Source organism: Ammospiza caudacuta, chromosome 11 (assembly GCF_027887145.1).
Source record: "Ammospiza caudacuta isolate bAmmCau1 chromosome 11, bAmmCau1.pri, whole genome shotgun sequence".
Lineage (NCBI taxonomy): Eukaryota > Metazoa > Chordata > Aves > Passeriformes > Passerellidae > Ammospiza > Ammospiza caudacuta.
In genome coordinates this window covers 23,838,140-23,980,723 of record NC_080603.1, presented here as the reverse complement: position 1 = coordinate 23,980,723, position 142,584 = coordinate 23,838,140, and the positions used below count along the sequence as shown (strand labels likewise).

At 43.9% G+C, this 142,584-nt stretch overlaps 6 protein-coding genes and 1 non-coding gene across 8 annotated transcripts in view; 4 read left to right on the top strand and 3 right to left on the bottom strand.

Moving 5' to 3' along the window:
* Positions 1-27,425, bottom strand: part of MECOM (MDS1 and EVI1 complex locus) — a 325,210-nt gene extending 297,785 nt beyond the window's left edge. For both annotated transcript variants that reach the window (XM_058812632.1, XM_058812633.1), the window contains exon 1: positions 27,255-27,425. In XM_058812632.1, coding sequence (XP_058668615.1) covers positions 27,255-27,291 — 37 coding nt within the window. In that variant the 5' untranslated portion in view covers positions 27,292-27,425. The remainder of the gene's footprint in view (positions 1-27,254) is intronic.
* Positions 27,426-51,958: 24,533 nt separating this feature from the next.
* TRNAV-AAC (transfer RNA valine (anticodon AAC)) lies at positions 51,959-52,031 on the top strand. Its single transcript has one exon. It is a non-coding gene; the product is annotated as a tRNA-Val (tRNA).
* A 157-nt stretch (positions 52,032-52,188) lies between these two features.
* On the top strand, positions 52,189-64,902 carry MYNN (myoneurin). The gene is made up of 8 exons (XM_058812162.1): positions 52,189-52,279; positions 52,866-53,161; positions 54,645-55,450; positions 57,041-57,200; positions 58,301-58,479; positions 58,820-58,903; positions 59,328-59,414; positions 61,178-64,902. The coding sequence occupies exons 2-8, from the start codon at positions 52,896-52,898 to the stop codon at positions 61,444-61,446; spliced, it is 1,851 nt and encodes a 616-aa protein (XP_058668145.1). The 5' UTR covers positions 52,189-52,279; positions 52,866-52,895; the 3' UTR covers positions 61,447-64,902.
* Positions 64,903-65,617: 715 nt separating this feature from the next.
* On the bottom strand, positions 65,618-74,518 carry LRRC34 (leucine rich repeat containing 34). The gene is made up of 11 exons (XM_058812427.1): positions 74,391-74,518; positions 73,435-73,556; positions 73,214-73,278; positions 72,491-72,574; positions 71,366-71,494; positions 70,046-70,141; positions 69,276-69,430; positions 69,036-69,191; positions 67,846-67,972; positions 67,385-67,584; positions 65,618-66,036 (listed from the first exon to the last, which is right to left on the bottom strand). The coding sequence occupies exons 1-11, from the start codon at positions 74,504-74,506 to the stop codon at positions 65,982-65,984; spliced, it is 1,305 nt and encodes a 434-aa protein (XP_058668410.1). The 5' UTR covers positions 74,507-74,518; the 3' UTR covers positions 65,618-65,981.
* Positions 74,519-79,867: 5,349 nt separating this feature from the next.
* Positions 79,868-90,798, bottom strand: LRRC31 (leucine rich repeat containing 31). Its single transcript, XM_058812550.1, has 10 exons — positions 90,640-90,798; positions 90,023-90,277; positions 89,027-89,176; positions 88,481-88,648; positions 85,853-86,020; positions 84,834-85,001; positions 83,917-84,084; positions 82,646-82,813; positions 81,348-81,515; positions 79,868-80,187 (listed from the first exon to the last, which is right to left on the bottom strand). Exons 1-10 carry the CDS (start codon positions 90,650-90,652, stop codon positions 79,868-79,870), a joined length of 1,746 nt encoding a protein of 581 aa, XP_058668533.1. The 5' UTR covers positions 90,653-90,798.
* Positions 90,799-105,956: 15,158 nt separating this feature from the next.
* Positions 105,957-113,401, top strand: SAMD7 (sterile alpha motif domain containing 7). Its single transcript, XM_058812578.1, has 8 exons — positions 105,957-106,059; positions 106,759-106,885; positions 107,006-107,142; positions 108,203-108,281; positions 110,647-111,326; positions 111,976-112,097; positions 112,370-112,480; positions 113,129-113,401. Exons 1-8 carry the CDS (start codon positions 105,957-105,959, stop codon positions 113,399-113,401), a joined length of 1,632 nt encoding a protein of 543 aa, XP_058668561.1.
* Positions 113,402-121,881: 8,480 nt separating this feature from the next.
* SEC62 (SEC62 homolog, preprotein translocation factor) lies at positions 121,882-138,438 on the top strand. Its single transcript, XM_058811915.1, has 8 exons — positions 121,882-121,942; positions 130,461-130,569; positions 130,939-131,044; positions 132,050-132,260; positions 133,941-134,033; positions 136,021-136,081; positions 136,351-136,470; positions 137,009-138,438. The coding sequence occupies exons 1-8, from the start codon at positions 121,907-121,909 to the stop codon at positions 137,473-137,475; spliced, it is 1,203 nt and encodes a 400-aa protein (XP_058667898.1). The 5' UTR covers positions 121,882-121,906; the 3' UTR covers positions 137,476-138,438.
* Positions 138,439-142,584: the final 4,146 nt, after the last annotated feature.

Sequence of the window (142,584 nt, the reverse complement as noted above, 5' to 3'; positions counted from 1 at the left end):
CCAATGCAGGCTGAAAAATCTCGATGTCAGTTCAAATGTTTTCAGGTCTCGGAGATGGAAGGTAGAGCTCTGCATGCTGAATGCAACAGTCCTGACAGGAGGATTGCAAACAGCTCATGTTCATGCACTCCTGGTGCCAACATCTGATACTGGAACTGAGACTTGCTGTATTTGCGAGCAAACCCTCATATTTTTATTGCACATCCAGCTTTCTGTTGCTTTACTGCAAACAGGATTTGAAGTTTGTGCACTAAAAGGACAGTAGATACATTGCCTCTCACCGATGCTCCCTGCAAGACACTCTGAGATCAGGCTGCAAAGCAGCCCAAGGAGAGATCAGTACATGAAGTATGTCTGGAGCACCACATTCAGCTCACTCCAGCATGCGCCATCGAGGAGAAATTAATGATACGTGGAAAGCTCATTCCAGATGATCACAGTGACCAAAACTCTTGGACCTACAGACGCTCATTTCTTTTTCCCCCCTGCACCCAGAGAGAATCCCTCTTGTTTTTACTCTAATCACAGACTGGAAAACCAGAACTTTCCCCAACCACCCAAGTGGAAGCAAAAGTGCTGATTTCAGAGCAATAAGGGCAAAACAGAACCCAGATCATGCACCTCCCATCCTGGGGTTTTGAAATCAAGAACAGTGCACACCTTCTGGCATCATAAACAGATACATGAAAATAAAATTAAACTGCTAAACCCTTGGGTATTCCTTGGGACAAGAAAAAAGTAAGAAGTGACATCAAAGATAGGTTGTTTACATATTGGGGGACCTGTCTGCTCGTCTCTTCACATTGATTTCTACGGTACAAAAATATTATTTCAGTGACAAGGATGTAAACCTTATTCAAAACAGGATTTAAACCATATCCTGAGAGTGAGGCATCTCTTCAGATAGCCTGCCTGCACTTACAGCATACCGAAGGCATGCTGATTTTCGTCTGCAGTGTTTGTTAAGAGGGTCACAATATCAGGAAGCAGGAGAAGGCTCATCAAAGCCTCGTTGCTCGCCTTCACCGCTCATCAGCTAGACAGTACCTTGTTTTTTAAAGCTGGGCGGAAATGCATCTCCAGTGACCCATTGTTAGAAACTTCCCTTTGTCTTTAAGTTTGCTGGAAGGAGTACGGGGCCCCTTTTAACTCTTTTCCAATAGGTAATTTCCCTTAATTAGGGCTCTCATTACAAGCGAGAATTTATCAGACATGATTAAAGAAGCATCTTGTCTCTTTCCTATCGCCTCAAAAAGGGGCATATTTTGATCTCCCAGCGTGTCTTGCAAACACAGATAAGCACAGGCGCTGAGCTGGGAGATCACAGCAGAAATTTGGCCTGCTTAGAAAGTTCATGTTTGGAACTCGGCATCCTCAGAGCTTCCCCCTGAGTGGCAGGGTGTCAGAGCTGCCACGGTGGGGAGCAGGGAGCTCCTGGGGTGGGCAGGAAACTGGGGCTGCAGAGCCCAGCTCTGGGGCTTGGGGAGCCACAGATCCTTCAAAACCCCACAGCACCACACAAATCACCTTCCTGCACGTCCCTGGGCTTCCCTCCTTCAGGGCACCCATTCCAGGCAGACACTCCCCCCATATGAAGGGGCAACTCCTACCTATGGCCATGGGGTTTTCATGAAAAACACCCGAGTATGGCCATTTTGGGGCACCCCTCAATGCATTTCTCTCAGCTGAAGGTCCAACACAGAGCCTGCTGAACCAAAATCCTGCACTCACATGATGAGGCTGCTCTACAGGTGCAGCCTCTGCCATCAATGCCCCACACCTTCTCCTCAGCATCTGCTTCTCCAGCAGGAGAAAAGTCTCCCAGTGACTTCCAAGGCAGCCAGATTGAGCTGGTATGTTAAAAATGTACTTGGGCTCCCAGTAATATTATTTACTTTTAATAAGCATGCGTGATAAACTCATGGCCAAGTGTACTATTTTATGGGGTAACTATGGAGATGCAAGTTATTGTTTGCTTCTGTGCACCAACCAAAAGCACCAAAACTCGTAACAGCGAGAATATTAATTTGCACCAAAAGAAAACACGCTTTCCAACTTCCAAATCATGGTATGTGCTTACTGTCATTAATGATCTAGTATTCACACTCACACTGAGCACAGGGTGAGCCTTGGTCTGACAATAAAGAAGCAATAAGGAATTTTCCAAACATTAAAAACATTCCTAATCCATGAATCACCTACAATCTGAGGTGTCACAAACATTCATCTCCGTATGTGTCACCCACAAACATCTGTCCCCTCTTCCCCTCGCACGAACACGCATTCCATTCAGCCACAGATACAATCAGGCTTTAATTTTATTTTTCTCACATAATGTTAATCAAGAGCTAAAAAGATAATTTCCTTCTACCACAAAGCAATTCCACTGTGGTGGAACAAACTGTTATCTTAAGTTTCACAGAGCAATTGTTCAATAATTCCTGTTTGTGGCTCTTTTCCAAATCCTTGAGAATAGCTCAGGCTGCCAACCCTCCTTAAAAAAAAATATAAAAAAATTCACAACAGAAGCCGAAAAGCACTTGCTGTCACTCAGGGGTTCAGTGGTGGCAGACTCGGCCATTTCTCAGAAGAAACTCCAGCTCTGAGACTCCAACATGCAGAAATTCACTGTCTGTTTGAAGACAATTGCCTGGAAAGATACAAGCTCCCAGACTGTAAATTTGTCGCAGCACTGGCCCTCCGAGATGGTGTTATCTTGGCTTGGTGAATTCAGTGAATTGGAAGCTCCATGAGGAAAAATAATAAGAAGGATACTTGGCATTTCTGAAGTGTTTTCTACATGCAAAGCACAGAATGAGCTTCAAGCATTTAATGTTTAAAGACTGGGAGGGCGTTTTGTTGCGTGAAAGGAAACTGATAACGTGGATTTCTTCAGCAAAAGTAATAAAATGTTCTGTTTCTATGGGAAAAAAAATTAAAAAATAATAACAGCTCTTAGCCAGAAAGTACCCTGCATGTCAAAATCACAATTAATTTTAGCCTGTGATCTCAGGGAGGAAGGGACAGTCATTTACTACAGCTCATACAATGAGCAGCTCAACAGGGCACTGCCCTGCCCGGCAGTGGGAGCTACATCAGACAAATATTAGAGCAATATTAATCACCACGAGTGAAAGTGCAGCACCCAGCTGCCGTTCCAAAGTCTCTGGGTCCAAGCCAAGTGAGGAATAGGGCAGGGAGGGAGGTGCAGGGGCTCAGCCCAACAGGCACAGGACACCTGACCTCCAAAGCATCCCAAAATAGCCCCGTGATAACCTGGCCAGGATATTCCCAGGGGTTTGACCATGGCTTGCTCAGGGCAGATCCTGCTGCTGGGCAAGTCTGGTGTTATCATCAACGTCACACTCACATCATGTTCAACCCCAATGCTAAAAGAAAGGGCAAACAAGAGGGTTTTTTGCTCCAAAACATCAATATCCACAAAGATAATTGGTGTAAGTGGATGAACCACAACTTTTGGCTTTTTTTGTTTCTCTAAAATACTTACACTTTGGTACAACTGTATGTAGCCAATGAAGTTACGTGGAGTAAAATTTAAAAATTAAGCCCAGACCATATAGAACCATGCCAACAGCAAGGATCAGCAAGAGCCTCTTGCCACAGTGTTAAAGCCCCATGGAAGGGAAACCAGCTGGGCTTTCCTGCTGTAGGTGGACCATTCTCCAGCCCACCAAGTCAGTGTCTCTGCTATGGAACAAGAGGGGTCTCCTGTTCTCTGTCTGCTCTGGACGAAGCTCAAGAAAAGCAAAATCAATAAGGACATGAAGAGGGGAGATGCCAGATCACACACTGCATTTTTAACTAATCTGCCCTCAGCTGCAGAGGTAAAACATGAAAATAATTGCCAGGAATGAAGACATTTGTTAATTCCTGTTCTCTCCCATGGCTTGCTAGGCAAAGCAGTTCTTATAAGACCAGGTTCTTTTCACAAATCCTCACACAAATCCCACTGAGGCCAGCTAGGGTACTACACATGGCATATACTGGAGACCACACCTCTCATTCCAGATCCAGGCCCCCACATTCAGTAATTTACCTGTTTGACCCCAATCTCTCCTGGCTTTACATCCCTGACTTTACCAGCACTGTTCCCTTTAAGTTCCTCCTGGCTCAGGGCTGCAGACACAGGAGAAGGGCCACCCTGGGCTAAAACACACATACATACACATGACTTAACACCCTGATCCTCCAGGATAAGCTATGAGCCTGTAAATCACCACACTTCCAGAAAACAATAGCCACCTCTTGTTTAAATAAAACTGCACCTGCTGCATTAACATACCACCAAACAATCGCTTTGTTTTTCGCCAGGCAGCCAGGCTGAAGCTTCCTGACCCATATACTGAAAGGGTATTCTTAGAAGGGGAGAGGGGTTTCACAGAGAGCACCAGCTTAGCCGTGATCACCTTCCTTCCTTCTTTTGTACTGGGGATGCGTGGTCTTGTTTAGCTTTCAACAGGTTTATTTCCATCGTGGCTCTCCAAGACCTCGCAGCCTTTCTTTGGCAAACCTTGCCTCTTTTGGTTTCCTATCTTAGGCAATCAAGCTCTGAAGTGCAATTTGGGCCATTTCGAGTAATTTTTTAGCAAATTTTTCTCCCATCCAAAGAGTTTGGGCCAAGCAGGTGCCAGCTGAAAACCCCTTTGCCAAACATTCAAACGTCGCTAAATTGTTTTGATCTCCTCCACAGCAGGTTAATTATGATGCCTGTTTCAAGTTTATTTATCTCTACTCAATGATTTTTTATTGACTGTGCTGGAACCCTCATCTAGTGCAGTTATTTTGCTAAATAATGTGCTCAGTGGTGACTGAAAACGGGCTGTTGGAGAGGCTGGGTCACGGATGCAGGGAGCAATAAGAGTTTTGTAGAAGTAGGCAGCGGACACAAAAGCCAACTTCTCCATTTCACAAAGAAACACAGTGTCTCCAGCAAGGAGCATGGATGGGGCATTGCTAAGCCAAAAACCAATTTAACTCCTGAATCTGAGCCCACAGCAAACCCAAATCCAGCCCGGCCAGTACATTTCTGCTTAGATGTGCATCTCAAAACGAGCACCCTGCCTCCACACCCGTGTCCACCCACGGCCAGGAGCGCTTCCTCACAACCTCAGCTTTCCAGGAACGTGGTACCCACTCTTCCTCACACCCCCTTCCTGGCTGCCTGCCCCACACCACGCTTCCTGCTCGTCCCACACTGCTCTCGGCCGGATCCAGCACCTCCCAGTTCACGCAATCATTTCCACTCTTGGCTGCCTGAAACCAGCAAAGTTTGTGCTCCACAGCTCCCATCAACAGTAACATCAAAGTTCCAGCCTTTTAAAACTACAGCTGAACTTATAAAACACCCTCTGGGTTTAGACCATCCTACACATTCATAAGAATATTTGTCCTGCTCCTGCAGGCACTACTAGTAGGTTACTCCTCTTCCTTTTATTCAAATTACAGCACTACAGACTAAGCATCGAGTGGCTTCTAGTGGAGCAGCTCAGAATTAAAGAGAATTTTATCAAACTATGCTTCAAGGTACTACATGGAGTTTCAGGTGTATCCTGGAGGCCAGGTTGCATAGATAGTCTCCAGTGAACTGGCTGACCACCATGGGAACTGGGATTTCCTCTCACACAAACCAATAAACACACCAGTCCACACAGCACAACTCTTTCATAACAAGAAATCTCTGCATGTCTCATCTACAAAGTGCCCAACCAGTCCACTCTCATTATTGTTCCTTTCCAATCAATATATTAAATTACTTTTAAAAACCTTCCACATGCAAGACATGACATTTCTCAAAGTCCCATATAGTGGAAAAAATTACCCTGAAAGCCAGGTTAACCTCCTGGTCCCTCTATCAGCCAGATGTGTAACCCTATAGCAGGGAAACAGACAGCAGCTCTCCTCGAGATCTGCCCTGACCAGGACCTGCTCTGCTGCACCCTGTGATGGATCCCAATGGGCATCTCTTGGCCAAACCCCCCAGCAACACCACTTGATTTCACTGCCTCCAGACCAGAGAGCCCAAAGTGGGATGCAAAACCCTGTGCCTCACCCCAGGACCAGCACCAAGATGGCCAGTGGGAATCACCAGGTTCTGCAGAGTTTCAGCTCTGTGAGTCCCAGCAGTGTCTGCAGCCACCCGTGCAGGAGCTGTCACTGTGCCACAGGAAAGGCCACCTGTGGGACAGACAGGTGCTGGGAAGCCTTTGCAGCCCAGCAGCAGCTTGGGGTCAGGAGGAACCAGTACATCTTACAATGAAGGGAAACTGAGCCAAGCTCTAGACCAGTCCCTTCCTGAGACAGGGGCACTTGAAATATGGGTCAAGAACAAAGCGTCCTGTTAATCACAGTTGGTCTCGTGCAGTGAAAAACGTGCAGTATTTGGTTCACAAGCTGAATTCCAAACTGCCTGGCCATTTTCCCTTCAACTTTCCAAATTTATTGTAGTGTGAGAGCTTGGTTCTCTTTATACTGTTTCAGTGACTGACATAGCACTTGGTCATGGAGACTCACATCCCTCATCCCCTCTGTGTCCCAGGGCAGAGCCAACTCTTGCATGAGCACAGGTTCAGCATCCACAGGGCAGTTAATTCCTGCTGAGCCCTCAATTATCAGTCTCCTTTTATTGTACTGTGCTGCAGGCTTCTCTGCTACCTTGCTCCTTCCAAAAGCCAGCTGGCTCTATCATCAACCCTCTCAAAAACAGTGATTAACCCTGCAGGCATCTCTGGAATATGCGTGGCAGAGGAGCCACCACTGACAGCCTCTCCCAAACTCACAAGGGCCAGAGGCAGATTGTCATTATTGTTGGAGGTGAGAGAGATACCTTCATCCTCATGGCAGGTGCCTGCTGCAGATACAGCCAACACCTGCCAAGAAGAGGGGCCAGTTTGTGTCCCAAGAGGGTAAAGAAACAAATAACTCAGTAGGGAGGGAGGGCAGGGGGTGTCATTTGGCCTTGGAGCTAAGCCTGGAAGAAGCACCACTTGCATCTTTGGCCCCCACACCCTTCCCCTGCTCTAGTCACTAGAGAATACTTCTTCCCTTCCCTTTTATCAGTCAGGCTTGCAGATTGAATGTTATCAATTGACAGCTTTAAAGCTAAGGAATTGTATAAATTAAACACAGTCTGAAGCAAATATACTGAGGAGCTAGAATTTATATACACACTAGATATGGGAGCTCTTAGTTATTACCCACTTAAGGCTATGGCACTGATGAATGGTAAGGCCACCCCATCCCTGAAGGCACTTTTCATTACCCACAGTATAGGAATATTGAGAGAGTGTGTGTATGTATCCAGCATGACTGCTCATTTCCATAGTTCTCCATCAGGTTTGCATTCAGTTTATAAAATAAAAAATTACTCCAGGGACACATTTCACTCATTCCAGAACCCTTTCTCTCTCCCCCAGCCCATATCCTGGCTGCCTCTCTCCTTCTCAGTGCCCCGATACTGTAACAATGCCTTTAAATCTGATGGTGCTTATTAAATGAAACAACTTAATTACTATCCATATATAATGTTGTGTACTTCAGCCTCAACCAAGGCGTCTGATCCCATTCTGCTCCTGACCTTTAATGGCCATCAAATCAAAGTAATTTTGGTCAGCTCAGTACAGCTCTGACACATGCCCAGGTCAGGAAGATGAAGGGACACTAATCTACCATGTTACCCTGCCCATTGTTTAATACCTTTTTCAATAGAATCTAATAACTGGAGAAATGCCAGTTTTCTGTCTAGTTTGGGTTAAAACCTCTTTCGCTGAAAATAAATAATTATGGAACACACTGAATAGCCCAGGGTTTACATAATTGGTGCCTTTTAGACAGAGCAATATACTTGCCTTTGAAGTTTGCAAGGAGAGGAATTTAGGAATTCAAATCAGCGGCAGCGCTCCTGAGTGCGCTGCGCTCTCCATCTTGGAGGGGCCAGCACCAAAGCAGGCTTAATTAAGGGAAGTGAAAACCACTTTCGATTCACCAAGGTAACACAACAAGTGCATTGCTTCCTCTGAATTGAGGGGAAAATAGCAGGAATGCTTCCACTCAACAGCAGCTATTCTGCAGGCTGGGACTCAAGTCCTTTGGAAGGGTGGCGGGGGGGGAAGAAATCTATCATAAAATAACCAGTAACACAGCAGCCCCTGCATAAAGACAACAGGAGTGTTTGGGTTCAAGCATTACTATTTATACATATTGTTTCCCTAGTGCTAAACAAAACAGGTTTTCCCATGCCAAAGCAAGGGATGCTGCCAGGAGAGCTAGACACCCTGTCTGGACGGGACAAATAGCTTGACCTCTTGACAGGGCAGCTGGATGCAGCAATATTTTACAGCAGGCTCACTTTGCTAATGCACTTGCACCAGGCCACTCTCAAAGCAGCCCATGCTCCAGAAAAAAAAAAAAAAACACCAACAACTTAACTGCAGCACAAAAACGTCACATCAAGGCAGATACCAGTGACTCTCTGGCAAACCAGCCCTGGCTGCATCAAATGCAAGGGCAGGAAACTGGGGAAGCATTCAGGGATTGCTAGGTTTCAAACCAGCCCTGCCTCTGCTCTGGTGAAAGAGGGAGGCTGCAAATCATATCTGCCCAGCTTCTGAAAACACCAGTCACGGAAGCTGAGCAGAAAACACAGAAGGATGTTTTTGTTAATTACCTGCTTCTGCACTGCCCATTCTTTACCTGCAGTCATTAGTCATGTAACAGAGCGGGCAGGTAACAAAACCCAGCCACGGAGATTTATAGGGCATCTCTCAACCCCAGGGTCCCGCAGCAGCTTACAGGGTTGGGATTACATCATGCCAGAGCTCTTCAAAGGCTGAGGGGCCAAAACCGCCCTTGGTGCAGCCTCCACCACCCCGCAGGTGCCGCACCGGGTCAGGAGGAGCGTTGCAGATCCATAGGGACAGACTCCATCCCTCCCACCCCTGTCCGAGGAGAGCAGGATGTGCTAGGCTCTGCTCAGCCTCTGTCCATGCAAGGGAAAGGAGGAGGAATGCCATCAGCTCCGGGGGAGCTGAGCGGGTGTAACTCGGAGCAGGATTTGTAATCAATCCTCACCCAGACACTTACTTGAGAAGGAATTCAGGGTTTGGCTGTGCGTACACCAGAATCACTTCACAACCACTGAATACATTTATGATGTAACTGAATCCCCCAGGGATTTTTGTTGAAGACAAACCTTATCCATTTAGGGTCGATTCTGCATCATTAAAGTTAATGGGAGTTTTGTCACTTACTTCAGAGACAGTGGGGCTGAGAAGGGATGGGGCAGAGCAGATCACTCCACACAATGCATCAGCTGCAGCTCTGCCTGTCAGCTTCCCCAAGACTCAGGAAAGGAGTGTTTTGCCATTATTTTGGAGAAAAGTTTACTCTTACAGGGCACAGACACCAAGACCTGATCAGGAGTCTGTGGCCATACTTTGCTCCCACCAAGGCTGAAGTAAATCCCGAGGGAAGCTGCTGAAATCAGCAGAGATCCAGGCTCAGCCTGGGCAGAGCTCTGCTGGACACAGAGGTGTTTTAGCACTGCCACTATGTGCTTCCCCCACACTGGCTTTGCAAGAATCCTCTCTCCAGACACACAAAGCTGAAGTGCAAAATATCCTTTTGATGCAGAAGTCAGCACACAAAAGCATTTTTCCTCATAAACTGCCATGCAAACCTTTTCCCTGCCAGCCCTTCTCTGTATCTGATCCCACATCTGTTTGCCCTGAGTAGAAAACACTGGTGAGTTTAAATGGCATGAGTCAACTCCCACAACCAAGAAGGGCACAGCCTAGACCACCAAATCACAGCTTATGAGTCTTTCCTAGCATATTCCGAGATAAAAGATCTCAGTTTTATTCAAACAGAGCCAAACCCTGCTGATACCTAATTTTGCTTCTATTACCTCATTAATAACCTACAGACATTTGCAGCTCACACTTCTTTATGTCTGCATTGTGGTTGTCATACCAAGGCACAAGGGCTATATCTTGTTGTATTTGTTTTGGGTTTAATTCCCAGTCCTAGTCTATGCCTCTGCCACCTTTGCAGGGCTGAGCTCAATTAACCCTTTTGTGTTCTCTTTGCAGTGAGCTGCAGCAGCTGACAAGCAATCCATGATCTTTTAACAGCATTAATGTATTCATGTGAAAATATTCATTGACAGCTTTATGTAGCGTGGCAATCACTAAAAGTGGGATTTAAAGTACAAAAGTGGCATTTAGTAGCTGAGTGTAAGGGCACATTCATGTGTCAGTTAATTGCAAACATGTTTAAAATGTGTATTTTGAGCTAAAAACAAACCTGCACGTTTAACAAATGCTTTTCATATTGGTCAGACTGGCAAAACCAAAAACAAGTTCAAGTAATTTGACCACATCAGGTAAACTCTTTTAAAAAAGGTTTTAAATGAGGGATAAAACTGTTTACAAGTTTTTAACTGTAAAATATTTCTTTTCTTCTTGTATGTTGCCAATATCAATAAAGAAACAACATGTATAAATATATATAAACAGACACTTGGCATAAGAACACATTTCATGAAATATGAGTAATAGAGCAGGAAAATTCAAAGTATATTTCTTCTTTTACTGTACGGAATGGACAGGTTACCGTAAAGAATGCATTATGTGCAGATGGATGAAAACACAAAGTGCACGCAGGATACGTAGGATGTGAGCAGGGTGTTCATTTCCAGGTAGAAACGCAAACATTTTGGTTCATTTCAGATCTCACTTACACGGCACTATTTGGTGTCATTTCATTGACTCCCATGTATTTGGACTTGAGTCCAGCAAAGCACTTAAACACATGCTCAGCTTTAAGCGCACAATAGTCCCCTTGAAGTCAAATTAAGCACATATTTACGTGCTTTGCTGGATCGGGGCCATACTACAGATTTACACAGATGTAAGTGAGCTCAGATGAGCTCAAGCCACAATGTTTGTGTCCAGATTCAAATCCAATTGGCAAATGCTTTCAAAAGCCGGAGGTATTTGGATTAGGGGTTTTGGTCCAAGCCAATCTGTAACTTTAGTACCTGAACCCGCTTTTCTCGCGCGCCCAGGACTCCCATCGGCATTAGTGGGAGCTTTGGAGGCACAAGAAGTACAAGAGCAAGACCTCTGGGACTAAAGAGCCAATTTACTTAAACCCAAATTATAACATTTTTTAACCTTTAGATTAAACCAAACTCCCACCAGAGTTCAGCCCTCGCTCCATTACATTTCTCACCCAGCATTTGGATTTTTTTGTTTATCGTATTACTATTGCTTTTGGCCCAGCATTCACTTTATTATATAACATTAACCTGGGAAAAACTAATGGGCACCATCAAATAGCTGTTAACATAAAGCACTTACAAACAAGTGCCATTAGTGGACCAGCAGACAGCACAGGAACTCATTTATGTTACATCTGTTAACATTGGATAAACACAGATTTACAGTCTTTAAACGGCAAATGATGCCTCAGTCTGGTCAGAAATTAATTTACAGGTTTCTCACAGACTCCACAGGTCCAGCCACAACGTGGGTGCCACTGAACCCCAATCCATGGATAAGCCAGCTAAGAAGTGCTAGAGCACACACTGACACATTTTCACCCATGTGCACACACCAGCTTCTAAAATGGCTGGATTTTTCACCTAGGGCATCAGACATGCAGGTCCTTTTCTACATGGTAAAAAAAAAAAAAAAAAAAAAAAAAAAAAAAAAAAAAAAAAAAAAAAAAAAAGAAACCTTCAGCAGAGCATCAGGAACAGAAATTTTCACACCCCCTCCTGCAGGGATCAGCAGGTTCCTGCTGCTGGTATTGCTCAGAGCAGAGGTGCTGCTGGCTTTGGGAAGCCTGTGGTTCCCATAAATGTGGGAAACACCAGCACCAACATGGGAAATCCCCCCAGCCCAGCACAAGAAGCTGGAGAGCCCTTTCAGTAATTCCTGCCCTCTCCAGAGGATGCTCCTTATCAGCAAGGGCCTCCAGCACACACCTCACCCTTGCTGTGGTCAGCAAAGCCCCTGTGGGACAGCTCTGCTGGTTTTATCAGACACCCTTTTAGGATTAGCACATCTTTTCTTGCTTGTTAACCAAAACCAGAGCAAGGTGGTGCTGTTCAATCACCTCCACCACTGCAAATGCAACAGGCAAAGCTCTCATAGCACACTGAGCGTTCAAGAGAAAGGCAGGCCCTGAGCATCCTTAAAACCATGTCCCTTCTCACACACAGCTGACCAGGGCAGCAGGAAACTGAGAAACACTCTGGATTCTCCTGCTGCCCAATGGTCACCCAAACCTGCAGCCAGAAATTAATTTTTCCCTTTTTTATAAGTGTTTTTATACATCAAGGAAAGTACAGACAACACGGCAGAATCACAGAACTGGAAGAAGAAACAGCAGAAGAGCTGGCATTAAAGGCTGCAACACAAAGTGAAACCACACAGGGCATCCAACACCAGCTCCCATAATGTTTTAGCTATGGATGGGGAGACTGTGCTGGGAACAGAGTGGTTTGTCATTCCCCCAAGCTAATCTCCAACATGATCTGAAAAAGCACACAGGGGAGGAAAAAAACCTCTTCCTCCCATTGCTTTGGGATTTTGTAACCAACTCTGAAAAGAAAAGCAGCACCAGTAGAAACAATACTAAACAAGTGAAAACTTAACAGAAAAAAAAAGGAAAGTAGTTATGTATCAAGGAACTATCAAACCATTTTTTGTAGCCTCTGCCCAAATTACAGAAGAAATAACATTTTGACACCAGGTCTGGGATGACACCTTGAGACTCCTGTTACAGCATACGCTTACATCCAGGAGATGGAAACACTCCCAATATCAGCCACAGGCAGCAAAAAGCAGCAGCCAAAGCCCAAAAATCACCCCCAACACTTGGCAAAAGCCCAAAATCACCCCCTGGCCCAAACCAACCACTACACGAGCAGTACCTGAGATCATGGCTCCACACAGAGCTTCATCCAGAGCAGGGTGCAGAACATTCTACAGTGTCCTACAGGACAAACAGCAAAGCGCTTGGAAGAGAGAGCCCCATCTTCTGCCCAGCACAGAGCTGACCTTTCTGTGCCTTAACTACCTTGCAAACAAGTGTAAAATAGAGGAACCAATTTCACCTTGATTTGGCACAGCTGAGCAGGTCCCGGAACAGCTGTGCTGAGGTGAAGCTCAGGAGATGCACAATCAACCTTAAAATCTTCATTTTCTCTTTATACTGAGTGACTTTCATCCCTGTACCTCCCAATGTCCCTTCCCCTCTCAGGACATCTGACACATCAGGTGCATAAAAACACTGTGAGAGTTTCTGAAAATCTGAGAAATCCTGTTGCAATCATGGAAAGAAATCAGCTGGACAGCCTGGGTGCATGAAAGGCTGGGGAGGACAACATCAGGTGGGGCTCAGCCCCAGTTCATTAGTACATAATTGCAAAAGCAGATCTCCTGCTCTTCTATATTGTTTTTTGCTGCTTTATTTTTTTTCCCTTTGAAAAAAATTGTACCTTAGTTAACTGCCTTTCTTCACTCGAACATTCAGGAAACTGGAAATTATATAACTCCAGTCAAAAATTTACTTTTCCTTAGATGGTGTTCCACATCTCAACAGAGTTTTTAAAGATATTATATAATTTTTTAATAATCACTAATATCAGTGTAGCTGTAGTACTGGAAAAATCTCCTAAGAACTGACAGGGCACCGAGGGCTAGAAAACACAAGAGTGACTGATGGGTAGTCCTGATAATTCTGTATATCAGGAAGTGGAATGAGAGATGGATAGATAACATAATGTTGTTATATAGCCACAAAAACAAGCCTAAAAAGATATTCCCAGAAATTAAAGTCCAGGCTGTCTCACCACGACTGTTTGCTGTGAAATAAATGATACCTATGGAAGAATGCAAACCCCAAGGACACACTGAAATACAAAAGAAGAAAAAAAAACCTTATTTTAAAGAATTGAAGAGAAAAATCCTTATTTTAAAGAACTGAAACTATTTTCAATTCTTTAGAAGAGAACTGAAGAGAAGAGAAAGAAGAGGAAAATCCTTATTTTAAAGAATTGAAACTATTTTCCACTTCTAAGCATTATACACTGAAGACCTTGACAGAGTGAAGATTGCCCTGTATCTGCTTTCTCCACCTCTGGATGGATCCCAGGAGGAGCAGCCAGCACTGAGCCCATCCCCTGCCAAAGTGGGCTCTGCTCTCACACCAGTTGGACACCAGTTTTACACCAGTTTAGCTCCTGTACTCTGGGGCTGCTCCTTTAGCATTCTAAGAGGAAAAAAACCCCTTTGAGCCAGTGCTGTTTGTGAGGCTCCTACAGCTGAAAGAAGGCACAGGCTGGGGAAAAGGTCTGCCTGCTCCTGCTCCTCTGATGGTTGAGGAAAAGGTATCATGGAGAAGAAAGGGAAAAGAAGCCTCAAGAATGAGAGTTTGGCTGCAAACCCCACAAGTGAAACACACTTTTTCTTGCTAGCCTCCTGCAGAATATGTCTTCAAGCTATTGGCAGATTTGGACGTACATAAAATATCTTCTGTTAATACATTTTCACGTTAAGTTGATCCAGATACTTTCTGAAATGAAGTGCCTTCTTCCAGCTTAATGTGTATTAGCCATGTACTTCTATTAACTCAGCCCAGTGTCAAAATACAGCAGTAGAGGTTAATACTTGGACGTAGCTGTTTTTCTAGCCATTCATATCACTTTTATTTCCTTTCCTTTTTTGTTCTTTCCTTAACCTCTTTTTTACTGCCGTTAAATTCCTTGCTTTTCATTTTTGCAGGAGTTCGGCCTTCCAGCCCGCTCCCCGATGCTGTGAGACATCAGCTCCGGCTCAGACTTATTACTTCTGATATGTCACTCCTCAGGCAGGGAGCCTAAAGCAACACTGCTCCCTCCAGCCCTCGCAGGCTTCAGCTGGATCCTCACCAACCCATGGAGCACAGCTATTTCTGCAGCAGGAGCACAGAGGGAAGATGTGGGCCTGAAGAGTAAGCCCAGCACCTTCATTTACACCAAGCCTCTGAAACAGGAGGCTGAGCAGGAGGTCAAGATGCACAGAGGTGGTTTAGCCACGTTAGCTTGCTGAGATCCTGTATAAATATATATTTATGTATTTGTATATAACTGGTATAGCACTGGGGAAGCAAAGGAAAGCAGGAGAACAGCATATTCAGGGCCTATTTAGTGTATGAAAAGCACCAATCATCTCTTAAAACAGATGTCCCAAATTATTCCTGTGCAGAAAGTGCCAGCAGAGCCGATTTGCTTGGCTCCTTCTGCTCAGGGGTCTGACAGCAATCCATCAGACACGTCCCATTTCCCAGTCCTCTTCCCCCCACCACCCCTGCCCACTCTCTGGTCACCTCCACCTTACTCCCAGTGCTTCCTTTGCTGCTGGCAGTGAGACACGGCCCTTCTTTCTAGGAGCACTGGCAGGACGAGCTTGATGGTCACTGTCTGTCGTATGTACGAGGTGCATAAACAAAGTGGGTAAAAAGACTTCAAATATTTTCTTATTCTCTCTACTCTGTGGCACCAGGAAGTGCAACATATGAAAAGGAAATCCAGTCATTGGAATGGATATTCCTTTTTTTTCTCTAGTTTCTTCACCTTTTTTCTTTCCCACGGTGGTCTCTGCATTCCCTTGTCTCATTCAAGCTGCATAAATAGCACTGAGCAATTATGAGGTCTAAATTCTGTTTAAAACCCCAGAAAGGGCTTCTAAGGTTATATCTGTGTCCTCAGACCAGTTAGAACTGGAAGAAGAAATGTCTGTGATTTAGTGTCTAATAAACAAAACACCAAGGTCAAGATGGCATCTTCTCCCTTATCCAGAACCACTTCCCTCAACATTTTGAGCTGTTGCATGTATCAGCAGTACTCCCTCCAGAGCCCAGCCATGTTTAATTTCCCTTCTATAAATGACTTCCCAAAGAGAAGTGGGTGTGAATTATTACATTGTAAAATAGATTTTTAAAAGATGAGCCATGCCAAGCGTAAAATAGTTATTGTGTGAGGAGCAAACATAGCAGAGGTTTATCTTGTGAATCCTGCACCTAGGTTTACACACAGCCAAAAGGCTGAGGGACAAGTGATTTTAATAGCTTGGTTTAAAAAATGAGCCTGGAGATTGTGATGATCACCTCACCTGTAAAAACCAGATGTATTATTAATTTGTAACCAGGTGTATTTCTAATTTGAAATAGATCTTAAATGTAATTCAAATTAGAAATGCTTCACCCTCCAAAAATAAACCTATGTTGCTCATCCCTGGACCTGGGTCAAACTATTCCTGTTTTTTTAAAGGACTATCCCTTCCAAGGGCTACCCAGTGATCTGATCCAAAAGTCAATCCAGGTCTGATCCATTTTGGGAGCCTGGAGTGTGTGGTGCTGCTTCCCACAGCAGATCCAAGCACTGGAGGACCTTGGCTTCCAACATTTCTCCCTATTTACAAAGCGTTGTATCCAAAACAGTTACGCTGGTAACAAAATTGCAATCAGAAGTCCGGAAATTGCTAAATAAAGCCCATTTTACTGCTTAACTTCAAGGAAAACCATAAAATTATCAGTCCTCCTTTCCCTCGATATATTTTCTTCGCAGTTTGCGATGCTCCGTGGGGTATTTCGCTATGCGAACTCCGTGACAGCTTGGCTCCAAATTATCCGAACATAAAACTGAGCTAATGGAGCCTCACTCAGAGGTTGTGTGGACCCTTTTCATTGGCAGGGACTTGAAAAGAGCCTTAATAAACCTTATAGGCTTGAGGGACTTTTTGGTCGCTGGCTCTTGCCAGCTCAGGTCCCTCTGGCAGAGCCCGCGTGGAAGGCGGGCTGGAACCACAGCACGGGGGTTTTATTGGGCTGGATTACCTGCCGGCGTTGCCTCCTTCCTTCCCTGAGAATCTCAGAGCTGTTTGCTTTGAAAGCAAGCAGGTGATGCTGCAAGGATACTCATAGCTTAATGCAGCTTGATCACCCAAGATTATGGACGCAGCCAAAAATAATAGGGTCAGTTAGAACAGAGCCAGGGGGGCCGTTTGCTGGTAGGGGGAAAGGGCTGATGTGATTAAAGCTGGAGCACGTCCACCCCTGTGCAAGCCATGGAGTCCTGACTCTGTGGATTTTCCTTAAAGCATCCATTTCTCCTCAGGATTTTATTACTGCCTCCAGTGATGCTGTAATTGCATGTGTAGGGCAGCAGGCCCCAAGTTTAATCTGCATTTCTCAGGGCCTGAACTCCATGCGGGCTGCCCTTGTTTGCACAGAGCTCAGCACAACAGGCTGGCTGCATTCTGTGGTTGCTGTTTTAATTCAAGTTATAATAAATAATAATGTCAGGTTGGAAATAAATCTTCTGTGTTTGGTCCATGACTGATCCTTCAGCTTGGTGCATGGCAGAAGCCCCAGCTGGGAAGGTTTGCTGCATCCCATCCTGGATCTGACTCTTCACCACCCCTTCTGGCTCTGTCTCAGCTCAGTTCCCACTAAGGGCATTGCTACAGAACAGATAATTTCACCTTTCCTCTCATTCTGAGGCTGGTCACTGATATTAAAGACACTGCACAGGTTTGTTCACTCAGATCTCTCTGATCTGCATCATCTGGAGTGACCTAGTGCATCATTTCTTCATTTCTCAGTTACCTTGGCTTTACCAGAAAGCACAAACTCCTGGACAGTAATTATTCAGGCAGAGCATAGCTGCTTAATAGCATTTTCACAGGCAGCCAGTGACTATTGAAATATTGCTTTCCATAAGAACTGAAAGAATCAGGATGAATATCTCATGCTGTTTATATTTTACAATTAAGAAGTCTTCATTGTTGCTGTAAATCATCATTATCATGGCACAGTAACAATGAAACGGCAAAACTAAAAAGCAGTGCAGTTAGCTCAGATACAGCTGATATAACTTTGCTTTTCAGTGTTGCATATTCTTAGACCAATGCTCCATGCCAGTCCCTGTAGCCAAAAATACATCAAGAGCCTAAAAAAAGTAAAATAGAAACATCACTTCAAAATTATTTCAAACAACATATTTCCTTTTTTTTTTCCTTTATACAGAGCCACAAAGAGAATGGGAAAGATTAAAACTCACCAAAAGCATTGCTTAATTCCTCACCAAGGTACGAGTAAATAAAACGTGCCACAGTAAGTTCAAATGGCAAAGAGTTTTCAAGAGGGGAAGGTGAATCATTTCTGTCAAACGCTGGAAATGTTAAATGGTTTTTAAATCAAAAATATGGGCACCACCAGTGACTCAAGCTGTGCTTTAGACATGTTTGGGGTGATTTTTTTCCAGCAGTCGGTGCTTGTCTCTCGCACACCTTCTGTTTGTCTGAGATGAAATCGGGAGGCAATAAATGGAGCAGTTACTGGAGGAACCAGGTACCTTCAGCAGCAGAGCCATTTGTTCAGAAGGTACAAGTTCAGGCCCTTTGGAGAGCCGCAGCCCTTGGAATGGAGAGCTGCAGTACAAGCCAGGGGTGCTGGACCCTCCCACACCCCCCAAGTGATCTCAGCCCTCAGAGATCCTCACCCCACGGGAGAGATGGAGCACGGTGGGAAACAAGGATCCAGAGCCACCACAGTGCCCCCATCAGCAGCGTTCATATTTCATCCTAATGGCTAAAATGACTCTTAAATGAGGCCAGATTATAGGGCCAACCTAATTCACTTAGGCTGATGTAAATCCAGGTATCTGTTACAGCATCACATGTTGGGGCTCACCGCAGAGCAAAAGCTGCTGATAACCCCCCTCTCCCAAGGAGGAAGAGAAGCAGATTCCTCCCTGCCAGAGCCAGTCCAGGGCCCACTGAAGTCAGTACAAGCTCCTTCATCTCCAGTGGGTTTGGGATAAGGCCCGCAGCGAGCTCTGGGCCAGCTCTGCTGCCAAAACGCAAAATCCTTTTCCATCGGCTTTGCCAGTTTGGTGTTAATACATGTGTGAAGGAGCTTGGGGCAGGGGAGGAAGTTTTTGAGGGTTTGTTTTTTCTTTAGCTGAGGAATGATTTCACCCTTGCCAGCATGTGGACTTTGTGCAAAAGAGCGGGAGAGGAGACGGGAGATCTTTTTCCTGAAGCCATCAGCTCCCTGCTGCAGCATCCCAGCAGAGGGTGGATGTGTCCATCCCAGCAGAGGGTGGATGTGTCCATCCCAGCAGAGGGTGGATGTGTCCATCACAGGAACCTCTGGGTCCCTAAGGCCAGCTTAATCCCCCTCTCTGTGCTGCAGAAAGGCAAATCAGGAGTCATGGGTGGGCATCAGTACAGACCCAGCTCACCACACCCAGCTGAAACAAAAGGAGGGCTGATAAACGTGGGATGTGGGAGAAAAGTATCCCTTGGACAATAGTGAGCCTCCTATCCCAGTATAACGAGACCTGATGCAATCTAATATCATTTTTATCCCATTTTCCCCATAAAACAACCCTGCCCTGAGCCACCCTTCAGCTTTCTCGGCCACTCAGCACTTTCCCCACTGCCGAGTTTTATGTTGCACATGTCCCACACAAGATGCTGTTGCCCCTTTGGCTTTCCAGGGGAAGGGCTCTGCCTTCCTGTGGCTTTCAGAGCATGTAGCCCAGCCGGTCTCAGAATTAAACTGGGGCTTTTCCAGGCTGCCTCAGTATAAACAGTTTCAGTAAGGCACATGTTATACGGTAAGATCATCCGAAACCAAACATTTTCCCACTGCACACAATAAACATCCATAATAAATTACATTATACAAAATATATTTATGGCTAATTTTTTAATTTAAACCACCTGGGAAATTTTTGTTAGCCTGGTTGATATGAAGGTCTCAGTATTCTGGTAATCTAATGATATCTAATAGACAAAATAGTATGATGTTACAGCAGTCTCAAAGCTTTCATTTTCTGTATCCTAAGAGATCAAACTGGCAGAACCCATATTTTTTGAAATTTTATACATAATTGGTGATGCAATTGCCAAAAATAACCTATTCATAGAAGTCTTGCTCTTCTGGTTTCTAACTTACTGTAATCACGGAACAGAGCAGTGAACTGCTCTGCAATGGAATATGGGTTTGGGTCAGGGAGCAAGGGCTACGATTGTGTGGCAGTTTCCATTCTGTGGATTATTTTACAGGCAATTTAAATTTAGTTTGGAGTTTAAACAGGGCTAAAATGTAGTGCACCCATTCAGACATAAAAGCAATTCTTCAGAAAAGAAACAAAGCTGTAACTTGGGTATATTTCTTTGCTGAACCAAAATTTCGCTCCAATATAAGATTTTCTAAACAAAAGCTATCGATGTCAAAGGAGACAGGAGTGCTTCTGTTGCATAAATTAAGCTCAGAACTGTAATCCTTCCACCATAAAACTCTCATGCTCATCACAGACCAGCAAGATTTCCAAAAAGACTCAAGATCATCCCAGATCTCTCTCCAGCCAATACAAATCCCAGCTCAAGCCGTGCTGTGGATCTGCAACGAGCGCTGGCGGCTTGGTAGTTGCTGGACTCATTTTAAAGTGCAGCCCATAGCTTTAGCTACTTCCTTGCCTCCTGTTGTTCCTGGGACTTGGAGGCCATGTGGTACATTTCAGCCTTAACTCTGAATTTCCTTTATTCAGAGATCAAACTCCGACATTCCCTCAAGGTAGTGGGGGTTATGTCGTTGTGTATATCCCAGTTTAAAAGATAATGCTTCACTGAAACAGACCACAGCATTAAACCCTGAAATAAAACGAATTGTATTTCACTTCCCAACTCTTATTGCTGGATTAACTCACATTTCTTTCTCTTTGTTACATATTTAGCACCAAATACAATATTCATTGCAGGCTAGCTTCCCTCCTCCCACACGTATCCGTGGCTGCCCTTTCTTCCAGCAGCACTGGAGAAGGCAATGCCTCAGCACAGCCTGGAAATGCAAACAAGAGGGAGGGAACAGAAAGTCAATCAGTGATCAGACAGGGCTTCTTTATGCCCTGAGAATTTTGATTTTTTAATTTAAAATGGCAGTGCAAAGAGACAGAGTCCTGGGGACAGCAACACCCACTTCTCCTTAGGTTCTCCATCCCCTTCCCCACCTTGCTGCTCCTCTGCCAGCAAACACCTCCCTCCAGCAGATCCTGCAGCAAAGGGGTCCTGGAGGCGCCTCCTGATGCTTACTGGTCTATATCATGGTCTCTGCTGGTCTTGGCTGGGTGATTGGAACAGCAGCAGCAGTAACCTGTTGCACAGGAACAGGGCAGGAACCCACTGGAAAATCCATCACAGAGCACCGATCAAACCAGCGAGCCCAGACCCTGCTCTCCGCACCCAAACCTCAGCTCCCACACCCTGCTCCTCCTTCCCATCTTTGACAAACCCATCATTGCATTGCCCTCAGAGCTGGGCACTCGTGAGGGTGCCTGTGCTGCAGGTAAGCAGCGCTGAGGATGGAAAACACTTTGTGCCAGATGTTGGCTCTGCGTTGTCAGAGCTGAACCTGGGTTTTTTAATGACCATTTCGTTTTTAAGTGCATTCCTGTGATCCCAGCCCTGAGCTTATGTCTCCATATGAAACTGCACTGCTTTAACTGGGTGCATAGATTATAAAACCAGGAAGAGTGGTCTGGTCTGCTACCCCTGTACAACACAGGCTACAGGAATTCCCTAAATTAATTCCTGTTTGGATTAGCTCATATCTTTTTAGAAAAACAGCCAACCTTAATTAAGACAAAGGACTTCCACTGATGTTGAAACCCACCCAGCTCTCAGTAAATAGTTTTACTGGTTAAATACCTTCACTACTTAAAATATGAACCTCATTTCTAATCTGCATTTGTCCAGTTCTAGCTCTGTCTACTGAATAAAATGACACTTGCATCTGCTAGTTTGAAAACCATGTGGGATTAAACCTTTTTCTGCTCTTCATAAGCCGCTTCTTGCCTAACTAAACTGAAATGATGTAAAACTGATTGTATTAAATTACATCAAAAGAACACCGACTTGCTCCAAAAATGACAGCAAACCTAGTTAAATTTTAAATAAACAAATATTATGAATTCTTGGTTGGAAACCTAAGTGTCTGAACAAGCCCTTCCAAAGCTAAAGTACATTTGTTTAAAAAGTGGTTTACTGCAAAGCAAGGCAATTTCTGTGGACAAGGCTTCATTAGCTGAGATTTCTGCTTCCCCACTGCCCTTTCCTCATCCACCTGGGGCAGGAGCAACCACCAACATTTTCTGTCTTCCACCACATACCTGTCCTGGCAGAAAATTCATTCCAATTTCTTCTTCATCAACTCAGACAGCTTTATCAGGGAGCTGGGCTCCCCGGGACAGGCAGAAATGCCTTCTCTGCCCAGCCACCTTTACTTCCATGGCAAGGCAATAAATATTTTACAATGGATATTCCTGCCACGGAAGCACACAATTAGTGTATTTGGGAAGCATCCCAGGGAACAACACCCAGGCTCCTGCATATCAGTTCTGTGTTCCCTACAGAGAATTTCAGGGCCTTTGTGGGTGTACAGATATTGGTGTCAGGACTACAAGCACCCCAGCAGCCTGTGCATACCACAATCTCTCCCTAAACTATACACTGTACATATATTAATTATAATTACAAATATCAAGTGGATTTACCTGCTTTTCTCTGTATGTGCACACACAGACACAGCTGTTATGCACATAAATAAATATATCTCCGTGGCATAAGCAGAAAGGCATGTTCTGAACACACGTGTGTGCACACCTCTCCATAAGCACAGCCACATCCACACTTACTGAAATAAGTAGGTGCATAGGTGAATATGAACACTAATAGCCATTTATGGCAAACAACAATGAAAGCTGTCCCTGGAGCCCGCCTAGGGTAGGGCAGCCAAAATGATTGAGTATGTACAGGGCACTGCTGCAGCAATGGCACTCACTTGGGCCTCCTTTTAGAAATGATTAATATTTAACCGGCTTGGTGAACCTGGCTTTGGTTTTAGCTATGATTAGATAACAGGGCGCACAGAGCTGTCCCTCTGAGGACGTGGTGGGATGCCCGAGCAGCTGCCAGTCGTGCTTTGTGAGGAGACAGACAGAAAGTGAGAAGGGCAGAGATAGGAGACAGTGAAAGACAAAAAAAACCCCAAAAGGGCTCAGCTCCGTTTGTGTTTGTTTGGAAAGAAAAGGGGGAAAAGCAGCCCGAGAGGCCGGTATAATAAGATGCTGTAGCTTTCATGAAGGAGGTGAAATAATTTTAAACACAGACACACAATGAGTTTATTTATTTAGAAAGTTGTTAAATAGAGTCTGGGAATTCAAATATTCAATGTTGACATTGTACAGAGCTGGCGGGGAGCCAGCCCCGGCTCTCCAGAGGGACCCAATGGCCACGGCGCCCAGGCCCTCGCCCCTCCCAGCCCACTAACTAGGTAAAAGCCATTAGTTATACCCACAAGCAAGATCTGAATCCCAGTCAAATAATGTTGCCTCAGCCAGCCAACTTCAAAGGCGTGTAAGTGTGTTTGGCTTTTTAGTGCTGGAACTGCAGCAATATGTCACACTTTTGAAAAAGTTTTGTAAACAGTTCCTTCCCCTTTGTAGAAACATTTCTTAAGTTTCTTGTACTCCATGTAAACAGCGTTAATTAACAAGGGTTACATTTTTCATTTACAAGCGGGGCCGTATTAATAATAGCGGGCTCGCCTTTTCGGACCGTCCTTTTCCTTTGTGTCCTTCCCCTGCCCAGCCCCGCGGCCGGCCCGGGAGCAGCCGGGAGGCACCGCAGGAAAAGCTGGAACCAAATTTAGGGATGGCTGATGGCCCTGAGCAAGAGAGGATAGAAAGGGGGGAGAGGGAATAAAGGGAAGGAAGGGAAAAAATGGAGAAGGATGTAAAAAAATGGAGGAGGAGAAAAGGAAAGAAAAGGAAAGAAAAGGAAAGAAAAGAAAATGAAAGAAAAGGAAAGGAAAGAAAAGAAAAGAAAAGAAAAGGAAAGGAAAGAAAAGAAAAGAAAAGAAAAGAAAAGAAAAGAAAAGAAAAGAAAAGAAAAGAAAAGAAAAGAAAAGAAAAGAAAAGAAAAGAAAAGAAAAGAAAAGAAAAGAAAAGAAAAGAAAAGAAAAGAAAAGAAAAGAAAAGAAAAATGAGAGAAAGAAAGTAAGAGAGAGCAGAGGAGGAGAGAAAAGAAGGAATGAAGGAAGGGCAGAAAGGGAGCGAAAAGCCACACGCGCGCTCTCCGCCCTGAAAAGGGTTAATGAAGCGCCTGGTGAAAATATGCCCGGCATATAATGGGATTGTCTGGCCCGTCCCCGCAGCCCCCGTGCCCGCGCAGGAGCCGCCCGGGGACAGCGCCGCGCCGGGGATGCCGCGGGCCGGGCCGGGCCGGGCCGGGCGGTTCCGAGCCGGGCGGTTCCGAGCCGGGCCCGGTGCCGGGGCGGTGCTGACCCGTGGCATCGGCGGCGGCTGGGCCGGGCCGGGCGGGGCGGGGTGCGAGGGACCGAGGGACAGACGGACAGAGGGACAGAGGGACAGAAGCACCCACGGCCGCCCCAGCGCCGGGCCCGGGGCATCGTTATCCGGGGCCCGCGGCGGTGCCGGCGCCCGGAGGCGGAGGCGATGGTAAAGCGATGGCAAATAAACAGCTCTGCCGAGAGGGCCGGCGGCCGGGACACGGCAAACGTCTCCCTGCTCGAAAACAAATTCCCGGACAGTCTTAAACAGGCAAATAAACTTGCCGGCTCTGTTTTTCAATCAAGCCTTTTAAGTACTAGACTGAGGCAAATTACAGGCGCAGGAAAACCTGCTGAAACTTAGGAAAGTGCTATTTTACTATCTCAGATGGTTAGAGGGATCTGGATCTACCTTGACTGCACTAAATTGCCTGTAAAAAAGTGGTGATAAAGTGTAAAAGTAACAAGTGCCTCCTTATTCACGTGTGTTCCCCTAATCTGATCACCTTCTGTCTCTTTATGAGGCTACTGGGCGGCTGGGCTGCCCCGGGCCGGCGCTGGGGCGGGGGTTATTCGGGGATACGCTTGCACCGGGCGGGCACGAACCCACCCGGGGGTAAATGCGGCTGTCCCGGGGCTGTCCCGGGGCGCGGATCCCCGCGCAGGTGCAGCGCGGCCGCGGCCGGCAGGGCCCGCACCCCGGGAGCGCGGCGGGCACACGGACTGCGGCGTGTGCTTCGCCTTATTTTTACAGCTGGACATTTAAAAAATTCACTGGCTATTCCCCGCGTGGCTCTTTTTGTTTCTTCTGTATTATTTTTGTATTTGTTTTGTTTGTTTTTGTTTTTTTTTAAGAGGGGGGCAAAGCCTCGAAATTATTTTTTAGCAATTTTGCGCTGAGGTCAAGAAAATACCCTTCAGGTATTCTCCCTTAATTAGGAGGGAAAAGCTTGCCAGGGTATTGGCGACAGTCACGCAATCGGGGCGATTTTTTTGTTCCACGCATAAAGCAATAAAAGTGAAATAATACAAGAAATGCGCTTTATCCCGATCTGTATCTTTTTCCACGTAAAAGAGTGAAGGCTGCAAAGTATTTTCCTATCCCTAACTCAGACAGAAAGAACTGAAAAGCTAAAACCTTTTTCTCTCGAATTAAAGAGGTCGCCTGCAGCCCTCCTTCCACTTGCCATGAAACTGAGACGCTCTTCGGGGGGGAAACAAGCAGCTTTTCGGAACACAAAAAAAGAAATAAATCCCGGCTTTTTAAATATGATTTCCTTTATGAGTCGATTGTAACCGAAGGATTATTTAATGCAACACATCTGTCTAGAAGGGGAAAGTGCTGCTGCTGCTGCTGCTGCAAGACGCGCAAAGTTTGCAGTCGATCGGATCTCGCCCGAGGAGCTGGAGCCGGAGCAGGAGCAGCAGCAGGAGCCCTGCATCGCTGCGCAGCCAGCAAAGCAAGGGAGAGGCGAGGAAACCTGACGGATCCTGTCGGGGATGGGAGATTCCCCCCCCCCCCCATAATTAGCTCCAAAGCACGGATGGCAACCTTGAGATTTAAAAATTTATTTGTTTTCAAATTGAGGGCGCTGGACTGTCCACTTTGAGATCACCTAATCAAACGCAGGTTGCTGCTGTTGTTCAGGTTCAGAGAAAAGCTGATGATGATCCAGAGACATCTTTCACTTCCCCTTTTCCACGCTTCTCTATTTTTTCCCCCTTCACAAATAAAGTGTAAATAAGCATCTGCTTTTTACGTCACTCAACTTATGCAACATTTCATCTGACTTTTTTTCCTCCTGCCCATTTTTTTTTTCACTCGGGAATGTGAGTTGCCATCGCCATGGATATCAAATGAAACTTGCCCAGATGTGTCAGAGAAAATAAAGACATCGGTTGCTTTTAAAATAGGACGCGAAAGCTGGCGAAGTTTTGTTGTTGAATCCCTCAGTTTTAAAAGAAGAATAAAAATTATTTTTAAAAAGGAAAAAAAAAAAGAAAAAAGGAGCCCCAACACTGCAGCAGTTAAAAGCAGAGATCCCTATCATAAAGGAGAAACAGATGGGGTGAGCGTAAGACAAATAATTAAGTAAGTCGGGCTTTGCGTGTGGACGGCCGAGCCCTCGCCTCGCGGAACACAGACCTTCGGGCGGCCAAACTGTATAAAAAAGTGCTGGAAAAGCGCCTGAAATTACAACATTTACATCAACTTTTCGCGGGTGACTCCGGCGGGCTGGGAGGCGCTCGGCGCTGTCCCCGCGGAACCGCGCGGGGCATCCCGGCCCCGCGGAGCGGCCCCAGCGCGCTTCTCCCGGGGCTCCGCGCCCGCCGGGAGCCGCTCTCGGGCCCGGACCCGCGGGGCAGCCCGGGCAGCTCCGCTCCGGTACCTGCGCCCGCCGCTCGCCGCCGCCCTCCCCCGCGGAGCCGCCGCTGCCCCTCCGCGCTCCCCCCGCGCCCCGGGCCTGCGGCAGCGCACAGCGCCCACTATAGGGCCCGCAGCCTCCCGCACCCCCTCCCCGACCCCCCCGCTCCAGCCCCCGGCGGCGGCGGCGGCAACTTCAGCGCTCGCCACTGAACTTTTCCTCAACTCCTTCCCCACCTCCCGCCGGCCGCCCGCAGCCCCCGGCCCGGCTCCGGCCGCCGCTCCCCCCGCCCCGGTCCCGCCGCCGCCCGCCGAGCCGAGCCGGGCCGAGCCGGGCCGAGCCGAGCCGGGAGGCTGGGAGGGGATGCTGCAGGTTGCCTGCGAGCTCCGCGCCGCACCAGACATGTCTATGCAACATGGCAGAGAGGGAGGGTGAAAAGCCAAGAGAAAGGGGTATTGCACCTACTTGCGGCCAGCTTCCTCGCCCTGCCCTTGGATCGCATGCTGCCAGTCCCGCGGCCGATGCTGGCGTGGGCTTGGGGTAGGGGGGGGCTTTTTTTTTTTCCTCCCGGAGCTTTTCCTCCTTTTTCGCTCCCCCTCTCCCTCTCTCCTCTCCCTCTCCCGCACACACACTCTCCCTTTCTCTCAATCCCGGCTCGCTATCTCTCCAGCATTGTCAGTTTGGACACCTTCGCACATGCGCACGGGCGGCTCCCCCCCGCTCTTCAACATTTCAGCGCCGCCAAAAAAAAGTTTGCAGCGATCCATCACGGCCGGTGGGGACCCTGACAGCCGGCACCGGGGCCGGGACGGGCCGGGACGAGGCGCGCAGCCGCCGCCGGGCTGCGCCACCGCGGCCGCGGGGCAGCGGCTCCGCCGCCTGCGCACCGGGAGGGGCTCCAGCGAGGCAGACCCGGCTCCCGCGGGGATAGGGCTGGGGGGAGAGGTGACACCTTTTTTTCTGCCTTTTTTCCCCTTTTTTTAATGGGATGTTAATGCTGTTCTGGAGTCTTTGCGAGGTTTAAATAGTTTATTCTCACCCGGCAGCAATTACCGTAGATCTTTCCGCATATAGAGGCAGAGAGATATAATTTAATTACATGTTTTATTATGTATGCGGACCATGAAATCGTACACTTTCCCGGCGCGCACACTTTTTCGCCACCTTGAACTCGGCTCAGCCACCGCCTCTTGGGCAGAAAAAAAGCGTTTTAAAAACAGTAACGCCGACCGCTCTAATCTGTTTTAATTACAGGGTTTGCCAATCAAAGAGGGAGCGCGCAGAAATTGGGAACTCCTTTAGGGGATGGCTGTGTCCGAGGTATGAATCAATCCAAACTACGTATAGATTTTCCCCCGGTACAACCTCCTTGCATTAAACAGTTTTGTTCAATACCTTCCATGCGCTATTTATGTTCCCATTAATATCTGTTGCAAATCCTGCCAGACACCATAAAAGAAAATTACAATCTTTCAGACTCGGGGCTGCGCCAGTACATACACGCTGCTCAACTTTTTGTTTTAATAAAATCCTCAGCATCGCCCCTTCCCCCTTCCATCCCACCTCCCACCCCCGGCTGCCGGTGCTGCGGATGGGGCCGCCCGCGGAGCCCCCCTCGCTCCGCACCCACCGGTGCCAGCGCCGCGCTGGGGCGGGGGCCCCGCGGCTCCCGCGCTGCTGCCCCGCACGCCCGGCGCAAGCGCTTCAACCCGCACTGCGGAGCCGTCTTTGATGCCAGTCGTTCTTTTTAATTTGTAACTTGGAGGTTTTTTAATTTTTTTTTTTAAGGACAAGCAGCTGCTGTCTGGACATCCCCCCGCAGCCTGGCAGGGGAGCGCCTAACGCCCCGGAGCTGGAGGGAAAGGAGGGCAGGGCCCCCAAGCCCCTGCAGCCATCGGGGTGCCCTGTCCGGGCTGTCCCGGGAGGAGCTGGGCCACTCTGTCCCGGGACAGCCGGGGAGCGGCCACGGGCCGCGCGGGGATGCGCGGGGGATGCGCGGGGCCGGGGCTGCTCTCGGGGTCCCGGCACTGCCCGAGCCCGGAGCTCGCTGGCAAACAGCGCCTTTACACCGGGGCCGCACCGAGCTGTCCCCAGATCACCCCTCGCACACCCCCGACCTGCGGCGCCGGGTCACTCGGGTAAAACGCCCGTGAACTTGCAAAGTCAAACCGCGCCCCGGTTCAAGCGCAGACCCCGCACAGCCCGGGCAGAGATGCGCGTCCTTCCCCGTGCCCCGTGCCCGCTCCAGCCGGGCGGCCGAGCCCCGTGCGGGGCCGGGGGCACAGATGCGGGATTCCCGGGCTGGCAGCGCTGCCCCCGGCCGTGCCCGGCTGGCACCGCCACCTGCCCGCCGCCCCAGGGCCCCGGAGCCCGGCAGGTGCCGCGCCGCCCGCCCGGGGCTCCGGCACCGGCACCGCCCGCTCGGCCCCGCCGGGTTCGCCCCCATCCCCGGACAGTGCCGGGCAGCCCCCCGGGAACTCCGTTTCGTTCGTGCGGGGAAGCTCCGCAGCCTCCGCTCCCTTCCCGGCCGCGGGGATGCGGGGCGGCTTTCAGCGCAGAAACAGGGATTAAAATTTGGGGAAATATTTTTCCCCAAATCGAATCTATTTCTAACACGGGCTGGGAGACCAAAGGCACCCCCTCAAACAGAGGTTTCAGGGCATTCCCCGTAACAGGAAATTTTCTCTTCCTTACATTATAATTGAGCAAGCACCGCAGTCTACTTGGAGAAAAGTTGGAATTCTTTATCGAGGTATTTGTTGTGCTATTGTCTTTGTGCAGTGAACTTTACATCGTGTTATTCAATCTCAATCTATATTCTCCTAGCTACCAGTAAGATTAATTTAATCATTGTAATGCAATTATTAATACTGTTTACCCAACGCTTGATTTCAGGTTTGCTGGTAAGAAATTAAGCTTCTTGCTGGGTGACCGAAAAGCTATGCAGGGATTTCCAGCCCACGTCGAAATAAAACAGTCCTCTTTATTTAGTCTCAGAACTCCAGCTTTCAGCCACGGGCTCAATTAGCCAAAATGGAAACAATTTTCATTCATTGCAATAACTCACTGTTCTGCTGATCACTTTCAAAATATACACTTTATTATTATATGCTGACCTCGGTGCCGCGGAGTGGCAAGGCTAGAAAGAGGCAGAGGGATCTCTCCAGCCCCCTTGGGCTGTAATTATTAGAAATTAATTGGGTTCAGGACCCTGGGTAGCATGGGTAAATTAATAGCTTGTCTGGTTGTTTAAATCCGAATTCTCAGTCCACAGGAGAGCAGGGGAGGGAGGCTCTCCCTCCCCAAAGCCGCCCCGGGAGAGCGCGGCGGGGCTGGGGCAGCGCGGAGCCGCCGGCTGATTTCCCTCCTTCTTTTCACCAGCGCATTGTTTTCGGGGAGCTATTTAGGGGTTAAAAATCAAAAATAAAGATCCTGTATACTTGGAGCTGTCGTGCGGGAGTAAAAGTGAAAAGGGAGCCTTAGGCAAAAGGAAATTACTGCAAGCCCGCGTGACCTTTCCGAGAGGTAATCAATCAAGTGATCAACAGGGATATTTATCATTGCTAGATGGGGCTACTTTACAAATGCACGGGAGGGGGGGCTGGGGGATACACACACACACACACAAAAGTTTGGATAAACCCGATAAGTCTGAAGACAAATTCGGAGACTTTAATCACTGGGAAGATTGCACATTTTCCTTTCCGAGCTCTCAGAAGGAAAGGGAAGGAGAAAACCACTGCAAAGTTTCCCAGCAGAAAACGCCTCCTGTACTAGGTGGTCACATGGAAGCTGTCCACTTTGCTTTGCAGTCCTGGGAAAGGCTGGGAACGACAGATGTGATTTAAAAAAAAAAAAAAAAAAAAAGGCTCCAAATACAAGGGAAAATAATAGCTAGAGATCGAGGCTTTGATAACTGGGCTCGGTGTTTGTTTTTATGTAATGTGTTTTTATTTGCTGGCTTGAAACTCGGAGCTGTGGAGCTCAGCCCTGCCTGTCTCTAGTCCCCGAAAGGGTTAACGCCGAAAACAAAACAAAAAAAAAAAAAAAAAACACCCCATGCCCCCTACTATATGAAATCAGCGATCTGGTTCAATTAAACTTGCTCTCCGTAGCATAAAGCATCCACCACAATACAGGCAATGAAATCCAACAATAAAAGCCCATGCATTTTCTGCACAGTTTCCTTCTCCCTTGTAAAACATGCCGTCGTGTAAGCACCAGACATTTAATTTTGCTTCCTATAACTTACCGGATTCCTTAACAAACCTACTCTGACCACTTTTTTTTTATTATTATTTTTTTATTTTTTTCCTTTTCTCTCCCCCTTTTCTTTATTTTTTCCCTGCTTTGCGCTGTGCTCCACGCACAAAAGCCTCGCTGTCTGCGCCCTGCGCTGCTGCTGCCTCCAAACCACTTTAGAGGCGGGGGAGCCCCCGCCGCCCCTCGGGAGCGCTGCTGGAGCCGCGCTTGCGGAGAGATCCGCGGGGAGATGAGCGCGGAGCTGCGGAGAGATGAGCGCGGAGCAGCCGCCGCCGCCGCTGGGGCTCGCCCGGCCCTTGCGCGGCTCTTGCGCGCTCCCTGCGCGGCTCCGCGAGGCCCTTGCGCGCTCCCGCAGCCCCTGCGCGCTCCCGCCCGGCCCTTGCGCGCCCCTGCGCGCCGCACCGCGGTCTGCGGCGCCCCCTCGCGGCCGCGGCGCCGCACTGCAGGGCACGGGCCGCTGCGCTCCCCGCGCTGGGGAAAAGAGAGAAAAACATCCCAAAAAAACTCCCAAAAAAACCTCCCGAAAACCGGGTTTGGGTGGAACCGGGCTCAGGGCCCGGTACCGGCGGCTGCCCGGGGCTTGCAGCAGGCCCGGGGCGAGGTTGTCCCTGCTGGAAGTGCCGCTGGAAACGCGCGGCAGCCAGGGATGAACGGGGAGACGCGCACGGCTCTCCCCGAGAAACGCTGCCCAGTGAAAATGGAGCAGGGTGCCCGCTGTGAGCAAGGTCTTGTTTCTGCCTGTGGGAAGGACCTGGATTTCCACAACATTGAGACTGAAAGAAAAACAGAGGAAAATGAACAGGCCAGAGGCAGGATTGAAAGCGCAGCATGGAGGCCACCGTGGTAAATGGGGACACTGGAGAACTGAACCTGATTTTCTGCTGCCTGGCAGATTTCTTGTGTTACTTTGGTGTTTGGCTGCATTCCCCCACCCCTCACCTGAAATGGACAGAGGCATCTCCAAACCCAAAATCTGGAGGTCTCTGTTTTAAGGCGCACAGCAGGGTTGTTTGCCTCTGTGCTCAGTCCCACTAGAAGATGGCGATGCAGGACCATCCCTGATCAGGCAACAGGACTCACATACTATCTAACTGCAACCAAAATAGTCATTTACCCCTGTGCCAAAGAGAGGTGCAATCAATATCCCAAACTCAAGCTCTTTTCCAAGAGTAAAAGCATTTTCTGGCCAAAAATGTGATATCCTCATATCCTCAGGAGGTTACCCCCAGCACTTCTTAAAAGAGCGTCAGCGGAGAACGTAACTGGAAAAATTAAAGAGTAGGAGGTGGAAAGTAATTACAGGCCACTAGAGACAAACAAACATGTTCTGAATGTAGACAAAACATTGAACAGAGGAGAATTAATAGTACTACAAATCAAAAGGGAAAAATGTCAGGAAAGATCAACAGAAAGTGAACATCCTATTTAAAGCAAAAATAGAAACAATTGAAATCACAGTGAAACGGAAGGGAGGAGGAATTTGAAAAGCAACTTGAAATCAAAATAAAGGAATGGGACACATTTTACTCAATACAGTGATAGTGAAACCTGATGCATGAATATTGTAGAAAACTGAAGTATCACCATGAAGGTGTGTCAGCAGGTGAGAGAAAACCTCAGCTGGTCAGACACGAGAGTTCAGTGATTGATTCCCATTGGGACAGGCTGGCTCCCATTCTGCAAAGTGAACTGGGCAAGGCTGGAAAATCCCTGCAGAGGATGAAAGGGGATTTTCCAGTATGTCCCAAAACCTTCCCCTTCCTCCCTGGCCTCCCCAGTGATTTTCCAGAAGGAAGGAGCTGGGCACTGGTGAGATCTGGGCTTTGAGGGGCTGTTGTCCCCTTTGGCCAAAGCAAAGATGAACAGCAGGGGCTGCTCAGCTCTAGCCAGTCACTAAAACACTCTGGTGAAGCACAGTTTCTTTAGTTGAAGCCACATTCTGAACAGGCCTTGGGAAGATTTGGATATTAAGCTGTTTAAAGATATTTAAAGCTGTTCAAAAATATGACAAAATACAAGGAGTAAAACTGTAATGGGATGATGGCAGACAGGCTTTCAGTGCTGAAATAAATGGCATTTTGAAATGAAAAAATGAAATCCTGTCTTTGTGTGGTGAAAGCTGTGTCATGACCAGGGACTGTCATCACAAATGTGGGCTCCCCTTTTTTAGGGCTTTATCTCCTTTTACTCACGGTGTAGCTTCCAGGCTTCTTGCTGCTTGTCTGTAAAGGAACCACAAAGGCAGGTTAACACATCAGCCTTTATAAAATCCACAGCCCCATTTTCCCCCTCAAAGCATAAGGAACACATTCATATTTCACTCTCATTTCTCTCCAGTACAAAAGCACAGGGTCAGAATTAATGAGCAAAGTATTTGTGTGACGTTTTATATTGTATTGGCATTTATATAGTGCTTTTCACAGGCTTCATGTCAAAACCCTTTACAGGGCAATAAATCATATACCTTTGCTGATGAAATTGTGTGTAGGCAATTGGGCACCTATCCTGCCCTCAGCAATGTCCCACGTGCGAGACACGGGGAGTGTGATGAAACCTGCAGAAGTGGGGCTGAAAAAAATGGATGGAGGTCAAACCTTCCCCCCTTAATATCCTGCAACACGTTAAAAAAGTCTTTAGAGCCCACTCGAACAGCCACAGGAAAGACCTAACCTTAACATGACAAAGCTTCTATTACAGTCTGAATTACTCAACATGCAAATCGAATTGCGGGGCTTACACTTAACCCCAGGTTTTTTTGCCTCTGAATTTGAACAAGTTGTCCATTTACATGGAGAATAAGGATTTTTTTCAATTGAATTAATTTCTAAGAACAGTGTCCATTCATCGAATTTTGGTTGTCAGGCTTTCTGTAAGCGTTCACAGCTATCCCTCCTAACACCGAGTCTGCAATGTGACAATGCATCTCTGCCCTGCTGGCGTTCCCCCTGTTATTTGCAGTTTTAGATAACGAAGAGTAATGAAGTTCTGAGAACTGTGTGCCCGATTACACTGACTCTTTTACACGTTTATTTGCATTCCTGCCGTGTTTCCAAAGCCACTTCGGGGTAAGGAAAAAAAAAAAAAAAAGGAGGAAAGTAGTTTAAAGTTTTTTGGGGGTTGGGAAGCAGGAGCCAGAGTTCTGCTCCGCTCTCGGTCTGGGGAAATCGCAGAATTTTGTCTATTTCAGGGAATTTTGGATTCATTGGTGCCAAAGGAAGCTTTGTGGAGAGCCCTCCTGGCAGATTGTAGCCCCTCCTTCCAAGCCAGCCCCCAGACGGCACAAAGGCAATGGCTCAGGAGCAAATGGAAAATCTTTGTGGTAGCTCAACACCATTCGAAAAGCACTTTTCCACCTCTGCTATCTGTAACACGTGAAAACTGATAACATTCTGCACATACTGGCTGACAGTTCAAATGCATTAGAAACAACCTGGTTATGATTTATTGGCCGGAAGAGCTGTCAGAATAATTTGTAAATGTGAAAGAATAAAACAAAACAAAAAAAAAAGTGCTGCTCTCCACCAAACAGACATTTAGATTACTTAATCTCGAATCAAAGTAATCCAGAGGTAGAACAAAAGGTAAAAGCACATTGCCAGCTCCATTAACCGCCTGGGCTGTGTTAGAAGTGGGTTCTTGCATTAATGTCCTGTGAGACCTGTGCAGATGCACAGCCAGGGAAGGAACTGACCTGGCCTCTGCTTTCTTTGGAGTTTTGTGCTCCTTGCAGAGCTCAAATCCACACGTTGGTGTTGTGCTCTGATGGCAGCAGAGCCTGGTTTTATCTCTTGTTCCCATCTGGGTACACAACCTATTTAGCAGTTTAAGGAATGATCTGTAAATAACACACATGCACGGATTTCACTGAGGTGGGTGACAAGGATAATTAAAATGCTCTTTTCAGTGGGAGACACTACCAGCACCAGCAGTTGAAGCTGAAGTTCAAGAGTAACCAACACATTAAAGCCTGAAATTTCTATTCTTTCTGGCAGCAACACATTTGAAGATTAAATTAGACAAAATGTTTGTTACAACAAACAGACTTCTGTTAGCATTCAGGATTATGCTGCCAGTCAATGTTTATTATGCTTTTGGTCCTATATATTCTAAAGGTCTCAATTTCCTACTTCCATAATTTTTTGATCAGTTTTGTTTAAACTGGAAGCCTTTTGCTTTTCACTTTAAAAATTACTGCTTCTTAAAACTTCTAGCAGGTTATGGTATCTGGAATGAGTACTAAGGAAAAGGAAACAAGCTAAAATAAATTACTATCTAATCTAACCCATCTGACGACTTCTAAGGTACCTATTATTGTGGTATCAAAGAACTGGATCTCTGATAGCTTGTGATCTTTGATCTTAAATTGGACCTCCAATAACATTTTTAATTAAACATCTCATTTGATGCCTGCTGGAGCTAAAATGCAAATAGTGTCACATAAAGGATGAAAGTTAAGAGAGCGAGGAACAGAAAACCATGGCAGGTTATAGTGTGGTGATTGTACCAAAACAAAGAACCCCATCCTCCAGACCCAGTGGAATTAAAACAATCAGCTCAAGGTTCAAAGACTGAGCAGAAACTACCTAGAAATGAACAATGTGTTCAAATTATTAAAATTAATAGTGAATAAAATTGAATTTTATTCACCATTATGTGAATAAAAATTTTATTCACATAATAGTGAATAAAATTGTTTGTCAGAAGCAAATTTGAGGTACTCCCAAGAATGACTTAGAAAAATTGTCATTTATTTTTACTTCCTTTGCCCTCCAGCCCCCAGCAAATATTCCACTCTGTTGGAATCCTTCACTAGGAATTTTATAGCACTTCCACACTGGCTGAGGCAAACCATGCTTGTCCTCTTTGAAAATGCTTCCAAATCATTTTGTGCATGGGAATTGCTGCTATTAAAGCACAAATTCACTGCCAGACTTTATTCGGCTGCATTCAGAGTTGATTTGGAAGTGATTTCTGAGAGGCATGAAGAAGGAAAGCATCCTCAGAGCGCTGCTGCTCCAGTTTGTGGAGGGTTTTGTGAGAGCACACGTGGACCCACACCTCCTGTCAATGCACACACACAGAGCCTGCAGCTGGCAGCAGTTCAGCTCCTCCCTCACCAGATCAGAATTGTTCCCTTGTTGTTTTGGACATCAGCACAGACAGCACTGCTCAGAACTTTCTGCTAGGTAGGGAATCCCCAGAGAAATCCATGGCGCTTAAACACAATGTGTATTAGAAACCCATCAAGTGAAGGGTCATGATACTTTGACTACAGAATAATTATTTTTTAAAATGTCTTTGCAAGTTTTTCTAAAATATTTCCATTTTTTTCTTTCATTCTGCACTCATCACCATAATAAGAGCACACTAAACAGCTCGAAGGCTTTTTTTTCTTTCCACAGAGGAGGATGAGTACATGTGAAGTGATTTGTGAGATTTAAACTTTTCACTTTGATACAGCTCTGTGTGAAGAATAACCACTCTGACAGCTCTGAAGCCTCTTGGTATCTGCTGCCTGGAAAGGGCAGAGTATAAGCACTAGTCATCCACACTTATCTGAGGTCAAAATTCAGCTCTTTTCTTTCAATTGTCACACAGATAATGACCAAAAAAAATTGCAGCCACAACCACAGCAAGCAGTAAATAACAATAGGTATCAGATTCCAGCAGGAACAATGATGAATTTACATTTATTTCACACTCCAGCTGGCATTCCTAACTGCAGGAAACTAAAAAGCCATGAAGGTGAAGAGCCAATTTGTGATCTCCTTCAGATGGAGCATCAGGGCTGGTGTTGAAGAGGGGATCAGCCCCAGCAGAGCCATCCCATCCCCTGCCAGTCCCCTGAGATCCCAGCAGACCCTCCCTGCTCACACTGCAATGCTCCATCCACATCTCATGTTAGAGCAGGAGCAGCCAGTCCTGCACAGCAGAACCTGTGAAGAACAAGCGACAAAACCCTACAGAAGAGGCAGGAGAGCAAAGATTCCATTTTTCTCCTTCACATTTCCTAAGGTAAATGTGGTTTAGCCTTTTGGTTTTCATTTTTCAGGGAAGTCCTTAAGCCTAGTTCACAGCAGCCTTTATGGCTGAGAGCTCATCCATCAAGAGCAAAATCTCACATGCAAAGTTCATGACAGAGTGGTGAGGTGCAAAGTTGAAAGAGAAGGAAAACAATTTTTCCCATCCCAGAAATCCTTTCTGAATTTCAGAAGCACTCTCAATCACGAGATGACCTTAGAAGTGGGATTTGCTTGTTGTTTGGGGATTTTGTTTGTTTTTACAGAAGCTGAGGGAAAAAAAGCACTCCAACATCATCATAACTGAGAATCTGGGCTCTCTTGGAATGTCAGGACTTTGGGGGTTAAATCCTTCTTCTCAGAGAAGCAGATGAGGGTTAGAGCCCACCCCCTCTAAATCCTACCCTGAAAAGAAACATTTTATTGCAGAAGTTTCACTGAAACTGGCCTGTTCCCACAAAATATTTCAGTGGTGAGAAGTAAAGAGTTCCCAAGTGTAAAGCTCTGCCAAAGAATTCCCAATCATTTCTAGCCAGAGAGCAAGGAAATGTGTTATTCTGCCATCAGTGGAGAAGGAAGCCCCTGTCCCAGTGGTGCTGTAAGGTCACGCTTCATCTTGTCCCCAGCAATTTGTGTGTGCACCCACAATTCCAGTACCTGGAATCATGCAGGGCCATTTCCTAGTGCATTTCAACAGTTTGTGCTGCAAATGCCTGTATAAAAACAACAAACATGGCCAAAGAACACAGGCAGAAAGCTACAGTGACCTCTTTTCTATCCTTTTACAGCAATCTCTCTTCTACACATGCGCTCCCCTTCATGATGTATGAAGAGATTTTGGAAATAAATCTTTCCAAAATATTTGCTCTTTAAACCTACATGGTTTTAAAAGACAGGTGGGATCCAGGTTTCACCTCTGGCACTTAGCACTTGCCTCTTGCTCACATATTGGGAAAGGCTGGGAAGGAGAAGCTCTAACTTTGCCTGATATTGAGTGCAAGGTGACACCTCCCTGATCTGTCAGAGCTCAAACTCCTTCTGGAGGACAAACCAATCAGCCCACACTAACTCCATCTTTTTCCCAAATTTCCTTTGCTATCCCCAAACAGGCAACACAACACCTGCTGTTATCTCAACAAAGCAAGTGCTACCAGGGAGGAAAAGCACTTTATGTTACAGAGCAAAGAACTTCTCCACTGGCTGCTGTCAAACAAAATCCAGCTGAGCAAAATAAATCCTGTTTTCTCACTGAAGAAGTCCTCATGTGCTCAAAACAACCCTGAAAGAGCTCAAATGCTTCATCCAGTTTTTAATTAATTCTATCTAGACACGCAGCAGTCTGAGGAGCTGCAGTGTTATATATAAAACCTCCTTACGTTTCACTATTTACATTGTGTTATTCTCTGGCTATTTCCCAACTTTATTCCCTCACCCCAGAGATCAATTTAGGCACCAAAATAAAATATGATCTTATCTTTGCAGTGCACAGAGAAGCGAAGCAGAATTTCTCACGGGAGGCAGGGGTTAAGGCCTGGGCTGGGTGTCAGAGAAGTGGAGTTCTATTCTTGGCTCTACCACTCACTTGCTGTGGGAGCTTGTAGAGCAAGATACAGAGCAGGAATGGAGACTCCAGCCAAGAAATTTCTCCTCTGTAACTTTTCTTCTTTCATTATGCATGAGAGTGAGTTTTTCCAGTGTCCTAGCACACATCTGAAAGCTGGGGAAACACGACTCTACCAAAATACAGAACCGGCAGAGAAAGTGAGTGAGTGGAAAACAGCAATTACAAAGTTTTCTTGGGCACCTCTGAAGAGCTGAAACAGAATCTCTACTCACATGGTGAAGATAGAGAAGAAATTCAGCCCCTGGTTGAGCAGGCACTGCTCCAAGGGCTGCACTGGACCTGCACTTGGGTCTGCTGTGCTGCTGCTCCTTGATCTGTTTGCTGCTTCACACAAGTTTTCTGAGACTTCTTGAGTGGAGGGTTTGCTTTGGGGTTTTTTGCAAAAATAGGAACCTACACTTTGATTTTGAAATAAGCAATCTGATTTTGAAAAGCAAAAATAGTCTTTGAACAAAAATTGGGGCAATTGTTTTTCAAAAGCCACAACTAAGACTATATCCAGACCTGGAGTAACAAATTGCCTAAGTTAAGAATGCCAAACTCACAGTTAACTCCTGCTGGAAACAGTATTTCCTTCCCCAGGAACAGACCAGGCAATACTTCTTGCTTTAGGTAATAGCTGTGGTCTAATTCACAAATTTGAAACATTTCTAATTACTTTGGGAAACTTGAAGAAACAGTAAACATGTAGGTTCTCACTTGGCATGGCCGGATCTTGTTCTACCATGCCAGCTAATGACAGAAGGGAGAGATTTTTGCAGCTACAGTGCTCTGTGTGTAAAATATATAAAGAAACTGATTTATCCTGGCCATACTTATTTTCAATCACAGAGAAAATCTGCCCACATTCAAGCTGTGTTCTAGATGCTCAGTGCACACTCAACTCATTTGCTGACAGTTTTACAGCTGGGTCTCAGATCCTTTAGGCTCACAGGAACAGAAAACTAATCCAGCCATAGAATATTCTTCAATATTGACCTTTTTCTTAAACTTTGTATAAGATATAAGGGAATAGTATATAGCTTGTTTTACCATTTTAAGAGTCATATGAAATCAAAGCCTGACCAATAACCTCACAAAAGCTGCTGCTGCTGTGTAAATTCTCAAACCCAGGTGACCCTGGTTCTATTATATAATGAAATATAATGAAATATACTGTCTTGGCCAACTAAAAGAAAGTTTCTTATTCAGTCAAAAAATGTCAAGTTTTCAAAAACTTTTTTGTCTGAGAATCAGGCACACCTGGACTCCTTTAAGGAGTCCATAGAATATACCCACGCATAAGTGATTTATTAAAAATGTTAGCAGGAAATATTGGTGCTCTTACCTACAAAATGCTTCTTCCCTCTTCCTTTTTTGATGTCAAACCTCTAATATTTCTGATTTTTTCAGGGCCTGGAACAAACTGTCCCAGGCAGTTGCTCAGGAAGGCAAACTAACTTCTTGATACATGGGAAAAATCCTTCCAATTTCATACTTTTAAATTTTCTATATTTTAATTGCTGAAATATTATGTAACCACAGCCTTTAATCTTTAATCTAAGTGCAAGCCACACTCGATATATAACAATTATATCTTAATAAAATGTAATTATAAAAAAATTCAAGGCAGTCTCAGGGCATGTGCAACTGAAACTGTTAATATACCTGAGGGATTATTTCCTCACTTATGTATATTAGGCACTATATAAAACATAGGATTTCTTGGGACATTATCAACAAAGGAGATTTTTTTTTTAAACCTGCTTTTTACTGATTGCATTATCAAGTTCAATTTTATTAGCTTGAATCTTCTGGGAAGGATATGATTTTAATAATGTATAAAAGGTTTGCCTGGTAGTTGGCTCTGGGCTTTTACTGGCTACTTAATGTAATCTGTAATTACTGGAGCAGCTCCTATGCTGGCCAGTGCTCTAAGGTCAGTGGTGAGCTCTGCTGGGCTGCACTTGGTGTACAGGAACATCCCTCTGCTGATTGATGGCTGCACCCCATGGAAATGTTTTCATTTTGTCCTTGAAGCATTCCTTTAGGGAATTCTGTCAGTACACATCCCTCCTTGTCAGCAGCAGCCTGGGCACAGCCCATGATCTGCTTTTACACCAATGAGCTCTCAATGAAATCTCCTTTGGTTTCACATTTGGTTCCCAAATCTTCAACCAATGATGTACAAATCTTTTAATTTGGGGTCATTTAAAATGCTCGATTCACCTTGCACAAAATTCAAGATGAAAAACACTCAAAGCCCTCGCTATACTTTTTTTTTTTAAAGGGAAATAAAATGTTGCAGGGCTTGGCTTTGATAAAGTAGATTTCCACCTCTTTAAATATTGTTCCTTCTTGCCTATTTGTTTTACTTTAAGCTGAAAAATCCTGACCTATCTGAAACAGTTGGCCAGAACTTGCAGTTGAGAAACACACCTAAAACATGGTGTGAACAGGCTTTATTACAGGACTGAGCTGAATTTTGGAATGTAATATTGCCAAGTCACCTGTGGCTTCATGTGTCACCTGCTTTGGTGGTATGACCAAGATAAACCTGAAAACAGAAGCAAAGTGCTGGAAATATTCCAGAACTGCTGTGGCCCGGAGCCTTTTCAGCTTGAACTTTCTACTCACAATATTTCCTTGCAATAGATTGACAACTAAACCACTGTATTAATCACAGAGTCAGCAATTTGTGTTTATGATCCTCACTGGATGTAAACCACCTTTTTGTCCTGGTGCTGTAAGTTTGCTAGATTAAAAACAGCATTTCTGAGGGAATAAAAATCCTTATGGAAAGTCCTCCTGATTGGAGAATGAAAAATCACCTTGGTAGAAAAATTAATTATGACAAAAAATCTTATTAATGTATAATTCTTTTTTCTGTATTACATAACAATTTTAGTACTGCCTAACACTACTTATAGATTCCATACATTTATTTCTGGGAAATTGTTCACTGAAATGTTCCTGTGATTTCACATGGAAAATCAGGGAAATCTACTGTCATTTTTCAGACTTTGCCATCTCTTTAGTTTCAAATTCACGGTGACTACTTTCTCTGAAAGCAATTTAAAAATTGACTTGCAAGTCATAGGAATAGAAAGCTATAAAATACTTTGTAAATAATATTTTGGTATTGAAGCACCAATAAAGAATCATTATCTTAAATTCCAAGAGAAAAAAGAAAAAGAAGGAGAAAAAAAAGGAAAAAAAAAAGGTTCCCTGAGATACATTTTAAAGATTTTTTTCAGTATAGAACATCATGTTTTAGTGAGTTAGTTGCCTGTTTTCTCAGGGAAATTTATTCCCTTCATGTTCACTGAACAACCTGCAGCTCTGTGAAGTGGGGCATCCTCATCTCCAGTTCTAGCCAACAGGGACTGTGGTTTTTCTGCATCTCACAGCTCACAGGACAGGAGTTTCTTCTCAGGACAAGATAAATTTAAACTGTAGATAAGAGTCAAGAGGATTTCTTTTGATAATATCAAATCAGCTTAGCTCTTATTGCAAGTTTAAACCTGCTGCAAGACCAGCACAGGTAGAAACTAAACATACTGTCCTTCATGCCTAATGAAAGAACAGGGAATTTTAAACATCATTCCCTAAACTGCTAAATCATTCACAAATACACACCAACAAATCTCGGCCTTTGGACAAGTCTTGTGATTGTGCACTGAAAATTAATTTTGTTTTACCCATCAGCTAAGTTGCATTTTTATTATCAGAGAAAACCCCAAACACAACAAACTGAGTAACAAACCACCTAATACTTCTATATCCTGCCTGGCTGCATCTGTGGGTGTATCTTTTTGCTGTAAATAAAAACAATTTAAAATCAACATTAATAGAGAAGAAAGCCAGTATTCAAGACATCAGTGAGAACCCCGGTTACCTGCAAGGCCACTCCTGTAATCCCTGATAATTTCTTGGGAGCAGAATCAAAGCACTACAGCATGCAACTTCAATTAAAATATCCAGCCAGAATAAATAGAGAAAACATGAAAACAGTGATTTTTTTCTGGCACTCCGTTTGAAAGGAAGAGTTAAATTAATACATGAAAAGATCCTATCAGCTCTGACTTGTCTGAGTTATTAATTGAACACCTTCTTGGAAACACGTAGATAAAGACGTGTACCTTAGAGAATACGAGATAAGAGTGGAAGGAAAGGGGGAGAAATTAGCAGTTTTGCCTGTTCCCTGCCTTAATTGTCAAGCCAGGGCTGTTCAAAGCTGCCTGGAGCTGAGCAATATGGAGAGGTAACGAAAGTGTGGGCTGGCGATGCAGGAGATAAAAACTTCGGGATTATCCTTAAACGTACTTATCTCCAGACACAGAGAGGCTGTGAAGGCAGCTGAACGATATAAAGCTGTTCTAAAACAAGACAAATATCTACTCCATGTGTTATAAGCAGTTCAAGCTGCTTCCTGTGATGAAAAACATGGGCTGTACGGTAGACATGCTACAGCTAAGTACAATAGATCCCATGATACAGTTGTTTAAAGGAATATTAGAGTGATGAAAGAAGTGATGGAATTCTGCTCTTTAGGAGGCTCAGAACCAGCGAGGAAAAAGTTGAAGCAGGGTGATTTGGTAAATGTTGCTGATGCTGAAGTTTGCGAGCTGGAGGACAGTTTTATGGCCGGAAACAATAGGGCTCGATGGGCCGGGCAGGGAGAGCAGGAGAAAAGCTCAGCATTTCCATCCTCAGACCCTTCCCACCGCCCTGCTCACCAGGGCACATCTGGAGCCAGTAGCAGTCCTGGGACCAAACCCCTCTCAGCGCTTCATTTCAGCCCCTTTTCATCCTTCCCCCCTTGTTTTGTCCCCCACGGAACGCAGTGAAGCGCCCAACTGTACAATTCAGATAATGCCAAATACAGGAATAGGGAAAAACCTTATTAAAATACTAATTGCCACGCTAAAATGTTTCCTATGAAATTATCAGAGCTGCCAATAGCCCATCATTAATGTACAAAAGTCTGATTATCTTTTCAATAAAACCAGAGAAATTCCAGCCTTTAAACTCGTTATCGTGGCAAAGCAGAACGCTGTGATAATGCACGACAACTTCGGTTTGCAGCTGTAAAATTCCCAAAAGTCCTGTGACTTGGTTATAACTTTGTTTTAGATGATTACCTTCCTCACTCACACAGCTCCCACGTTCGTTTCTGGGAAACAAAGTGTATATTCCACAAAAGCAAGCACTAAATTTATTTAAATAAATGAGAAACTTGGAAAGCAATTTAGCCTTCAACACATTGCTGTGCACTGGAAAGCCTGACGTTTGCACATCTAGTTTCAAATCATACAATGCATTTTTAGAGGCAAAAGTAAAATTTTATATCTGCAAACGCTGATCTCTGGCATTGTTTTCAATGGGGTCAAATTATCAAAATACTTTGCCAAGGTGAATCCTAAACAGGATAGACAGGAAATAAGATTCTTTCATTTGTGCAAAGATATGTTTTAATTATTTTCTCAACCAAACGTAAACTGCAAATTAGTGGTGTTTTGAGCAAACTTGAAAGGGAATAAAAATCTAGTGTTAAGCAACACTATTTCTTAATCACTTCCGTTTATAGAATTTACATTGAAAAATGCATTTTTAAATACTTTTTACATGGGAATGATAATTAATTTTAGTGCCTTCCTGTGAATCTTAAGCAACATTTTTAAAATTTTTCCTTTGAATTGTATTCGATAATCAGAATTTATTTAATTTTCAAACAATTCCATTTAATAGCAGCTTGTCTGTACTTTTAAAAAACCGGGGAGGAAACACAAAAAAAACCCTAAAACAACCAACTATTTGCACATAGTTTCACTTAAATTCCCCTCTTTGCACATTAAGCTGTGTAACGCGCCGAGTTCCACTCCAGTGTTTTACAAACGAATGGCTGTTGCCATCTACCGTTGGAAAAATGGGATCAGCAGCAAGAGATAACAGCACAGATAAGAGGTGCGGGACAAAGGTTTCAGCAGCCACAGAGGATCAGCTCTTCCGACTGAAATCTTTGAAATACAAAACTGGAGTGACCGAAGAGAGGAAGAAAAAAGTCCTTTCTGCTCCTAAGCCCCTGTCATTTTCAGGTCTGATCCAGCTGGGAACTAAACACGAACCCAAACTTTGACAAATTCATTGGGTACGGATCTGAGGGTCTGGGGGGCTTCACCCAGCACTGCAGCTAGAGCTGAGTACACACAAACTTTAAAAAATTAACTAAAAAAAGCTTAATTTTAAAACACCCTTGGCCCAAGTTATGATCATGCCTCTGCAGCCTGAAAACTGCAAATTCAGGAGGGAAAAGCCGTGCCCCAGGTGCCTGAGCACAGCCATGCAATGCAGAGCTGTGCCTGGAAAATGGACCTGAGCCGACCCTCGGGCAGGGCAGAGTCACCCAGCACAGCACCAGGACCCAGAGTGGCTCTCCCAGGCTCTCCTGCCAGAGGTGTGGCACTTCCTGGCGTTGGTTTTTCCAAATTTTTCCAAATTTCTGCTGGATAAAACAACTTCCCAGCTTGGGTGAGTTGAGCTGAATGCAGAGACCTGGACAAAGAAAGGCACAAAAATTTATTACATTCTTACACAATCTTTAGTCCATGGTTTCTAGTATTTACAAAGATTTGATTGCGTGTCTTCACTTTACCATTAAATTACTTATGTATAAATGATTGAGACATATGCTTCTTCCATTCCTTTTCCTGACAAATATCCTTAGATACTACATCCAACACATTTTAAAGGTACCCCTTGTTGAGGCAATCTAAAAACAGAATTAGGGTAGGGTCCTATTAATGTTTGCCAGACCTGTCGGAGGTTAAACAGCCTTTGAATTAAACCATTCTTTACTCTTTGATAATTATTATTATTTTTCCTTAAGACACATTCTGTTTCCTCATAAGCAAGGTCAACTTGAACTATTTTGTTGGACTCAATATCTCAGTACAATGTTAACTCCGCTCGTGCTGTTCTTACAGACTCTGTGTGCGCTGTCACCTCTGCCAACAACTTTGGGAAGTGTTTAGCAGAATTCTCAGTAAGTGAAAAAACTCCAGCTTTTCTGTTGGTCATTTCAAATACATGGCAAAGTCTGGTTTAAATTTGCACACAAAGTCACAGCAACTTGTGAATCTATACTTGTCCATCTTTACAATCCTCTTGCGCCGATTTAAATCTTCCCTGCTTTGTTTGTTGTGCACTGACACATCGCATCCAGCCCAAACAACCATGATTGCTTTTAAACTAACGCAGGAAAGCTAAAACCTGCACTGGGAACAGACGAATTAAAGCGGTGTAAGATAAAATCCTGCTGCTTTAATGTACAAGGAGTGAAAAAGGGCAAGGCATTGAGAGTGGCTGAAAGCAGAGGTCAGGATGGAGGCAAGAGCAGAGCTCAGCTCAGGGCCGCGCCTGCCACAGCCCCACAGCTGGGATCAGCCGGGCTGAGAGCTCATTTGGGAAATGAGCCTTGGAAATGCTGGAAATGCGCTCATGGGGGAGCTGTGCTCGTCCCCTCGGGGCCCCGGGTCTGTCAGCTCCCAAAACGCCCCCAGAGCTGCTCGCACAGCGCTGTGATGCTGCCCCTCCTGCTCTCCCACCCGTCCTAGGGATCCCCTAAAGGATTGCATCCATGCTCGGCCGATTTATTTTTTCCTAGGCTCTCCACAGAGGACGATCCATTTTCCCACAGGGACAGCAAGCTCTGCGGTGTTCAGAAACAGCACGGCAGAAGATGACCATGCAAAAGGAAGGCAGCCCCGGGCACACAGGAGTGCAGCCAGGCTGGGACGATACACAGGGCTGGTCACATTTGGCCGGAGCACGGTCCCTGTACCAGACAGAGCAAATGTCGTGTGACTGACCTGGAACGGCAACAATGCCACCTTAAACACACCTGAGCCAGCTGTGCTTCAAAGCTCAGCCTGAACATCTGCTACGGAACCTCCTGAACACTCGGTGCTGATTCCTGAGCATCTGGCAATCCACAAATCACCCACGATGTGCCACCCTAAACCCCAAACTGACAGCATGTGAACCTCAGTCATGCCCTTTCATGACTTTGCTGAGCATACGAGGGCCTCTTCTCCCAAACACAAAGAGGATTTAAAAACTATTTTGAAATTTAACACATCCGGAGATATTAAGATGAGCACTTGCATCCCGAGGGAAGAAAATTGACTCAATGCCGAATGATGGAGGACAGAGCTGCTGCTGGGGCAGGTAATTCCTGCCAGCTGCCAGGCGACTTTTGTTCCTGTCTGCTCTGAGGAGAGACATTGAATACAATTCATTTGACACACTTGCAAATGGTTTGAAGCACTTCAGGAGTCAAAGAGCTGAGAGCTTCTGTTTGCATTCCTAAAATGCCACATTAGCTCGTTGTTTTTGGGTTTTTTTTGCCTGTCTCTCTGGGGCGGGTAGGGCAGGCTGTTCAGAAGCAGGAGCAAGCTGTACCTACAGCTCTATTTGTTGCCTTCTCTGCAACAATGTCATGTTGCAGTTTTCCTTGCTACCTTAAATAAATGGAAACAAAAGTACGCCGTGTTCTGAGTTCATTAGCATTTCCTCTCCGACATGTGGATCTGCAGAGCACATAGTTTATTGTGACTACAGAAATTTGGAGTTTCAGCTTACCACCCCTTTCAGAAAGGGCAGCTAAAAAAATCACTTAAAAATACCACTAAACTAGGTATATTTAGAAGACAAGACTTTTTTTTTTTTCAGAGAGACAATTGTAAGTCGAGTTTCATTTGAAAAACGTAAGCACACTAAATATTTTGGCTCTGCATGTTTAGTTGAGAGTCTGAAATGAAGTATTTGATGCTAAGTGAAAGCTGTTGCTTGGAAACAAGATAAAACAGTGAAAACACAATTGTTTGAACTAAGAAAGAACATTACCATCAGCGGAGCCAACACCAGTTTTAGCTGGATCAGATTTATTAAGCAAATTCAGATTCCACTACCAGAAAGGTCCTACATATCTTCAAGTGTGTGGGGTCGGCCTCTCCTGTTTCAGTTTATTCTGGCCGCAGAAGGTTTCTTTCAAACAGAATTTAAAGATTAAGTAACCAAGTTCACTTCCATCCTCTGTGCAAAGAAAAAAGCAGAAGGCCACAAGATGGCACTGGTCAAACGCTCAGGATATTAGCGGAGCATTGGTAATAAGCACTGATGATGCCCAAGCCCAGTTCGTAGGGGTGTGTCTGCATCCCACACGTGCCCGCATGACTGGTGAACCTTCTGTAAGTGCTTGACGCCAGAAATACCGAAAATGTTTAGCTGTGGTCAAAACTAACAGTAGAGGTAACTGAGCAACCAATTCCTGTGATGGCAATGGCACAGGATGGGCTCTGGGCATTCCTCCATCAGGCAGGCAGTGCTGGGGCTCAGCACTCTGCAGGCAGGTTCGGTGCTGTGCCCCCGGCGCTAAAAAAGCAATTTTGGTGCTGTGCCCCTGGCACAGAGCAGGCCGGTCTGGTGCCGTGTCCCCGGCACTAAAAAGGCAGGTTCTGTGCTGTGCCCCTGGCACTAAAGAGGCAGGTTCTGTGCTGTGCCCCTGGCACAAAGCAGGCAGGTTCTGTGCTGTGCCCCTGGCACTAAAGAGGCAGGTTCTGTGCTGTGCCCCTGGCACAAAGCAGGCAGGTTCTGTGCTGTGCCCCTGGCACTAAAGAGGCAGGTTCTGTGCTGTGCCGCTGGCACTAAAGAGGCAGGTTCTGTGCTGTGCCCCTGGCACAAAGCAGGCAGGTTCTGTGCTGTGCCCCTGGCATTAAAAGGCAGGTCGGGTGCTGTGCCCCTGGCGCACATTGCAGTGTTTCTTCACGGCAGTGCCAAAGCCCGGGCGCAGGGAGAGGAATTGCTAAGGCAGGACAAGCCACAGCACCTTCCCCTCACAATCCTTGCTCCTCACTGCAGCGAAGTATTTGTCCCCAGCTCCTCTGTCTTTCAGTTTTCACAAATTCAGCTCCTCGCCGCCGAAATCGATGAGTAAAACCCAACATTTCTTGAACTCGATGAATAAAATTCAGCATTCCTGAGCTTCCATCACCGCGGGGCTCTCCTAGATAAGATCTGCGCTGCGGTGAGCGCATCCCTCCCGCCGCCCGCACTCCGAGGGCAGCGCACGGCAAATCTCGGCGGGCACCGACGCTTCGGGGGCTCCCTTTGGGTCCCCGGCCGGCCCAGCAGAGCCGGGAGCCGCCCGGATCCCCCGACCCCGGGGGCCGGAGGGGTTTGGGGGTGTCGGGGCGGCGCCGGCCGCGCACCCCACGTCTCGGGGGGCGGCGGCTGCTCAGCGCCCAGCGGCGCCGCGCCCGTTTTGTTCTGCTGGGGTCCCCCGGCTGCCCAGGGTGGGCGCGCCGGCCCTCTGCTCCCGGCCGCCGCCGAGGCTGACAGAGCCGAACTCTTCGCGGCGGCAGCGGCGCTGAGCCCGCCGACCGCGGCCTCCACGAGGGGCGAGGGCGGGAGCATCCCCGGTTTCGGAGAAGGGACAGGGACCCCAGGGTGGGCCGGGGTGTGGATCCCCCTCGCTGGCTTTTTTTGAGGCCGGAACTCTTTTCCCCCACCCCCTTTCCCCTGGGCCGCTTCCTTTGCCCGCTGAAAGTCAGCGAGTAAAACAGCGGGCGAGCGTGAGGGGCGCGGCCGCCATTAGGGTTAGTCGGCCATAGGGCCTGCCCACCCCGGCACAGGCCGTAAAGCGCCGCGCTAGCGCTCTTATACCGCGCGGCCACGCCCTCCGCGTTTCTATTGGTTAGATGGGTGCCCTCCTCCGCTGCCATTGGCTATGATGGGATTAAGGGGCGGGGCGAGGCGGGTGGCGGGAGTTTGGAACGCGCCGCGTGCTCGCGGGAGCGCGCCTGGAGGGGAGCGCGCCTGGGAGGGAGCGCGCCTGGAGGGGAGCGCGCCTGGGAGGGAGCGCGCATTCCCTGCCGCGGTTCGGGACCCGGGAGACGCGGGCTGGGGCTGGGACAGGACAGGCGACCCGGGCCCGGGGCTTGCAGCAGGATTTGGGGGCGGATATCGGGATTTGGGGACTGGTATCATTATTTGGGGGCTGGTATCAGGATTTGGAGACTGGTGCCTGGTGCTTGTGAGCTGAATTTAGGGACTTGAGCCTGCGTTCGGGTTTATCCCGTCCCACACGAGCGTCCCTGAATGAGGAGCCAGGCCAGTCCTCTCGCACCGTTCCCCAAAGCAGGGCTGTGCCAGCCCCAGCACCCCCCTCCTCCCCGTCCCATGCTGTGTCGGATGATGGTTTTTATTCATCTTTATTCATCCCCGCCTGACCTCTCTTTGTGCAGGGCGGATGCTCCCTGCGGCGCTCCCTGGAGCATTCACCTCGGACCCCTCTGCTGCCTCCCGTTCCTCAGAGAGGCTTTTGTGTGTTTGCTTTTCCACCCTGAGATTTCCATGGAAAAGCAAGGAGTTTTGCAAGTGCAAAGGAGTGTGAAATAATAGTGTAGAGCTCTTGAACGTATGCTGTGCAGGACTGGTCTGGTAAAGAGCCTCTTTAAAAAAGTATTTTATATGTATTCAGAAAGATGCATTCACTGACTAAGAAGGAATAAATTGTGCTAGATGCTATGATTTTTACTGGTTCTCCCTGCTTGCTCCCAGGTAGCTGTAATCTTGGATTCTTTTTCAGGAAGTGTTAAGGAAAATCTATTTTAGAAACATTTTCTGTGCACCGTGTTAAACTCAGCAAGGAGACTTCTGAAATCCAAACTGAAATCCAATCCTTCTGATGTCCAAACTGAAGTCTTCTTAGGAGAAACTCTTACTTTCACCTCAACACCTGGGGCCATGTATTCTGCTAAATTCCAGGGGAGAGGCCGCCAGAAAATACAAGAAAGGACTGGAGTGGAAGTCTTTATGCCAACATGATGATGATTCATTCATGATAGATTTGGAGCAGAACTTGCCAACCCCTGGCAACTCTGTGCCAAAATCAGGAGGGTGGAAGAGGCTTTCAGGACAATTAAACCTTTGATTCTGGGCCATAATGTCATGGAAGGTGGAAAGTTTTTTCCACATTGCTGGGATTCTTAGTCATCCTTTCCTTAAGCATGAGGCACACATAACATAATTTTTCTTTACTGCCTTGTACGAGCAGCTCCCCAGTTCCTGTGACTTGTGAAGTGCCACTTTCACAATCCATGTTACACGATCTCAAAGCTCACAGGTCCAGTCCAAAAACTGGAAAATACCAGGGGGATTGGTGTCACTGATTGTCACAGTGAGTGACACTGTGGCTGGAGTCTGTCACACAGACTGTGCTGAGACTGGAGGCAGAGAGGGGGCACAGCTGGGCTGACACAGAGCTGGCACAGGCAGCCTGCTCAGGGGATAGCTCTGCCATTGCTTCCCCACAGCCTCCTATTTCCCCGGGATGTGACAATCCTGTGCTTTTCTGGATAAGTACAGGAATCAAACAAAATGCAGTGGTACTGGACAGGCACTTTTCCAGCCCAGTCTCCATGGCAACATCAGCATCTCTGGCCTCTCACCAACATCTTTGGTTAAGGCATATTGGGGATGTCCCAAGTAAATGACTTTGGGAATGTGTACACTTCAATTATGTGTTTTGTTTTGAAAAAAATGCTGGGAATGCATTTGACCAGTTCACAATCTAGTCCACTACTTCAGCTCCTCAGAAAAGGTTATAGGATGTATCTTTCCACAACTAGGAGTTTGACTTATGTTAATCTCTGCAAAAAGTGGCAAAACCACATTCCCTTCTGTAACTTCTGCTGTTATTTCAGTTCCTGGTGCACTAGAAAATCCAAGAGGATTAGTCACTTCCCCATTCTCCAGATCCAGCTGTGGCGAGAGGCCCGCGGAGCAGATGCTGCCAGATGTCACACACCCCATGCCCAGCTCCGAGCTCTCCCTTCCGCTGGTTCATCACCGCCCTGCCCCGCCAGCAATGCCAAACATTCCGTTTCCCTTGAAATGGCTGGTTCCCACCGCTGCTGTCACTCCTGGTGTGCGTGGGGAGTGCCTGCGCTCCTGGAGAGCCCCGCACTGGCGTGAGCTGCGGGCGCTGGGGACGGACAGGAGGCAGGGGGAGGCTGAGGGTCCGGGGACGTGTGGCGGGGTCCGTGGGGTGCGGGGCCCGGCTGAGCGCGGGGCAGGAGGGGAGGGGACAGCGGGGACAGACGGGACGGGACAGCAGGACAGGACAGGACAGGACAGCGGGGACAGACAGAAGGGGACAGCAGGGACGGGCGGGGTACGATAGCATTAGAACTGTAACCGGAAAAAGATCCACCAGCGGCGTTTCCGTAGTGTAGTGGTTATCACGTTCGCCTAACACGCGAAAGGTCCCCGGTTCGAAACCGGGCGGAAACACCAGCCGGGGTGGCTCTTTCTTTTTTCCCCTTCCCACCCGACCGCAGCACTGCTCTCGGTTTCCCAACCTCCGTGCCAGAGTTGTTTTATTCCTGCCGTGGCCTGGCAGGAATATTAAACCCGTTTCATTCCGCAATTTCGCCAGCCGCCCCCGGCACGCAGGCCGGAACTCGCGTCCCGGAAGCGGCGGCGTCGTCAGCGGGACATGGCGGCCTGAGCGCAGCGCTCAGCCTCTCTCCGCTCCGCAGGTGCGCAGGGGCCGCGGCCTCGGGTCGGGCCCGGCGGGGCCGGGGGGCGCGGGGGGACAGCGGGGCCGGGCCGGGCGAGCCGGGGAGGGCGCCGCGGGCGCTGCGGGCTCCGTCCTGGCCGGCGGCGGGGCCGGGTCGGGGGCGCCGCGGGGTCGCGGCTCCCGCTCCCTGTCCGCTGCCGAGGCGGCCGAACCGCGGGCCCGGGGCCGCGCCGGCACCGAGCGGGGCCCGCTCCGCAGCCCCGGTGCCGCTGCCCGGGAGCGGCCGCCCCGCGCACCGAGCGCCGGCCGGTCCGAGCCGCGGGCCGCTCCCGGGGCCGGGTGTGACACGGTGTGACAAGAACCGGGCTGAGCCGGGCTAATCCCGGGGCGGCCGGGAGCACACGGGCCCTGCCCGCGCCCCCGCGGGAACCGCAGCGCCCTGGCTCGAGCAGCAGCCACCATCGCGCTGTGCCTGCTGCTGCCCGGCTGTCCTGAGTGAGCACCGGCACGTCCGGACACTGACTCCGTTATGGGGTAAAAAAGGTGAGTATATATATAAATATATCTTGCATATAAATTGATTTTTTTCCCTTTTGCTTTCGCAGATCAGGAAGTGTCTGCAGCGCGTTGTCAAGATGCAGTATTCCCATCACTGTGAGCACCTGCTGGAGAGGCTGAACAAGCAGCGAGAGGCCGGATTCCTCTGCGACTGCACCGTGGTCATCGGGGAATTCCAGTTCAAAGCACACAGGAATGTGCTTGCCTCCTTCAGCGAGTATTTCGGGGCCTTTTACAGAGACGCATCTGACAACAACGTTGTTTTGGATCAGACTCAAGTGAAAGCTGATGGATTCCAAAAGCTCCTGGAATTTATTTACACAGGAAACTTAAACCTTGACAGGTAACATGCTCTTAAAGGGGAATAGGGAAATATAAACTTTGTGATAAGGCAGAACTGGATTTTTTGTAATGAGGTCTGGAGAAAGAAATAGCAGTGGATGTGATGAATATTGACAACTTGAATTTCATCTGTTTGTATGCTTTAAAATACCCCATGACATGTGAGTGCCAAAATAAAGGTGTGTTGTTTGATATTTCACTGACTGATAGTTTCAGTCTCCTGCTGTTTCTGTCTGCTTTGGGGGAGATTAAACATTCTGCATGATTACCAGGAGAGGGAAGGACAAGTTTGTGTCTGGGGATGAATTGCAGTAGTCCTTTTTATCCAAAAACACACAGGAACTGTGAATGTGGTAGAGACCTACGTCTGAGGGATGGATGAGGATAAGCACAGTTTTAAGAGTCACGTTTGTTAAAATTTGCATGATCTGTTACTTAAAATTTTATATTACATTGTCCAAAAGGAGTCACAGAAAAAGTCTTTCCCCTCATTACTGCTTTGACTTTGTGCCTGTTGTGCTGCTTCACATACAATGAGGATGATTTTTTCTTTGCAGTGCCTTTTTCTCAGCAAAAGAGATTTATCTCTCATGAGGAAGGTGTGGATATTTAGAAGTACCAAGTCCAGGATTTTTACTTCTTTCTCAATGTCTGATGTCAAATGCAGACCTAATGCAGGGTACTTGATGTCCATCTGTCCATCTTGTACTCACATAATACTAAATACTGAAACAGTTGTATTCATATGGGGAGTAATTGTGGCAAGTTGTTTATTGTTAGAATGAGGTTGTTTACCACAAATTTCTCTTTAAAGTGCTGTAAATCCATAAATGCACTCATGGTATGTGTTGCCACCTTTTCCAGATCATCTTTTCCTGAACTATCAAGGCGTGTGTGGCAGAAACTGAAAAATAGAGTGTGGTGGTTTAAATTAGGATTTCCTTGGTATTACTGGTTTCTGTGTGCAGCTGATACAGAATTAAGGCTGTTTGCAAATCGTTTTATAAAACAAGATTAATACCTGCCATGGAAGTGCTGAGGTGAATGCACTGCCAGTGAATTACCTGAGACCTTGGCCAGGAGGTTTATGAAATGGTGTTTTATGTATTTTATTTTCCAGTGTTTTATCCCTTTGTGCTGTTATTTCTGAGCTGTTTGGACCAACAAGCCCATGTCTGGCCTCAGCACCTTACAAGTTGACTTTTAACTTAAAATTCTACAAGAGGCATGTAACTAAAATAAAGTCCCCAGTCTGAAGGTCTGCAGACCACACTAGACACGGACCTGCAGTTCTGGAGTAACTGACATTTTAGAGCCTTGTGGCACTACAGCACCGAGAAATTAAATGTTGCTGTGTGTTCTCAAAGTTACATTTTCTGACAGTACAACTCTTCTGCAGCTCTGTGTCTGTTTGTGATGCAGTTGGTGCAGAACAAATGTTTACTTTGTCCAGAATGTTTCACCCTGGTCTTGTTTCCTTGCAGCTGGAATGTGAAAGAGATTCACCAGGCTGCCGACTATCTCAAAGTAGAAGAAGTGGTCACTAAATGCAAGATCAAGATGGAGGACTTTGCTTTTATTGCTAATCCCTCTTCCACAGAGACATCCAGCATCACTGGGAATGTTGAAATGAACCAGCAGACCTGCCTCCTGACTCTCCGAGACTACCACAGTCGGGAGGAGAAGGAGGATAATGCTGCTGCAGAGCTGGTTCCACCCCAGGCACAGAAAGCAGCTCTAGAAAAGAAATCTCCTCAAGCCAAAAAGCGAAAGAAGAATTTCAGCCCCCCCAAAAGCACGGAGAACAAATCCCTGCACTATCAGAACGAGGTGGCTGAGAACACATCCTTTGAGATGTTTTTAGATGCAAATAAGCTGGCCACCCACATAACAGAGCAGGCTGCCCAGGGCAGCGGTAACTCGGAGCTGCAGCTGGCAGCAGTGGTGGAGAGCGAAACGCTGGCGGCGCAGGATATCCTGGCCCAGAGCATGGCAGCCAAACAGAAACGGGGCAAGCCTCAGCAGAGCTGTGCCCTGAAGGAGCACTGCATGTCCAACATAGCCACTGACAGGGGCACTTACCAGCTGGAGAGCTCGGGGGAGGAGCTGGAGCAGAAGTTCTCCAAGGCCAAGCCGGTGTGCAACACGTGTGGGAAGGTGTTCTCCGAAGCCAGCAGCCTCCGGCGGCACATGAGGATACACAAAGGGGTGAAGCCCTACGTGTGCCAGCTCTGTGGGAAGGCCTTCACCCAGTGCAACCAGTTGAAAACACATGTAAGAACTCACACAGGTAAGCCACTGGCTGTGTCTCGTGGGCTGTGAAGGCCTGGGATCGCACACAGCCTGAGAATGCAGGAGTAGAAAGATTCTGACTTCTTCCTCTTGAAATTTTGTCTGCTGTTGCTGCGCATGCAGGGGTAAACCCAAATAGCATGAAATGTTTCAGCATTTTTCAGTACTAAATCATAGTTTCAATAGCTAGAGAGGACTTTATGAGTCTGAACATCTTGATTTCTGGAAAGACTTAGGAGAGTTGGCTGCCCTTGAACTCTGTAGAGTGGTGGAGTTGCCAAAAACCACTTCAGTAAAGCATGAAAAGCGAGCTGTACTTGGTACAAGAATTTCTGTTGTTTTTTTTTAAACTTCAAAACTTAATATATGTTTGAGAACAAGAGCGGGAAAAAATTCAGTCTTATAACTTGTCCCATAGGGTCTTCAAAAAAGGTAGGAGGTTGACTGAATTACTGCAACATTTAGGATTTTATTTCATAGATGTGCAGCTGAAATGTGTGATGGTGTTATAATCCCTGCATTCAGTAGCATTACCAGGAGCTTGCGTCATATCAAGCATCCAGGAGAAATCACTTGGAGCACTTAAACATTTTAATCCAGCATGTCTGATTTAAAAAGGTGATGAACAATTAATTGGGAAGATGCAGGGGAGAAGTCCTGTGCTTGTCTTTCCGTATGTTCTGTATGTTGGAAAGTTGTGAGCAGAGGTCACAGTTTTCCCAGGAAGCTGTGAAAATGTAGGAGATGTTGAGGGACAGCTGTAGGAGAAGATCCTGCTCTCCCTGTTCACCTAGGGAGAGTTTCAAATTCTGTCAGCCAGGGTCTAAGCAAAGATTCACACACTAAGTGGAGCTTGATTGCAGGATTCAGGGACAGTGCTGGTAGGAATGCTGGCTGTACTTTGTACCTCTGATTGTCCTGGGAACTTTTGCAAGAGTGGGGAGAGAATTCCATGCTGTTAGTTGCTCAATGGCATGCTAGATGTCTTTCAATTTTACTTTTGAAGTTATTATGTACCCTCTGTACTCAATGAGATTTGATTGGGCACTGCACAGAGTGGCAGAGAAAGGCATTTTATACTTTCCAGGACTGCAGAGTTGCACAAGCCCTTACAGGAGACAATTCACCACTAAGAGGACATCAATAGAGAAGTACCTGTAACATTCTACAGTAGACATTAATGAGAAATTAGTAGTGTATACAGCTGTATGTTGAAGACCTGTTGCTGTTGGACAAGCAAGAAAAAGCAGATGATTTGTTCATTTTAAATATTCAGAATGTTGAACAGACATAACCAGCAAAACCTCTGAAACTGAAGTGGCAGCATTCTTAAAATAATGTGGAGAAGCTGGCACTATTAAAAACATTATTACTTTTTCTTTTTCTCCCAACATAATGTGTTAAAAAATAGTCCTGTTATCCTCTGTGTTCTAGCACGTTCCACTTCAGTGGACTGATTACAGGATTTTCCAAGATGTTATTTGTAAGAAGTTATTTGTAGAACAGACACCTGAGCTTTGGTCAGGTCATGGATTGCAAAGCTTTCTTGTGTAAATACAGAGAGCACGAGAGTGTTGTTTTTCACCAGGGGAGAAGCCATACAAGTGTGAACTGTGTGACAAAGGCTTTGCCCAGAAGTGCCAGCTGGTGTTCCACAGCCGGATGCACCATGGAGAGGAGAAGCCTTACAAATGTGATGTCTGCAACCTGCAGTTTGCAACCTCGAGCAACCTGAAGATCCACGCCAGGTAGGCACAAATGAGATCCTGCAAGTGCTTATCCTTGGGTTTATTTAAACAGAAGCATTTACTCCAGTGTGAGTAAGAGTTACAAATGAACGTGATTTCTGCTTCTTTTCTCGTGAGACTTCTCTCACAATGCCAAACAGAATAATTATATGGGTGTACTTGCTCATTAAGGAGGAGATTTGTGCTGGATGAATGTACAGCCTGAGTCTGGTATCCTTCTTTTAAACTGCTTGTAGCACCAGAGAGGAGAGAGTTCTGTGGTGGGAAGTGAGAGAAGTTCTCACTGTTGTCTGCGTGGGGCTTTTGGCAGTTTTGGCAGGAGCAGGAATGATATTCCCATGTTAGGAATCATCATCTTAGATTTCAGCACCCTGAAGTGCAGAGGATGCTGAGTTCCCGTGGTGCATGTCACCTGAGCAGGGCCTTGGTTTCAGTCCAGCTGCCATGGGAACCATGGATGTGCCGTGAGTTCCGCTCCCAGGACCTGGTGTGCTCACACCAAGCTCAGTTTTCCCCTGTTTGCTGTACCCCGGAGTGGTGGCAGGAGGAGCAGGGGACAGAGCCCTCCCTGTGGCTGTCCCTCAGCCTGGGTGCTGCTCATGTGTAGCATCCCATGAACTCTTCCCCTTGGTCAATCCCCAAGCCCTCAACCCTGGAAACATTTACTCCTCACCACAGAGTCATCCCTCCGAAAGGGAAAAACAATCTCTCCATGGACTTGGTGTCACAACTTCCTCGGGTTTCTCCTTCCCCTGTCACTGGCTTGGTACCCCTGGTGGCCACCCCCCTACCCCTGGAGACCAGGCTCCTCTGCCCACCCCTTAGCCCCGCTCCCCCTTTATAAGCTGCCTGCTCCACGTGGTTTTCCTCTTTCTCTGGGTTTGTCCTTCAGTGACAGTGTTACTCTGCTGGAATAAAACCTTGCAAAAGAGCCTTTCTTGCCTCTATGGCTGAGCCAGCTGCAGTGAGTGTTGAGTGGAGGTTTGACTGCATCGCCTGAGTGTTAACTCAGCCTTTCCGCAGGAGAGGCTTGCTGGGGACAGGCAGCAGCACCCACCACTGTCGCTCCCACATTTTGACTCAGGGCCGTGTTGTTGCAGGAAGCACAGCGGGGAGAAGCCGTACGTGTGTGACCGCTGCGGGCAGCGCTTTGCGCAGGCCAGCACGCTGACGTACCACGTGCGGCGCCACACCGGCGAGAAGCCCTACGTGTGCGACAGCTGCGGCAAAGCCTTCGCCGTGTCCAGCTCGCTCATCACCCACTCCCGCAAACACACAGGTACCGCGGGCTGCTGGGGAGGAGCACGAGCCGGAAATCCCCCTTGGCATTGTCACCCAGCTCCTTCCTCGTGTTGTTTTTCCTCTGATTCCAGTTTTTGTCCCGTTGGATATTATCTCTGTTTCATTTCGTTCTGTTCTTGATGTGTATTCTGGTTTATGTATTTGTGCTAGGTTGATAAGGAAATGAGTTTTTTGGGAGGTTGTGGTCAAACTAATCAGTGCTCAGATTTGAATATTGGCACCTGGTGTGGCCGCTGAAGACATGGATATGCCTCTGAGAACACAGGGGGTCAAACCATGACAGTACTGAAATAACAATGTGCTTGTGTTTCCTTTAGGAGAGAAGCCATATATCTGTGGCATTTGTGAAAAGAGTTTTATTTCTTCTGGAGAGCTCAATAAACATTTTCGGTCCCATACAGGTCAGTTTTCAGACAAGCTCCTTCCTGCACCATAAATTATAATCCACTTTTACACTTTTGCCTTTAAAATACACTGTATTGGTCTGTACTTGAAAGTAGAACAGTTTCTTAATTTATGTATCTCTGGGTTAACATAATGCAAAGAAAATATTCAGTAATTTTTTAAATTGCCTTCAGAGTAGTATCTGTGCCACAGCGTAGGTGTTGATGTATGGTCGAAGCTTTGCTTAAAATGTTTGTGTCCTCTTGCTTTGTTTTAAACTATTATTCTGGAAATAATTTTATTTTAATAGAGACACAAACAAAATAAGAGCAACAAAGTTGTATTTCAAAGTAGAACATTGAAATCTGTTACCCTATGTCTCTAACTGTATTTTTTTTTCCAACATCAAGATTGTTCTCACTGCCAAACCATTTTTTCCAGGTGAAAGACCATTTATCTGTGAAATGTGTGGAAATTCCTACACAGACATAAAAAATCTTAAGAAGCACAAAACAAAAGTTCACACAGGTGAGTTCCTTGTGCAAAGAAAGGTTAAGAAACCACATCAGCTCTTTTTCCTTCCATGCTGAATAAATATTTTTGCTCATCCAGGGCTAAAATTAGAAAACAAAGGAATTTGGTTAGTAGTTGTTTTTAGGGCCAAAAGCATCCAGCCTTGTTCAGCCCTGGCTCCATACTCCTTGTTCTCTGTCCATCCTTGTGGATTGACCATAAATGCCTTGCCTGTGGCATATGGAAGGGGGAATAAATGGTGTCTGTGTACATCTGGACTGGGAGGGAGAGGGTGAGAAAATGATCCATGTGCAGAGACAGCTTGGAATTCAGGAAAGCCCCAGTGCAGCAGGAAGCCAGTGTTGAGGGCAGGGCAGCACTGAGTGTGGAGAGGGCCTGGCAGAGCTGGAGGGGTGATCTGGGAGAGCTGCCAAGGCAGGCTAGCTCCTGGAGAGACACAGCAGGCAGCCAGGAGTGCCTCAGCCCTGGAATACCAGACTTTGGAGCGTGCTTTGGCAGAGGAAGGGTCAGATATCTGATGTGGCTTAGTCACAGAGCCATCCAGGAGCAGTGGCTGGCTGCATTCCAGCAAGAAGGCAGCAAGGAATCCACTAAAAGGGTGTCAATTAGGAGTAGAAGGTAATTTTTTAAGTGACTGGATAAAATCTGTAATGTATCCAGCTGGCATGGAGTTTAGAAGTGTTGTCTTCCAAAGAAGCTTACAGACAAATGATACTTCGTACACTGCTGTTTCAGTTAAAGGAAAATGCTTGGATGTGGCTCTGCTTCTGAGACTTTCTTGGGGTGGAAATCTCAAGGAAACTTCCACAATTACATTTTCTCCAAAGATACTTTGTTCACTGTGATGTTAAGGGTTTGTTAGCTTCTGTATCATGCCAAGTAGAGATCAGGTTGGAATGCATCATCCTTCAGTTGTCGCACTACAAGCAGCAGCAGATGTGATTCCCAGTGCTCATGCTGTACTTACAGCTGGCCTGGCTTTGCAGCACATGGAAGCACCAATGTCCCAGCTGCCCAGGCAGCCTGTGACACACCAGGTGTTGGCTCTGACACTGGGTGTGAGATCTCAGCACCTCAGGACTGATGTGCAGTGACCGAGACCACCCTTGGGGGGCTCGGGAGTCCTGGAATGTTGCCAGAAGTGTCTGGTGGCTGGACTTTGATCCTACACGGGAGACGACACCTGTATGAGGATGGGAGGATTTCACTGGGGTAAATGGTGAAGGGATAAGTTAATTAGAGTGTAAGACACAGGGTTTAGGATTTCTGTACAGGGGGGTTTAGAGAAGTAAGATGGAGGAATTGGGGCGTGTCCTGTCCTTCTTCTTCTTCTTCTTAGCCTCCATCTTCTGTGGTGATGTTGGCACTTTGGGATTGGTTATTACTAAAGGTGCACTGGTCAATAAGGGTAAAAGGTATTGGGGGAAACAGGTAAATATTGTATACGTAATTTTGACTATAAAGATAGGTGACCGCCCCGGGGGCGCTCAGTGTGCTCATGGCTGGCTTGCTGTGCAGACCTCTGTCGGGCTGAGAGAAAATCTTTTAGATAAATAACTAATAAATACTGAAGACCGAGAAAAAACCTGAAGCCTCTTCTCATCCTTTGAAGCGCGGGCTGCCCAAGGCCATCCCCGAGCCTTTCCAGGTCATTAAAACAGCCGAGAAACCGACAGTTGGGAAGGGAATTCACAGAATCTCTGCACAAGCATTTGAACATTTCTTTCTGGGCTTTTTTTTTGTTGTTGTTTCCACAGGACCTGAAACTTCTCCCGATTCTACTGCACTTGATAATTCTTTCAACGAACAAGAATCCATTCAGAGCCAGAAAAGTCCTTTATCAGAGTCCATAGATGTGAAACCCTCTGAGATGTCTTTAGCACTTCCTCTCCCCATTGGGACTGAAGACCATCAGATGCTGCTCCCTGTGACAGGGAGCCAGTCCCCTTCATCAGAAACTTTACTGAGATCTGCTGTGACAGGATATTCAGAACCTCAGTTCATTTTCCTGCAGCAGTTGTACTGACAGAGCAGTGCAGAGCCATCCAGGTAGTTTGGTAGTGAACTTGGAAATGTTTGGTAAGATGAACACAAACAACCAGTCATGCTCTCTGAATTGGACATGTTCTTTGTTTTCCTCTGTGTAAAGACACCTGTAAGACATTTCCATTGTGCAGTGCTGGATTGTGCTAATCTACAATCACATTTCTATTTGTGATTAGCACTGGTTTCCAGGAGGTGATTCTGGCAACACACCTGCCTTAAGAATTCTCTGTTACATATGTTAATGTACTTTGGAGTTCTCTTCCCATGTTCCTGCTGATTTGATGTGTCACAGTGTCATTTGAGAACAGATATTTTAAGCCATAGTTGATAGTTTAGGAAGATTAACCCAGAGGTGTAGAGAGAAATCGTAATTTGGATGTATTAGTAAGCTTGAACTGCAAGGTGCTAGAATGGTCCATGGTGAGGGCAGGTTAGTGCTCTGCTGAGGTCCTTGCAAAGATTTGCTGCTGGCTGGCAGAAGTGTCATCTTCAGGTGGAGCCTGGCCAGAGGGAAAGGTTTGGGTGTTATTTTCCTGACAAGAAAAGTAAAGGAGGGTTAATTTTTGTCTGAAGTGTGGCGAGTGAGAGGGTCCTGATGGCATGGATACTCCTGGGTCTTCTTTCCAACAAATTGCCTTTGCTTGTTTGTTTGTTTGTTTGTTTGTTTGTTTGAAGTGAATCCAACATTGTTGTATCTTGTCCCAGATTTATTTTTCACATCCTTAAAACACTGTGGGTTTGGCACAAATAGCAACAAAAGGAGAACTGGTACATGCATGATGTAGATGAGGTGAAAAGATGCAGTGAGTTCATTAGTGAGGCATGAATCAGAGGCTGATAATCCTTTTTTTTTTTTGCTATAGTGCTGCTTCTTGTGCTAGACAGGAGGTACAAAAGAGGAGATAAATCCCGCCCTTCACTGTGAAAATAATAAGTGAACACTACATGAGGAGGCATTGAAGAATAATACAACAGAGCAGATTGATATTCTTCCAGGAGAGATTTTGTTAGAGTTTGACTGATTTGTTTTAATTAAAGTTTTTTGTATTGCTTTACTTCTCATGTCACTTGCCCACATTAACTGCACAAAACTGGTATCTAGCAAGGCCCAGCTAAAGACTTTATTACTAGCAACAGACATATTTAAAAATCAACATTTTAATGTCTTGGTAGGGTCACAAAAGACTAGGTGACAGTAGAAGTACTTTTCTACTTCATTTTGCCAGTTTGTGCCACTAACAGTTGTAAGCATTATTTATGTAATCATCAGACAGTAATGAAACAGTCATGATACTGTACCAACAATGCATTTAAAGCTGTCCTTTGTTGGTTCTTTACTTGGTGCTAGCATTTATTTCCACCGATGCCTTTGTCCAGATGCTGAGAAATAGAAGAGTGTAGAAGATACCTCTTAACTGATTCCTATCTACGTGGAGTAATAATTAATCTGCACCTTAACTTAACAGACTTGTGAAAAATTTCTTGAAGGATTTCATTTAAAGAGTCTGAAAATTGTCCCTTGACTCCTGAGTGTGACTGTAATTTTTTTTCTCTTCCTCCATGTCTGTGTAAAATAATAGACCTTTTGCTGCTTTGTGTTGATCATTTTAGTATGGGGCATGTCCATAACCTGCTGCTTGGTCACATTTTATGCTTTAATAGATGGTAGATTTGCTGATGAAGCCTGCCATGGGCAGCAGGAGTACAGCCATTCAACAGGAACATCCCTAATGCAGGAATCTCTCACATTGTCCCCATTTGTGATAGTTATTGCAGGGTCTTTAATTTCCCTGCTTGTCTGTCCCACAGAGCTTATGAACAGCTGATGTTCATAATGCTGGCAAAAGACAAAGGATAAAGTTCTCTGGTGTTTTATTTTTGGCATTTCCCTTTGTCTCTCCTCTTGTCTCTTTCAGTTCTGTTGTTGGTGTAGCCCCTGAGGGATTCCTCAGCCTTTTAAGACCGAAGAACCACAAAATAGGGATCTTGACTGTGTGTAGCTTGTACTAAGCTTCCTCCTTGCTGTCTCTCTCTGAAAGTAGAGCAGAAATCTTGGCATAGATATAGGTTTAGTCATGAAAACTGAGAAAGTAAATGCTGTACAACTGATAACTTGCATATTTAAACAGCTTTGGAAGACAAATTAATGATATGCTGCTGGTGCCTGAGGAAAAGCAGCTCAGGATAAACATCCAGGAGAAATGACCAGGAGAGAGAATAGCTCAGGAGAGAAACCTAAACAATAACTACATTCCTACATAGAAAGTGCATTCCATAACAGTGTTTGTTTGGACTGGTTTTATATTTCTAAAATTATAGCTTATTACTGTATTCTTAGATTTCAGACTTTTTTAAAAAATACAGTGCTTAGATTTATACAGGATTTGTTTAGATACTTATAACAGTAACAGTTGCTTTATTAGTCATTTAGTTTTCTTTATAGACAAGAAGATATTCATTATTTTTTACAAGACAACAATTTTAACCTTTCTTAATAGAATACACAGGCTTGTAGTTTTGTCTTGGAGCAATAATTTAGTGACCTGCACTCTTGAGTCCCCATCTGAAAATCTTGATTTTTATCCTCATCTTTCGTGAAGATATCTCAGCTGCTGAGGTATGATCTCTACCAACTGTATTCATTTACTAGAATATAGATTTTAAATAAATAAATATATATAAATATATATATATATATATTTGTAGGTGTGTTCAGGCTGTAGGTCTGAACCTACACCTGTACTTTTGCCAATAGATGCATGGAAATCAGCTGCACATGTAAGTCCTAGGCTTAAGGGTTCTGGGTTCATTTTGAAGTACAAGGCTTATAACAGTATTGATAATTTCTGTAAGGGATTAATATGGGAGAGCATGGAATCTTTTTAGGCATGTGTCCTTGCAAAAGAAAAGAAGGAACTTCAATAAGTCTATGAAGAGTAATACAAAGAGTATGACATGTTTTGTCACACTGCTGTTTCAGTCAATTTTGCACTGAAGTTGGTGCAAGTTTTGCCTGAATAGCTTATCTGCATCTCTAAGTCTCTAAATTGACTGTTTGGAAGTACTTAGGTGAGAATAGCTCCTTATAAGACATCTACTTCTAAATTAGTGCCTCTAAGTGGGCACAAATGACAAACTTTTTGAAATAATGTGCTACAAAACAATTTTCAAGTACAGACAAGTCCCACATGAAGGATTTCAGGGCTGTGATCCCAGAGAGGCTCAATAAGCCTTGCAGAGCTAAGTTCAGACAAGGACTAATAACTGATTTTTTTGGTTAAATTATTTTTAAAGTATCTGCCATGTATATACAATTTTTCCTCTGTTATTTGTATATACCTCAACTATCAATTTTATAATTCCCTGGGAAGGGAGGGGGTTGTACATATTTAGCCTGAAGTGTTTTATGTTAGACTTTAATAAACTTGTTTTATAATTTTCCCTCACCTTGTGTCTCCTGTTTATAACTGCAAAGGGTAGCAACAAAAGCAGGAGGGAACCAGTCAGACACAATCCCTGTCACCACCCTGGCACAAGGACCCTGGAGCCCACATTAGAAATTGGGGGACCTCTGCTGCACCCCTGCCCTGCTGGATCAGTCACTTGCCTTCATTTGCCTCCCCTCTAAAACTGGGGGGAAATGCTGCCTTTCAGCAAGGTACAGTGAGGTCTAGAAGCTGAAAAAATGGTTTTCAGAGCAGGATTATGCTTGCTTTAGCCTTTGAATTACTCAGAAGAACATGGCAAAAAGAATCTAGCCCATGTAAATTCTCTCATTCCAAGAACACAAGATACATCTTCTAAGAATTTCAAGGTCAGAGGAAGGAAGAAATAAAAGTCTCTGGCATGGGCTTCTTTAAGCAATACAGGGTTTTGCACAAATGATTGTTTTAGTATGCAGGAAGCTGTTTATACAGAATTTGGAAGGAATTACTCTGCAGCCCTTTCTTACAAAAGAGTATCAAAGAAAACTGTAACACATGAGCTGTTTTTATGGATATTGTCAGTAATGAAGAGGGCTTTATGGGCTGAACAAGCTGCTGTTAAACAAGGGTTCAGATAGAGTGCAAATACTTCAAACACATACACCAGCACTTTCAGATGCCATTTTACCTGATATATTTTGACTGTGATATTGTTGCCATCTTATCACATCATTAAAACAAAAATACTGCTGTTGATTGAGTTGGGTACCTGTTACCACCTCAGATTAACAGATGTCATTTATACAAGTAAATTAAGACTTAATTTGAGCAGTGAAATTGGAGTGAGCTTCATATACCTGACAAGGGAAAGAAAGATACATACAAAAAAATACCTGAGTCTTGTAGTGGTGTTTTTAGCAAGAAATCCTGTCACCAGTGTGTCAGTGCTGACACTATCAGAGTGTCACCTGCAATGATCCAGAGCAGCAGCACACAGAAAGGTACCAACACAGGCTTATCTAATTATTTCAAAATTTAGGAATTTGGAATTATTTTAGGAATTTAGGAAAAATCTCATAGCAGATTCTTCTCAAACCACCATGTTTGGTGTATCCCCAACTTTAATTCTTGTTGCTGCATCCTTCCTGCTGAACAAGACTTAAAATACCAGCTCCTCTCTAGAGCTGGGTGTTCACAGGGTGATGTATGGACTTTGTGCTGCAGGCTGGGAGGGCCCTGTGCAGGTGTGCAGAACAAACATTCCTGCTCTGGGCTTATCCCTGAGGATACCAGGGGCTCTTGGAGCAAGAACCTGAGTAGTTTGTGTTTGGGGGTGGGGGCAATGAAAAAAAAACCCAAACAACAACAAACCTCCACCTACACCAGCTCTCACAATTGCCCTGGTCATTTCAGCTGGGGAGGAGGTGTCCAAATGTCTCCTGTTCCTACACTACCACAGTGATAATGCAGAGAAAACACAGCAGCAGTTACACTGCTGCTTCCCAGCTATTTCTACTGAAATTACTTTCTTACATTTTTCCCCTCTTGCTTTGCTCTTGTACCTACACTCACAGATCATTCTGGTACTTTATGCCAATATTTAACAGGCACATTTAGAGGGGCAGAGAACTGCATTCATGAAAGGCTTGGAGCAAACCTCTGCTGTCCTGTGACTTTTTCTGTTTAGGAACATAAATTAAGTCACTTCTACAGGAATGAGCAGAGTGAATGGAAAAAGGAAACCAGCAGAGTGATTCCCAAGCTTACACAAAGTCTGTCCAAGACATTACACAATGTTTACCATTACATGCATGTGTTGTCTTACTCATGTGTAGGAATTGTCACAGGGCTATAATGATACAACTGTTTAGGCAGTTTTCATGAGATGAGAAGAAATTATGGCATCAGATTTGGTGGTGGTTTGTATTTGTTGTATAAGAAACAAGTACATGCTCCAATTTAATCAAAATTCCATGTATATCCCAGCAAACTGGATTCCCCAGCTCTAAATTCTAGCATGGCTGTGGCTTAATGCTTAAGTTGACTTACCTTGGTTTAAAAAAAGTCACTACTGGAAGACCAAAAGGATGCAATTGCTCAGGAAGAGTTCATGGAGAACAGTGCTAACAAATGGATTTACCCAAAGCTCTCAGCTTCAGCAGGAATCTGACTGCAGGATACCTGATCTGCTGCCCAGCAGCAGTCCTGGGTGTTGCTTTTGTCAGCCTGCTCTGCCTGGGTACAAACCTTTTCATAGTTACAGACGTTTAATAGATTGAGCATGACTTAGTAACAAACTTTGAGGTCATTTCTTGGATACTTTCTCTCTGTTGCCATTTCTAGCAGGTGTAGATTCCTCCAAGACTCAACCCGCAAAGAAACAACGTGCAGCAAGTGTGATACTGATATAACAACCTATTTTACTAGAAACCAGGTAGGGAAAGCTCAGGCTCGGGGCGCGTTCCGGGGGTGCCCGGGATGCAGGATCCTCACAAATACTCCGAGACAGGGACGATTTCCAGGCTGGCGTTGGCAGCACCGGGGGCCACGGCGGCGCAGCGCGGGCTCCAGTAGCGGTGCTTGGCCAGCCCGTGGGACAGCTCTGCCAGGAAAATCTCCCCGTCCACCTTGTAGGGAGCCACGTCCGTGCAGTCCGGGTGCAGGCGCTCCACCGCCATCAGCTCCGCGAATGCCTGGAGGGAAGGAAAGCGGGGATTTAACAAGCGGTGCCCCCTTTGGACCGCGGTGAAGGCTCTCACATGGCACTTCGTCCTTCCAGAGTGCTGATCTCCGGGGAGGCTCGTCCCAGCACCACCATATTGTAACCACATTTAATAGCCCAGATAAATCAAGTGTCTTGTTCACTAATTGCTGGACTTTTCCCAACAATAGAAGGACAAATTAGAACAATCGAACCCCAGCCTTCTCAGGTGAGTTCAGAGCCAAACACTTACTGCACAGGTGCTTCTGTCAATTTTGTTCCCCCAGATGTAAATATGGGAAAGTGTCATGTTGGAATGCATTGCCTGTGCAAGAGCTACAAGTCCTCTGCCAGTTATATTGTTGCTTACAACAGACAACCTAGAAAACAGAGAAAATGTGTGCCAAACAACAGAATTCCCATATCTGGGTTAAAAATAAGAATTTAACCATGAATTAGTCTTATTGTTATATATAATATGTAGAGAGAAATTTTATTTATAATATAATAATTTATTTGTATAAAAGCCAGTCCTACTCTAATATCCTTTTCAGGTTGCCAAAGGCAGCTGGCCTCTGGACTTATTCTATTTCTCAAAGCACTTTCCTGACTCTTGCAGCCAGGTTGTTCACTACTGAGTTCTTCAGTGTCAGTGACTTTGCTGCATGGTGGCCAGGTCTCATCTCTATCTAGTCTGCTTTGAAGCCCAAGCCTTGGCATTTATCCAGGCTAAGCTTTGATCTTTGTGGAGTGGCAGTTATTTTTATATTAGTGAACCTGTGAGGCCTTCAGAGGCATCTCGCAGCCGCCACCTCCTCAGTCTGCTACTTAAAACTAATGGCTTCAGGTAACACCTTTGATCAGCTTTTATGTCCTGCCGGCAGGGGTTTAACGCGGCTGCGAAAGACACCCTGATGGAGAGATTACAGCTCTTCTGGGTTCACCCGGAAGCGAACTTAAACAGAGGATTTTCTTAAGTGTTGGAAGATCAGAACCAACAAATATAGTGCCTTATCCCAGCGTGGAATCTGATTATCTCAAAAATCTGAAGGCCTGCAACTCTTGTTTTCGTTTGCGCACCACAAGGACCTGTGCTTCAAAGACGCAGAAAGAATGAGCAGATCAATGGTCTCACCCTCTCAGAGTGACTGTGAAAGCTGTGAGAGCTCTGAGCACACCTGGGGCTCACCTCCAGCACCCCAGGCTGTCTCACAGGTCTTGGAGTAGCTCAAACGGCAGCAGAGACAATGCTTGGTAAAGAAATCCCACCCAGTCACTCACAGGTTTTTTTTCCCCAAGAAAGAAAAATTGTCTAAAACATTTGGAACTTCCTGACTTTCCTATTTTGATCAAGATGAAGACACAGAGCTGTGATGCATTTCAGGCAGTGCAGAGTGCCGGTTTCTCACCTGCAGTCTCTGGGGGAGCTGTGCCAGTACTTACGCCTTCAGAGTCCTGTTCCGCGTGGCCAAGGTCTCACTCAGGTAAATGATTCCAGCATCCTCTATTCGGTTTGCATCAAGATCCAGGATCTCCAGGGTATGGTTCTTTTTTAGTAGCTCTCCCAAAAATTTAGCACCATCACAGATGATGTTATTACTAAAAGAGAGATGCACGTTTTAATTTTTTTTTCCAGTTGCTAAGAAAATGAGTTTCTAATGTGCCACATTTAATCACTCTCACCAGCTAAGGTCAAGGTATCTCAGGGTGGAGTTTTCATACAGGGCATCACACAGTCGCTCTACACCAAAGTTTTTCATTTCATGCTTGCCCAAATGTAGTTCCACAAGAGAAGAATTACTCCTCAGCATCAGAGCTATATGAACTGTGGTCTCTTCCTAGAAACATACACCCAGTTTTATTAATCTGGACTTTAGGGTAAGATACAGTTGTGCCTCAGTAAAGGGGAGTTATGCAACTAACTGCAAGATCTGGTCATCAGTAGTGTTGATCATTCTATTCTGTATATTGTATAAAAACAACCACAAAATTACATGTTATGATAAAGTTAAAAAATAAAATTAAAAAAAATAAAAATACTTTAGAGATATTTGCAGTTTTACAGTACTGTCTACATCCCTGCAAATATCAGTGAAGCATCAACATTTAATTATGTCTAATCAGTTTCCCTCCCTGCTATTCCTCTTAAAAGACTGAGTCAATCTTTGCTAACATGTAAAATTATTTTGTAATGATGGTAATTATTTAATACAAGAATGAACTGGTCACAGTTTTTACTCAATCTTGGAGATCTTTTCCAACCTTAAAGGTTCTGTTGATTGTATGCAAAAGAAACAGGACTTCTATGGGAAAAAATATGTCCTGCCACTCTAAGACAAAGGAAGTTTGTTCAAAATTGTCCTGTTTAGTTCAGAAAAAATGTCCACAAATACATCAGTACTGACTTGACTTATGCCCCTCTGTCTGAGCTGACTCCACAGTCACTCACATACCTGTTGGGTGGATAGCAAAGGACGATTGAGGTTTATGGCTTTGAGTGATTTGTTCTGAGTCAGGGCTATGGCTGTTGCTATCAGACACCGCAGGCCCTGGAAATGAAAATAAATTCTTTAGAGAAACATGTTCAGTGTATAGATCAAGCTACCAAATTGCCATTACTATTATTCTGCCTTCATCTACTCTGGAGGTAGAGAGATGGGACTACTGGAGGCAACTGCTTACAGACACATAACAGATTTTCTGATAATACCAATGCCAACTGCCTATGGAATAGCAGACTGAAATTAGACTAAGCAGTACAAATGATTCAGCAACTCAGAGAATGAAAACCAAGAATAATGGATCTGAAAAATACTTGTCCATTCAATTGATCCTATATTTTGATTTCCCTGATTTATGAGGCAAAATCAGCTTATGTGTGTTACCCTAATATTTATCCACCAGGTAAATTCATATTTAGTATGAATTGGGCAAATTTTGATTTTTTTTTTTTTAATATCCTTCTATTTTGCCCTCAATTTTATGTTTATGCTACTTTTCAAGTAGGCTGGGCTGTACCCAAAGCCATCTCATTTTAAACCAGCTCTATCAATTCCCTACCAAGCTTTTGAATAAATCCTACACTGCCTACACTTCCCTTTTTCATGTATTCGTAACACCTTCACACTTTCTGAGGGCTATTCCCCCTTCTGGCTCAGAAGAAAATCCTGAATTTCCAGGAGACAAATGTATGCTTTTAAAAGCAATCCACAACCTCCTGAGTCTCCCTGTGCACAGTATAGGAAGTGTCAGTGCCCAGCTCCAGGAGGAACCACATTGTCCAAGAGTAAATTGGGTGCTTTTCTACTCAATTCAGCTCTGCTGTGCTTATGTCCTTTATGGGCAAGCTCTGAGAGGAGCAGCAGAGCTATGGGATGAGTGACTTTCAGAGAGGTTGCAGCACTGCTCACTTTAGAAGGAAGAGATTCTCCTTCTAAAGGGAATGAGAAGTCCATTCTTCAAAATGAATTACAGGACTCAGCTCAACAGAAAGGAGCAGCAGAAAAAAAACCCTCAGAAAATGTGCAAGCCAAGCACTTGAATTCCTAGAGAGACACAGTGGCTCTAAAATATCCCCAGTTTTGACTTCACAGGTGCTTTATGCAATGTGCCTTTCCCAGCACACATTGCAATATTGTATATTCTGTTACCTCTGGCTGTCACAAAATCAATGACAACAGATGGCATTTCCCCCTAATTAAGCACTGCAGGACCCTTGTAATACCCTTGAAAGATTTATGTCTTATTGCTGATAAATTTACTGGGTTACTCACCACATCACAGTCTCCAAGGTCCAACTTCTTTAAGGTTGAGTTAGTTTCTAGCATTGAAGCAAAAAACATCCCACCTTGGTTTCCTATTCTGTTTCCAGTCATTCTCAGGTGCACAAGACTTTGATTCTTCTAGACAAAATTAAAAATATATATATATTCCTTTAAGATGGCCTGCAAAACCACTCTGTCCTGTTTTTTAATGTGAATTCTGCTGGTTATCACACAGAGACAAAACAAACTTCCAGAAGAATTGTGTCCAAGTGATAACACTGGCTCAGCTCTTGGCTCAGACTCCCCTCAGGAGCAACAAATATGAGAGCCTGCAAGCAAAACAATTCTATTTGAAAACTTCTGTTTCTCCCAAGTTCATGAATTTCATCACACTCATGAAAATAATCCAGGCAAATATTTCTTCCTAAATTGGCATCTGAAATGCAAATTGCCTTAATACTAATTTAAATCTGGTAAGGCTTGTATGAGCCCAGCATTGTACATCTACTGCACAGCCTTAGTGTTTTGGAAGCCTGTCAAATTTAGTTGAAATCAGTTCAGGGTTCAAAGACTGTGAAGGAGGAAGAAAGAGCTCATGTGACCCTCCTTTCACAAACACAACAAATCTTCCACACAAGCTTCATTTCCTTGGGAAACCACATTAAAAATAACAAACTTGGGTTTGTGGTACTGCTGTAAGGCAAAGTTTTGAAAACATGTCTCAGACATCTTGAATCAAGACAAATATTGATGTCAAAGTACAGGCTAATTTAATTTAATTTTTGGAGGAAAAGTAAGGAAAAAATGATGGCATTATATATCCTGTAGCACAGCATCTTTCACACAGAAAAACCCAGCTGCAATAGTTGTGCTTTTTATAGACAATTATGTCTTTTTCTAGATAATGAATTGTTAATGGCAGCACAGGGCAACTTTCTCTTGTGTGAAATCTGATTTCTGTAGTGTGCCTTGGGAAACCAGGCAATCCCTGTGACACAGCAACATGCTGAATGGAGCAAAGACAGAGGCTCCTTTCAGCCAGCTCTGATGTTGGCAGCACAGCCAGTACTGGTCATCAAAAGCAAAAAGATTAAAGGAGATGCCATTGCCTAAATCTCCCAGGCAAATACTCACATGGAGTGCTCCTGCTATCAGCTCTGCCCCACTTGTGCCAATGTCATTGAACATCAGGTTCAGATACTGCAGAGTGGAGTTTTCCTTAGGAGCAAACAAAGCAGGAAGCAATGAGAGGGTTTTTTCCCAAAACACAGCTGTATTTTCCAAAAAGGAGATACACATACAAAACTCTGCCCTTTGCAGCATTTCAGGCTGTTCATGAGTTGGAGAAGTAGTTAAAGAATCCCAGATTATGTCAGGTGATGAGGGCAAGGCATAAAACCTGTCATGGGGCCTGAGGAACTACCCAGGAACCCTGTGCATGAAGCAGGTGGCCAAGCTCAGATGCACAAATTCAGGCATTTTGTGAACCTAACCTAACCTCAAATTCTATGAACACAGGCAGAGGGTGACAACTCACTGTTTTCCACCTGTATCCCAGTGCTTACTGTGACAAAAAGGCTGCATTAAAATTCCCTATGTTTAGGTCTACAAAAAGGCTAAGAGAGATTATAAAATAGCTGAAACAAGGGCACTGGCACAACCATTACCCCCTTTGTTGAACTGAACTGTGAGCCTTCTACCAGAAATTAAAAATCTCCACAGAGAATACAATCTGAGGTTCTGGTGACAGTCAAAGTTATTAGAATTTTGCCAAACCATCTTATTGTTGTCCCAAATATAAATATTACTATAGACAAATAAATTACAAGTTGCTGAAAGATAAACATCTCTTGGCACCTGGAGGAATATTGCCATGATCTCTGCTCCAACATCAGTCAATAAATTATAGGCAAGATCCAAACCTGAAAAATGAAGAATAAGGAATGTCACAGATGCATATCTACATTGAACTGATCTCTGAACAAAAAGAAACAAAGATGAACTAAGGCTGAAATCAAGACTGATCTTGTTTTCTTGTATTAGCACAGCAATGTCAAACACACAGGGAAAAACCTTACCTGTGACAAAGGGAGCTTGGCCTAGGACAGAGACAAGAACTGCAAGATCATTATCTGTAACTCTTGGCACAGGCACCAGATGATTATTTCCAGCTAATTTTAATGTGATTCCTTTTGTACTTCTGCAATAACATAAAAATGGAAGAATATGAGGAGAAGTAAAATTATAGAGAGAAATGAATTCCCTCTCCAGATCAGAGGTGTGCCCATGCCTGCCCTCCCTGGAGCTCTTGCACAGGGTTATCTGCTGCCTCTGCTGTGGTAACACCACCTCAGCAGTGCCTTGCTGAAGGCACTGCTCAGCACTGAAAGCAGGAATAACCAAGATGAGGGGAAGGAAATAAAGATTATCTCAGAGGTTACCTCTTCATCATCTTTTTACTTGCCGTCTTTCCTTTATTTACTTTATCCTGCCCTCGGGATCAAAACGTGACACAAACCATTTAATTTTCTCAGTTTTTTCCCCAAAAAGGACAATTAACTTTGATCCCAGCACCATCCATGAGAAGAAGCAGTACCCAGACCCTTGAAGAGAGAGAATTTAGGTGGTTAATAACTTGGCAGGATTCAGAGACAACTCAGGGAAGCATGACCAGCTGGAAGGTAACTGAATGCAGCTGAGGCTTTTAAAACAGGAGTGAGACACAAAGAAGGGAGTTAGGATGACTAAACACAGGGTTTGGCTTCTTTAGGGGACAGAAAGGCACCTTCTTGTACATTTTTCACTTTTTTTGATTTCACTGCTTGTAAAGCTGCCCAGAAAGGATATATAGCTACAAACTTCTGCCAAGATGATGTCAAGATGAGTCAAACCAGAACTTCAGCAGTAAATGTTAAATTTGATTTGTGTTTAAGCCTGAAACTGCATGAACTTTGTCATATTTCAATTCCTCATCCTGCTACCCCGTTTAAGGCTTTCAGAAGCATCTGAAACACCCCGTTTGTTATTTTCTTACATTTCATCGTTTTTATCAGCTTCTTGAAGCACACGAGCAATGAAGGGGTTTTCAGCCTGGCTCAAATTTTGACAGGCCTCCATATAATGCAGGTGAAGATCTGGAGCAACCGCCATGACCTGCTGGAAAACAAAACTAAGTGTTATTGTATCGTTTTGGCAGCCTAGCAACCAGAAGAGATCTGCATAGCAATACAAGTGGGCTCGGTCTGGAAAGGGTTACAGCTTGTGGTTTGGAGTAACAGATACAGGAAAAGCATGAGGAAAACGCTGGGTGTGTTTTCGATGTGCTGCAGTTGGTTAGAGCACCGTGCTGGAGCACCAAGGCGGGCCATTCACTTCAGAGTTTAACTTGATTATTCTCCTTCCAGCTCAGCCTATTCTGTAATAAACTCAGAGATAAAAGTATCTGAGATGATAGAGAAGCGATCCCTGGGGCAGCTGAGCCCTGCAGGCCTTACCTGAGCTATGCCCACCTCTCCCTTGTCCCCAGCTCAACCCGCGGTGAGTTCGGTAACCGGGGCTGCTCCGAGCTGGGCTCGGTAACGGAGCCCGTTCTCAGGGCGGGTGTCCCGAGCCCGTTCCCAGCGAGGGTGTCCCCAGCCGATTCCCAGCGAGGGTGTCCCCAGCCGATTCCCAGGGCGGGTGTCCCCAGCCCGTTCCCAGGGCGGGTGTCCCCAGCCGATTCCCAGGGAGGGTGTCCCCAGCCCGTTCCCAGGGCGGGTGTACCCAGCCCGTTCTCAGCGAGGGTGTCCCCAGCCCGTTCCCAGGGCGGGTGTCCCCAGCCGATTCCCAGGGCGGGTGTCCCCGGCCGATTCCCAGGGCGAGTGTCCCGGGCCGGCAGCAGGAGGCAGCGGGCAGGCGTTGCCAGGAGCCCCCAGGGTCCCTCCCCTGTGCGGGGCTGAGCCCCCGGTGCTGCCCAGACCCTGGGCACGGAGTTGGTCTCCGAGGAGCCTTTGCAAAGCTGTCCATGGTTACACGGATCAGCTGCTCCTTCAAAGATTCCTGCGCTGGCCCTTTCCAGCAAATAAATCCCTCTGGTGGTTTCAGCGCTGCCCTCCTGGGCAGGAGGGGATGGGCTGCATTTTCCTGCGCTGCAGCAACGCCAGGAGCTGCTGCGCTGGGTCTGTCTCGTAATCTCCTGCACAAACTTCCCCAGGTTTGAAGAATCTCCCCGACACAGGGCGCTCAGACTGTCTGGACAGCCTGGAGAAGATCCAACACCAGCTCTGCTGCTGGGCCTCCCTTTCCAGTGTTTGTGTGGGGAACACCACGTTACACATTGCATCACCTTACACGTTGTACCTGCATCCTCCACCAGGTTAATCAGTGTCAGGATGCTAGATCTCACTGAACAACGCTTTGATGCTATTCCTAAAGGAATGTGCACTATGAAAAATGTATTCGTTCCTTTGTTTTACTTTATATTTCATTGATACCTCCCTTTTGCACAATCCAAGTTCTCCATTACAACCAAGTGTCGCTTTTCCCCACCACACTGAGAAGGGACATTGCACTGGTACACCCCAAGCCTGGCTTCCTCATTATTGCTGGAATCTCAGAATTCAGGCAGAAAAAAGCAAGAATGTGGAAACACTGACCTTTGTGTTGAATCATAAAGATGGAATCCTGACTGGAGGGACTGCTGCAGTTTTTTGCATCTTTCTTTTCTGTGTACACTGGGAAAATAAGAGCTGCATTTGCACAGAATCAATATGTCACAGAGTGAGCAATTTAAAAATGGATGTGATATTGTTCATGTCTTTAACTCCATGAACATTAGTTGTTCATTTGATAATGAACAATTATGCACCCCTGGGCTATGGTAAGTGTAAGAGTATTCATAAATATCCTTATTTTGGGCCTCAGAATACACTTTCCTTTTTATTTAATGCAATGCTTTTCTCCCAAGGATTTTTTTTAGTGCAGTTTTCTTCTTGAAGGTTACATTTACAGAAGTAGCAATTTATGCAAAAGACTCACTTTCAGATTTCATTAATTTAAATTGCTCTCTGCTGCACTGTGCATACAAAGGAAATGAAGAAGCAGACTAATGTTTCTGCTAAGAAATAAAATTAAACCCATAAGAAATCTTTCCAGCACAGGAAACAACACAGATGTCTTTGCCAAAATTTCCACCATACTGTGAGGTATAATGTGACATTAATGAGCAGAATATTCTGTGTTCATCTATCAACAGTAATGCAGCTCCACAGAATTTTCTTAGGAGATTTCTTCCCTAAAAACAAAATTCCAAAGATTACTATTTAATTGACATAATATATCATTTTAATGACTGTGTCTAGATACCTGTGGAGGTGAAGGAACTGAAAATTTTAAATGCCTTAACCTTTCTGAAAATAAATTTAGTATCTTTCCAAAGGAGATCTTTCTCCTGGAGTCATTTATACTCCAGGAAAGATTATAGCTGGGACAAGATAAAGGAATTAAATTTCTGCCAGAAGACATAAGCAAATTGCAGGCAGGAACAATAGAAGGGGCAAGATCTTGTTCAGCTGCTGCATGGAAATTCCATGGACTTCAGCTGCTCCCAAATGCAGGACTGAAGGCATTCTTAATCTCTTTAGGTACCAGCTGCAGCATCAGGCCAGAACTCTCAGAACAGGAATAATATCAAAGCTCAGCATTTAAAACTCCTGTTGTCTCTGTGTTTAGTAATGATCCCAACAACATCACAGTTTATAAACCTTACTTATGCACTTTATCTCCAGAAAGGATCAGTACCTTGGAAATATGTTTGGAAATATGGAGCAGGATTCCAGACAGGCCCCACCAGGACCTGGATTACCATCCTGTCTTACAGAGCTGTATAAAGCTGTTTGAAAGTATCTCCACACTTTGGCAAAACCGTTCACTGATGTTTTGACAATCTGCAGTTACAGCACTTTGAATGATTGCAAGCTGTCACTGCCTTAGTGGTACTGCTCATGTCTGGCATGGCTTGGGGACATTTGGGATGTGTCTGTGTATGGGAGGCTTATTTGAAAGCAGTGGGTCTGCAGGATGCAATTTCTGCCATGATTCTGGTCCTGACACATCATAACTCCGTTATTAAAAAGAACCATGACAAACATAATATTGCTACAATTCTTGCATGCCAAATTTCTGTGCAATCATGTCTTTCTACAGCACTTGACAGGCAGACAGCTGTTTGTCCTAGACACAAGATGTCCTTGTCTAGTTTTTATTCTGTACTGCTCAGCTACACTTTAAGCCCCTGAGTTTCATCTGCAGTGCACACAGAGCATCGAGCTAGACTGTGCAGGTTCAAAATGAAGAGTGGGTGGGAGCAGAACCCTTTGTTCAATTCAGCTGACAGGTCAGAACCACAGTGCTGCTCTCCCTCCCCTTGCCTCAGGGAAGGTGGTGCATCCTGAGGGAGTTGATCAGAACCAGAGTTCCATCTGCAGGTAGTGCTCTCTGAATCTGCATCCAGGGCATGGGACTCATTTCTGTTTGGCTCTTGATTGATACTGAAATCTCATTAATATGCTCACTGGCAGGAGAGACCTGGGACTGCAGCAAAGTGGGACGGCTCTGTTCTGATTTTCCATTTCACTGGGTAACCGAGGCTGTTTCGATTGTTTGGAAATGTCTAATGAAATTTTTTCACTCTAAGTGAAGGCAAAGAGGAACAGAGAGAAGGATGAATCAGAAACTGCCAAGGAGGGAATCACTGGAAGAGAGATTTCTGGGCAGATTGGCAGATTAACAAGATTTTTAGTAGTGATGATAAAAGGAACAAAAGCTTTTTAGTGGCACAACTGGCATGACAGAAAAATAAGAGGGCAAAGACTGAGCAGGGGGATCGGGGGCAGGGGAGAATTTGCCAGCAGTGGGTCTGTCCTGGGCTCTGGAGCTGAGGATGAGGAATCCAACTATGAAAGAACAAGAAACCCCAACACTGAACTTGAGTTCAGTTAGGAAGATTTCAACGGAAAATGGACATTAAAGGTAAACTGGAGAGAGAGGTTCAAGAGGGAAAGGATTAATTCAGAGAAATTCTCACAGAACAGATAAAAGATCAATTTCCCAGTTGGGTCAAAGGTGGATTAGAACAGGTTGGTGAGATGCTATTAAACAGACATGATGGGTTTTCCTCATTAGAACAACTGTCCTTGTTTAACTCACTGCTTGAAAATCTCTCTTCTTAGCCCTAAATGAAGCAGGGGCTCTTTGCTTTATTTCAGAGGTTTAGGATCCCACGCAGCAATTCCCTGCTGCCCCTGACCAAGAGACTCCAGTTCAACTCACATTTCTCAAAGCTGGGGGAGCCAAGTTCACTTTTCAAGTGGAACTGAAAGTGGAACCAGGAAGTCCAAGGTGACTCTGACATGAAATTATGGATTAAATGATCAATGGGTATCAGCATTCAGCTGCTGGTTATAGCCCTGAACAGGGAAAAGCTGATATTGGAAGGGTTGCATGGACTGAAAGCTGAATATTGATCAGCATCTGCAGGGAGGAACTTGCTGAGAGGGCCCTTAGCAAGTTAGGAAGGTGCCACTGAATGATCCTGTTGTGCCTCTCCTCCAGGAGATTGCTGCAGCATGTAGAGATGCTCAGAGCTAATTGAGCAGTACTTTATCCCTCAAGCTGCCTCAGGATTTCTCTAAGACTCCTCACTCAGTGGGCAGATCTAATATCTTTACTTCCTAAAATACCTTACCGATGAATAATCCCACTGCAGTCCTGGAGCTCACGTGTGGGTTAACATGCTCCATGACACAAGTGATTGTGCCAGAATTTGGCACTTATTGATTGCCCTGTATCCAAAATTCTTGTTAAAGTAGCAGGACATATGTCTGATTTAATGTACCATAGGTTTTTCCTTGCCCCTGAGACTTGCACAGACACCAAATAAGGGTTTCTTACCTTGATTTTATGCTGATTCTCTACACAGGACTCATCTACACTGTGAAATGGCATCAAGGGCCAGAGCAGAGGCAAACCAGCTCCTCCTGTATTCTCCTTCCTGGGCTAATCTATAATGTTGAGTTGTTGGGATGGATAGCAAATCTTCCACTTACAATTTAGTTAATTCACAAAGAGGCAAAAGTTTGAGGGGAGAAGAAACTAACAAATAAAACATGGATGTTTCAAGTATTTTCACATTAGAGGTATTTTCTGAGGCCACATTGACACTGCCCACCCACCTGCATCAACACACACCCCAGCTCTTCCCTCCATGGCCAAACCTGCAGCAGGTCCCTCTGACCCAGCACTGCTCTGTGGCCTTGGCAATATTCACAACATGAAGATTGAGTAGTGTAAGCATGGCCCAGAGAGTCTGAAAGGACATTATGAAATGGAATGATCTATGTTGCAGAAGGTCAAATAACAGTTTTCTATAACTGTGAAACTATTTCAAGAGATTATTAAAAACTGCAGTCTTCTGAGACACATAATGGTTCATGTGCTGCTCCCAAAAGGCCTTCCACACACCTCCAACCTTCATCAACAGTCAAAACGAATGTTTCTTTTGTTGTCTTGATTAAAGCCTTCCATTTGCTTCCTCTGGCACTCTGAAAGGGCCCATCTTTGCATGGCCAGCTCTGCCAAGGCTGGCAGCTGTGTCAGTGCTGCCAACAGCTCCCCAAACCACTGCCCACAGTCCCTGCAGGACGATGGACTGAGGCTCACATCCAACTCTGAGAGATCCTTGAATGCTCCTAAACCTTGGCAGAAAACAGCCCAGCCTTCATCAGAGATGGTGTTGTTATAACTCAAATCCAGCTTCTGCAATCTGGCCAAGTGGCCATCTTGCCTCAGGGATGCTGTGAGAGATGAGAGACACAAACACAATTAATAAATCCTGGTAACTGCTTTAAAAGCTTCTCAGAAGAGGAACTGATATTTTAATACCTCATTCCAGCAGTCAAACAGCAAGATTTAACTCCTCAGCAGCATAAAATCACTTGCTGCTGATCTCAGAAAGACAGTTTTATAACAGCTGAAGGAGTTTACAACATTTAAAGCACGGGCAGTTCAAAAGGAACAAAGTACTGAGTTAAAAGAGTGTGGCAGCCTGAAAACCTTGGAGTCAGTTGGAAGGAGGTCACATCAAGTGCCAATTGTAAGAGGCAGACAGGCTTTTCAGGGAGATTTAGAAAGAGGAAAGCAAAACTAGGTGAGGCTGCATGACTGACTACAACAGCCACCTCTCACTGTGGGAGGGCCAAATATTCCCTAAAGGGGTCCTTAACATATGATTGGCAAAGGAGACACCCATCAAGGGTGATGGTTTTTGAAGTCAAAAGTATTTGGGCTTCACCTCACCAGATTTTATATTCCAGGGCCTTACAGATGTCACACAGCTATTGCCAATGTCAGACACAAAACCTGAGTCAGGCCCACAGACTCAGAAAGATGAGTATAAAATTAGCAAGTGTTTAAAAGGATCATAGAATTTATTCCTTTATAGGTTCCCATTTTCCAGTATTTCTTAACAGCTGCTAAGAGGTGGGTGAAAACATTTCTGGTTTAATTCTCCCCCAGTAGTCTGACTCCAGAAACCTACCTAATGACTGGGAGCTGGTAGTGCCTGTATTCCTGGCTGTCAGCACAGATATTTCCTCTAAAGTACTGAGCCATAAAACAGCATCTGAACAAAATAAAACTCCTCAAATGCAGCTTTAAATATTTGAGATAAAAAACAGATGCAAACCCTACATTTTCTAAATTATGCTGCCTTTTTTTTTTAATAGATAAAAGTGCTTAAATATTCTTTGCCGTTTAGCCTTTTCAGCTTTTCCACTGGGCATGTCCAGGACAGACAGAAAAATGAAAGCCCTTTGTGGGAGAAATACTCCTGTATTTTCCATGTTTTCATTTGATTTATGCAAAAACGTGCTCAGCCCATGGAACAAGCCCCTTCTGAATTGTGGTCTAAACGCCCTAGTTCCTTTAGTGCTAGTAAATACCATGTTATACTTACTTAGAAGTGCCAAATCTTCAGCCACCAGGTTACAGCTGCTCAGTCTTAACACTTGAATCTCCATTGCAAGCTTTAGTGCTCCCAAAAGCAGCTTTAGGTTGCCACCAACGCACTTATTCCAAGAAAGATCTAATATCTGCAGTTCAGGAAGGTGAAGGGCAGCCTCAGCTGAAAAGATTAAGACCAGCAACTTCTGCTTACTAATAGAAAACAACATGGCCTCAACAGACACCTCACCTGCAATTCACCCGTAAGTAAGATCCTAACAGCCAGATTGTGCTTAAAATGAATTGTTTTATTCCAAAAAAGTCAGACAAAAGAAAATAAGAAGGCTCTGCCTATAGAATCTATCAGGACTCTATGGAGAGAGGTTTTGTCTTTCTATTTGCATTATTGCCTTGGCCTTGTTGCATTGAATTAATTTAATTTAACAGCTTGCTTTTAAACCATTTTATATCAATTTAAAGACGATTTTTTTTGCTGTGAACTCACTATTTAAGGTGAGATGCTTTGTGTCTTTTGACAGCTCTGATTTCCATGGTGTCACTCTTACATAACTGTAGTGATATAAACATAATACTCTTTCTGCAAGGACCTCTGACCAGCTTAGCTTGCTACTGCTTCTGCTGGAGGCAGTCAAGTCTTACTCCAGGTTTAATGGCACGAGTACATAGTATGAAATACAAGTGCACAATACACAGTAACTGAGAGATCCCTCTGTACTAAGATTTCATGTGCCATATGGAACACCTATCAAAGGCCACTAATCCAGAGATTTGCAATAAGTAGGTAAAAGAGGCTGAATTTACATATCCTGTGTTAGATTGGACTTTTCTTCACAGCTGTGCAATATCTTTTCCCCCTGCAGTCATTTCCTCCAGTGCCCCATGCTGAACTCTGCCCCAGAAAGTTTCTACTGAAATTTTCACCTGCAGTTGAGGTTAAATACCCTCAGTCAAAGCTTTACCCCACTGACTGAAGTGTTACATCCAGACTATGATTTCAGCTTAATTAAAATAATGTTTTTCTTTTTTCCCCCAAAATTAATGGGTATATAAAAGCTCTCTATCAGACAAAGCACTAAAAGAACTCCATCCCCTCAGGTACAGTAGAGGAAGTCATACAATTCTCTTCCCTTGCAACCTGGTCCCACAAAGCAGTGGTTTCATCACAGGCTTTTCACTCAGGACCCGAGGTATAAGGTAACCATGATCCTTGGAGTTCAGCCAAAGGAGAGGGAATGCTTTGTCCTACAGGGATACACAGAGAATGGGCACACTTTAAAGAAACATTCCTACCTAGTGATGAAAGGGACTCTTCACCTAAGCCACAATTGCTGATGGTCACAGATCTCAGCTTTGGTAAAAACCTGAGCCTGCCCAGAAGAGGATCTGATGAGAGTCCTACATTTTTATTCGAGGATAAATTCAGCTCTTGAAGATTGGAGAGTAAAGGTATCACCTGGGCTACAAAAACATGAAATATTTATTAGAATGTCACTGATCCATAACAAATGTGTAGTTGCATAGCTTGACATAATTGTTGTGTAGCCTGACATAATTTCTTTTCTTTATAAATCAATCCAAAAGTCAAAGCCAGCCAAGTTTTTACACCCAAGTTCTTGGTGAGTAATGTTTTAGACCATAAATAGCCTTGTCATTTTCAGTAACACTGTTTCAGAAGTTAAGTATTCCATACTATGTGGAAGTTTGTCAGAACATGGTTTCCTGGAAATTTTCTGGGTGAAGTAGGGAATTTCCAAATATCTTCATTGCTAACTGAAACTTCTTTGTCTTAATGTTATTATTCTTTATTATAAAATACATTAAAAATAAATTGTGATTGATATTACTAATACTGATTATTTCTTAAAGCTTCATCATCATCATCAAATCTTCAAGTTATCTTCTTTGTCATGGAAAATAGGATGTGGGCAATATAGGCTTTGAGTCATGGGATTTTTTGTTGTTAAGAGTAGAAACAAAGTTATGATAATAGAGAGAGAGAAATAAACTGTCTCACAAATTGATTGGGAAATGACTTTTTCTTCATAGTAGTGTTTATAGTTGCATCAATTCAACCTGGAGAAAGCACACAGCAGCAGCAGCAGCAATGCAAGATCTCCTAAAATCACCCTCTTCTTGGTGTGCAGCTCACCAAGGGGGATTTAGGCTGTTTTATTTCCATGCACAAACCCCCCATGGATCCATCCAACTTATATCCCTGGGGGATCTGCCCCTGGATGTTCTTAAATTACTGATTATCAAAAAATAACAGTGTTTGGTGGCAGTTCCCACATTTGGTGGCAGACCCACATTGTGGGTCTGAATCATGGCAGATTCAGCTCCTTAGTTCCACATGGGATCAGACACTGAGATTTCCTTTTGTTCAGCAAAAACCCATTCCATATTTATCAAGAAAGCCCTCTCCCACACTGCATTTTCAGAGCTGCCTGATGAAAAAAAGTACTGAGTTCAGCTCTTCTGCCAGGCAGAATCTTTTATGTCTTTGAGATATTTTCAGAAGAAAAAACCAAGATTCTTAATAAATTTCCTCAACATGTCCTTACACAAAACAGTCACGTCCTCTTCTGTGATACAGCATTGGTGAAGATCAAGGACTTCCAGATTTTTCAAGCTGGCCAAATGAGCTGTTGAGGCTTTAAAGCCACCACCAATCTCTCTGTTACACGAGATGTCTAATTTCCTTAGCTCTGCAAGGTGCTGTAAAGCAGTGTCTGAAATGCAAAAGGGAACAGGCTGGTCACTGGCTGCCACAACAGCCCAGGTCAGGGCTTTGCCATTTATTTACTTCAACGTCAAACTTTGCACAAGGTATTGCAGGCAAAGCTCCTGGGCTAAGCTGCAGTGCATAATCACAGCAGACACTCAGTAATGCAGCAAAGCCTCCCTGTCCATGCAGCTCCATTCTTCTCTGGCAGAGCAGGTGAAGGTGAGGCCAGCTCATCCCCCACATCCAGTCAATCCTCAGCCTTTTGCAGAAATTACTGCTGGATGTGCTCATTAATGCCAGGTGTTTTGCCACATCCACTAGGGAGAGACACAGATAGCAAGACCATTTCATGTAGCTTCACTGCACACTTTAAGTGGTAATGGTGAATTTGGATTTCCTTTGGAAAGCAGGATTAGCTTGTTAGAAGTTAGCTGGCCTGTGTGTGTCCTTGTCTGTGTCCTGTCTGGGGAAAGAGGAAGCACATCCAGGGAGCCACAGCTCTGAGATGTGTCTCAGATAAATGGTGTGGAGGTTGACTCTCCCCAATGACTTTCACAAACTTGAGCTCAGGGGAGATAAATTCAGCTCCTGCTGAAAGGCCCTGGAGTCTTTTACCAATCCTCAAACAGCAAATCATGACTGCCCATTAATACTGCCAAACCATCAGCAAAATCCCACCTCATTGCCTTTCTTAAATGGTTTTCAGATGTACAATATATTCAGAATGAAAGTTTTCTGAACATAAAGTCTAACCTAAGCCCTGGAGGCTGTCTTGCTTTAATCCACACATGTGCAAGTTTAACTCTTTCAAGCCTGGAACATTTTTCAGATCCTGAGCAATAACCTTCATGCTGCAGCCAATGTTTTTGTTGATAGAGACATCTAATACTTCGAGGTCTGGGATCACATTTAGAAGTTCAGCTGGGGAAAAAAAAAAAGAAAAGAAAAGAAAATCAGAATTGGTAATTGTCTAGAATACATACAAGATGAACCCTAGAAAAATACAGCACCATGATAAACAGGAAGACGTGGTCAGGGTTTGCCTGTCAGTGTGGTTTAGACTTGCTAAGTTCCTGTTCTACCTAAACAAGGCAGTAAATAAAGACTGGGTAGGAATCATAAAAATCTGCGAAAAACATTTATAAAAATAAAAGTGGAAAAAGTACAGGGACTGTTAGAAAAATACAGAGGAATAAAAAGCAGAAATACAAACAGAAATAAAATTTTCTAATGAAAATACATAGGAATGTCTGTTACATATGGGGCTCCTCCTGCAGTGGAGATGAGAGCCATGGGGCTTCTCTTTACTGAGCAAACACCTTTTAAAACATACAATGAGATAAAAAGACCACACAGGATTAAGCTGCTATGGTGAGAGGACAGAAGGGAAGGATGGTCAGTGGTTGCCAACTCAGCCTAAATTCCCAATCCTCAGACCTTCTTTCCAATCCCATGGCTAATTACATATTCAGCTGATTAATTTTGAGCAATTAGTGTTGGAAATTCTCTCAAAACATCCAGAAACCCTGTACTACTGAGGCAGCCAGACTGTGGTTTAGGTCTTCTCAACCCTCTCTCATATGATTAGAGAGAACAGCTTTCTTCTTTGAAAGCAAGTGCACTAAATCTCCACATCATAAATACTGTTACAATGCAGAGCTTGAAATAAATTAAATTTTTCATTGACATTGAGCTCAATACAGCCATTATCTAAGTCAAATAAGTTCATTTTTGTGAAGCCAGCCTCAGCCCAGCTCCATGGACACACATACCAAGGGATTCTCCATCCTTTGCTGTCAGGTTACAGTCTGTCATTTTCAGACATTTTAATTTGCATCCTTCCTGAAGCTTTTTTGTCAGCAGTGATAGTTTACCACCAATGTTACTGTTCCATGATAAATCCAGTTCTTCAAGCTGAGAAACAATTTCAAATGCCTCTCCTGCAAGAGAAGTCTAGAATGAGTCATTCCAAGTATAAATTTCAGTGCAAACAAAATACAGGTTTGGAATATATTAAAGAGGAAGGTTAGCTACTTAATACTCAAATTACTTTATGATGAATGTCTTGCCAGGAAAATTGTTAAATAAATGAATTATTGCTTATGCAGCAATGTTGTGTAAAATCTCACATTGTCTAAGGAGCAACATAGATCACAAGTCATTGTCACAGTGCACACAAAACTGAAATTTATTCAAGTTCCCAAACCCTCATCAGGCTGTTAGGCCGGTGCTGGGACCAGAAAGTCCAGTCTAGAGGGAAATCAATACAAGTGACAAGTCTGAATTTACTGTCCTGTAGAGTTCTGCTCTGTTTTATTTGGCAAATTTCCAACATCCTCTGTACTGCATCCACAGGTCATTTTGGAGGGAATGAAAGAATTCCTCTCACAATTATTTCTGAAACATGAAAGTTTCATTTCTGACAGGAATTTCTGAATCAATTCATAAGAAACCAAGATGAGCACTGTTTTGACTCAAACTAACTTTCCCATGATTTCAAGGCAGACAGAACTGACTTTTACTACATTCAGAAAAATCAGCATTTTCAAGGCTTGACACACCTGTCAATGTGAACTGTGTTAGTGCTTATTTGAAATACTGACATCCCACTGTAAAATCCAGCTTCCTAACTTCCTTTGTAGAGGAGAGAGGCAGAGCATATTTGCATAAACTCATTCCCAAGAAAGATCAATTAATCAGACCATATGCAAATGCAATTTCAAAGTGTCATACACATTTTTTTAATCTAAAGTCTAATAATTGAGAATTGTATTTTAATAGTAACATCCTTTCATGTCTGTGTGGTTTTCAAAATTATTTTTTCACAAAAGATTTATAATAGAAAAATAATTACTTCCATAAGTGAATATCTTGATTTGAGAGGAGAGGCCACATTTTAATTCTTATTTTTGCATTTATTTTAAATTATTGCCTCAGTGTTGAATACTGAGCAATGCTCTAGAGTTGAGAAGTGCAGCATAGCCTGTTTCTGTTTGACATGAGGACTATAGATTTCCAAGCACATTCTCCTCCCAGAGGATAAATAAAGGAATATAACTCCAGGAATTGTTTCCTATCACCTTTCACAGTCAAGCTCTGAGCAACTACATAGAATAGGTTGATATTATGGTTATATTTCAGACATTGATTTCTAAGCAGGATGTGCTGAGTCCACAAGAGGCCACATTTCTGCAGAGAGATGTGGACAAGGTCACACAGCCAGGACTGGCCTAAATACACAAGTTGTTTTCAAAATCACAGGCAAAATCAATGCAAACTGACTGTTGCTATCCCACGTGTCAAAGGCATCACATTTTGTCTGGAAATTCAAGTTCTGTGATCAATTTTCTGTCTGTCCCAGCAGAAGCTAAACTGAACTGGGAAGGAAACAGCATTGAAGAACCTGGCAGAAAGAATCAATTGCAAAAATAACCAATAAAATTCAGAAGGAGAAAAAGAACACCAACGAACAAAAACCAAATCTATGAGAAGGGTTTGGAAAATAATGAAATTAATTTGAAAAAATAATAGAAAATTAAATACAGATTTCACACTCATCAGAAACAGAGCAGTTATTTTCACTAGCTTTTGTAGAGATGCTTATTTCCTCCCCAAGAGATTGCAAGACTCATTTTTGATCCACCACCATATATGTCATTTTATTTCTGAACCTTTCCTGGAAAAGGCTTGGATATGAATGACATAAACAAAGCCCAGCTTTATAACTCAGGTCCATTTTAGAACTTTCAAAATAAGCAATAACTTTTATAATTTATAATTGATTGTGTCTGCCCTTCTTTTAAATACAAACCACAGATCCACTCCAGAGTAAACTCCAGGCCCAGAGGTGACTCCATGCCAGAACCTGAGTGTGCAACACCACCTGAAAAATCTTTCCATCTTTCACTTTGCAGAAAGCAGAGTGCAGGCACTCCAATCACAGAAGTAAGCAGAGAAATAAATGTCTCCCAGAGTTGAAAAAACACCAAATCATAAAGCTCTGAGGCAGCACTTCTGGTTTTAAGTCTTGTCCCAAAAGACCATTGGGGTTTTCATGATGAGCACTCACCTGTCCTGCAGCTCCAAGACCTAAACTGACCCTATTGTGATTGACTCTGCTTCTAGGCAAAAAAAAAGCAATCCAAAATAAAAATATTCTTTCCTGCAAATAGGACTGGATTCTCTTCCCTTCTGAGTATGAAAGCTTCACACCCTGAGGAATGAACTCTGCAGAGCTACCTAAAGGTGTAAGGTCACCCATAAGCCCAAGTTTCTACTGTTTCACAGCAGGAGTTTACTTTGCCCAGTGTGGCAGCAGCAGGAGTAGGATGTAGGAAGAGATGAGATGGATTACATCAGCCCCAAGCTGTCTGGAAGTAAATGGAAATGCAATCCTGTACCTAAGGAGATGACATCCTCAGCTGTCAGCCGGCAGTTGTTGAGTCGGAGGACTTTTAACAGGCTCACGTGGTGAAGAGGGACAGTGAGAGCTTTCAAAGTGCCTCCAACACAACCATTCCAGGACAGGCTGAGCTCTTCCAGCTCTGGGAGAAACGGCAGTAAAGAAGCTGTAAGGAAAGAAAAGAAAAAGCTTTTCTGTTTTCATGCTTCTGCACACACTATGTCTTAGTGTTGAGATGTTTTCTACTACCAATACATAATTATAAAGCCAATGACAATTTGTACCTCACTTTTCTTATCTGTAGCTCGAGTGTAAGGACAATAATCTGCTTCACAGACCTGGGTGATTTCTATATTTATATATATTACATAATTGACATAATTTATTAATTAATATTTCTCAGGGACCTGAGACCATTAGATGAAATGTTAAAATGGCCTGTATAAAAGAAAGGGAAGGGAAAAGAGGAGAGGCAATAATAGAACAGGCAAATAAAAATTAAAGAAATACATGAAGTGATTAGTTGAACAAAATGTGCATTTACCCAACTCTGTTATATCTTCTGCACTCAGTGCACAATTATTTAGATCCAGATTCTTGCTGCTGGGTTTCTTTCCCAGTTTCTCCATGAACTGGTTAAATCTCTGCTCACCAGATGGTGACTCTGCTTCAGAAGTGAGATGTGAAAGTCCATCTGAGCAACAAAGAAATAGGGCCCTGGTTACCTCTGCTAATAAACACAAGGTGTAAAACCTGCCTGAGGCTGCCAGGTGAAGACTTTAGGGAATGAATTAAATCTGACAATGAAGCAGGCTCTATTTTTCATCTATGTGGACCAACAACCTGACTGATAGGATCACTATAGATCAAATTAATACAAAAGTCCTCCCACATTTTCATACAACATCTGTGTAAGGTAGTTCCTGCTTTTCTGAGCTTTGCAAAGCAAAAAAAAAAAAAAAAACAGAAAATAGCAATCCACTCTCAGTAGCTGCCCTCTTATCATTCCCCAAACTGACCCACACCCATTAGGACAAATGATGGGGTTCTAAGCTTCACCTTCCACCTCCTTTTGAAAAATAGTTCCATTTTCTCTGGAGTGGATGTAAAGAGAATCCTTGTGTGTGCAAAATAACATCAATGAGGGATTCCCATTCCCTTTCCCTGCCCCGTGCTAAGTGATAGGAAACATCTGCTCCTGTTGTCTTCAGACTGCTTTAGCAGGACAGAGACCCATCTTAAATACAACAGGCCAAGCTACTGCTCAGAGCTGACCTCAGCACTGACTCTCACATTGCAGACCAAGAGAGAAGTCACCCAAAAGCTTTACCCTTCCTCATCAATGTGGATCTAACTCCTTGCTTAGCACCTATCAAATCAGAGGGTACGTCCTTGATAATGTTCCAATCAGAAGTAAATCCTAGCTAGAGGATAAAAATACAGCAAATACAGGATTTTGGCTAGCAAGAAAACAGCTGATTTTCTATGAAATTAAAATATATACACATACACAAATGTTTCATTATTGTACCAGCATTACCTTCTACAGAGGGATCTTGCTTTTCACTCTGATCATCAGCTACATCATTGCTTATTTCTGTTTCTTCAATTTCCCTTCTGTCCTTGCCTTCAGATTTCCCAAAGTCAAAGCCTTTGAAGAACTGTTTGATGGCTGAAGGCGGCTCTTTCCTTTTTTCAGGAGCACACTTCTTTCCTTGGAATTGTTTTATAACAAAGTCAAATGGGGAACTCTTTGGGTTGTCCTCTTCATGTCTATCCTGGCAGTTCTGGTCATCTTTCAGGGGATCAGCAGACAGAATAAGTGTGAATTAGAATTTAGTAATGTTTACTCTTGCTTAGCTTCATTCATAGTGGCAGATGCACTGAGAATTTGCCACCATTGCCTCCATCCAACCATGTATCATAGCCACGATACAAGAGTTCAAGAGCAGAGCTCTTACAATCACAAAAAGCTGAGCCAATGTTTAAAATCTGGCATTAATGTGTTGTCACAGTTGTATTCCTTAGAAATACAAAAATGGTACAACGCAATGTACCTTGATGTACATGCACAGTTACTGAGCTCTAGAGCAATCCTGCTTTCCCTGGCTGTGATTTCCTGCTGTAGAGAGGCATTATTTTAAAAAAAGAACATACCTGTCTTTTCCATGGGTACACCTGAGGTTCCCTTTCACACTTTTCAGTTTTTACAGCGCTTTCAGGGTTTGTGGAATAAGTGAGCCATGGAACGCAAACAAAACCTCACTCCTTTCCTTAATAGGAACTTTCCGTGCAGTTTTCTCTCACAAGTTTCTGTCTTCATCCGTTTGACAGCAGCAGCTCTGCACAAGTGGTTTGTTGGCTCTTTCCTGATGCCTCTATTCCTCTGTACTTTATCCCAAAGTCTGCCGGTCCTGGGGCTGAGAAATCCATTTAAATGCTCTGATCATGTCCCAGCTTCGATGGCTCTCAAGGCAGAAATCAGGAAGTGGCAGCAAAATCTTCGCTACTGCTCACAAACCACTGCATGCCCCGAGACAGCTGTTGTTGGGAGAGGCTGAGTCACCGCAGAGATCAGATTACAGGAGTACCTGGAGAAAAGCTCTTTGTTTTCCCACCCCTTTTGTCCACACTGCTCAGCAATAGCTGGAGGCACAGCTCAGTCAAAAAAGGGAGGACTGACACTCCGGATCACTTCAGGAGACACAAGTCACAATCATCTTCTGGGAAATACCATGGTACAACATTACAATGCAATCAGTAGACACACCTTATTTACACTTCAAACTCCAGTACACCTTTTTTTTGTCTGTCTGTCCTAAAGTCTGATTTCCTCAGTGGTGAACATCACAATTTCTGTCTCAACTCTACTCATGGCCATTTATGCTGAATCTCTTTAGCCTTGATAATCTTTTTCATTCTATGAGGTCTTGCCTTTGCAGGCTAAACCAGCCAAACCTTTCTCCCCTCCTGTGGCAAACTCTCCATTTCCCTTATCATTTCCTGCTCACCTGGTGCAATATAATTTCTACTTCCTTAAACACAAGGCACCATCCACTGTCTGTATACACTAAAGACAGATGCAAACTGGAGTGATTTTGGTGGGGAATGATAAAGCTGGTAAACAAAACCAACAATTCCTTTGCAAGCAGCTGAGCAGACACCAGCCTGAGGAAGAGCTTGACTCAGAATGAAACTAGACAAAGGATTCAGGCAGGGTGGAATGAGGCACAGGGTGGTGCAAGGAGTTAACAGGGTAAGATGAGATGAAAAAGTGAACATCAGGAAAATCCTCTTGTCCATGAGAGGTACCATGCTGGGAAACATTTACAGCAGCTAGAAATGCACAAAACCATTGTGATCAACCATCTTTCTCTGTAGAAAAGGAGGACATATTTCTATTCCCAAACAGAAAGGATCTCCAAGTTGACTTTAGGGTTTTCTGACACCAGAAGTGGCTGTCCTGTCTCTGTTTCTGAAATCAGCATCTCACTATAGAGCTGTATCCACATGAGGAATTTGTGCTAATTCAGGTGTCCAGGCATCTCAGCTATGCAGACAATGGAAAATCCCAGTATTTCTATTGGTGAAGAACTGAATTTGACAGTTCTTTTCTTGTGCTTAACAGCAGAGTGACTGGGAATGAAGCAGAGACCAAGCAACCTGTGTTTGTGAGCATGTCCTGGGCTCTCCTGGGCCAAGACTTCTCAATGCCCCCTGCAGTTCAATGAGAACGAGGAATGTGAATATTTGATGATCTCTGTCCTGTGAAACTGGGGAAATCTTTAAGCATGTTAAGCACTGATTACAGTGGTTAGTCTGGGCTAGCTCACATGCTCTGACATCAGTATTTCAGGTGATAGTGCTGCCAATTGAGAGGTTCTTTCACCATTGAGGCTGCTGAATGACAGTGACAATACCCCAGGGCACTCTGACAGCATCCCCAGAATTTGGTCAGAAGGGAAACAGTGAACTGGTCTCCTCTTCCCAAAAAGCAAATCCTTACCTTTTTTTACATCAGCTATGAGAGAAGAGGTGCTAACAGGATTATCCCCCCAAAAATCAGGCTAAGGAGAGTGAGGTGGCTGCACTAGGCTGCAAACATGAGCAGCGCTTTGCAATGGGCCCAGGCTGTGCTGTGAACACGTGAACATCACAACATCCAGGCCCAGCCATGCCCCATTTGCTGCTCTGTCCCTCTCCTCCCTGACACACTTGTGAGCAGGTGTCCTGCTCCTGTCAGAGCCCTGTGTCTGCTTCCTGCAGCATGTCACGGACAGCACAGGGCAGGCTTAGCTTTTGGAGTTTAAAAATAATAGACGCCTTCCCCTTTCTATCCAGTTAAATGGCCTGTGACCATCTGCCAAGTGCTCAGTGTCACACTTGCTTATATCTACTCTTCCCTCTGTCTAGACCTGGGGCAAGGTTAGGAACAGAACCAATTTTGGAACAAAATAGTTTAAGTTGCATCCCACACAGCATCCATCAGGGAGAGATTAATGTGGATTTTTGTACTTTGCCTCATTGTGACTCCTTAATCCGGCATATATTCCAAAGAAATAATGCCATTAGAGGATTAGTGCCACAAGTTCATTTGAAAAAAAGGATTTGCAAACACTGAAATCCTATATTCTATGTGCTTAATCACTGAGTATCATTTTGGGGATTTCCTCTCCCTTTAGTAGTGTCTCTTTCAATGAAACCCAAGCAAATCAGCAACTCTGTTTTGGATGGCCCTTATTATCCACTAAAGGAAAACAAAGCCCCAAGCATCTGGTTAAAATAATGGAGAGTCTAAACACACTGAACTAAACCCATCCTTGCTGTCATACAATCACAGTTACATCAGGGAGGCACTCAGCCCAATATTTATATAGTATGTAATGATTTGGGATATTTATCTGTTAGAGATTATTGATAGTCTGACTGCTGCAGCACTTAACAACACTGTGAGCCTTGTTTGCTTCCATGGCAGTTCCCTTCCCCAGCTTTGCCTCTCTGCAGGATTCTCTTGCTTGGCCTGATTTGTTGGGGGAAATTGCGTGGAGCAAGGAATTGGTGGGGCTGGAAAAGTGTTCATTGCCCCATGGCTGACTTTGGCGGTTCCAGGTGTCACAGTCTTGGGCTGTGCTGACTCAGAACACTCGTGCCAGGAGTTGCTGCCAAGGGAGGATAAGGGAAGAGTGGCCTGGTCCAGCACCAGGTTTGCTGCCCTCATCTTTCCTAGCCACATGCATCAAACCATGCTCTCCACAGCTCTCTCCATCCTCTCTCTCCTGCTCTGTCCCTTCCATTCACCCTCTGACTCTGACACCTCATAACTGAGGCAGGGGAATTCAGCCTTGCCCACACAGCTGGGAATCTCTCAGCTGGCACTGATGCTGAGCTGCTTGTGCCAAACATCTGTGTCACCCACTAATTTGATGTTGACTTTCTTTATAGCCAGGTGATCCCCAGAGCCACAGGGACTGGCTTTAGGGCCAGATAAATTCCTTCAGAAGAGACTGCACACACAGCGGGCTGGAAGGACCATTCCCCAGGAGTACCTGCTTGGCTTGAGGGGCTGCACACTTGGCAGGACAAGGCCAAGTTCAAGGCCAGGTTGGACAGGGCTTGGAGCAGCCTGGGAGGGGGGAAGGCAGGGGATTGGAACTGGATGAGCTTTAAAGTCCCTTTGAACCCAAATCACTCTGAGATTCTGTGATAGCCTTGCAAGGGTTAGTGCTGGATGAGCTGGTTGTGTGCAGAGCTGTGCGACAGCCGCTGTTGTCACTGATTTATTATAGAAGAATTGCAACCTTTGCATATTCCGGCATGAACACCTAAACACGAACTGCAGAATTCTAAACCATATTCTTTTTTTCAAAGCCAGAATTTACATTACCTCCTATTAAATAGTTGTGATAACAAGTAGATTTTTCCAACTACTAAGTCATATTGGATACGCATTTTGAATTCCATAAAAAGCAAGACTTATAGATCTATTGCACAAAATGTACATTTATACACACAGTGTAGATAGTTTTAACACTGAGATATCAAGTTACTCCTTTTAAAATGGAGCTACACAAATGCAAACTTAACTTGCAGTCTCTATTACAAGGTACTAGACTGATAGAGAAGATTTTCAGTCTGGAAAATTCTTTTTGGTTGAACTTCTGCCAGGATTAATCCCCTTTCAGTTAATCATTTACATGAATGGACAATCTGCAGAGTTCATGCAAGGCCTGCAAACTATATTAATTACTAGAAACCTAATTACAAATCAACAGAGTCATAGGATCAGTGTTACCTCCATACGGTACCATCTGGTACAATGGAGCTGGATAGTTCAGCAAAACTCCCCATTCCATTCTGTGGAACTCAACCTGAGTGTCTGTTGCCAGAGAGAGCAAATTTATACAGATATAAGAGCTGGTTATAAAGCATTTTTAGGGCCATCCTTAATAACAGAATCCAATCCCTGTATTCTGGTTACTGTTTCAAAAGTTACTTCCAAAAAAGTATTTGTTCAACACTTTTCTTTTTGAATGTGATACCAATGCTGTCATAACTTGCCTTTCCACATCCAAAAATACCCTGAATCCATATAAAAGGTAATGAAAAAATCACTAAACAAGGAAACATGAAAATATGTTACCATAAAAAGCTTTCATTAAAGGTATTATGTGTACTGTGATTTGCTTCACTAATTATTACTCCAATTTAAAAGCTATGTCCAGAACTTCCAAAAATGACAGGAACATGGCACAGTGCAGCTTCCATTAAAATTGAATTTTACCAATATATTTTCTCTTTCAGCAAATGGTCAGTTTGAAAGTTTTGACCAAAACCTATCAATCTCATTTTACACCATGTAGGTGTAAATACATGTAAATACACATACAAAAATTCAGGTCTTTGAAGTCTCAACTTGTATGGGTTTACATCCAGATCTTTGAAACCATTTGGATCCAAGGTCACATAAAATCCAGTATTCTTTCCATAAACGACGTTTGGTCAACCGACTTTTCAAAGGAATTCAAAGGAATTTTCAAGAGTTAGCTATATTTCACCCCTGAGGTTCACTCATTGGAATTGAGATTAGTCACACTAATTAAAATTGAGTAGTTTTGCCCAAAGTTTGGCTCTAGTTCTCCCTGATAAATTCCCAGATTTCCCTCGGGAATCAGAGTGCTATGTAATCTACCTAGTCTCTCCAAATTCTCTCAAGAACAGCAGTAAATATAATGCCTTTCTACTAAACAACTAAACATGTTGCAACCTGGTCCCTTTGCAGTATCTGCTGACCTTGTCAGTACAGGACAACACCAAAGGTGGGCACATTTCAGTGTCCTGCAACTCAGGAAGGAGCAAAATACCCTGCAAGCAAGAGGCTGGGGAAAAAGTTAACTCCAAAGGAGCGTTCCAGCTTGAAGGACATTCTGCACAACCAGTCCATTACAGTGACACTCACACAGCTTTGCCTGTTCCCTTCTCTGGTTGTTTTTCAATTTCTTGTGGACCAAGACCCCATTTGTAAGGCAGTGTGTCACTGTGAAGTCTGGCATTTGTTTCTAATCCTAGGACACAGCTTTTGTTCAAGTTCATTCTTGAACTGGTCCCAGACTTCCTAACCCATCCATCAGACCACCCCCTCTTTACTTTTCTTCTGGTAACTGTGCTCTTCTAGATTAGACCTTTCTGCAGGAAACGTGGAAGGAAGGGAGGTTTAGCTAAAGAATCTGATGTGTTTGAACATGGATTTCACATTGGAAAAAGAGAGACTGACCTGTGATAAATAAGCCATTTATCAAGTTCTGTCTCTGTCCATTTCATGGTACACCTCCATTAAAGTGGAGATAAGTAGATTTTTATCTTGCTCCAGTAAACTTGATAAGAAGAAACAGGGATTATCACTCTTCCACAGATTCCTCACTTAGGACAGACAGCATTTAGAAGGAATGGATTAAAACCTGCTTAGGCTCTAGTTTAGCAGGTTCTCTACTTTTACAAATCCATTCCAGCGCTGCAGTTTGGTAACCAATATAATTCTTGAACTATTAATTATTAGACAATAAAATTGTCTAATACAATTTTTACCTTCCATTTTTGAAGACCATAAATCCCATCAGCTGAGCTATGTCTGCCATAGATTTTGTCAAAAGGGAACAAAAGGGCACAATCCTGGTACTTCAGGAATTGAGAAAGATGGGTAGCAGTTGACATTTCTTTCGAAATTAATTGAGAGAATCTCCTTGTTCTTAATTCAGCTTTAGAGTAGTACCCAAACTGCCCAAAACTCATTAATTTCTGTTCATAACTAATTTCCTCCATGTCTCTCTGCCTCTCCCTTGATGCTCTGCCATTTTTCCTCAGGTGAAGACAGGAGCAGGAACGCTGAGGGACACACAGACCACTGTGTGATACAGAAATGCTCTCCTGCCTGATGCCTGCAACATCCAGGCAAGAATAACTTGATCTTCCCTGTAGAGGAACCACTGAAGCATCTTCATGAACTGTGTTTGTCCCAGTTCATTACAGCAATCCTGCTTCTGTGCCAGAATCCAAGGGCTAAGTGCCAGAGTTCTTGTGAAGCAGTGTTTCTCTCTCCAAATTCCCTCACTAGGTAAAACAGGAAAAATTATATATTTATTTTTCCTTATTATTTTGCTGTGTTTGTTTCTACCTCAGGAAGTCATTTTTTCTGATAGTGAACTTTTTGCAGTTTTCCTGAAATGGGATTCACATGGACTAAAACATCTGATGAAAAATGGGTGCTGATGCAAGTTTTTGCTTTTATATATTTGCCCAACTCCACATCTTACACAGCATTTACTTCAGCCTCACTCAGACAATCCTGAAAAAATTCCAGTAAAAAAACCTTTTTCAAGACTATCTGCTCATTACATTTGAAGTCACAGGGAGCTACGAATTGAGTGGACTGAACACGAGATGAAAATGATCTTTAAACCTAGAATCCTCCTTTGATTTCTTGTCTGTGTGTACCTGCAAAGGTTTAGACAAGCACATAAAACCTATTCTCCATTTATTTTAACTGGTCTCTAATAATTTATTTTTTAAAGGAAGACCTAAAATTTTTTTAAAACCCAGTAGTGGATTTTTAAAGCAATATTTCTGGGTGTGATTTTCTTCTGTATAAAGTCCAGGCAGCAACAAAATAGTCACAAAGGGATTTACAACAAAAATATTTAGTGTCACAGTCACTTAAAAAAATTAAATAATCCCACATTAAAAACAATATATTTTGTGTTATAAAAAAGAATTTGTTTTCTGTGAGGTTGTGCAGAGGTAGAGCAGAATTACACCTCTTTGCTAATGCTAACACCTCCCTGAGAGTGATTTTCTATAGGAATGAGCCCATTTGCCCCAGGTTCAGGCACTGTGTTAGTGTTTTAGAGAGAACAAGGGGCAATATTTTGTTGTTGCAGCGAGCACCTGATGAATTTTAGACAGGTGATTAAGAATTAACAAACACCCCACCAATTGACACAGATATTGAAAGAAATTAAGCACTCCCTGACATTTCCAAACTTGCCTTTTCCAGGCATTGGTTCTGAGAGCCAACTGGTGGCCAGTGAGAATTAAAGAGTAAATTGTCGGCTTGAGCAGTATAACCAACTGATCCCTGTGTTAGCCTCACAATATGCTTAACAGGATTTCCACCTTGCAGCTCCCCCCAATCCCATCAGGCACACAGCTCTGGGGTATCACACTTCTGGGATGACTCCTTGCCAAGTCAGAAGTGCACTCTTTCTAAAAATCAGCATAAAAAGGTAACACAACAGGGGAGAGCCAAGCAATTCCAAACCTTGTCTTGTATTTCTTGTTGGAACAGGGAGATTTTAAGTGAATGCATCAAGCATCTTAAAAGCTAACAACGGCTTAGCAGGTTAAATGTGAAATAGGTTTATCAGCTCAGTGTAGTGCTCTTCGTGTAATTATGTTTTTACAGCCTGGTTAGGGGATGGTATTGGAGAAGAGCTTGTGATGTCAGAGTGGGGAGGGCTTAGGAGCAGGGATGAGAGCTAATCAAGACAAGTTCAGTTTGTATTTAAAGTAAAGTCAGCGTTAGTTAAGGCAGTTTTTGACATGTTAATCTTGATGTGTTTTAAAAGCTGCCAAACACATTAGTGAGGCAGCTGGAAGGAAGGCTCACAGAGAGGGGACACGCTTGGATGTTCATGGTGGCTTCACTGTGCCCAAAACTAACATCTGCACAATAGACGTAAGTATACATGAAATAAAAAGTGCTGGGTTTTTAATATAAATGGTGATGGAACACCTGTTAAGTAATACCAAAAGGTGCATGATTTTTCAGATTAAATAGGAATGATTTGTCTCAAAACAGAAGTGAAGCAGATCAAAGCAAACTTGTTTGTGGTGACTTAATTTTAGAGCAGCGCTTGAGCGCACAGAGTAAAGTTAGGAATAGGCAGGGTGGTACAGAAGAAGTAAAGTATGTGATTAAGTCTATTCTGATTTCTCAGCAATCTGCCATAGGTATTCTTATGGGTAAATAATTCTGCATATTCAGGTGCAAATACTGTATTTCTTACAACATAACTTGATCATTTTAGAAATATTTTAAGATTTGTTTTGCAAACAGGATCTTACTTTGGGAAGGCTTGTCCTTCCATACTCAGTATTTTTCTAGAAGACTTTGGATTCAGATTGCATTGCTTGTTATATATGTACAAATGTTTCCCTGTCTTGTCTATCCATAACATAATATTCTTAAAAGCTAAGTGGTTGTTAATATATTTATCTTAATCTTTGTGCTAACTTATCTTTTAAAGTGAAGCAGAAAAATCTCAATATTTTATAGATATTTCCTGGAGCAGATTTTCCAAATTAGTGTGCAATCAGAAGTAATCAAGGCCATCATCACAAGATATATTTGGCTGCTCTAGTCTGATGTAACTATGTTAGATTTAGCCAGTGAAAATTTTGGCTATATGTGTGTAGACATCATAACAAACTCCAATGCTGGCAGCTTTGTGGAATACCAACCTACACAGTGGGACAAATTTTTAAAAATATCTTAAGGTAATAATAGTTCCTTACATTTTGTTATGATCTGACTATGAGGGCAGAATTAACTGTAGACTGAGAAAGGCTTGGGCACTACTGCATTGTGTTTGGAGTGAAAAATTCAAGTTCCTTAGTTAGAGAACATGTGGATTTCCATACCTCCACAGTGCAGCAGAACATGGAAAGAGTAAGGGAGGGAGGCAATGCTAACTCAGTAATTCTCTCATGGTCTGATACTTCAGACTGGAGCTGAAGATGCTCAGTCTGTTTGAGATGCTGATTTCTGAGCCTGTGCACAGGGTCAGGTGTGCAATTTTACATGCTAATCTCACAAGGGGAAGAAGTTTGTATTAAAACCTGTGACTTCATACATGAATTTGGATAATAATAGTGAGTTTAATATCTGACACCTTTTACATATTTATATTCTAACATACCAGCAAATATTTTTTAAGATGTGTATGTGCTGTATTTTGCTTTTTAATAAAGAAACCTGACCTGAAATGATTAATGATGGAAACCCACATAATCTTAGTGGGAGACTCATCAAATGTAGGGTTTTGGAAAATTCAAGGGATACTGCTGCAGTATTGAATATTCTAACTGAAAAGGGCAGGTACTAATGATTCAGAACAAATTTTCTAGATTCAAACTCTTAGCCAGTTAAGTTAAAGAATTGCTGAATTAAAATAGTTTTAAATAGTCTAACTAAAACTTGTTCCTCTTCCCACTACCTGGTTACTTTTGGCACTGAGAGAGTTGTCATTTGTACTGACATTTCATGTAAAAGTGAGACACAAATCCCACTAAAATTCAACCACGTTTCATTTGAAAATACCAGCCTGGCCCTCCAATGATCAGAAAGCTTTCTGTCCCACAGTTTCCATTTCCAGTATTCAAAAATAAAATTAAAAAGCAACACATTTATTTTTAATGCTTTAAAATGAATAATTATCAAAAAGTAAAAACCACAGAGTTTAGTTTCCTTTTAACTGGCCCCGCTTTTGCCATATTTTGCAATCTCTATGCTTCTGAAAGAGTCTAAGAAAGAGGATAATGTCTCAAGTGTCATCCCTAATTATGAAATAAATCCACAAGGAAAACAAATGACATCATGCTTTTATCTCTGTGTATATAGCTGATGTAATAGGAAGACCCATCCCTTGTAAACATCTCCCTGTGCCAGTATGCCAGGATCCAGGGTGGGTGCACAGCGTTCTGAGCGCACGCACACACTTTCTCCACTGTTTTCATTAGTTCTTGCTTAGCTATTGCACTCAGTTTTTTAACAGGAGTTGTTAAAGTTCTCAGAGTGATCCCAGAGGAGTCTTTGGGTGCTGCCACAAACACAAACAAATCTCAGCCCCGCGCTGTGCAGTGACCAGTCCCACAGTCACAGTGCCAAGCTGAGAGGGAGAAGCGCATGGAGTAGTTCCCACCTCAGCTGTGGACTGTCCTGGATCTCTGTGCCTCCAGTGCCACATCAAACAGCAGGAATTCAGCTCCCTTTTCCTCCACCATCTGTCTCTGTCCCCTCACAGGCTTTGCAGGCCTCTCCGTGTGTTTGTGCTCAGCACAAAGCATCTGCACCTCTGGGTTCAGCCCATGCTCAGCCTGAGTGCTGCCTTAGTGGCACACAGGAATAAATCTTCCCTTGCCCACAGCCATTCCAAGGGGAACAAGATGAGATTTTGTTATGAACCCAGCTTAGTTCCTGAAGGATTGAGTTTGCCAGCACTAAGCCTTGACTACTGCCTGAGAACAGCATGTTTAAAAAAAAGAGTGACTTGCTGCTCACAATTGTACCAATCAGCTGGCTCAGGAATGGGCAGGTCTGTGTCTCCCAGCCAGTGTGAAGGCATGCAACACAAACTCTGCTGGCTGACACACACTGTATAAATAGAGTTATTTTCCTTTCTTTAGGGAATGTATCGTTCTCAATCCAGTTTTAGGATTACACTCTAATCTCAGTCTCTGAGCAGTCCGTGCCCACATATCTAGGATTAGAATTTAGCCCCACAGCCTCTCCAGTGGCACCTTGCTCCAATTAAGAAGACATATTTCATGCTCCTGTATGGCGTAATGCTAGCATAATTGCTTTTTTCCTTTCCAAAAGGTATTTATTTTGCTGACTGTGGATTTTGGAACAATTACAATCTCTAGTTTTATGACCCTCAGCATAGATTCAGATCAAGAACCCTTGATCCAATAACTAATAACGTTAAGATTATTATAAATATTGGAATATTTATCTATTTTTTAAAACAGCACCTGATTTCTCAAGCAATCAGGTCAGCTTTTTCTAAAAGGGAAGCCAATGGAAATGCAAATGAGGTTATGTTTGTCTTCATTTACAGGTTTCTCTCATAAGCATGAATACATGTTCCTATTGTGTATTTGACTGATTCAGCTGACACAAATTTACTTGAACATTTTAAACAATACTCAGCTTCCAGTCTGTGGAGACACTTGTTGTAGTTCACTAAATATGGACTATAAAGGATGCTAATTCCATGTGTTTGATGTAAATAAAAGCATATTTGTAAATTAAATCCCAATGCATTTAACTAAAAAAACAAGTCTTCCAACAAATCTATATTACATATGACTAAACCATATTTTGCCAATACAATTGATAACATCAACACATAGACTGCTATAGACATTTTTAAATTGTTGCATTATTAGATTTGCAAATGCTCCTGGTTCATAAAGTTCGTGTCTTGCCACTTCTCATCTAATAAATTGAGACAGAATTAGTCCTGGGTGAGTGGTTCTGCCTGCTGCCAAGAAGGGTTTGCTAAGGGTAAGACTCTAAAGGCAGAGATTAACTTGTCTTCATCCCTGTAATGTGCTGTACAGCCAGGATTTGTGCAATAGGATCAGAGCAGAGCCATATATGAATCTAACGCTGGACAGCTGGTGTGTATGAATTTATATGAACCCTGATGCCAGATTTTGAGCTCCTCTCAAATCCCAGCTAATAAATGTATCAGAAGTGTACTTTCCCTGTTCCCTCACAGATCCTCCTCAGCTGCTGTGGTTTCTAATATGTGACTTGTTATGAAAATAGTATGAACCTAAACTACCCTAAATTTGACCTGCAGGTCAGAACCCCAGCTAAGTAACTGAAAAAGATGTTTTTCTAAATGGACTAACATGGATTAGTCAGGTTCAGCACTTCCTCCTGACACAGAGTTACAAACAAATCTTTATATTAGGTTATTAAGCTATTTATCCCACCTGATCATTTCAATACTTCACTAACAGGACATTCAGGGAAATAAAGAAGTAATTTAATACAGATACCACACACACATACAAAACATGTCCTTTAAGTTTGAACCATATGGATATTTTGCCATTCAACTTGCAGCAAGAGATTAGAATTCTGGTGGAAATAACATCTCAGCTTTATATCACAAATACCACAGTTATTTTTATGTATCTGAGAAGAAATTCAAGATAAGTTAGATAGGACTGATTGGCACACTAATGAAAAACCCAGAATGATTTCATGATGCAACTCCAGTAAAAACCTCACAAAGGAATCAAACCTTCCTTTTGGCTTATGATGATTCAAAAACTGGGTCAGTGGAAGCAGCAAGCTACAGCTTTAGTGGAAGAAGATACCAAAGAACTTTTAAATCATATTATTGCATGACTTTTTCAATGCTAGATCTTTTCCATGTGAAACCAAAAGACCACATTGTCTGCCTTTGCAGGATAAGTTTTTTTTTTTCTGATGCTCATTGTCTGAAATGGTGGTCTGTGAATCTGGATCATCTGGTGGACAATAATTATCAGTAAATATGGATCACTGTGTTGTGGATGCTGCTGTCATCAGTACCCTACATTCTGGGAAAAATGGCAACATTTAAAAGAAAACCTCATATTTAAATAGAAGTTTTAAAGGAAGTTCTTACATAGTTTCTGCTTAATCCCTGAAAGGAGGCAGTGAGACTGCCTGTCAACAGCCACTGTATCATCCTTCACATCCAACACAAAATCCAGACTTATTTTGGGAACAACAGATTACACAGAGCACACCACACTGATACTGGTGCTACTGGTTTCTAACCACTTACTGCTGCTTGCTTTTGGATGGATGTCTGTCAGAACAGGCAGGGTATCTGGGATCCCACAGGAGGGATTGGGGCCAGAACAGATGGCTCTTTTCCCATCAGGTTTTCCACGATTCTACAATTTAAAGTTGCATCATATAATTTCAGTCACTGGTGTGATTTTAGGGAGAAGCATAGAAGTTCTAGGAAGACCTGATGAAGAAAGTGTCTTTTACTTGTGTGTTTTTCCTACAAAGGGACATTTCTCCAGAACCACATTCACAACTTTGATTTAAGCAGGAGACAGACACATTCTAGCAGTTTCTAAAATGCAAAAGTGGTACAACATGCCAGTCATCTGGGACACAAATGTGTCAGTATTAAAACTCATTATTAATTTTATTTTTCCCCTGATTTACTGGAATAAAAAGGTTAAAACTTCCTGGGTCTTTTTTCCAGTATGCTACCTGAACCTCTGATGGTTTCTTTGCACCTTCACAGAACCACAAAACAGTTTGGAATGGAAGGGACCTTTGAGGCCATCCAGTCCAATGCCTCTACAATAAGCATTGACATCTTTGGGTAGAGCAGGTTTTTCCAGAAAAAAAAGAGCCAGATAAAGGCCAAAGGCCAGGCTCTAAGAAAAGCAGCATGAAGTTTAACATTGCAGTTTGTTTTGCAGAGTATTCAATACAGAGTCTCTCTCCAAAAAAAAGAAAAAAACCTAAATGGCTCACTGAACAATATGGTATGGCAAATACCATCATCCCAGTTACCACCTATTTTTTGAGCTGTTGAAAAGTTTAGTCCAGCACTAAATCGCTTTAGTCCTGAGCTTTAAAATGCTTTAGCAGCTCAGAAGCACTTTGGCAGCTCAAATGCTCTTCATGAGGCACCCAGCAGCCTAAATCGCTTTAAGTCTAAAGTATCCTAAAAAAAAAGCCAATGGAAACGGGTTCAGATACGAATATCCAGAACAAAGGCCGTGGTGCTGGTCTGGGATTTGACAGACTTGTCTGTTGCCAGGAAGATCTGAGTCTTGGCCAACACAGAATCCAACATCTACTCTTACAAATGTAAAGCATTTTTTATTTTGAGGGAGCACCAGAGGTATGGTCTAAGTTCACCCTCTACCTTCAGTGTAAATGGCTGAAAAAAGGTAAACTCACTTGTTTACCTTTTGGTAAACTCATTTTGAGACCAAATATCTCCCTCATACCACAGAAATGGTAAATTTCTTAGGCACATGAATTAGATTGATATCTATCACTTAGATTATTTTAAACTCATCAATAGGTCGAAAGCAATAAAGTTATAATGATACATCTAATTTATAAATGGCTTGGGTAAGGAAACACAGGACTTCACTTTTATCTCATTTTTTGATAAGGAACATTGTTCCTGTCTTTGCATTTCCCTCACTGCTACCTCTACCAAATGCTGGCTGAACTCCTGGAGCTGTAACTCTCTATCTGCAGGATGAGAACACTTCAGCAGTACATTTTCCTTCTTTCAGAAGACAGAAAGAATCCACTTCATCAGAGCTAAGTGGGGATGGAAATTCAACTCCTTACTTAAAGAAAAAATTTAAATCTAATCATTTGTTGTGCAAGTCTAGTGTGAGATGAATGTACAGATGCTACTGATGCTGCCTTCAGAGCCAGATTGCTCCTTCTGCCAACTCCTCAACTCAAAGCATTCCATACAGCATAGCTTTTTAACATCATGGCTCTGGGTTACAGGACTTGCTTCCTTTACAATTATTAATTATGTATACATTAATGACATATATTAATATATATATATATAACTGATCTGAATGTTACCAGTTTTATCACTGTTTTCATCACTACAAAGCATGTTCTTTTACCTTTTTTACTTCAATTTGGCAGCCTTAAGGGGTTGATGTCATTTGGAACAGACAATTTCTACTATTTATTCCCATCTGCTTCACTTAGTTTACAATAGACAGGGTTCCAAACTGTTACAATTCTGAAATTAAACCAAAGACACCTGCCTTCCTAAGTATGAGTACATCGCTGCTCTCAGACACACCAGGGGCTGAGGAAAAGGCTTGGGCTTAATTACCTCCTTTTGAGCAGGTGTGATTTTCCAGCACCCTGATTTTCCTTGCATTGCAGGATCCAACGAGTCAGTGTAAGCAAGGACAATATTTGCATTGTCCTGAAAACTGGAAATTTCTGCATGGAAAACACTACAACACACAGCCATGGAAGGGTCCAGCTATGACCTGCTTAGCTGGGAAACAACCTGCATAACCTTCTCTGTTTCTCATTGTTCAATGTCTCATTCCTCTCTTTGGTGCTGCTGCTTTGGTTCTTTAGAGCAGCAGAGCTGTTGCTGCCCCCCTGCAGCATGACTCCCCGGGAGCACATGAGGAAGATGTCCATCCTGGGGGAACAGGGAGCCCTGGAGGAAAAGCACCTGTACCGGCTGGCGGGCGGCATGGCAGCAGGAGGTGAGCAGCAAGGAGCCCCACTGCACTGTGGTTTTGTGGTTTTTCTACCACCTACAAGAAACAGCCTGTAGCAGGTTTGATGTCTTTAAAAGGTTATTTCAGATTTATCTTAGGAGTAACTGCAGAAGTATTTTGCTTAAAGTTATTAAAAATTAACACAGAGGGCTCTTGGAATTCAGTATTTGATTAAGAGATGCTGAGCCTCTGGAAGACAAGTAAATGGCACACAAGAACTCAGAACAAAAGCCACAGCTGGACATTATGATGTTCTGTTCACCATTGTGGGCTTTTTTTTCTAGAACTGCTTTCTCATGACAATGCAGGCTCCACCTAGTATGATTTTTCTTAAAATGAACCTGTATTAGAAATGAAAACCCTCTCAAGCAGAGAACTGAACATCCATGACTATCTTCTGTTTCACAGTATTATGTAAATTATTATTCATTGTAATTTGTCCTTTGATACACTTGACTGAGCACATCCTATTTATTTTTACTGCAGTTTGATTGAATAAATCTACATTATTTAAACGAAGTAGTTCAGGTGTCAGTGAAAACATGTTTTCAGTTGCTGCTATTTAAAAAAGGTGTGAATTGCACTAGAGGAAACAAAACAAAACATTTTTTTCTAAGGTTATACCGCAGCCAGAATCACCTCCTAACTTACCCCTCTGAGAGCAGAACTGTGTGTGCTTTGCAGAGCTGCGGCAGCGGCAGGAGATGCTGATGAGGAACCAGCTGATGGCAGTAAACCCGCAGCTGATGGGGCCGGGCCAGCAGAGGATGCAGGCGATCCCCGCCCAGTTCGAGCCGCGACTGGTGGAGAGGTACCAGGCACCAATTTCTGTCCCAGCACTGCAGAACACTCTGAGTGCTGTCCCCGAGGTTATAAAGACCTTTGGTTATTCTTAACTAAGTAATATCTGAATGGGTTTTTTTCCTCCCAGAGATCTGCTGCCTTCAACTGAAATGATGGCCTCAGCTGACCCCAGACAAATCCACATAGCATCCCACCTGGGACCCCCGGTCCCACAGCACCCCAACATGCCCAACCTGCTGTCCAACCGTGTCTACCCAGGCCCAGGTAACAAAGCACCCTCTGCATCCTGAAAAGTGGGATGGACCAGAAAGCCAGCTGCACCTGTTAGTTTTCCATAGGTTTATAGGTAGTGTCAATAACAGTTTAGTTTATTTTATTTAGAAAAACAATCTCACTAAAAGCAGGCAGCTTGTGCCAGTTTAGATCTAAGCAAGTCCATTTTATCCTTTGTTAAATACAGTTCTCAGTCTTTTGCATGTTTTTGTTCCCTCCTTTTCTTTTTGTACTTTCTGAGCACTTTAACACCCAAACAAAAGGCTACAGCTAAGAAAATAGCTCCTCATCAACACTTTTACACCACATTTTACTCTTGCTCTTATATGAGTATTGGCTGCTTTATACAGATCATATTCTCTAATGATAATACCACATGCCACTTAATTCATGTAGGGCAAATACAAGTCCTTTTAAATTAAAGCTCAAAATTAGAGGGCACAGCTCCAAGGGGAAGGCTGGACATCATAACTATGGCATTCATGTCATGCTGCACAAAAAGTTACATATTACTTTATACAAAATGAGCTCAAGAGTTTTTCTTTGAGATGAGTGAATGTATTTTCAATGTCACATCAATACACCAAGAAAAATTTCTGATTTTGGCTTCCTTCCCTGCCCTAACATAGATCTCAAGAGGAAATGTAATTTCAAATTACACAGCCTCCAGGCTGAAAGCAGTCTTGAAGGAGCAGGTTTGCTTTGCTCAACTGAGGGCTATTATTTTCTGAGCAGTGATAGGTACTTCAAAGGCATATGTCACCAAATAAAACCACCCTTTGTGGTTAATGGCAGGTATTCCTAACTACAGATCTGATCCTGAAAACACCTGATATGGACTTCATGCTCTTTCTACATATTGCCACCAAAACAATGACAACAAATAGGATTTAATTTGAAACCCTATCACTTTCTATCACTTTCCTAGTAAAGCCCACAGTTGAAGACTTACAAAGTTTTTTAAAGTGTCTCTGTATTGCTGAGGGTCTTGTGCATTTGCATGAGGAAACCAGTGAATTTTTAAGATTTTTTTATTCCACTTCCCTCTAAGGATACAGCTTTCTGCAACCAGAATCCATGGAAGCTGTGGCCAGAAGACAAGAACTGGTTCAAAAGCAAAATATTGCCAGGTAATCAATAGCAAGTTTTGCTCTGAGGTGCATGCCAGGATTAAAGCAGCAAAGTGATTGAGATTGTTTTTCAAGTCACACAAAGAAGCAGAGAGCCCTTATCAATTAAGGCCTGAAGCTACTACTTTCTGCTTGCCTTATTTTGCTTTTATTCTTAAAATGATATAACAAAAATAAACAAAACCCTTAGCTTGGTTAAGGAAAAGAACAAGCTACAGCCACAGCCCTTGAATGCAGATCCAAACACCCTGAAGTTACAAAAGTTCAGAAACAAATTCCAACTTTGCAGCTGTGTGATATCACACACAACACTTCAGGCCTGTAGCTGGGCCCTTGGGACAGGCAGCTGTGTCTCCACCCCAGCAGGGTGGGCAGCTTTCCTAGTTTGACCAAAGAGTTGGAATAGCAGAGTGACTGTAGGAAGTCCAGTTATTTGTACCAGTTTCAGTGTAGTCAGCAGCTGGTTAAAAGACCAGCAGTGCCCTCCCTCATGGCCACACCATTTCCACAGAGGAACTCAAACCTCAACCACTCCTGCTCTGAGCTACACTACTCAGTGGGAGTGCCCCTCACACAGTGAGAGTAAGAGTAAAGAACAGCCAAGTTCTGTACAGTCATCTGAAAAAAATTATGATGGAAGTGTTTTGAGCTCTTAAGTCAGCAAAGCTTGATTACTGAACTCCTCTAAGCACAACATTTGCATCAGCAATGCCTTTCCTATAGCTCTTGCCACATGGCAAAAACCCTGAGAAAAACAAGTGAAACAATAAGCAGCAAACATGGCCAAGTCATAGACCCACAGCCACATCAGAGCTGGTCCTACCTGTTCAGGCTCTTCCCTCAGCCCACCAAATAGCAAAACTCCAACATGAAAGAGCTCACCTACAACTTAGAAACTTTTTACCTCACCTTTCTGCCACCCTGACAATTTCCACTGTGTTCACACAGCTCTCTGCAGCACAGTCCTCTTTAGGGCTGCACTTGCTCCTTTCAGCTCCTTTCAGAAATCAAGTCTTGACAACCTCCTGCACTTGGTGCAGCTGTGCTGCTGAGCACCTGGGTTCAAATCCTTGTTCTCCAAGGGACTCTGCCTCATGCCAAAGCTCTGTTTGCTGCTCCTGACAGGAACACACTATCTCAGCTGGAGGAGGAGGCAGGAATGTAATGCTTTCTGCTGTTTATTGTCACCTCAAGAGCTGGGTGGGAGTAATGACAATCAGGCAAAATGTACAAGGACACAGTACACAGACAAAACACTTCCTTTGTGTCTCTGAAAGCAGAAAGTCAACAAGTTGGAGGTTGTTTCAAAGATTAAAAGAAGGCAGAGAAAAATCCCTGAATGATGTGATCAAATAATTCCTCCTCATACCAAAAATCTGTATAGATAGCTTTTGCCCAAATTGTTTTCTGACAATTTTACACTCTCCTGAAGATCAGACTCTCTGTGACCTGTTATACTCATTGCAGTGTTAAGAAAGCTATTTTGATGCACTTTAAAGTGCTTTACCTCACAGGGTCTTTTCCAAAGATGCAGAAATCCCACTGAAAACTCTTCAAAGCTCCTCTAGGAGCTTTACCTTTCTGTTTGATCACTGGCCTGGCTCCAGAGAAAGGTGATGCCAGCAAAGGTTGCTACAGCAGAGACAAATACTACTATTACAAATACAATACAAATACTTGTATTCTCTGTATCCCACTGGCAAACCCTCCCATCCACTATGAGAGGAGCAGGAAGCTGGCACAGACTCTGGAGCATTTATCCAGAAGGAAGGAGATCAGTTGAACACTTCCCACCAGGATCTCACCCTTTCACACTCTCAGGACCATGCTCAGGTGCCAGGCACTGGGGAGGGTTACTCAAGAGACTTAGCATTAGCTTACTCTGAATAGATGCACAGGTTCCACAGATAATGTCATTGTTGTTCTTTATAATTTACAATATCACTGGAATTCTGCAGTTTTCGGTACAAATTTCTGAGTGATAATATAAATCAATTATTTTCTTTAGTCTTCAGCCTCTAGACTCTGGAGACTATTTTCCAAATGTGAATATAATCCTCATGTCTGGATTGCCAATATGCAAATAACACTTTTTTGTCTGAAGTGTTTTCCAGAACCATGACATGGAATACATGTTTTCCCTTTCTTTTAGCTTACTATCTGTAATGGCAGCACATTAAATCCAGCCAGGTTTGCCATTCCATCTGCAGTTTGTACCCTCTCACACACAGCAATATAGGGGAGAGACAAAAAAAGCAGTACTTTTGCCTATTCATTTATCTGAGTTTTATTCTGCTGCTGAATGAAAAAAAGGTGATGAAGGAACCGAGCTGCCCTAACTGCTCATGCTCTGTGTGTCTCTTAGAATGGAAATGGAGATGAGTGCTATTTTCCAGCAAAAGGAAATGGAGAAAGCCCATAGGAAAGGACTCCTGGGCCTGGAAGCCCCTTTCCTTTACCACGGGATGCCAGCGAGTCCCATCGCTTTCCGGGGCAGGCACAGACTCCCTGAAGGGCACCTTGCCAACGACCTGTACGTCCACAGGACCACCCTGGACGAGATCCATGGCAACAGCATGCTCATGGCAGGCAGCCCCTACCCGCCTGTCACCACCCTGCAGAGGGAGAGGGGGCGCCGCCCAGGGAGGAGAGCTGGAAATCACAAAAGTGCCGAGGGCAGCGCCAACGGCACCAAGAACCAGGCAGATGACAAATCCACCGACTCTGCCTCAGCTGCAGTGGATGAGGAGAAAGAGGACAAGAAGGAAGTAGAGGTGGAGACACCAAACAAACACGAGCAGAGCAAAAACCAGAGTGAGCCGGCTGTGGTTGCCAAGAACTGCAAAGAGTTTGAACAAGGCTTGAGAAAAAACTGTGCTACTCATGAAATTCCAACTGAAACCACCAGCTGCAGCAACACAAATGAGAAGGAAGCCAACAGCTCCTGTGCTGCTTTTGATGACAAGTACCTGTACCCTTCTGCAATCCCATTCTCAGCATTACCATATGGATTTCCAGTGCCCAACAACCCATTGCTACCCTCAGGTTTGTCATATCTCCAGATTAGAGTGATATGTTGATATAACCTGGTTTTATTGATTTGGTTTCTCAATTCTTCCCTCTATTTTAAGTGAATTTTTGGTAGAGTCATTGCAACTAAAAGTAGAATTCTAATGCTACAAACAGTAATATCTGTATTCAGTTCATGTCTTTAAAAGGAATTTCAATTTAAAAAACCAAAATTGCTGAATCAAGTTGTGAGTTAGCCTGTCTCTTCAGCCCACAACTATTCTCTATGTCCTGACTCACAGTAGGCACCATGGACTAGCAAAGACTTGGATCTGTTCTACTGAAATATTAGTCAAATTAAAGTAACAGTAAAGTCCAAAGAAGAAAAAGCACTGGATAATACACTCATTAGAGGAAGTCCTGCAGCATGATTTGCATGTGTAGTGACTGGTAGGTACAGTGCCAGCAGTAAACAAAAGAAGCCACATAAAAAACCCCTTCAGAGCCAGATTCTGCTCTGGACCTGGTGATTTTGTGTCTAGGACTCCTGTATCTGCAAGTGGCTACACCCTGCTGTTAAGAGATTAGGTTCTGAAAAGGTGTAAAAATTCTCATGATAACAATCATTTCCTGTGATTTTCCAGCAAAATTCTACCAAGGTAACTTCTGTGTTTCCTCCTCAAAGGAGCCCATGGCCTGATCCTGAATGGAGAAGACATTTCTTCTGTCGAAGACATTCGCAAGTGGACAGTTGATGATGTGCACAACTTCGTTGTGAGCCTCCCAGGCTGCTCAGACTATGCCCAGGTGATTATAAACATTCACCACTTTTTCAGGTCTTTAGGACCATCTAAGATTTAAATGTCAGCAAGCAAATGAAAATGTGGGAGGGTAGTTAATTGTCCCAAAATTACAAGTATAATAGTAATTTTCTTTGTGCAGTTAGAAGATAAATACAAAGATAAACCAGGAAAATCATAATTTCTTCTTTTTATTGTTCATGCCTCAGGGTTAAGGATGAAAAATAACAACCAAAAGTCTATTTTAGCACACTATGATGTGTTTTATCCTTTCATCAGATATTTAAAGACCATGGTATTGATGGAGAAACCCTTCCACTGCTAACAGAGGAGCATCTCCTGGATACAATGGGATTAAAACTCGGACCAGCATTAAAAATCCGCTCTCAGGTACGATCATTAAATGTATGCCAAGATGGTGAGTCAGAGACATGGAAGTGCCAGAAGATGACAGGAGGGAATTTTTCCAAACTAAAGCACTTTTTTTTTTCACTGGAAACTGCCACAATATTGGGAGAAAATCAATCACTCCAGCAAAGTTTTCTTTTGCTTCCCTGCATGTTACCATGGCACACAGACAGTAAGGAATATGACATTTTTCAGTAACAGACTCTCCCTCTCAGTTTGCAGTTTTCTGCCCTTAATTTCATCCACTATCAACTCTCTCTGTTTCTGTTGTTGCTGGTTCTTTTTCTTTCCTTTGACCCCTTGTACTCTCTCACTCCTCTCTCATTCCAACCACCTGCTCTACTCCTGGCTGGCAGTTTGCCTCCCCTCTGTCCCTGGGTGCTGCAGCACCTGGGGAGCAGGAGGATCCTGCTGTCAATACCCAGGTCCTAAGCTGGGTATTGACAAGCTCCTTCCACAACCTGGGCCTAGAAAAATATAAAATGGAAAAGATTTTTTTTTTCACAAGAATTTGATAATCCTTTGGGATGCCTGGGATATCCCTGGTGCTGCTGCACCAGAGTCAGGCCTGATGTTTAATGGCTCTAACAGCAAGAAGTAATTGCTGCAATTGTGCCTTTGTCTTTAAAGGTGTCCCGACGTCTGGGCAATGTGTTCTACATGATGAATGTCCCTCTGTCCGTGCCCCTGCCTCCTGCTGCAGGGAAACCCTCAGAGCAGCCCTCTGACATGGCCTCCCCTCTGCACTGCAACAGCAGCGGTGACACCCTGGACAGTCCCTGCTCCCAGGACCCAGAAACCTCCCAAGCAGTGGAACAGATGGTTTCAGAAAGCAGGGAAAATCCATGTGACACAGCTGGATCCCAGGCTGACTTCCAGATGATTGCTTTCCAGAAAAGTTGAGCTAAGTCCAGGACATAACGTGTTTTTAATAATCCAGGAACCTCTACTTACAAAGTGTTTGAGAAAAAGCTACAGCCTGAAACCTCTGTAAGGCTGGGGCTGAAGGAAATAAGTTGCCAATGCAGCATGCAAGTGTTGTATCTGAAAGGCATTCAGAAGTGCAGCTATAGGTTAGTGCAATTACTTTCAAGTGCAATTCATTGAAAAGAATACCAGTAGAGTTAACAGGTAAATTGAATTTTTCATTGAAGTCCAGGGTTATCACTGAGAGCTGTCAGAGACTCAGAGTGCACTGTATGTTGTACTGTGTGTTTCAGTGGGCAACTGAGAAACTGTATGGAAAGGTCACAGCTTCCAAACATAGCTGACTCCTGCTTCTGTTGAACAAAATTTATACAGAACATTCATATGGAATTCATTGGGACAGTGTGGAACTGCCTACAGAATACAGACAAATATAACCCAGACTCAGCAGTTTGAGTTAATCCATTGCTGCTCCAGAACCAAGCCTTTTGAAGTGCCTGGCAAGGGTATACAGCTTATAAATATACACAGATTGAACATGAAAATACCATGTGTGACAGCAATTTTAATTATTCCAAAGCACTCTTGTCGCCAGGGGTGGAATTTGCTTTTTGTGACTGCAAGCTGAGATGAGTCACCAACCTCAGCCACTAAGGCCAGTCACTGGGACAGTGACACTGCCTGCTGGCAGCAGCCTCAGAGCCACCTGGCTCCTGCCAGCCTCTGCCAGAGCACCCTTCCCATGGGGTCACCTGGGTGAGCATGGAAAGCCCTTCCCTCTGCAGCACCTTCAGTGTTCTTCACTTTGAGAGAGGCCATCAGTTTAGCCTGAGCTCCCTGTTCTCTGGAAGAATATGGTTTCCCCTCACTTCTGCTACTGATGAGTCATTACCTCACAGCAAACAAGGACATGAAATAGAGCTTTTAGCTAAGGACAGATCCCCAGCATTTATTGTGATTCCTGTGTGACTTATCCTGCTCCCTTTTTAGGGGTTTGGTCCTACACTGGTTTTCCACGCAGACTTTGGAAGTTGGTACGCTCTTCCCTCAAGAACTCTTCTTTACTCCAGAGGACACACAAATATCTTTGACAAAATCTAGTTCTGAAATTGAGGGTTGGTATATTGTGGACCTGCTGTATGTTGCTACTTTAGATTCTCTCCCCTTAGCTTAGTTTGTGTGGCCTCAAGTACTGAAACTCCAAGAGGTATGAAGCTGTTTAGATGGTGGGTGGCTAAACACAAGGAGGGGAATTATTTCCATATTCTATTTTTTTACTTTAGCCAGAGATAATTTGTTTTATGTCTTTGTTATATTTGTGCAGTAGGTAAAGTGTGATTAGATGTTTGCAACAGCAACCTTAGATGTCCATCTTACCATGCTGTCCAAACTTTGCAGCCTTTGGAGAAATGGCAAATATCTTTAGTCTTTCATATGCTATATGAAAACAATTTCTAACTTATCTTTTGTACAATTGACGATCATGTTGACAATGTCACTTATCTGATTAAACAGAAGTAATTACTTGGTTTTCTAATGGCATCCTACCTCCTCTCTGTGAGAAATATTCGACTCAATCCACATGAGACCTTCTCCACCCTGGCAGAAGAATCTCTGACACTGTTCAGGGGAATCAGGCCAGGAGATGTCGCTGCAAAGCCACTCGGTCACCCGCTGTTCCTCCGAGGGGAAACGCAGCCCACCTGAAACACCGCGGATATGTTAAGGGCAACATTATGAAGAAACTTTACTTGTTTTTCTAAAGTAACAGCAGAAAATATTGACTTCAAGTCCCATATGCCCGGGAGGAAGGATTGAAATGTGGTTCTGAAGGGTGTGATTATTTTTGTAGATAGGTCAGACATGAGCAATGCTAAAAGCTGAGCAAGTTGGGATGCAAAGTTGGCAGTCTTGCATTACTTCTGCAATTAAAAAAAAAATCCAAAATCAACACCAAACATACGATCCTTTGCACATACTGCCCAAAATGACAAAAGGAATTGCTTCATAGCTTCCTGTACTGGGGGAGATGTGCTGCAGCAGCCAAAATGCAACAAGTCCTGAACAGTAAACAGCTGTGAAATGAAATAGGAAGGAAAGGGAATTATCTAAACATGCATAATTCTATTTCTAATGGAGGAAATACCACTGGTAATGAATGTTTTCTCCCCTGCAAACACTTCAGAGAAAATCAAAATAAAAGCAAAAAATAATTTTAAAGTACACAGAATCAGTAGACAGATCAATATTTCCAGAGGTTGAGGTGTTTTCAGGAATTGTGTTTATATGTAAACATTGAAGCCTTACTGATTCTCATGTTCTTTTTGGACATTTATTGTTTATTCCAGCTGCAAGAGGGTTTAGGTAGCAATCACAAGTACCTAAAAAAGCTAGCAGAACTCTGCTTCCTAATAACTTTCTGGTGCCTGTGCCACCACTGCATTATTTTTTCTGCAATGCAACTAAAATCACAATGGGATGCAGATGATGTGTTTTAATGTTGCATCATTAGAAATGTTTCATTTAACATCTATTGCTGTATTAGTCCATAGCAGTGATGCAGTTAACAAAGAAGAGAAGGTTTTTAAGAGGTGTTGTAGAAGTTCCTGCTTTTATCTGTATCTACAGTAAATGTCTGGGCTCCTAAGGATAGAGTCTTCCATTTAAGTTTATTTTTTTTAAAGACAAGATTAATAAAAAGGCATAACAAACATATTGCAAAATGGTCCTGTACCATAAATAACAGATTTAGGAAAGTCCTGAAGAAGAAGAAATGGCTTGTCTTTCCTACAACAACCTGGGTTTCTGGTCTCATGTAAGTTGCAGATGATGGTGATGATGTGGAATACAAGATAATTCTCTGATCAATTTCCCAGGTGAAGAATCTCTAAAAAATTCTATAATATTACAAAAGTTGTGCAGAATTCTCACCAGGTCCAAGTCAGGCAGTCACTTTAATCCAGCACACAAACAAAAGAACAGGCACACAGTTTCACAAGGTGATGGTATTTCAAACTGACCCATACCCATGCCACCAATTACTTTATAAAACCTTATATTCCAAGACTTTATACGATTGTGATTCTGCTGCAGAAAATTTTCATAATGTTAAATTATCATTTGAGTGTGAAACAGCAAAAATAACCTACTCTGGTTTTTAAAATCAACTCTAGTTTTTAAACTCTCTAGAAATTCCTTGTATTTTCAACTTTCCAATTACCCTCATACAATGTTGATTGGTTGTGCAGTGCTTTGGGTCACCTTCAACATCAGAAATTTTATAGGAAATCATCCAAAACTAGATACAGCTCTTGTTTTGGTACCTTGCCATGGTAATGTTCTACCTAAGCCCTTTATTATTCAATGCAAAATAACAAGTCTACTTTATGAGGCTGAGTGTTCATAGAATTACAGAATGGTTTGAGTTGAAAGGGACTTTAAAGATCATTCAGTTCCAAACTCCAGTGTTCATCGGGGTTCAGCTGCCTCTGATGGTTGGTTCTGATTAGCTCTTCATGCTATAATAAATAGCTGTAGCTTTATTGCTATGGCAATTTCAGTATAATAATAAATGCTATATTGAGAGAAAAGCTCACCTCTCCTTTCTCATTTGTTTAGGCTTTGGGGGGTTATTGCAGTTGCCAGGCTCCTCTTTCTTTGGGAAGGGTTTGCTCCTCCTATCACCTGTACTGAGGCCACAAGAACAGCTCTGTTGATTTGGCCCTTATGCTGTCCTTTCCTTTGTCCATTCCCAAGTTTACCCAAGTCTGGTTTTTTCCAGACAGACATTAGTTCTGCTACCATTCCCAGACTCTTCCTGAACCACTAATTTCCCTGTGGATAAGGATGCAAATCTTTAATTCAGTTCAGAGTAAAGAAGAACCTGTTGTCTATGTTATATGGAAAATCATGCAGTACTTTTTCCTCTAGCACAGCAAAGGCTTGAATAGACATTTTGATTTATCAAAATTTAAAGACACATACAGCATCAGTGTGTGTGAATTACTCACATACAGATCAACCAACCAAAATGGCAAAACAGAAAAAGCACTGCTGATCATGGAGAAAAAAACCAAAGCACCAAACCAACCTGGTTCTTTGCTGCAGCCTTGGCTCATCAGCCAATCTTTGCTGATAATGTTTCTGCTCCAAGGTTCCAACAGCTCTGCTGGAGGAGCACTGTGCAGCTGAGATTCCTGGGGCTCCAGCAGTCCCTGGGCACTCTGCAGTGCAAGGTGGTGTGTACAGCACTCCATGGCTTCCAGTTCAACCTGTTAAATGGAGGGATGTAAGATCAAGACTTGCATCCTTACATAAAAAATATTTTTAACTCAAACACTTGTAATCATAACAATGAATTTATGATTTTATAAAACAATAACAGGTAGTGTTTTTAAGGCTATACCTTAAATATTGTAATTTTTATCCTCTCCTCCTGCCACTGACAAAAACAGAGATATGAGCAAAATTTCAGCTGGTTCTTCCAGAAAATGTATTGATGTATTTTTCATTTATGTGTCCATGGACATCCTCACTGACTCCAGCAGGGTCTGACTGACAGTGGTCTTTAGAAAGAGCTGATGTGCCAGCCCATATCAGGAGAGACATATCCAGTTACTCACCAGTTACTTCTTAAATGAAATTATATTCTTACAGTGAACAAACTGATATTAGAAATAGGTGCAAATTACAGAAGAACCAGAGAAATTAGGTTTTAGTTCAATTAGAATTTTTGTCAGTTATATGTACCTAATAATTCTGGGTTGTATAGAAATGAAAAGGAACTTGCAACAGTGGAAGTATTTAAGAACTTTCTTAGTGAAAGATAATTATGGACATTTGTCTAGTAAACCTTTGTTGTTCTGCTAAATTAAAAACAAAGTGGCTAACTAAATATTTATAAGCTTTTGAGATGGAAGTGACTCAGGATATGTCTACATTGGAATATGTTTCTGAGTTATGACTCATGTTATTTGTGGGTGGATTTTATCTGAACCTTTTTTTGACAGTATGTGATGCTGTGCAGTACAAAGCCCATATTCTTTATTTTGTGAGCCCATTCAGTGTTGAAGCTGACTGGATGAAAAGGGAGGTCACTCCAGAGCCTGCAGCATGCTACCATCTGTAGATAATAGAGGAAATGGCTCCTAACAGATTGCTGGGGAATTTCCTTCCTTTCCTTGCTTTCCTTCCTTTCCTTCCTTGCCTTCCTTCCATTCCCTTCCAATGTGCATTCTCCTCTCCCTCCCCCAAATCCTCAAGGATTGTCTGTGTGTCCAGAGGAGAACTTCTTGCAAGTTTGTTAGCTCAGAACTGAACTTGCTTTGCCTGTGAATATCTCTCCAGTCAGTTTTGCAGAAGCCTCTGTAATCAGTGACATGCTTACCAGTAATTCCATTGCCAGCACACGGCATTGTCCTTCTGTGCAGCTGTAGCTGTGGTAACCCCACATCATTTTTTGGATCCAGGATGATTGAACCCAAAGCAATCAGACATAGCACAAAGGCCAAAAAATTGACAGAAATTAATATAAGGGTATAAGAAAATATGTACCACAAAGAGTAACTCAGTGTCCTGCCCCAGGGGCCAAGAGAGGATACCTAAATTAGAGCACAGGAACAAAGCAATAATGAATTCAGAATAATTCCTTTATTTCCAAGGTTCTATCTCCCAGACGAACAGAGGTGATGTCTATATTTAATGGTTGCTCATTAAGTATTTTTGTTCCATCAATGTATCCAGCTGGTTTTTGAGCCAAGCTTCCAGCATCCCTACTGCTGTATTAGATCACACAGCTGGGGCAAAGAAGAGGGAAAAGAAGTTAATGAAATTCTGTTGGTTTGGCTTCAGTTGAAAGAGGAAACCACTCCACTTGTATGCAACATCCTTCTCAACAGTAATTCTGAATCTACAATCATCACAATGGCAGTTGGCCTTTTATGGGCTGTGTCTTCACTGCCTGGTTCTGCAATGCTTCTTTTTGCAGCCTGCCCCACAGCTGACAGACACACTAACCTTAAACACACACTGCACGAACCCTCACTTCCACTCCATGGCTTTCTTGGAATTCAGCCACTTGCTGCTCTCCTGCTCTGCCATTCTGGTGACTGAGAATAAACTTGTTCCATGTGTGACTCAGTCATGATCTGCTCTGTACTCCAGAGTGGTGAGAATTCACAGAATTCACCATCCAGAGCCTTACACATCCCCTTGCCCATTTTCCATCCCTCAGTCCTTTCTTACAGATCTGCCTGAAGTGATGGGTTTGCTCCCTGTGCTGCTCCATGCCCAGCTGTCCTGGGAAGAGCTCCTGCAATTTAGTGTTTCACAAAGATGCATTAAAATTCCTATAGGGAAAAAAAAAGAGACATTAACCAGATATCCAAGGTGCTTTTCTGGCAGCAAATAGCTTGATGTACTGCAGATAACATACCATGCCAAAAAAAAACCCTGCAAAATGAAGAGCTGAGCATTAAAGGTGAGTTTGTGAATCAGCAATAGATTCAAAGAGATAGAGGGCATAGGGTAATAAGATCTAAGACCTTAAAAGAGTCCAAGACTAGAAGTATGAGGAATGATGACCCATCAGGTGATTGCACCCTTCAGGAGGAGGGAGAGTTTCACAGCTTGGGCTCTGCTTGTGCAGAGCAGAGCAGAGGGGTCAGAGCTGCACCATGCCAAAGCCCTTACTGCAGCCATCGTGCATGATTAGCATCTGTAAGTTACAGATGGCTGAAACTTCTTCTGCAAGAAAGCCTCCATGTCAGATGTGCTTTTATATTACTGTAAGTCAAGCACATGAAATCACTGTTAAAATTATTGCCAACTTAAAGCATGTATTTTTTAATAAATGCAGTCTGCCTGCATTTTATGAGGCATTGTTTTATTGTAACCATAAAAACTTCAATTCCCTCTACCTAGAAGTTCATCTTTTGGATTACACTTTTCTAGTTCACTTACTCTGCAGTCAGTCAGCTTAATTTGTAACTTGTATAGATTTTCTGCCCGGCAACAGCAAAAGGAAAACATTCAACAGAAAAAGATGTCGTACCAGAAAGAGCACAAAACCTGGCACTGAAACTGAGGGGCAAATATGCTGCTGGAAGCTTTTCTAGGTTCTTAGTTGCCCAGTTTTCAATCTGAGAGTTCCAAATCAGAGGAACAGAAAGGGGCAACAAGATTTGAGAGGACTGGACAAGACAATGCAGCACTGCACATACTTTTCCATCCCAAAGTGCCAGGGTGTGGTTTGGAAACACAGAGCCAGGATAAATGATTATACGCTTTGCTAACTCCAGTGACCTCATAGCAAAAGTATGTGGGACAACCTCTGGCAAAAGGCCCTTCTGCTTTATATAGGTTGCTTTCTGAATCTAATTCTGTAAGTATATGGGGTCTGAGTAATGAGTTTGTTTAAATAAGTACCAGTTAACAAAGGTGCTGTATTGAGCATCTTTAAGGCTTTACATCCTATTTCAGTGTATGAAAACTTAAACAGACTTTTACAGCCAGAGCTGGAGCAAGGTCAAGGGCTGAAGGGGAGAGGGGCTGAGGGGGTCTCAGCGGTGCCCTGTGACAGGACAAGGAGCAATGGCCATAAAGTAAAACACAAGAAGTTCCACCTCAACATGAGGATCAATTTCTTCACATTGAAGGTGGCAGAGCACTCGAACAGGCTGTCCGGGCAGTTTGTGAGTCTCCCTCTGTAGAGACATTCCAAACTCACCTGGACACGTTCCTGTGTCACCTGCTCTGGGTGGCCGTGCCTTGGGAGGGGAGTTGGACTGGATGATCTCCAGGGTCCCTTTCGGCTCTGACAGTCTTGCGATTGTGTGAAGGGGGTCAGTGAGGGGCTGAGGAACCGAGGCGGGCTGGTGAGGGCTGAGGGGCTGCGCTGGGCTGCGGGACGTGGTGAGGGCTGAGGCGGAGCTAGGGCTGAGGCGGCATGAAGAGAATGAGGGACCGGGGCGGGATGGAGAGGACTGAGGGACCGAGTCGGAGCGCTGCTGGGCGGTGATGGACGGAGGCGCTGAGGCGCTGAGGGACCGGGGTGGAATGAGGCTTTGAGGGGACTGAGGGGAAGATGAGGGACCGAGGCGGGTCGCTGAGGAACTGAGGGAATGAGAGGGCACAGTGAGGGACCGAGGGGTTCGCTGAGGAACTGAGGGACGGAGCGACACTGTGAGACCGAGGGGTTCGCTGAGGAACTGAGGGACGGGGCGACACTGTGAGGGACCGAGGCGGATCGCTGAGGAACTGAAGGACGGAGCGACACTGTGAGGGACCGAGGGGTTCGCTGAGGCACGCAGACGGCTCGGTGAGGGACCGAGGCGGGTGGCCGAGGGGCGGGGGGCGGTGACGGGCGGAGGCGCTGCGGGCGCGCCCCCTTCCCGCCCCTCCGCTCGCTCCCGCCGCCTCTCGCGAGGCCGCCGCCCCCCCCCCCCCCCCGCGCGCGTCACCGGCGGAGCGGACGGGGACAACATGGCGGAGCGGCGGAGGCACAGGAAGCGCGTCCAGGTACCCGAGACTCCCCCTCCTCTCTATCTCTCCCTCCCCGCTCGGTGGCTCCCGCTCTCCGTGCTCAGAGCGGCTTCCCCCGCGGCCTTCCCGCCCGACGCTGTTGCGAGGTGGCGGCTGCGGGCGGCCCGCGGTGAGAGCGCCCCAGTCTCGGGGCGCCGGGAGCCCCTCAGGCCGGGGCCGGAGCCCTGGCCGGCAGGTTCTCCTCAGAATTTTCTAGCACATGGGTAAACACTGTGAAAGCAGAATGGTGGAGCTCAAGTAGGAGCGTTTCGGGGCTGAGGGGCAGCCAGCGGGGCCCCCGGCACATCAGAGGCGCCCCCGCTCCATCCCCATGGGCTCTGCGCCCTCAGAAGTTCTTCGTCTCTCCATGGCCAAAAAATTACATATGGAGCTGTTCCATATTTTTAATCGCCGTGTTATACTCAGGATCTCCCCGGTTATCAGTGTCGAACAATAGCTTAATGAGGGTAACACCAAAACACCCGGGAGCTGCACCTTCACCCAGCCTGTCCGGCCCAGGGATCGTAAGCAGAAGCCGTGGGACAGATGGTAAAAGCATCTTAAAAGCAAACGTGCCCCAAGCAGGAAATGATGCGGGAAGGAAAGGAAATTTGTGTCTGGAAAACATAAACAAACAGGCACGCCTATAAATAGACCTAATCAGCTTTGAGATGGTGTTAAAATGTAGTGATAATTGTGTGGTGGCACTGAGAGACAAACTGAGGGCTGCTTTGGTGTTTTCACTTACCTGGGAGCCTGGTGTGTCGAGCTGTAGTTTTTACATGGAGTTTTACAGAATTTTTAATGCATGGTTTGGGCGTATTTACAGTATCAGTGACCAGAACGCCCGTTGCTGTTACGTGTTATCAACACTCGGCTAAATAGTGTTTGTTTGGGGTTTATTGCTCTGCTGTAAGAGCAGATAATATTCACGGCAGAGATCACAGAGCCATTCAACAATGCAAGCTTCGTATGTCACCCTTCTGCTTGGCTGCCCCCTCTCCTTTCTCAGCCTTCCCTTCCCAGCCCACTTTCCCTTCCCCCAGGAAGATTGAGATCTGCCTATACCTGTAAAGGTTCCTTTTTTTCCCTTTAATTCCAATTAGCGAGGCAGGGGGAGAAATGCAAGGAGTCATTAATCAAAATCTTGTTGAATGAGCCCTATCCATCACAGCATTCAATGAATTATTGCAAAACATCACATAATTATTCTCCTTTTAAGATTTTTATAGGTTGTCCCTTTCCAAGAGTGACAAAGCACCCATCAAACCAAATTTAAACATAATTTAATGTTTATATAACACCCAAAGCTATGGTTTTGCAGGCAGTTGAACACATACTTAATTTCCAGCCTGTTATCAGTAAAAGTATTTCCCAGATTGTTAGTAATTAAATCAATGTCTGGGTTTTAAAACTTAAGGTCATGGCCTAAATTTGTGATATAATTATGCAAATAAATGTGTATTATCATAGGTTCCTAGTGTAGGTCAGCAACAATGGGAAGACAAGACATAAAGAATACTGGTGAATGCCCAAGGGGTGTTCTTAATTGGTCAGTGAATAAATCAACTCATCTTTTTCTTGGTAGTGGGTTTTGGACTTCATTTTTCTTAAGCTTTTTGAACTTTACTGGCGTATTTGCAGTATGATTATCACGTTTCTCAGGCTCATGCTGCAATTGTCTTCTTTTAAAATCAAGTGTGGGATTTTTACTCGTAGGTGCTTCAAATGTTTTAGTAGTTTGTACTTAATTTAAGGTGATGTTGCCCCCCTAAAGAGATTATTTATTGTGCTGCACACGAGTCTGACATCAGAATACCCTGTATTTCTTGACAGGAGTGAGGTTCTTGGGAAAAATTGGTGGTTTTAGCTGTGGATGAGGCTGATGTAGTGGAGTTCAATTAGAAAAAACCTGGGTTTGGAATGAATTTTTGTAGGATTTTGTGCCTGCCATCAAGATTAGAATCATGGTAGTTATGTCAGATAGCTGGACATGAAAAAAGGCTCAGAAATAGTTCCAAGTTCTCTGTAGGCTGCTCCACGTTTCCCCTCGGAAGCAGCCACAGGAAGGATGTGTTTCATGGAATGCACTTTCATCAAAAGGCACATTGCCCAATGTGTGTTGCATAGCTCACACTCTTCCTCTGAAAGTTACAAAAGTTGCAAAAATTTTAACTTCAGAAGTTTGAACAAAGATTTTTCAGAGGTAAAATTGTCCAAGTGTCATTCCTGATGGGAATTTAGCTGTAATCAACAGGGAGATTAATTCAGACAGGCAGTATGAGGGGAGGCTGCTCTGTAGGATGCACATTGCTTACCCAGTGGCTCCCACGTGATTGAGATGGCTGAAATCAAGAATGCTTGCTGTGTAAAAAGGACTTACTGACAGAAAAACAACATTTGTTGTCTAATGGCCAGTTTAATCTTTTTATTTTAGACAAAATACAAAAATGGGAGATGCCTTTGAATGCCTGCTACTCCAGCAACCTGATCAAAGCTACTTCATGTCTTGGAACTATATTTTTTTCCATATGTATCCAGAAATATTCCCTTGAGCACAGGAGGTTGAGTGTTGTTTCCTTTGGGCCGGGTAACACGTGGCACTGTGCTGGCAGCTCTGCAGTTTGACTGTTAAATAGGCATTAAGTTTTCATTACCTTGGCTGCATTCCACGGGCACAGTTTGAGTCTGCCCGTGTCAGGTTTTGGGCTGATCTTTGCATTGGGATTAACAGAGCTTGGTGTGCACTTTGTTGCTGTGTCCTGCACTCCAGAAATGTTCATGCACATAAATGCTGCCCCTGCAAAGAGAGAAAACAGCTCCTGGGCAGTTTGGGGTCAGTGTCCCACTGCAAATTGATGGCTGAGGTGGCATCGCTGCCGTTAATGACAGGTACTTTCCTTGTTGGCTTTTTCCTTTGATTCAAGTTCTGAGATTCTCCTGATGAAGGACATCTACTAATCATTAACTCTTGTAGCCTCCAGCTGGGTCCTGTTTTGATTTGGGTTCTCCTGGAAGGAAAATGCACAGCTGCAGAGCTGCACTGCTGCTCCTGTGCTGCAGTTTTGTGTGAATGACTGACAAGGATCTGCAGAATGGACAATGCAATGGTTTTCCAGTAATGTTTATTTTACTCCAGCTTGGTCATTTGGCTTGATTTTCTTCATTAATTCCAGTAGAGATGAGTGGGATGATAACAAAGGAGACTGGTTAAATTATGTCTTTGAAAGCTGAATCGTATCAGCTGATAGAGGAGGAAGAAACAAACATCAAAGGGGCAAAACAAAGCTGAAAAATGGGAATGAAAAGTAGCAGCCTGAGTTGTCGTTAAAACAAGAATCAGTCTTTTGGAAATCTTGAGTTACATTTTTGGAGGTGGGAAGGGAAAAAGTCAGAACAGCTGGCCTGGAGTTGGAAGGGGACTGAGCTGGTGTGTTTTGGCTTCAATACACTGTACATTGCTCCTTGGATCTGTTTTAGAACTCTGTATGTTTACAGAGTTCTGTATGTTTTTGCCCAAAAAAATTAGCAGTGGTTAAAAAGAAAGAGGGAAGAAAACAGATACTTCTGTTTTCATAGGATATGGACTGCAAAACATCTGCTAATCTTTTTCTGTAAAGAAAAGTTAATGTTTTGTGGCCAGCACAGGGCCACGGTAATCCAGAAGAACTGGTTTCTCCACATGGCGCTGCCACAGTTTCTTTTAAGAGACCTGGGGCTGTCCTTGTGCTGGTCATCAGTGCAGGAGTCAGACAAGTTTGTGTTTGTTACTCACCGAAGAAAATTGGGGTGTCCTAAGAGCAAGTCCGAACACCCAGGTGTGTTTGTTTCCCCCTCCCCACTCCAGCCATGCCAATTTCTGTGCTTTTTCTTTGTCTATGGCACGTTGGTTTATTTTGGGCAAAGTACAGATATCTCAGCAGCACCCAGTACCCTGCACAGAACATCCAGAGATCCTGACAGTGCACAGGGAAGGGGAAAGATAATCCTGCAGTTCAGCCCAAGCTGGGATGTGCTCAGCACTTTCAGAGGGGGCTGATGCAGCTGTAGAGTCTTTGGAATGAGGTGTGTGGAATGGAACCTGGCCTGACACTGTGGCATTTTTGATGTGGCCTCTCAGCTTGAAAAACAGGCACCACATGGTAAATGTGCTTACATTTCTTCTTTTCCTTATCTGAAAACTGTATCAACTATTAGGTTTCAGCAGTCTGCTTTGAGGGGTGGTGTTCTGAAAATCTAAGAGCAAAGAAATCAACTGGATATTGTTTCATTGAAATAAAAGAATTTTGATGACCCTTTTGAAACAGAGGAGCATAAATCCCTGTAATGCATTTGGCTGCATGTGGAATAACTTGTCTTGCTAGTGACACTCAGCATTTACTCTCTCCTGATTTTCCCTGTTTATGTTACCAGGCTGTGGAAGGAAATTGGCCTGTCTTGGGTCATACCTGTCTTCTTGCAACTGTGAAGCAAAGAGGGGATAAAATGAGTGCAGTTTTCTAACCAGAAATGTGCTCTGCCCTTTTGTCATCGGAGCAGGAAAACCTGAATAAGTCATGCTTGGGTAGAGCTGAGGGGGAGAATTCAGTGGCTCAGCTCAGATGTTATTTTGATGTGTTCAGGCCTCTCTGGTGCTGCAGTCCCAGCTGGGGGTTGAATTAACTGGGAGCTGCATCCATGCACTGAAGTGCAGCAGGGACTGTGCTGTACTTTGGTTTGGGAGATAATGGTAAGTTTGATTAGGACTTTCCCTTCCCTTCAGTGAGTCTGGAAGGTCCCTGGCTTTGATTGTCCTTTTATGAATTCATACAGGGCAGAATTGTGATTGAGCATTATTCTTAAAAATTTAAAATGTCTTTGCATTTCTAGCAAGTGACTAGGCTGAGCACTGCTTTTCCTGTCAGTAGGTGGAGTTCAGTCTAGACAAGGAAGAAATCTGGTTTGATTTTATTTTTAATGGCCAGAGTTTGTCACCAGGGATTGTAAATCTCTAAATCTTACATGCTGTCTAGTGACAACATGGGCTACTTTTAAAAACGAACACAAAATTTGGTTGAACTGCAACTTTTAAAAGTTGTGCCTAGGGTAATGGAAGCCTGGCTCTGCAAACAAAGGGATGAAAATAGGATGAAAAATGGGGATTAAATTGCAGGGAACACTTTCTCAGAATGAGCTCAGTTAAACTGTGGCAGTCTCTCTCACTGGGAAGCTTTTTTTGTTTGGGCTGTTATGAAAGTATCCCTCACAAAGCAATAGAGAGAAAGGAGCAACCAAAAAATCTCCTGGTGCCAGCCCTTGCCTGTGTAGTGCATCACATGGCCCAGCAGGACCATAAATATTTTAGGAAGAAGGAGAAAAAGCACCTTAGCAGAGGAGTTAACACCGATGAGAGTATCTGCAGTTTCTCTGTCTCACTGTCCGTGCTGTGAAGAACATTTGCCCTGTGAATTGTTCCAAATCCCATTTGCTGACAGGAATTATCAGCAAAGCAGCATTTCACACACAGCTGCTGCCTGCAGTCCCCGTTCTCCTGGTGCCTTATCCCATTGCCAATGGTGGGACACAGTCACTTGTTTGATTTCAGAGCACTGGAGCCCCTTTTGGTGCTGTTCCATTTATTGGCACCAAGTTTGGTGGCTTGGTTTGATTTACAGTTACTGCTAGAACTGTACCATGTAAGAGGACCTGAAACCACAGAACATAAATTATGTCCATACATGCACTGTCAGGGAGTAGTTTTCTTATCTGATGTTCAATGCAGATTTTTAAAATGTAAAAATTAAGAAAATGGATTGAACATGCAGCAGGAGGTAATATCCATTTGAGGACTGTTAGGATCATCTGGCCTAATTTGGGTACATTTTTGAAACTACCTGGTGAGTGAGCATATTTCTTCTTCATATGGAGGGTTTTTTAAAAAGTCTCAGAACTAAGGGCTGTGGAGTCTTTTGGTCATTTGGATACCTGTCATGGTTTAGGCCTGGCAAAGCCAGAGCCCCCATGAAAATACACTTTCCCTGGTGTCTGCTGTGAGATGTGACCAGGAATAAGCAAAGCAGGCTCCAGCTTAAACATAAAGAAAAGTTTATTAACTAAACTACAAAAAAAATTACTAAACTACACACAAAAGAAAAAAAAGAAAACACAAGGAAAATGAAAACCTCACAAAAACACTCTCCTCCTCCTCCCCCCTAAATTCCCAATACAATACATCTTCCAAAATCACCAGTTCTGGGTCCAGCACCACCCTTCAGAATGCTCAACTTTCAGTTCCTCAAGAGGAGAGGGAGTCCTTCCGTGTGTCGTGGTGGCCTTTCCGTCCTTGTTCCGGTGCTCTCACCACCGAACAGGGATCAGGGCTGCTTCCAGGGTTGTCTTTTTAAGGATGCTTTGTCCACTTCCAGAAAAGCACAGTATCTCACCTTCTCACCTTTAGGACATCTGTCCCCCCCATATTTTATATAGCCCCTGGGGCCGAGGGGTGCCCACACTGAATCTTCTCTGGCACTGGGACATTTCTCCCCCTGGACTCAGTCTCTGTATCACACGGAAACATGGCTCTGTCCATGGCTACACAAAAGAGTCCAGCATAAAATGCCACTCCCTCTTCTCCATTCTTCCAACATCTCTCACTCTCTCTCTCTCTGGTCCAGACCTCCATCACTCGTCTAGGAAGGGTTAATGTTCTGTAAGGTTTTCATTGTCCAAGAAGGGTGAGCGGCTGGACTCCTGGCTGCACCCCCCATCTCCTCAGCTGCCAGCCCATGTTTACTGAATTTCCAGACAGCGACCACAAACACAGGCTGCACTCTCTCTGTGTCTGTCTCCAAGGGGGGGAACAGGCTGCCCATTGCTTCCCTGCATTTCTTCACTTCTTCCTTCCACCCTTGGGGGTCCATGCCCGCCTCTCCCGGGCCGGGCCCCATGGCTCTTCCCCTCCCCCGCCCAGCCAGCAACTGGGCCGGGGCAGAGCCCCAAAGACCCAACTCCTTCCCGCCAGAAACCCAAAGGGAAACTGCCAGGGGGAGAGCCCTGCTTCTACCCTGTGTTCTCAGAGGTGGATCCAATGCCCAGTGGTTGGGCCAGATGGCAATATTCAAATCTGAGCACTCATTGGCCCCATCCACAGCATCCCAGAAATCCTGTTTCTGGGTCAAACCATGACAATACCTTGTGTCTGTATTATTCTCTCCAAAATTCTCCTCAGACGGGAAAAGCAACAGTCTCCTCTAGAAGGATACTCATTAACCAGTTGGTTTTGAAAGTTAGCTATTGAAAATTAACAACTCTACCGTCTGAAGCTTTTATTCTGGTGTAAACACAGCTATTTCACCTTGAATTTTCATGTAACCTGCTGCTTGTGATATTATTATTATACATCTTAAAAGCAGTAATGGAGGCTGTATATGTTTATTGACCTTTAGGAATATTAGGTCTTTAAATAGACTCTGAAGCTTTTATTCCTGTAAATGACCAGTCTGATTTGTGGTTGATACAATCTATTTCTTCAGGCAACCCCAGAGGAGCAGGTACAGAAAAGGCTGTGGAAAGCTGTCCCGTGTTCCTGTGCTACTGAGCCACAAGTAGCAAGGGGGGTTGGAGAATTAAACCTTATGGATTAAAAGAATTTAGAGAAAAGTATTTTGAGGAAATTAGCATAAGTCAGTTTAATATCCCAGCCTATGGTTTTTTTCAGATATGTTTTTGTGAAGCAGGAACATCAGAAAGTTCTTCCATTCCCTGCTTGCAAATATTAGATCTTAATTTTACATAATGAAAAGGCCCATCTCCATCCTTCTGCCTTATACATCTCAGAGTTCTCTTACCTCTCTGCAAGGTGGTAAAAGCACAGAATGTGTGAATGTGTGCAGACTAAGGGCTCCCTTCTCATAAAGCATTGCTTTTGATGTTTAAATTTGATCCTGCTGTGCTTTCATCCTGATGTTGTACTCTGTGGATTGGCAGAATCTCCTCAAGGGTACTCAAAGTCTCATTCTGTAGTCAAAGTGGGCACAGAAATTTTCCAGCCACATCTTTCAGCTTCTTTTCAACATGGTTTTCTCCTTCTCACATGAAATGTGAGCTGCACTCTCAGAGTGCCTACATTGCTGTCATTTCATACACACTCATTCCTCACTCTGCTTTTTCTTTGTTCCCAGCTTCACATCTGTTTCCATCCCAGCTGTGTACTGTGTACCTTGAGCAGCTTCCCATGTGCTGCTTTCCTTTTAGGCCTTCCTTTAGTTTGCTCTTTCTACAGATCTGCTGAAGGAGTTTGTCCTCCTTACCTTCAGTTCATCTAACTTGAGATTTGCTGCTTTTTTGCTGCCTGTAGACAGAAAGTTCTCAGGAAAAATGACTTGACCTATTTTCACATCCTTTATATTTTATTTGTTTATTGTGCCATTAAATAATGAAGACAAGACTTTGCAATATCAGATTTTTTAAGCCCAAATGGGTGATTTTCTTATGTGTTTAAAACTGTATTAATAACTTTTGGCTTTTCCCCCTGTAGGAAGTTGGTGAGCCATTCAAGGAGGAGAAGGCTGTTGCTAAATACTTGCGCTTCAACTGTCCAACAAAATCCACCAACATGATGGGCCACCGAGTTGATTATTTTATTGGTAGGCTTGCTTTTAACCAGAGAATTCTGGTTTCTTCTCACATTGCACTTGGAGGGTGGGAGAGGCTGTTTTATTTTTATTAATAGTACTGATCCTATAGTTTGGTTTTGAAAACTTATCGAGGTATTAGGAAGCCATAAAATGAATCTCACTGGCCTGGAGTAAATGCAATAAACTTTCACTCTGTGGTTTAAAGGTGGGTGATGTCAAGAGGAATATATTTCAGAATAGTGCCTAGTCTTACTTGAAAGATTAAAAGTATGTGAAACATCACCAGAACAGACTGGTCATTGTGGTTCAAGGAATGTAGACTAAATGTTAAAAATAATGTTAATTTGAATGCATTTTTAATTCGTTTTTTCCCTCTAGCTTCCAAAGCTGTGGATTGCCTCCTGGATTCTAAATGGGCAAAGGCAAAGAAAGGAGAGGAGGCTCTCTTTACAACCCGAGAGTCTGTGGTTGATTACTGCAACAGGTATGACCCAGGCCACTTCTCCAGTGTCATGAATGGCTGTAGCTGTCCAGATGTCACAGTTAGTTAGGAACCAGTGTAACTTGGGCTTTGTGCATCCTAAAACTTCAGGATGTATGCAAAAATAATGATTGTAATGATTTATATTGCTGTGTTTGAGGGTGGAAATGATGCAGTTTCATTATTTTTGTTCCCAGAACTCTCCCAGGCTTTCACTGCACTGCTTGGGGCAGCAAGGTGAACCAAAGGAGTTTCCTGAATTTTGCCAATATTTGAAGTCAGTAGGGTCAGAGCTCTCAAATCTCTGTCCCTGCTGTCTGAGGAGCAGATTCTCTGCTGCTCTTCCTATTGGGAATTTGGCTCCTTTCAAGGATGTTTCTAGTTGGTGACCACCTTAAGAATACCAAGCACTACATCCTGGTGCCCTGCTTGCCATCTATTTATATCTTTATATCTCCATACTTAAACAGATAATACATGCACTTGCAATAATGTCTGTTTGTAGCTGACAGGAAGGGAAGGCTTGGCATAGGTACCACAGTTCAACAGAGCAGTTCTGTTCATTGTGCATCACTTACCAGAGATCTTGATGAGCTGTATGCCCACTTCCTTATCTTTGCTATGAAATCCATTGACATGAACTCAAAAATAAATAGTGCAGGAATTGCATTAATGGGAAAGATAATTAAATGGATCTGGTGAGTTGCTCTATCCTACATTTTGTGTGTTCATTTAAATCTGCAAAATGCTGCCTCAGAAAAGTACAGTTTTTACCCAGTTTTGAGCAGATGAACCAAAAAAAGCAAAGCAACAGGCAAGGCATGGGAGAAGTAGGTCTGGTGTGTGTAGCTGTAAATAGAGCAGATGATTGTGACCTTGCCTTTCAGTCATGCTGGTCATGATTATGTTAGAGAGGTAATCTAGAATGGTGTCTGATAACATAATTGAGTGTAAATGTTGTTCTCCCAGCTGCACTTAAATGAATCATTTAACTTATTTCATTTTAAGACTCCTGAAAAAACAGTTCTTTCATCGAGCCTTGAAAGTGATGAAAATGAAACCTGACAAGGATACCAAGAAGGAAAAGGAAAAAGGAAAGGCTGAGAGTGGGAAAGAAGAGGAGAAAAAGAGCAAGAAGGAAAGTGGCAAAGATGAAAAAACAAAGAAGGAGAAAGAAAAGGAAAAGAAAAAGGATGGTGATAAAGATGAGTGTAAAAAGGTAAGTACTGTGTGCAAGAGAAGACACAAACCTGTAACAAATACATCAACAGATTTTTAACATTGCACTGGCTCAGAAGTTGATTATTCTAAAATATGCCATGCTTTATTTTCCTGTTTTCATCTCTAAATCATGCTGCTGCTTTTTTTTTTTTTTTGTTACCTTTTGAATTTGTCTTATTTTGGTCTAGATCAAAAAAGAGGCTTCAGCTGGCCTTTGTGTACCTTGTCATCTTTTAATGTGGGCTGGGTTAATCCAAAGCTGTTTCTGTGCAGTGGCAGCAGGCAGGGAGCCTGTGTACATCAGTTACCACAGAGTGACACATGTGCATGTGACCAAACACCCAAACCAGTGCAGCTGCAGCACTGAAACAAAACAGTTTTGCAGTGTTTGGTAACTGGAATGTTTGGAATGTCACATTTGGTGTGTGGGGCCTGTAACTGGCTGTGTAACAGCTCCATGCCTGCCTGCATCCTGCTTCCTTGCACTTGAGCTTCCAAGTTTAAACTGCTACTGCTGTACAGGTTTTAATGTGGTTTGCGTTTGTTTTCACTCCTGATTGCTTTTATTACTTATTTATTATTAGCAGAACAGAATCTCTAAAATATTGGCAAGCTGAGGAGACACTTGATGAGTGAATTTGGTGTTTCTTCTACATTCAGCATTCTGAATCAGTGAGAGTTAGGATAGTGGGCCAAAGTTATTCCCATTCAAACATTCCTAAGATAAATAATGGCACATCTAGTGAGAGTTACAGTCTGTCTACAAAGGTTTGGCTGTCCAGAGAAACCCAAATGGTGAATAAAAGAGTTATAAACAGGACAATCCCACTGCAGTCCCAGCCCAGTGTAAGATAACCCAACCCCTGAGGTAGTGTAAAATGCTGATTATGAAAGTAACAAACTCCTCCATTCCACTGTCATCAGGGGAAGTACATTATTAAATGTATGTTAATTTTTAAACGAATCATTATTTATTGAACACATATTTAGTGGATTATATAAGCCAGTGGGTGGGAACTTGAATGAAACACAGGACCAAAACCACAAAGTTAATTTCTCACAATGAAGTAAGCAAAGAGAAGCAAGTAGGAGAAAGAGAAGAAGAAGCACAAGATCCAAAAACAGATTGAGGAGGATAAAGAATAAATGGGCAGAAACTGATCTGCCAGGATGTCCATTTGGTAAATATGGCACTAAAATAGCAAATAATTCTAACAAATCAGTGATGGTGAAGTGTTGTTCCCTGTTCTTGATCCCTGTACAGACTTCCTGTATCAGCCCAGCTTTGCCAGGCTTTTCATGCCACAGTGGAATCCTGAAGTCACAGTCCTTAGACACTAAAAATGAGATTTCTCTTTACCTAAAATCTTCCTTGATTTTTGAGGTACCCAGTTGATAACAAATAAGAACAGGAGGAAATAAAGTATCTTTATTTTTAAAAAACCCCAAAAACTGTGAACATGATCTTAAGTCTGTGAAAAGTTACCCAATTAAATATATTAACAGATACTATAAATTAAAATATATTGTAAAGATCCTGCACAGTATGAAATACAAAAATTAAAGCATTAGATTTTTGTAATTTTATATATAGTGGTTTGTATATGTATTTTAAATATATATTATCTATATATATATATATATGAGATATAAATAAAATATTTATGTTTGTCCTCAGGATGACACCCCAGGAACACCTAAGAAAAAGGAAACTAAGAGAAAATTTAAACTTGAGCCACATGAAGACCAAGTTTTCTTGGATGGAAATGAGGTAAGATTTAGAGGTGCTTTTCAACTTTGGGTGTCACCATGCTGTTGTCAGACAATGCTGTAATTTATTGGATTTCTGCAAACTCCTTCCTGACATGTTGAAAGAAAAAATAATGGCAACGTGATGGCTGACCTTGAAAGCAGATTTTCAGATACTTCAAGGAGATTAAAGACAGGTAAATAGAGAAGAGTAACTTTAAAAAAATCCCAAAGAAAACTTCCTTACCAGTAGGTGAGGTGTTGGTGGCCATGGGGGGAAATGTTTGTCCTCAGGGTGAATTCAGGGGCTGGTGGGGCTGACCCTGCCTGGCACAGGAGGGTGGGACAAAGACTCCTGAAGTCCCTCCAGCCCAGCTTATCCCACAGCCACTGCCATGCCAAAATTGTTCTAAGCCAAACCAGCCTTCCAGGGCACCATGTTCAGTCACAGCAGTGGAAATAAAAAATACCTGCCTGGCTTTGTGATCTGAATGCTCATCCTGGCTTTACCACTGAAATTATGGCCTTAAATACTTCTGTGTGCTTTGCTGTTCTGGAAGACAAAGAATGTAATTATTTACCAGCTCTGTAATGTCCAGAGTCACATTTGTGCTTGTCAAGTGTGGGATAAGTGGTAAGTTTTACTGTGCTGTGTTGATGCTGTGTGTGGCTGTACTGGAATCTCCCCAGGATTCTTGTGTTCCTTTGGGCATAAAACGTACATGGCAGCAAATTCTGCTAATAAATCACTTGTGCAGAAAATGTGTTTCTCCTTTGTATCTTGGTTTTACCTTTCTCATTCTACACTTGCTTTGCTCTGTTTCATCCCATCTGATGTGGAATCACACCCAGCTCTGATCCTCCCTGTTGTCTCTACATGAAGTGCCCATTCCAAATGAGGCTGCAGTGCAGTATCTGCAATACCACAGTATTTACTGCTTGTCCTAACATCACTTACTTCTCTGTTTATTAATGAGCTGAACATTTTTTAACAACTGTAATTCACAAAAGCTTTTTTTAAGTAGTAGCTGATTAAGAGCAAATTCCTGTGTATTTGCATTAGAGCTGGGTTTTTCCCTTTCCCTCATTATTTTGCACTTACAAACACTGGATATCACACACTTACTGCAGCCACCATCTTCAGCTTGCCTGGGCTCCCAGAACAGCTGGCTGGCAGCAGCTGCACCTGAATACAGTTAACTCTGGCACCTTGTGGGAAGCAGAGTTTTAAATATTTATTGCACCACACAGAATCATCACTGCCTCCCAGGTGCCCTTCTGGTAGTTGGTATTGACACATCTGCAATGAGGGTTGCTGGTTTCTAGTAACCAGCAGCTTCTTTTCATTGTTAGAAGCTTGGATTCAAACTCTTTAGTTTGCTAAGAAAAAAAATCACAGATTTGTCTAGTTCAGAAAATCCTGCACTTTACCAAGGAGTTTTTCATTTATGGTTGAGCAGCTCAGATTCAAATGGATCCACAGCTCTCACACAAACATTTGCTCTGAGAGTTGCAGCTGTAGATGCAGAGCTAACAGTGCTGTGGGACAGAGGGTACAGGGGCACTGATCTGAGCCCAGCACAGGGCCTGCAGTGAGCATTCCAGCTGCCTCCTTGGTTCCAGGTATGCAGTCTCTGTGTTTTCCTTTCAAAACTCAAAAGACTTTTTGTTTCCACTTAGTGGACTTGGGAAACTTTTAATTTTTTTGTCTTTTTTTTTTGGCTTCATGCTGAACAACATTAATGAATAAAGAAAGATACAACCAAACCTTGATTTCAGAATCTTTCATTTTCTCATCAGTTCTGCTGTCTGATTGTTTTCCTCAGGAGTCCATCACCTGTCAGTTACCCTTCCTAGGAATCACAAGCCCTTGCCCTGCCTGGGTGCTGACCAGAAGGCCTTTTGCTCAGCCCCAAGCATTGCAGCCTGGCAGTGAGTGTCTGGGGAGGGAATACAGGAGATGTTTATCAGAGAGCTTGTTCTGAGTGTAAACATCATTTCTGTTGCAGGTCTACGTGTGGATCTATGACCCTGTTCACTTTAAAACTTTTGCCATGGGACTCGTACTTGGTAAGTATGCACAAGTTTAAACTAACCAGGGAGTTGTCCAGTGGGCAAATGTGGGTTATGTAAAAATATGAAATATAAGTGATGCATAACAGTGATATTAGAACTTGTGTAGAATTAGACAAATCAGCTAATTTTATTTTTTAAAATCTAAAATCGTATAGATGTTAACTGAACCTAAGGCACTGCTTTGAATGAGCAGTGAGCCTGAACCTCTGTACGTGTACCAATGATGCTTCTCGTGCCTCTGTCCCCCCTGCTCCCGTGCCCAGTGATTGCCGTTATAGCCGCCACCCTGTTCCCGCTGTGGCCAGCCGAGATGCGTGTCGGTGTTTATTACCTCAGCGTGGGCGCCGGCTGCTTTGTCGCCAGTATTCTGCTCCTGGCCGTCGGTGAGTGCGGGCAGGCGGCTCCTCCCCGAGCTCGGGCTGGGCCGTGCCGCCTCCCGGGGCGGTGTTGGGCCGCGGCCGGGCGGGTCCCGGGTGCGCTTCCCTGCGGCCAGCGGGTGTCACAGTCGTGCCACGGAAGAGAGAGCGCTCAGGCTCGTGTCACCTGCCGGTGTTTCCTGTGTAGTGCAGATTCGTTTACTGCCTGTGTTTAAACAGATAAGTGTGGAACTTATTTCTGTGTGCACCCAGGACTGCACACAGAAACATATTAAGAGGCGAGAATGGTGTCACCAGGATTTTAAAGCTTTCTGTGGCAGAGGGGTTAAAAGTTAAATGAGAGATAAGATCCATGGTTAGTGGGTTGGAGGAGACATGGGAAGAGCAAAGTACTCCACAGAGCTATTGTGGAATGAGGGGTTTCCCCCCAGCATCCCCCAGTCCCTGGCTGGGGGTGGGCATTAGCAGTGAGCATCTCTTATAGCATGGTTGTACGCTGTGTGTGTCTGTAACAAAATCCAAACTTTCCCTTGTTTTCACACAGCTCGCTGCATCCTTTTCCTCATCATCTGGCTCATCACTGGAGGAAGGCATCACTTCTGGTTCCTGCCAAACCTTACAGCAGACGTGGGATTCATTGACTCCTTCAGGCCCCTGTACACACACGAATACAAAGGACCAAAAGCAGACTTAAAGAAAGAGGAAAAAGCAGAATCCAAAAAGCAGCAAAAATACGACAGCGAGGAGAAATCAGACAGTGAGAAGAAGGAAGAGGAGGATGGAAAGACAGAAGGCACAAGGAACTCGGGAACAGACGGCTCGGGAGGAGAGCGACATTCAGACACTGACAGTGACAGGCGCGAAGATGACAGGTCCCAGCACAGTAGTGGCAATGGAAACGACTTTGAAATGATCACAAAAGAGGAACTGGAACAGCAAACAGATGAAGGGGATTGTGAGGAGGAAGAGGAGGAAGATACCGAAAGTGGGCCTTCACATGGAAAATCATAACTCACTGTGGTTTGGGACTAAGTATGTGCAAATGGTTGGATTTTCTTTGTTGGCTGATCACCAAAACATAGACCATACAGTAGCATCTTTGTTTGCTGAAATATCCGTGTTACCAAACAGTTTTATATCTAGTTCCTTCATTTTTTTAACCATTAACTTGATTACTCGGTACTATGTTAATCATTAATATCCATTTATGGAAGTTTTATCAATTTGACAGGTTTTTTATTGATTGATAGGTTGCCCAGATTGTCCTCAAACATACTGAAAAACATCATTTTCTGGTACTTGCATAACTGGTCAATTAGTTTAGCTTCTCAAACTTGCTTTTGTAAACCAGGTAAAAGTTGAATGACCAAATCTCAGATTATTCCTAGTTATCCTCATCTGATAGTTAGGTAAAGCCCTTCTTAGCCCACAGCCTTCTTGATATTTTTCTTGATTTTGTTTTCAAAAGATTGTGAGAACTTTCCTGAGAAAACTAGTTTTAGCAGAAGTATTTTGCTGACAGTAGAGGGGCTGGTAGTGCTGAATTTGGCTGCAGTGTTCTCTGTTTCTCCAGCCTGTGTGCCAGCAACTGAGGAAATCCAAACTGGTTTTGTGCATCCAGTGCAGAGAGAGATGTCATCTCCAGCAGGTGAAGGAAGCAGCATGGTTTGGAAATGATGGCTGTTTTCTTTCTCCTGCTCCATCATAATTTAAAAACAAATGTATTCTGTACATAATTTACAAATAAAGCAAACCATTTACTTTAACTGCTACTTATTATTTAGAGATTTGATCCAGCATTCAGTTTGTATTATTGAAGCCATGTTGTGGTGTATCTATCAGAGAAATGCAAGTCGAGAGGACCTCACGGAGTACTTGTGTATGATTGGTAGCTGTTCCACAGAAGCTTTAGTTTTGTGCCAACATTCCATGTATTTGAGTAAATTGATCTTTATTAAATGAAAGCAAACACCAGAGCTGTATGGATGCCTTAATGTTAAACCTCTCTGTACTCTGGAACTGGAGTAGTTTTAAGCAGAAGAGGCAGGAGAGTTGCTCTGCTCGCAGAGCTGCTGTGAAATGACCATTCATGTTTGTAAATCCCCTGGAGGAGCCGCTGCCTCTGGGCAGGATGGACTGGAGCTCTTGGCTGACTGAGCATGGAAGAAGTTACAACTCAGCCTCTTTCCTCTCAAGGACTTTAGAGATTTGATTGTCTTCCCAGCCCATTCAGAGAAGATGAGGGTAAGAGAATTTTTTTTCCTATCCTAAATTGCTCCCCATCCTTCCAGCGTCGGCATTTTGGATGAAGATACCAATTTTTCAGATTGTGCAAATATATACATCATCATGGTTGCATTGACAAACAATTCATGGATATGGTGTATTTGCTTCTTAAATCCTGAATAGTTACTCCATAAGGAAACAGATAAATTGGATCACTTTTTTATTAATATAGCAAAAAAATTAAAGGACCCATTAACTAAAGAGATTGACTCCTGGCCACTTGTGTGTTATCACTGATGAAAGAGCAAACAAAGTCCTGTTGGACCTGAGCGGGATGTGCACAATGTCATGGGGAGAGCAGAGCCTGCACTGGGCACCACAGGGCAGCCAAGCCCTCAGCAGGATTTTAAGAAGTTAATGCAGTGGTTTTCAGTTATTTCAAGTATGTTTCCTCCTCTGAGTGAAATAACAGGGCCTTGCTGAGCAAATCAAGTGGAAATGGTCAAATAAAAACTCTAATATTGTCATTTGCTCCATGTTCATGGGGTGTGTGCCACGTGCCAGCACTGCCCACCTGGAGAGAGGTGTCTGGGGCTCAGAATTAACCATCAGACACTTGTGCTGTCACCTCTGCAGAGTGCCAGGCTCCTGCAGCCTGGAAATTGAATTGGCCTTAACTCCTCACTTGATCTGCTGTGAACAGCTCTGATCTCTGAGCTGGGGTAAGAAAGATCTGCTCAGTGGTTAAGGAAAGAACTTCATGACTCATTACTGTACTTGTTTTCCTAGAAATATCCCCCAAGTGCTTCTGAAGCAATTTGGAGTAACTCAAAGAACATTATGACAGAACAACATGCCAGTAATAGTAAAATTGTGAGTGGATTCAAGGAATCATGAAAAACACTTCCTGTCCAAAGAGGAAATCACAAAAGAACTTGGCCCCTTTAGATTTTTGTATCAAGCATTTCAAAGTTCTTAATAATTTTGATTTTTAACTTTGAGAGTCTATGGTGACCTCATGAGAACAAATTAAGATATATTTAGTGAAAAATTACTCAAAAAACTACACTACTAAAATGTCCTTCCTGCAGTAAAATTTAATAGTGGTCTTACTGATATTCCTCCCAGTATAATTTTCTGGGTTTTTTTTTCTTTGCAAGAGGATATGATTACTCCTATATATTCTTTAAAACTAAATAATTACTGGTAAAACGCAAATGAGTATTAATGCAGATCAGTATTTAGTGGAGATGTTACACTCAAGTGTGCTCTGCTCTGGTACAGATTCAGTAACCTCAGCTCACCTCTTGGGTTCTGGGGTCCTTAAACAGCAGATCTTTCTCTAGCAATTAACAAACAAGTAAAAATTATTATTTGATGAACTCGCTTATTTCTCTATCTGTGGAAAAGTTACAGTAGTGGGGAGATGATAAACAATTCTCAAACAGTGAAGTTTGTTCATAGCAGCAGATCAGGGAAAGCATTTCTGTTCTCCTACTGGATCGTGCAGCAGATTTTTCTGGTGTTTCATGTAAAAATAGGAGATAGATAGATGATAGATAGATAGATAGATAGATAGATAGATAGATAGATAGATAGATAGATAGATAGATATAGATAGATATAGAGATAGATATAGATAGATAGATAGATAGATAGATAGATAGATAGATAGATAGATAGATAGATAGATAGATGGATGATAGTTCATTTAGGCCTTTTTCTCTCTGGAATAACACTGGCTGAAGCACTCTGAGCATTATCCTGCAGGAAGAAGGGCAGATAAAGAGAACTGGAGAATGTCTCAGTTCCTCAGTTTGCTCTCCTTACACTTTCCCAGGACTCAAGAGGTGTGGCAGAAGCATCTGCCCCATGTAAACACTAAATGTAGACAATGTAAAATGAACTGGAGAAATGGAAAACACCTGCCAGGCTTAGCTTTTATGTTCCTTCCTGCAACCCCCAGCAGGTCTCACTGTGGCACTGAGCCCTCAGAGCCTTGCCAGGGCTCTCTGCAGCTCCTCTGAGGATGGAATTCTCTCCCAATGGGGTCACAGGGACAGCAGTTGGAAGTGCCAGGATCCCTCCTGGACCTGTTGGCAGAATCAGTTCAAGTCAGCTCAGTTTGCAGAACAATCCCATTTCCTCTCCTGTGCCTCCCTCAGGCAGCTGCTGAGCCTGCCACCCCTTGCAGTCTCCTTGCCAAAATTTCTATATCCCACTCCAAACACAAGCAATTTACAAAATAAAATACACCTAAAAACACCCAAAAAATAGAACCGTGGAAAAAGTGTCAGTACGTGCACACCTGTTTCCCTCCATGGAGAGGCCATGGTGAGGACAAAGGCTCCCTTTAGGCTCTGGGACACCTCAATGAGCTCTTGGGCCTGACAGGCCAGACTGTAGATGACACAGCCCAGGTGTTTGAAACAGGGACTGATCCTTCCCCTCCCTCACATCCCCAAAATTTGCTTTATCCTGACTTAGCTCAAACCTTCCAACAGGGGAGTTCTGCCTGTATGATTTCCTTGAGTTCTATTGTGTTTGCCTTACTTATATTTGAGTCTAGTTTCTTCGAGGAGTTGTACTGGGATCAATTCAGAGTAGATCACAGATCTGAGCCACCACAAAACCAGAGCAGGAGACAGATTCTGGAGATAATTTCCTGCTGACACGCAGTGCTCAGGACCTGCATGTCCTCCCTCTGCTCCTTCTACCCTTTCCCAGCTATTCCTTTCCCAGCTGCTGGAAGGTAGGGCTGTATCCCTTACTCCTTGGCTGACATTTCATCCAGCTACTCCTGAACCATTTTAAAAACCAAACCTTGAATTGTGCATGTTTGAACACCATTCTTTGTTACACTCTTTGTATAAGTCTGTACCAAACATTTCCCAAGATCCAAAGCAGTTGAGATGCAACTTCTCAGTGCTTTTCATGCAAGGCTTAGCACAGACAATAGTGCTGGACTCACCTTTAGGTCTTGTTAGGAATTCCAGTCTGCCCTTGGAAAGAGTCACCACCTACTCACCAGCACTGCTGTGATAGATGTGTTGACTTTTAAATACAGCAGAGACAGATCAATTCTCTTGGAGACCTTTAGTGAAGGAGTTGGTGACATTTAACTGCACCAGGCTGACCCCAGCTCACTCCAGGCGTTCCTCAGGCTCCTGAGGTATTTTGTCTAATGAGAAGGACTCACTGATTTGATTCCCAACCTTTCTGTCAACCCCTCTCTATAGAATCAGAATAAACCAGGAGATTTTTACCTGGTTCATTACTATCAGGACAAACTGATATTTGCAAAGCACTCAGATGCAAGGCCTGGGATTCTGGTTTCTAACAAACTCCTACAAGTCCAAGGTGCTGAATTGTTGAGCATCATTTATTACTGACTCTGACCAAATCCACCCAGGGAATGAGGGCAGGGTGGTGTGAGGTGGCCCAAGGCTCTGTGCCCTCCTCACTCAGAGCACAAGGAGAAGGAGCAAACAATCCTGTCAGTGTGAGTGAACTGAGACTGAAGCAGCTGCTGAATGTTTTCAATTGACTTCCTGGTAATGGCTGGTACAATTTCATTAGGGCTTCTCATTTTATTTAATAAAGCATTGGATTATTTTATTTGTAATTCAGCAACAGGTGCAGGAAAACAAAAGGCACATTTCCTGATAGTGTCCACAAAGAGTCCATTAGTGCCTGCCTGACACAGAGGCATTTGCTTTGCCATGTGTAATGTTTTTTTGTATGGGAAAATAATGATCACAGAAAAAAATGTTTTGTGATAAAAGACTTCTGAGAGACAAATTACTTTGGAGTTAGCAACAGCACTGTGCAAATGGTTTCAGTGCAAGTTGAAGGAAGGAGGGAACAGTCCTGGGTAAACACTGATCCTGCTTC

Bases quoted from the DNA above. Each gene is read 5' to 3' on its own strand.
- MYNN (XM_058812162.1), top strand. From the start codon at position 52,896: ATGCAGTATTCCCATCACTGTGAGCACCTGCTGGAGAGGCTGAACAAG. The intron at 55,451-57,040 runs GTAAGCCACTGG...GTTTTTCACCAG, and splicing joins ACATGTAAGAACTCACACAG to GGGAGAAGCCATACAAGTGT. The intron at 57,201-58,300 runs GTAGGCACAAAT...GTGTTGTTGCAG, and splicing joins AACCTGAAGATCCACGCCAG to GAAGCACAGCGGGGAGAAGC.
- SEC62 (XM_058811915.1), top strand. From the start codon at position 121,907: ATGGCGGAGCGGCGGAGGCACAGGAAGCGCGTCCAG. The intron at 121,943-130,460 runs GTACCCGAGACT...TTCCCCCTGTAG, and splicing joins GGCACAGGAAGCGCGTCCAG to GAAGTTGGTGAGCCATTCAA. The intron at 132,261-133,940 runs GTAAGTACTGTG...GTTTGTCCTCAG, and splicing joins ATAAAGATGAGTGTAAAAAG to GATGACACCCCAGGAACACC.
- SAMD7 (XM_058812578.1), top strand. From the start codon at position 105,957: ATGACTCCCCGGGAGCACATGAGGAAGATGTCCATCCTGGGGGAACAG. The intron at 108,282-110,646 runs GTAATCAATAGC...TGTGTCTCTTAG, and splicing joins CAAAAGCAAAATATTGCCAG to AATGGAAATGGAGATGAGTG. The intron at 111,327-111,975 runs GTTTGTCATATC...TCCTCCTCAAAG, and splicing joins CAACCCATTGCTACCCTCAG to GAGCCCATGGCCTGATCCTG.
- LRRC34 (XM_058812427.1), bottom strand. From the start codon at position 74,506: ATGGCGGTTGCTCCAGATCTTCACCTGCATTATATGGAGGCCTGTCAA. The intron at 73,557-74,390 runs GTAAGAAAATAA...ATGTTATTGCAG, and splicing joins GCTGATAAAAACGATGAAAT to AAGTACAAAAGGAATCACAT. The intron at 67,973-69,035 runs GTAAGTACTGGC...TCTGTTTTCTAG, and splicing joins CGGAACAGGACTCTGAAGGC to GTTGTCTGTTGTAAGCAACA.
- LRRC31 (XM_058812550.1), bottom strand. The intron at 85,002-85,852 runs GTATGTGTGTCC...TTTTTTCCCCAG, and splicing joins AAAGGATGGAGAATCCCTTG to CTGAACTTCTAAATGTGATC. The intron at 82,814-83,916 runs GTAAGGACATGT...ATGTTTTTGTAG, and splicing joins AGAGGACGTGACTGTTTTGT to CCCAGGTGATACCTTTACTC.